Source organism: Cololabis saira, chromosome 18 (genome assembly GCF_033807715.1).
Source record: "Cololabis saira isolate AMF1-May2022 chromosome 18, fColSai1.1, whole genome shotgun sequence".
NCBI lineage: Eukaryota > Metazoa > Chordata > Actinopteri > Beloniformes > Belonidae > Cololabis > Cololabis saira.
This window is the reverse complement of record NC_084604.1, coordinates 19,528,010-19,672,188: the sequence shown is the minus strand read 5'-3', so window position 1 is coordinate 19,672,188 and position 144,179 is coordinate 19,528,010. Positions and strand designations below refer to the sequence as shown.

General features: G+C 41.9%; 1 protein-coding gene across 1 annotated transcript; it reads right to left on the bottom strand.

Annotated features, from left to right (window-relative positions):
* Positions 1-37,089: 37,089 nt before the first annotated feature.
* On the bottom strand, positions 37,090-142,868 carry fut8b (fucosyltransferase 8b (alpha (1,6) fucosyltransferase)). The gene is made up of 10 exons (XM_061746851.1): positions 142,667-142,868; positions 82,614-83,188; positions 67,915-68,033; positions 66,734-66,896; positions 62,611-62,725; positions 56,358-56,595; positions 48,203-48,449; positions 39,954-40,130; positions 39,711-39,861; positions 37,090-38,782 (listed from the first exon to the last, which is right to left on the bottom strand). The coding sequence occupies exons 2-10, from the start codon at positions 82,814-82,816 to the stop codon at positions 38,444-38,446; spliced, it is 1,752 nt and encodes a 583-aa protein (XP_061602835.1). The 5' UTR covers positions 82,817-83,188; positions 142,667-142,868; the 3' UTR covers positions 37,090-38,443.
* Between the last annotated feature and the right edge of the window lie 1,311 nt (positions 142,869-144,179).

Below are 144,179 nucleotides of genomic sequence, written 5' to 3'. Positions count from 1 at the left end.
CTTGATGTCGTGGAATCGTGATTTGTAGTTTTGCTGGAGCTCAATTATCACATCACAGAACTATGTCTGACAGGCCGGGAGAGAGTCTGCATGCGTCTCCAAGACTTTCTGCACGGTGGGGAAGAAGCAGTAATCACAACTGCGGACGCTTTTTTCAAGTAAATCCAGTTTGCCAGAAAATCTTCTGACAGCCGCGTATAGCTCATACACGGTCTTGTTTTTTCCCTGCATCTTGAGATTAAGTTTGTTCAAGTGCTGCGTAATGTCACACAGGAAACCAGCAGAAAGCCCCCAGTCTTCGTCATCCAAATAGGAAAAGCACGAAGTCTCTCCTCGGCCAACCATGAATGCTTTCAGTGGTTCAAGCAGGTCCATGAAATGTGCAAGCATATGTCCTTTAGATAGCCATCTAGATTCAAGATTCAATCTTTATTGTCACATCATATTACTAAGTAACATGGGTAAAAATCTTGGTTGTGCAGGCTCATCATTGCAGTTAAAAAAGATAGACAAAAGACAAAGTGCATAGTGCATGAATAATCTACATGATACTGTAGGTGGAATAAAAAAATAGAAAAATAATAAATAGTCTTGGTCCTATGTGTATAATATAAAAATCTCTATTAACAAGAGACACGTTCAGTCTGTCACCCAAACTAGGTCTTGTTCAGCAGTCTATTTGCTGACAGATAAAAACTGTTCAGGAATCTGGTGGTGCTCTTTATGCACCAGTACCGTTTGCCCGGCCGTGGGTGCGGCAGTGGCTGGAGCAGGCTAATCTCGGTGTGTAGCACCAAATCTACATAGTGAGTGTCAAACTCCTCACACGGCAGTTTGAAATTCAAGTGGTTTCTTGCACGGGCCCTGACATAATTAACCACTTCGATTACATTCGTCATCACTTCATTCAGACTCTTGAATTTTGCAACAAGGCTTGTTGATGCACAATACAATGATATGAGAAAATGTCTTCAGCAAGCCCTTCATGTTTCTTTGCCTCTTTCGGCAAAGTTACGGCTCCATTTCTCTTACCAAGCATCGCCTGTGCGCGGCCTGTTGTGAATGCTGTAATTATAATTCACAACAATTATTTAATTATAATCGTTCCTTTGTAGGTTAGATGTATTGGCTGTTGTGACTACAGCCTACAGCAAATATTTAATGTACTCTTCTAAATGACACACTCTCCAGTTGACTCGTTTTCGTCACTCTGAAAACGTGATCTTGTTCGTTGCTCTAATTGGTTGTAGCTCCAGCTGCGTGCAAAGGCAGTTTGGTGCCGCCCCTTGGATCAAGAGGCCCCATGGATCGTTTTCAGACCCCACATATTTCTAGATCTGATCTATATGGTCAGTGTTCCACTTCTAATCTCATCCTAGACAAGAGGGGGACAACGTAGATTGTAGTGGACTTAAAGGAAGACGTGATGATGCCACTTGTGTGTCCAGCAGCCGTTTTATAGTTTTTTCACCCAAAAGGAGAACACACAAAAAGAGAGGGAAGTGAAGTGACGTCTAACTCAGTATGTTCACATGCAGCGATTCAACCTGGTTGCAGATCGGTTGCAGACATCGTTCCGACTTTTAAACTGCATGTAAACACCTCAACCAGGTCAAGTCAACCTGGTCAAGCCGGATTCATCAACCAGTTTGGAGCACCTAGATAAGCCAGTCGCAACCAGGTTGTTAACGCCATGTATACGGGGACATAGATATTGCAGTCTGCGCATGCTCGAGAATTTCCCCCGGGTGAGGTTTTCCCCCGGGGGAGGGGATTCACCCGGAAGTGAAAGGAGACGACGCATGCTCAGTAGTTGAAAAGGAGGCGGCGCGTGTTTACCCATTCTTTAATTCTTCAAAACATGTCTACATGTTCTTTTCATCATCAACACTAAAAGGTACATAATGCAGGAAATGTAGGCTGCTGTAGCCTCGTCGAGGTGCTAGGACGCCATCTTTCTTTCTGGTTGTTGGTAAGCGGAGGTCAACCGGAAGTGGCTCTTTGTTGAAATGGTTACCTTGGGTACAGCGCCACCTAGCGTCACGGAGTCAGCCATGCTCTGGTTACAGTGGCTTATTCAATCTGATTCAGTCTGATCTCAGAACAGCATGTATAATCAGACAAGTGATCCAATCTTCTGCATGTCATTATGTGATAAGATCTGCAACCAGGTTGAATCGCTGCATGTGAACGTACCCTATAAAAGAACCAGATTCCTGGAGAAGTTTCCTGCAGTCAAAGTGAGCCTAAAACTCAAATATTAAACAACTTTTTTCTTTCTTTTTGGGCTGCATGTTCTCCAACATTTGGTCTGGATATATTATGGAGCTTACCCAGCCAGCTCCTTGTTAAGAAGTTTGGAAAATGACAGAGGCAGAAGGGAGACCATATGTGACTACAGCAGGTAATTATCTGGAGAATTCACAGAGTAGGTGCTTGATAACAGTTACTGCTTCATACTCTTCTCTGCCGGTCTCTATACCGCTCACCAGTTGGTCGCTGATAAAGCATTGCATCTGTCTTGTCATTTCTGGGGAGTTACATTTTCAAGGCGCCTTGCCCCGAATGTTTAGAGCCACACATAGTTCTGCTTCTCAAAACTGATTTATTAATGCAACACAGTCGAACTTAATGTGGGGTGTCAGAGTGAGGAGAATGTGTTGCAGCACAATAAAAGGTGATCCAAGTTCAGGGCTGTATTAAAGGTGCTGAAACTGCTGTTTACTGTGAATATATGTGTATATTTAGCTTTTCAAAACTGAATTTAAAGGCTTAAACGTTTGTGTGTCAGCAGATGTGGAGTGACAGAGCGCTGCAACATCTCAAATCTCTAGCATTTTATACATCCATACATTATCTATACCAGAATCTGCCCGATCAGAGATACGCGACTCTGTCCCAGCTGCAGTACAAATTACCAATTTTTTATTGTCACCATCCTGTCGTACCGGGGGAAAAAAAAAAAAAAAACTTGATGGGTTAAAAAAAAAAGAAAAGGTTCAGTATTTGTAGCCCATCTCTGGTAGTGTTATCAAGGTCTGCACAAAATGTTTTTGTTGATACTTTATTGGAATATTTTTTACTGTGCAGATACTTTTGCAGATTAGGTTCTGTGATTCCTTGACACAATGCATTTTAATCTTCTGTGGTTTTCCTCTCACCTTCCATCCTGATTTACACTCACTTGTTTATCCTTATTTTAGGCATGCCAGCAGAATTCTCACACATCACTTATAGCAGTCCATTCCCAGGGACACACTGTGCTGCATGTTTGAGATGTTTTCCTACTCCAATAATCCTGATTGGGTCATTAAAAGACTTGTGCAGACCGGGATGACAAACTGATGGCGACCCTTTTATTTGAATAATGTGATCAGGAAAACAACAAAAAAAGTTGTTTTTTTTTCGTATTGGTCATTTCAATATTTCCCTGCTCAAACACACCTGACTGAAGTTAACAAACTAGTGCAGACCTTTATAACAAGCTGGTGAGGCGATCTGGACCTAGTAATCAGGGCTGAGAAACACCGCTTTAAAAAGAGTGAAATATATATGAATCAGAAGAAAAAAAAATGCTATTTACTTTGTGTATATACACTAGAATACTATGAAATATCTCTGTTTTAACTACACAAAACTACTATTGGTAAAATCAGGAATTTAAGGTTGTTTCTTTTATTATATTCAATGATGCATCATTTGTTTTTTGTATTTACCATTAATATATTTAATCTTCAAAAGGATGAAAAATAACAGAGTTAATATTTAGGTATTCATATTTAATTCTCCTCTTTTCTCAGTTACTTAAGGAAGTGCGATATTGATCCTCAAAAAGTAGTAGACCAAAATATGTGCTGCTGAAGTCATTACTACTGACGTAATTTTAACATATTTTGGAGCTTTAAACCAGTAAAGCTTAATTTATGCATCAGACATTCAGACCAGGAGAGAAATCCCCCTGACATACTGCCTCCACCTCCAAAGACCTTTTAAAAGGAAGAAATTAGGAAAGCCTTTCTATAATGCTGTCACACTCGCAGCTCTGAAAAAGGTCTCGATTCTGCCTCATCTCCCTTTTAGAGGTAGTTTTTTTTCTTTTTCTACAGATTTGAAATTGATCTTTCCATTACCAACCGACTTCCATCCCTGCCGTGGGTGCATTTTTATTTATTTTTTAATTTTTTGTTGTCATCATTTTGGGTCTTGCCTGGCAACATACAGACAGATTTACTTTTTCAAAGAGATTAAATAAAAAAATAATTCATTGTCTCCAGTTTTCAAAGTCGTCTGATTTTTTTTTTTAAAAAGCTCCTATCTCGCAAGTTTAAGGTTACTCCCTGGTTTATCTCACAGTGAGATACGGTCAGAAAAGTCAAACACTTTCAGTGCACAAAAGGAACCGAAGAGAAGTTATGTTATTGAACAGGGAAGAGAAAATTATTCTAAAAAGTCGCAAGAACTCAAAAGAAAGATTACAGCTGCCTGAGCAAAGGGACGATAATGTGGTTGATATCAGCCTCTGCAGATTAGCATTAATAATATTTTGTTCCAGTTTAATAAATTCATGTCCACAAGCATTAAACTTCTATGCGAGAGCCACAATGTAACAACCAAAATGAACTTTGTAACTAATAGTTGGGAGAAGGGGTGCATGAAGATGACCATCCAGCTGACTGATTAAGCACTGGGAAGTTTGTGATTACTTTGTGCATGCGTTGGATAAACGTCGCCAACCCCAATGCCAGAATGCAGTGGCCAAATCCATATTCAGCAGATATGAAAGTGGCCTAAGCGAAATTACTAAATGAAATTAAGTTTTGGCTTGATAATTAGTTAATCAGTTTCTATGTGTTTTTATTGAAATAGATGTTTAGATTTTAGATTTTAAATGATGTTCATTTTGTTGCTATTCTGCAGTCTTGTATTGACAGAGATTACGATTAACTTTCCTATATAATGCTGCACATGGAATTTATATAGAATCTTGATTGTGGGCCTTCACTGCAAATACCACATACAATAAAAAGAGACACTTTTAAACACTTTTTAAACAATCGGCTGAAAACACTCCTCAGTATACAGGCTGTTTATGTTTGAGGAATATTTTCTAAAAACTGGGATTGAGTTCTGTTCAGTTCATTTTGACAAAATAATTCACAACTCAGTTTATTACAGTTGAGCTCATTCACATGAGATATTTTAAGTTTATTTCATAACAGTTGAATTTAATTCAATTTGACAATTTAAATTATTTAATTCAATTTACACTTTCCGTTCAATTCCCTTTCATTTAATAACTCGGTTCAGTTCAGTTCCTGTGGATTTTATTCAGTTTAGTTCAATTCAGTTTAATATATTTGAATTCAGTTCAGTTAAATTTTTCACATCTGTTCAGTTTAAATTCTTTTCACCCAGTTCAGCTTAATTCACATCAGTTTAGTTTTCAATTCAGTTCAATAAAATTCAGTTCTATTAGCCAGTTCAATTCAGTTTTTATTTTATTTCAATCAATACAGTCCATCTCAGTTTAGTTCAACTCCATCCAATTTGACGATTCAATTGAGCTGAATCCTCCAATTCAACAAAGTTCGGTTCAACTGATTTCAATTTGACTTGGTTCATTTCATTTGCCAACTCACTACAGTTCATCTTAGTTTAATTAATCTAAATTCAGGTCAATTCAATTCAAAATGACAATAAATAAAAATGTAATGATATAGCACAAACTTTTCAAGCCAATAAATTCAACACAAATCCAAATAAATACAGTCCAGTTCAGTCCAACTCCAATTATGATATACTCAAGATTAAATATAATCCAGGCATTTCCAATTAATTACAATTCAGACACATCAATCAATTCCAACAAGCAAAAAGCAACCTGGTAAAGGAAAGTTAACATTGACATTAACTTTTTCTTTCCATTCAGTCCCAAAAAAGATTATACATTAGAATCTTATGAGAATAATTCCAGCAAAGGGAGTCCAGGGTGAGACTGGTTCTGAGGAACCAGCCGACAGCCGACGTCTCTGACAACTCAGCACACTGGTGTCAGATCAATAATTGGATTCCCATTTTCTATCTGAAATAATGTCTACCAGACACCCGGGATACCCCACTAAGAAAAGAGTATGCAAAGGGGCGGAAAGAACAATAAAATAAGTTAGAGACAGGAACTTTAGACAGCCAAAGAGTTTAGATTTCTGAAGCCATTTTTTAAAAAGAGCAGAAAAAAACCCTCATAAAAACAGAATCCATCAAATTTAGGACTGAATCGTAACAATGGTGCAGGTCTACTTTCAGTGGGTGCCAGCAGAGACAGCAGTTAAAGCCCTGCAATAAATCATGGCTTTGCATTCTCCCTCAGGTTCAAAAATCCAATATTAAACATCTGAAAATTTAAATGGCTCAGTGACCCTTTAAGGCTAAAAGGGAAAAATGTAGTCAAATGTGTTATTGATACTGTGAAAAGGACAAATGCACATGACACGAGGGGGAAAACGCTACTGATTACTGTGCATAACATTACCGGGGTAAACACTCGATTAAAGCAATCCCATTTTTCAACGTAATGTGATTTTCCTCATATTCCAGGTTCATGTGATTCCATGGATGATCAGCGCTGTCTGATGGCCAGCGGGGTTCATCTTCACACATCGATAAAGGATGACAAATACAAGTAGTTGCTGTTTTGTTTTGTTTTGTTGTTTTTTTTTATGGTTGTCATGTTGTTCATTTTATTTTGATTTTCTGCAACCCCCAGCAACATCAAGCTTTTTATTAATTTAAATGTGTTGCTGCCAATTTTGAATGTGATTTCTCTTGTGGATTTTCCAAATGAGTTTATACAGGAAAAAAAGGTGATAATGTGTGGTTTAAACGCCACAGTGAACTAAAAGATCTGTTGTTAATTATTTTACTCACGTGTGCAACTAAATCCCCTCCAGGTTTTCTCATATGAGGCCATCAGGTTTGTTTGTTTATTTAGCTCTGAAGTTATATAATTTTATCACCATAAGAGTACATATTCTCCTATAATTACAATTTTATCCATTCATCACTGACTGCAATTTTGTCTTTGCCACAACTCATTCATCTTAACCGTAAGCTACCTTGAGGCAGCAGAAGCATGCTGACGTTTCTGTGATGTAATGAATCCAGACGTGACATTAACTGTTCTCTGCACAAATGCTTTGTTAGAAATTGATCAAATCTATCGTATGCAAATGGATCAAATGATTAATGGATCATTCAGAGGAGAGAATTTGTTTGTTTGTTTTTATTGTTTTTGGTCTCATGCATTTTTTTATGTTATTTCCTGCTCCACCGCTGTTTTAGCATTAGTTGATTGCACCGCTATTGTGTTCATGCCATCAGTCACCCTGGCCATCAAAACCACACAATATACCACTAATGTGTGCTGATTTACAAAAATGTAGCAGGCAATAAGCAAACAATTGCTCAATCTGCAGGAAATCGAAAAAAAAACCCAATTCATTTTCAAAGCTATGTGCTCCAGTAGTGGAAGGTACTGATTTTGCCGAAATATAGTATGCAGGCTTTGAATTATTGCTGTCTTCAAAACCCAGAATGTGTGTTACTTCCAGAAAATTATCCAGTTTGCAACTGACCTGTCTACTTTGCATAATGTATCCCATAATGCAATGCACGCTTTTCATGTGGCATACCACATATGAACAACTGCCAGACCAGAATGCAGTGCGTACTGCATACTTACACCATGAAGACAGGTCTATGTGTAGGTTGCATAGTGTATCCCATGATGCAATTGGCCTCTACAGCGGGAGTTGGTTATGGCAATGGCTTCATGAGATGGCATCCTCTATATGAACAATGACTGCCGTACCAGTATGCGGCATGTACGCTGGAAGGACAGGATGCAGTATCTGGTTTTAAAAATGTCTCAGTATTTTTGCTGCCCAGCTTCAATTATTGCTTGCCATTCTTAGCTCCTCAGTATCTAGCCTTCCAGCCATTTGTTCCAAGTCCGCTCCTCGGTGTACTTGATCCCTGCCCGTTAGCTGTTTTGTTTTTGCTGCTGCCAAAGCTGTCATGCTCATGGATTATTGGACTGGTTTGTTCTTGGAATCTGGCTTTTTGTCTGCGCCCATGCAATTTTTTTTTCTTCTTTTGGACTTTAAGATGACCATATGGGAATGACGGAGAAATGGCAAGATGCGTCAGGAACGACGTTAAACAGTAAATTCTCGTCTCTTGGTCCTTAAGGATTAGGATTTATTATAGAGCAAGAGGAGTTCTTGAGCCAACACTTAACTACCTGTGGTGGTTGTCAAGGGTTAAACTAAAAGAACTGGTGAGTCTAAGCACAGCTGAGGTTAATAAAGTGGAGCTTAGTGTGATGAAAGTTGAGCCGAACATAATGTCGTATTGCCTAAGCGTTTGAGACAAATTAAAATACTGTACAGAGGATAAATCCTTTAATTGCAGCGTTTCCCCTAACAGCTCTCCCACCAAAATAATTTTAACTCCACAAATGCTAAAATCCCATTTTCTATTCACCCAGCAATTTTTGATACATATTCACTGCAGCCTCATGGGACCGCTAACTGGAGGCCGATGGTCTTTCGCTGTTTTTCTGCTACTTTTGCTTTGATTGCTACATTTTATGGTCTGCTTGCTGTTGTTTATCTGCGTATGCATGAGGGGAATGTGTGATGTAGCGGGCTGCGTGGTGGGTAAGAGCACGGATATGAACAAGCATTATGTGTACAGGGAAATTCTTATAATGTGCACTGAAAACCATGAAATTGGTGGCGGAGGTTAAAAGGAGCACTGTTTGGAACAAAACAGCTCCCTTATCGCAGCACAGCATATATAATTACCAGTCAACCGATGGGTTTTTACTCCAATCACGCCCAATTACATTGCACCCTGTCCTATATACTTCTGAAAGTAACAGAAGTTAAGAAAATCATTCTGTATCATAAAAGTATTTCTCTAAGACAAGCTGTTATGAACCTTTTTTATGTTTTCTTTTCATCAAAATCTAAAATAAAAACATTAAAATTACGAGCAAGAGGATGACTTTTATTGCTCCAAAGCTTTAAAAATGACAGCAGAGATTGTGGCGGTGAATCAAGATGTCATCTAAGCATCCCATATGGAAACAACTGCAATTTATCTTTTAACACAAACTGAAACGTCACAGAAAAAAACAACACAGTATGTTATAGTCCTGACGTTAAAATGCAGAACTGTAAGAGCAAGTTCAATAAATCTGTGTATACAGACAACATAAGAGATGTGGGCAGCAACATAGCATATCGTAAATCTTTGGCTACATTAAAATATCATCATGTCACTTATTATTTGACAGGTATCATTATACATACTGTTAAAGGCAGGTACAGAGAGGCCGAGAGGGAGAAGAAGCACATCACTTTAGATTATGTCTCAGAAAAACCAAGATGCACACAACTGGATGTCCAACCCTGCAGGAATAAAAAAGAAAGAAAGAAACAGATTGATAGGACTGCTGGCAAATTCGCTCTTGTGTCAGTAGAAATGTTGGCGTGAGAGATATTAAATCTGTTTCACAACAAGCTGACTGTCGTACCACTCAGATCACTAAGCACCTGTCCTGTTCCGCGCGGGACTTTTGCAACTTGACATCTTTGACAGAAAAACTGAGAGCTGCTATGACAAATCCTGGCTTTTGTATCGGGGGGTAGCTATTTGTAAGTTTCTTGCAAAAGAGAAGGTTGGATTGGACCTCTAACAGTTTCTTAACTTCCTATAGCGACAGAAAAAGTTGGTTTCTTTATCCACATCTAACTTTAACTATTGTGACTTTTAGAGCTGCTGCCCAGTGTATGTTCCCCTCTTTGTTAGTATGTTAGTCCTGGACGTGAAGCTCAAATCACAGGTCTTTTGTTCTTTGTCAGACACAAGAATCGCAATAATACCCACAAAGGTTCGTTCAAAAGTGAGAAAACAAATAGAAATACATATATTTAATATTTGCAGTTAACAAATAAACAAAATACCACTTTATTCAATGTGTTCTGCCCCCTTTCTGGGTGACTGCTGAAATAAAATCCCAATAAAATGGGCCAAACTGGGCCACACTTTGGAGGGTACGTGGTCCCATAAGCACCAGGAATGACAGGTGTTTTCCGAAGCAAGTCCAGTTTAACTGAAATGGATTCAAATCAGGCTAAAGAAATACATTTTAGTGTGATATTTCTCTTTTCACATATTGTTCAAAAGACTACAAGCACTTTTGAGAGGCTTCCCTTTGTCCCTTTGTCATTATGTCACATTGAATGCAGACTGAGGAGGAAAAAAAACTAGAAATAAGAAGAGCAGCAATATAAAAAAAATAATATTATGCAAATGTATGTATGTATCCATATGTTATTTTTCTATAAGGAATAATTGATCTAGTGTTAGACATGTCCCCATGTGCCTGTGGTGATATAAAATAAATTAAAAGAGGGCAATTTCCAGTTTGAGATGTTAGAGAGAACTTTCAGGACTTTTTTTATGTATTAAAATGGTTGGACTCATATAATTCTGCAGGTGTGAAGGGCAATCACAGCACTCTGATCCATTTCTTGTGGGCATGCATGCCTCAAAGGTCAGAACCGCTGGTTAGAAATTCATGAGTCTATCAAGCTTGCTGTTGGTCAAGACATCCCATTTGCACTTCGGCGCTACGTGCTGTGCGACCGGCAGTTGCCTAAGGGCCTTCTTGTGGCTTGGGTGCCCTTTATGTCTGCAGTATTTTGGACTGCATGGAGTAAAAACTACCCCCCCCCCCCCAACACCAAGCTGCCATGATTGTTATTTTAATTATATAATAACATATTTATGTACAAACATATGCCTGGTGTACTTCACTTGTACACTTTATGTATACTTTTTTATGGTATTCAACCATATCTTTGTTCATTACATCAAAAATAATGTTCAGAATATAAAAGAATATACCAAGGGGATACCCTAGAAACATACTTGGTAATTATCAAATTTAAATAAGACGTACTTTGATGACGTTTAAATGGGACATCTGCTTTGTAGTTGCAGAGCATCTCCGTTTTAGGAGAACGCTCTGGAGTCAGTCTGTGTATTCTGTCAGGCCAATTTAATCAAAACGTGTTTCATGTTGAAATATGAATTTTCATTAACCAGTTATGAATCTCGCTGCACTAATGGCAGCGTGATAAAAAGGACCTGCATGCGTGTCCCAGCACAATCTCCCTCTCTCGCTACTTTGTCTGCAAGTCTCCCAGGATCCCAGGGAGCTCATCAATCTGTAAGGAGCAAGAACAAGGTTTTTGATTTTATTTTTGGCGTGTATAAATTATTCAGAGTGCATCCCCCTTGCATTTATCTCGGATGAAGCCCGGCTGCTCAGTCGGTGTCGAACTCTTTCCGTCTAACTCTCGCTTAATCTGTCTTTCTCCTGCTCTGGCTCCCCGTCTCTGTGTCTCATAACCCCCAAACCCCGTCTCTCAAACACACAAAGCAGATAAGATCTGTCTTTACCTTATTTCATAGGAACCTTGGGAGGCTCTCGTAGGGAATGTTGATCGTGGAAGCCACGTCTGTGGCTGCAGCACGCAGCAGATGCAGCGAAAAACACCTCTGGAGTGTTTGAACCGGGATTTCAGCTCCATGTTATGAACTCTGTGTCAGCTTGGTGGCCCACAACACACACTGCAAAAACTCAAAATCTTACCTGGAAGATTTGTCTTATTTCTAGTTAAAATGTCTCATTTTTAATCAAAAAATCTAATAACTTAAAACAAGAGTCATCACCATAAAAATAACACTTTTGACAATTTCCACCTTTTTCAAGTAAATTTTCACTTGAAATAAGTAGAAAAATCTGCCAGTGGAACAAGATTTATCTTCTCATTACAAGCAAACAAATCTTGTTCCACTGCCAGATTTTTCTACTTATTTTAAGTGAAAATCTACTTGAAACAGGTGAAAACTCTTGTTTTAAGTGTAATGAGATTTTTTTTTTTTTTTTTTTTACTAAAAATGAGACATTATAACTAGAAATAAGACAAATATTCTTGTTAAGATTTTGAGTTTTTTCAGTGCAGAGCAGAAGGAAACCTTACATAGAGGCACCAACAGGGTGTGGGGCTCTCTGGGAGGTGGATTAGCAGTGCACACTCTGAACAGCGCCGCTGAATTATTAATCTGGAGGAAGCGCTTCACTTTTCTGTCCTGCCCATCAAGCTCGACAAATCATTTCTTTCTTTCTCAGCAACAAATACGGCTCCAACTCACTGCTGCAGATTTGCTTCTAAGCAACAGAATTGTTCAAGAAAAGCACAATGGTGGAGTGCTGTGGATGCGCTGGACACTCCTCCGGTGGGAATCTGGTTTGCAGGAAGGAGGATTGTGTCCTAGAGCCACGCTAGAAAAGACCAAGTATGCAAAAGCAGTAGCCCGCTCAGCAAAAACAGTTCCTTGATGAATAAAAGCTCAACTAAGTTAATCCTGTGACAATCTGAAGACACAGTGCTGCACATTACTGCTTTGCATCTCATTATTCAAGCTGAACTGTCAGATATAGTACATACCCATCACAATCTGCAGCAGCCTTATGGGATATTTATGTAGATCTGGAAAAGTCAGAGTGAAGTCATTAGATAGTGTCCTCCAGTTTTTGAAGAAGCAAGATTGCGTGCATTCACGGTGACTTTTAAACCCTCACGTCGCACCTTCAGGTGGATCAGTCAACGATGTATCATACTCAGAGCGAAAAGAGATCTTTTCAAATGGCGAGCTGATTTATTTATCATAAAAGAATTCGCAAATAAATTCAAACATGCCAATCAGTCGTGATGTCAGTAACCACATACAGTATTATACAGTAACCGTAGCTGCAGCTGGAAGACTCTATTTTACATTACACATCAAACGATAATAGTGGTGTTTCTCCCCAGTCCTAATTAAGGGAGCAATTGTATGAAAATAAAATAAATCTTTGTCCTACTTACCACAATTAGTTCTGAGCAGCCACAGACCTTCTGGTGTCTTGGGGGCCCAAATCTTCAGAAGAAAGTTGTTTCTGTAAAGGTTTTTTTTACATTGCTCATGAGGCAAGCACAAAGAAAGTGTGTGTTGTTTTTGTTTATCATCCTATCTTAACAATTTTTCAGGGCTTACTTGTTAAAATGGTCCGGGCTTAATTGATTAACGGAATAACTTATAGCAAAACTAATGTGTAAATTACATGTTTGAACTGATTGGAATTGAATTTTGTAGTTTTTGGACCATTCATGGACATCAGTTGTCCATCACTGCTAAGGGGCAACTCTAATATTACACTATGGCTTCACGATGCCCTCGTCCACATGTGACAGGACGGGCTTCAAGAAATCGACAAAGGAGGATATATAAAAGCAGACAGTTTTTTTATTTATTTTTATTTTTTTATTTATTTATTAACATACAGTGCAAATTACCACAAAAGGTGACATCAGTTTGTGTGTGTGTGTGTGTGTGTGTGTGTGTGTGTGTGTGTGTGTGTGTGTGTGTGTGTGTGTGTGTGTGTGTGTGTGTGTGTGTGTGTGTGTGTGTGTGTGCGCGTGCGTGCGTGCACGTGTAAATAAGATGATGGAAGTAGATGCATAAATTAAGAATATTAATTCGAGAGTAAATAATTACACAAATAAATAATTATCATGAGTTATGTAGCACGATATAATATAAATATAGCATAATAATATAGTAATATCCTAATATAACATAATTTTTATAAAATATAACATATAACCAAATGATATCACCATACTATTATATATAACAATATAATAATACTATAGTTTAACATCCCATGAGATTTCATAACTTAATATAATAATACACTATGAAACAATATATCATAATAATGCCAGGAATAATTATTAGAGTTAGAATTGGAAGTTTATGTATTGCAATGAGAGGTGAGGTCAGACCGGGGCGTCAGGGAAGCGAGCAGGAGGCCCCACCAGACTCCAGTTGCCCGACCGGGAGGCCCAGCAAGAGGCAGGTAGGACGGCAGTGAAAGGAAAACCCCCTCCCTTTTTGATTTTAAGCATTTTATATATATATATATATATATATATATATATATATATATATATATATATATATATATATATATATATATATATATATATATATATATTATTATCATTATTTTTCCCCCCTATTCCCCTTCCCCCGCCTCCCCTCTATAAAAGCAGGCAGTTGAGTGTCTGGCATTTCACAGACACAGACATGCTGAGGAAATCTGCATTTTTTACTTTTCAAAAAGGTTTTCAACATCTTGAGGAAGCGCTGATAGAAATTGAATGGGACTCAAAAAGGCCAAGAAAAGGTATGATCAACATTTTACAGTATTGCAGCTTAATGCCGTAAGAGATATTTGTTTATTTAAATCATTTTTTATTTACATTTTCTCTGTTACTATTCCCTCATTATTGTAGTTGATGCAGATAGCACCTATCTACCTACCTGTATCAATAAAAGGATGGTGTCGTTATCAGCACTGAACATTGTAAATGTAGGCAGAACGACTCATCTGCGGAGCAGAGAGATGTGTCACCTTGTTTTATTTAGTTTGTCTAATGATGTTGGTCCCACTCCCCAACACACATAAACACAAGTGACAATTCCCAGTTTAACCCCCCGAGTGACGTTGAATCGGCCTCTCGGTGTGTAATCTGTGATCAGCCGCGGCACTTGTTAGCTTTGGTTTGTTGTCGATGTGTCGCGGAACAGGACATTGGCAAACATCTGGGATGATATGAATCAACTACATTTTCCACCAAACTTGGGAATGAAATATCACCTGCTGTGCAGCTGATGAACAGCGTGCTCGTGCAGCCTAATAAATACTTGCTCATAATTGCAAGCAGCCCCCATGCTGGGAGGGGATGACAATCGAAGTCCCACTGCTTTGGATGTGGGCTTGAAAGTGAAAATAGCAGGAAAAACCATGTGTTGGATTTGGGCTAATTTACTGGAGATGCTCTTAGTTCAAAACTCAAACTGCAACTGCATTTAAAAGGGTAAGATTGTGTATACATTTTCTCATCAAGCAGCATGGCATTTTGCTTTTATGAGCTTTGATTTGAGCAAAAAGGAAGAAAAAAAACAGCAACTACAAGGATTTGACAGCTCCACCTGACACCAACTAATGAGTGTTAAGAGTGAGATTACACCATGGACACAAATAAGGGCACAAAGTTTTATGCTGTGTACTTTTTCAAAGGTGTGTACAAAGAGAGAGAGGATTAAAAAAAAAACCCCATCAATCTTGGAAGCGCCGTCACCAAGGCCAGATTGAAATATGAGCCTGTGTATTATCCACGGGGCTAACAAAAGACAAGTTGGATGGATCAGGGGAGTGGGATAAAAGACAATGATAAAAGGGGCAATGTGACATCTTTCCAGGTCATCAAATCAGTTTGAAAGCTCGTCCATGTGCTAACGCACGCCAAGTTATATACGTGAGTGACACGTATATGGAAATATGCTCCAAAAATGCGACCAGCAACATCGTCTATATATTCAACTTCCACCAGAATACAGCTCGCATTTTATAAATACATTAAGGTACAAGTAAGTACTAAATCTTGAGTGAAAATCTATGTTCAGTCTTATTAATGATAGAAAAATACAAATAAATACATGCTGTATACTTGCATACGAGTAAATATAATACACAGTTTGTGGTTTGCACAACAGAAGTAACAGTAATATTTAAAATCTTCAGCCTGTGCAATGATCAGCATTGCTTTGCAGTGAAGAAATGCAGAAACAGTACTGAACGCAGTAATGAGTGGGGTAAAGATCAACAGGGTCACAGCTTCAGGGAAAAGGCTCCTCCTGAGCCTGCTGGAGCAAGAGTGGAAGCATCTGCAGAGCCTGCCAGATGGGAGCATAAATAAAAATGTAAAAAAATGATGGTTGGCATGGCCAATAGCACCCTTAATAACGCCCCCCCGCCCAGATTGCATTTATGGTAAGCGTTCTCAGAACTTGACATCTGCTCAGCAGTTCATACTTGACAGATGTCATGTATGAACTGCAAACTGTGTAAACAGATGTCAACTGTGTAAAATGCTGTAAAACACTCCAGTGGGTACTTGGGCGCTTCACAGCTGTGTGGTCGGATAAAGAGCAACTGCTTTGGAAAGACGACACTCTGATAGCGAGTACGCTATTAGGCAGTAATAGTCCAGGATCCAGGAACAAGGACGTGATAACTTCATAGTTTCACAAGACTTATGGCTGCTTTTGATGCGGATGCAGGAGCTATGAGACCACGTGAGTAAACAATATCTAAGGTAGAAGGGCTTGGCCATCAATCTGGAAGACCTTATTACACTATTATCAATTAACACCAGTGTTCTTGGACATCATAAAAGCATTACAGTAGCTGTATTTCAAAACAAAGTAGAAATGGATAGATGGTTTCCACCTTTGACTGCGGAGTTCAACATCGTCGCATTTTCAAGAGCGTATGAATCACATTAAAGGGGGGAAATCCAATCTGTCTCCTGAGATGGCAGAAGCAAATGCACGCATCCAATTCATGTTAGATTTATTTCCACATACAAATGATGCCTGAAAGCGATCTGAGAATTGAGTCCTTTGAACTGTGTGTGTAAATGTGGCCATCATCGGATCTCAGTATCGACTTGCCAGCGATCGGCTTTCAGACTACAGAACTGTAAGCTGAACCCAAAAAATGTGCAGTATTACAGCAGAAAAAATAATAATATCTTAAAAACAAGAATGGCAATGCTCATTTAAATCTTTATTCACAACTCAGTCAGTAAAAACAGTGCTTAGTTGCTAAAGGGATGAGAAACATCAATTATAAGAATATGCAACTAATTATTGGTAGATTTCTTGCTTTATATAATTTTACCTGATGCTGTATGTTCAGTACAGTACAATAGCTGTGAAATCTAGCTATGGAGACCAAAACCATTCCTTTTAAACCAGGCTGTACTTATATTTATTTCTGCTGCAATGATGGTCATTTTAACTCGGGGGTCAGTGGAGATCGACTCGTGATTGGTGCCAGCTCCTAGAGGTCATTCATGGAACTGCAATTAATCTTAATTCGCTTTTGAGTTGCTGCTGGAAAACTGGAAGTAGCTCCTTGCTCAAACAAACCTTATCACTGACTACGTTTACATGCAGTTAAAATTCAGGTTATTGCTAATATTCCGGTTACTGAAACATTCGGAATATTCCGTTTACATGTGTGAGCAAACAGGGTTATTCCTGTATACGTGGTAATTAATCATTCGGGATATCTGGATCAAACCAGCGACGCGCGGAGAACGTGATGACGCAATTCCCCTCATTTCCGCTTCTTCTTCCTGTATCCAAATTCAAAACAAATGCTGCTTTGCGCAACTTTTCTCTCACCTTCTTGTGAATCTCGCTATCCCCGTACTTTCTACCGTCCACAAATGCCAAAATGTTCAAAAGGGCTGGATGGATGAAGGGATGATGATCCAGTGGCTGAGGCAGGTCTATGTGCGGCGACCCAGTGGTTTTTTACACACATCACCATCGCTGTTGATCTGTGACTCTATGTGCCCATCTCACAGACAATATAAAAAAAGAAGTGAAAAATATGAACGCTGTGCTTGCTGTTATTCCAGGAGGTCTGACGAAGGAACTCCAACCGCTGGACGTCGGTGTGAACCGGCCGTTCAAAGTGAAGCCTTATGGTTCTGCGTTAAATCGACGCAAAGCCTACGCTGTACCCTACGCCGTAGGCTCTGCGTTGGTTAACGCGGAACCATAAATCAGCCTTAAAGCAGCACAACGTAACTTTCAGCTTTTGTCGAGTTTGGCGTCTCCTTTGGACAAAAGCAGTAATGCTTTACCAGTAGTGTGGAAGGGTTCCTACCATGCTCCTCAAAGTTACATAGTGCCAGTGAAGGTGATACAGATCCCCTCGGACCATGACAGAGGTGTCATTAAACCTGTTGGAAGTTGATGTACCATCACAATGACTCTGGAAATAGTATATTAAGGTTGAAAAGTTACGTAGTGTCGCTTTAAGGCTGCGAGCGGCGTGGGAGCGATGGATGACTGAGGGGGAACAGTTTCACCAAGAGTGGAAGGCAGCGCAGGGCAAGTTATGCCACAGTTTGCAGATAGATTGTTGATGCGTGGGCTAACGTGTCTGGTGGGACTATTTTGCGAGCTTTCGCCAAAACCGGAATTTCCGAGGCGCCGCACGGGACGGAACAAGTGACTCTGACAGCGAGGAAATTGGGACTGGCACAGCTGATTTAGCGGAGCTCTTTAATGCAGAAACAGAGGATGAGACTTCGATGGGTTTGATTAATGTAAAAACTGAAATAAAGTACAATCAAACAAAGTTTTGCTCCCGCTCCATTTTTAAATACGCACACTTGTGTGCTTGTGTGTGTGTTCTGCGGTGCCCGTGTGTGTCGTAAGTGTGTTTAGACCGCACCTTTACGGTCGGTGTGCCGTGTGTGTGTTTTAAATACAGAAATGACACAAAAATGAGGGTACGCCTTTCCACACAGCACGCCGAATGGTCGCGAAAATACGGTATTTATATATGAAATGTCAGAATAGGTAATTTTTTGACGACACCCCTGAAGCAGTCAGACGACACACTGGTCGAGAAAGGCTGGTTTAGAAGAACGTCCTGGACTCAAAAGACCAGGATTCCTTGCGAACAGAGCATGCGCAGAAAAGAAATTCATGTTCCGTTTGATGGGGATATTCCATTTGGCGTTTACATGACTGAACATTTGGGTTTTAAAAGGAGTAACCCAGGGGTAATATTCGGGTTTTTAAAAACTGGAATATGAGCAAATTCGGGTTATTCAAAGTGTTTACATGGCCGTGCAAATTCGGGTTATTGCCAAAATTCGGGTTTTAAAAGGGTTATTGACTGCATGTAAACGTAGTCACTGTCATAGCAGTTTGTTGAGCTTATGGCACATCACTTCTTCATCAGTGAGTTACACAAACTCGGTCTGCATAACTCTTACGTCGTATGACACATGGCTGGCAACAAAAATGAGACCATCTTGCAACACGTACATTCTCCAGAAAATGTTTAGACAAAGTAAAAGTGCAAAAGTACAGCTTTGAAATTTGTGAAGTTTTAAAGATTTTATTTGGTGAAAATTTGCTCCGTTATGCCCTTTATTGCGTATACGACCCTGCCTCAAAAGGCACAGCATTCTTACTGTCCAGGTGGGTCAGGATGATGTGGAGTGCTGTGGAGAGGATGCCTTCTGCTGACCTGTTGGAAGGTAACGTAATTACAAAGGAGAGTTGAGAACAGGCAGGATTTCAGATGCGGTACACCGGTTCTCCTCTCCGAAGGTGAGCGCAGCTGGGCAGAAGTCACGGGAGGTTGTGGCAGCGGAGTGCTTTGCTCTCAACAATAGCAGCAGCCTTCAAGTGCATGTGGACATGCTTGGTGGGGCACATTAAAAATAAACACACTGCCATGAATTCCATCCAAGCCAGCTGTCTTCTGCACATTCACTCCACCGAGGGTGACGGAAAGATCAGCGGCGGAGCAGGCAGTGCACCAGGTGGGGGATCAGCTTTGAGAACGCCGCCGTTGCTTTCACAGTCCAAATAAGTAACTAACGTCACAGCAAATTATTTTGCACCCAAGATGATAGCGAGGAGTCGGGTCAATGCTGAGGACATCATCACGGGGAGATTGCTACTTGAGGCAGTAATCTAGCAGCACGTCTAATTATAGCTCCAGATTCCACGCCTTCACCCATATGCATACTGTAGGAGATTAAAAAATAAATAAATAAATCACTTGCAATGTAGAACCCTCAACACTCCAAACTTGTGAAGTGCTGAGAGGCTGCAGAAATGACAGAAACTGTTCTCATAATGAAGAGCACATCAAATATCAGGTTTTAGTTGTACATTAAAAACAAACTTTACATCCAGGAAATACCCCAAACACTCACATTAAACCTCACGTAAAACAGGAACACATGTAAGTGACAGGGAACATGTCCTCAGCAGAATTACTCTGCTGACTAACATGGTAGTTCCTCTTCAGGAAAAGGTTTAAGGTAATACCTCTCACTCAAGAGTCCTTAAATACCTGCTTCCTCTAATATTCACTGGATAATTATGTGGAGATGTCAAATAAGTGTGCTCAAATTTACTGATTAAGCCGAGTGGTCTTTGAAACCTTTCTTTGGAATTTAGACCAGCTAAATGGTGTATTTCAAAAAAGCCCTGCAGTCATTTTTTTCCAGTTTGAATAGTATAAATACTCTCACTTAAATGCCAAAAGCACTGTTCATCCCTTTTCTGCTGTTAATGGAGTTTGTATTTTTATTTTTTTATAGGAAGCACTTCAGTTGTAGCACATTATGCAGACCAAATATCATTTACATTTTGTGTATGTTTTACTTATTCAAATGGAAACAGATGCGCATAAGGAGAAAGGAGAGATGGTGGAAATAAATGCGGGTGGGGATGGATTCAGTGATCTTGCTCCTGCAGTCTCTGGGGCAGTTTTAAGCCATGCTTATGATTTAATTCACTAAAATTCACTAAAACCAAAAGTACTCACTGCTTTATTTAACGGGATACCATTGAAATACAGTTTTCAAATCTCTGCCTACTTGTGAGCATCATCCGTCTATAACAACTCTATTTTTGTTGCTTTTTTTGGCCGAGGAGCAGATCGGTCGGAGCTACCCGGGCCAGGCAGGACGAGACCTGAAAGAAAAAGGGGTGAAAACTTTAGACACAATGAATGCCGAAGGAACATCCCATATGGAAAATACTGTATCTATCACATCATGTGCACCTCGTCTACACGACTGGCAAAATAACATGGACAGAGAGCAAAATACGACCTCTTTGAAACTGTGGAAAGGCATCGGTTTACATGTCCTTCAATTTACAAAATAAAAGCAGGTCAGTGGTAAAATAAAATCAGTTCAACTGAACATTGCTGTACTTAAAGCCGGATTTAGACAATATGACATCAAAAATGACATTTTGCAATTTATAGTGTAACTGATGATAATTTTTTTTTTTTTTTTTTTTTTTTTTTTTTTTTTATCCCGGTTTTTTTCCCATTTTTTACCACCCCGTGCTCCTACCTACTGACAGTCCTGGGCATTGCCTTCCTCTACCAACCCCGGGAGGGCCCTGCACTGAGCTCAGGTCTCCTCCTTAACCTGAGGAGTGAGCAGGCCGCATCTTTTCACCAGACAGGGTGGGGCTTCTTCGGCCGAACGTAGCGCGTGGAAGGATCACGTTATTCCGGCCGGATCCTCCCCACCCCATCTGGCGCCCCGGTTGGCCAGAGGGGGCATGTATAGCCCAGGACTGTGTGCATGTTTTTGTGAGGGTAGCTCCCATTAGCTACCCAGGGGAACACGGGGAGAACATGCAAACTCCACACAGAAAGATCCTTTCGCCAACCCCACCCATGGTGTGGGCACTGAAGTCATGGGGGAACTAACACGCACTTCAGCGCCCACAGCGTCCCCCGGCGGGAATCGAACCCAGGACCTTCTTGCTGTGAGACCGCTGCACTACCAGCTGCGCCACCGTGCCCCCTTAACTGATGATAATTTAACGATCTTGGGGGGCAACATGGCATCCTGTCAAAACAACAAACATTTAGCATTTTCTTCTACTTTCTCTCCTGACATGTAATGATTACAAACGTTATACAGTATTTTATAAATACCCAAATAACTCTCATAGCAAGTGATATTTACCTTCAGCCAATGTACAAACAATGAATCGACCCGTAACTGCTAAAGAACTTCTATCACACACACATACGAATGGAAAGTAGGAATCAGTAACAGCATTTTATGTGTAAACCGCACTGAACACTAATGTAAACTTTCAGGCTGCAATCGAGTGAACAAAAGCTGCTTCTGATGAGCTTTAGTTGTTCAGTTTCAGCTGCTGCTCAGCAGACCTTTTGAACAAACTGATCTTCCTCGAAGGACGAAGAGCAAGGACAGATGGATTTAAGGACAAACATTCTATCCTCTCCATCTCAATCGGGGAGAAACTCGAGGACCAACTGGTCAAAACTCTTTTCAAGCTTTTTCTGAGCAACTAAACAGTCTTTCTATGCTGATTCCCCATGTCCAACCAGTCCATTTCCTAATGTGGCGCATATATCACTGAAACTATACGGGACCCACACAACATGCCGTCTTCCTTGACCCATTAAGTGAATTTGTGTCTCTTATGAGACCCATATATTTTTGGCCCATTTACTGTAGGGTGCACATTTGGCTTCAGAAATACAGAAACCATATGAGACCTGTGCCAACTGCTCGTTTCAAGCCCAAAACCCGTTCTGTACCCAAGCCGCCCACTTTAAATTCACATGGGGTCCACGTGGACGTGGCTGGCCGGGTAGAGAGAGACTCCTGCTGGGAAACTGTGATCATCACACCACCGTGCTGCTTTACCTCATCGGTTTTCAGGGTTACTGCTAGTCGATAACTTTTCCAATGAATATTGCATCATCAGTCAAAAGTTTCTTACCATCACTCATACTTTTTACCTACATTCACCTCCACGAGTTCAGTTTGAGCTGAACTCATATCGCACCAGTGGACTAGGTCACGTTGGCCATGAGAGATCATTTTGTCGTAGCTTGACGTGCCAAAATTACTCATAGACCAAACTTTAGGCAAACTCTGAACATGAGAAAAGCAAAGCTTGACAGTTTGATGTTAATCCTCGGCCGCTCTGGTTCCCCGATCATTGGAGTGCAGGGCTGAAATGGACTTGAAGGAGGTCTGTAAGTGCTGATTCACTCCTCTCAGAGACGGCCGCATATTCGTCATCTGCCAGCGGCAACTTGACCTTAAGACTTTTCCCGTAATCTCAAAGAGAACCACATTAATGTGTGCAATGCAGTTAATTTAAATTCTGAACTTGTGGCTTGTGCCCTAAGGTTTAGGTGGACAAAGGTTAATGGGAGTGAAGGGACACGGACGACTTAAAGACAAGCAGACAGGGATGCAGAAGAAGATGGAAATTGAGAGAAAAGGTAGATGGACAGAGAACAGAACACACTTCTCTCTTAGTTTGTCAAGTCTGAGAGGAGACAACTTTGTGTCCTTTAGTAGCTGCCAAAGCTCTTCAGCTGTCGCACAATGACACCATAATTACAGTGCAGAGACCAGAGGAGGACAGCCATTGCCCACATAGCCTCCTCAGTAGGTTACTCAGCAAACACGAGGCAATTATACAGCTTTTGCACCGCATCTGAATCTAAACGTCTCTGGTTTTACATCCAATCTCCCTGGAACGATCATGTTTTCCTTCTGAGAACAGACATTTTTCTCTCATGCCCCAAAGAGAGTGGATATTGTTTCACATATGCACATCCAAGATGGATGAAGTAATCAATATTTAAGCTGGGGGCTGCCCAGTATGTTATAGCATTAAGATTTAATCGGCAGTCTACGGACATCGCAAAGCCTACTGAGCAATCAGTAGAAATAATATCCCTGTCACTTTCATTGAAGTGTTCAGAGGCAGAAAGGCTTTATGACGTAGACTTCTTTCTCTCTCTCTCTGTCTGTACACATCTTCAAAGCTTTTATCTGTGCATCTGCTCTGATAACAGTCATATGAAAAAGAAAGAAGACAATTCTCCGATTTTACATGTTAAGATGTCATAAAAAATGATCCGATCCAAGTCTAAAATTACTGTAGATAAAAAACAACCTAAGAGAAGCAGCAGCACGTGATACATTTCACCATGTCATTATGTATTTAAAGATAAACTAAGTCTTCCTCGCATATCTACTTATTTTTAGGTGAGTCCTGATCTAAATCCTATTGAACATCTGTGCAAAGAGCTTGAACATGCAGTCTGCAGAAGAAATGCTTCAAACCTGAGACAGTCAGAGCAGTTAACTCATGAGGAGGGGATCAAAAAACCTGTCTACAGGTGCAGTAGTCTCACTGAGAGGCACAGACGCCGCTTGATTGCAATGATTGCCTCAAAAGGTTGTGCAACCAAGTTGAGGCTTCTGTCATTTTTGTTCAGAGCAGTTTCATGAGTTTATTTATTTAAATTATTCTTTTGAACTAAAATTCAAAATTAAATAGTTTTTTTTTGTTCTGCCACATAAAACTTTACACTTGAAAGACGGTGTACTTGACTTTATGTTACCATTATGTACGGTGCCGTTCATGAATGGTTAATGAACTGCAGCCAAAGGCAATTATCCTCCCCACCAAATCCATCTTGCCAAGAACATTGATTTGCAATTAGTGCAAGGTTGATCTTACACACTCAGGTCTCTCTTTACAACCAGGTACAGTGTCTTTGATGAGCTGTGCTCAGCTATTGTTGTTGAGCCCCACCGTGTCGCCCCAGGCTCTAAGTCAGGGTGGATAAAGTGCTCAGCCGGTGCGCGGCTGTCATCTTCCACCGCGGTCCACTGAATTGTTGTGTATGAGTATGCAGGTGGAGGGGTGGCGCTGTGCATCCCCCACTCCCCACCTTTTGCAAAGAACACTGGAGGTTTTATCAAACCCTGACGGGGAAGACAGATGGCTTTCAATAGGGGGAGTCTAATGTAAAAGTGTGTGGAGTATGGCGGAGGGGGAGATAAGCGGCAGCCGGCCGTTTCTTTCTGGCTGTGTTGGGGTACAGGGCCTTAAATCACCTGTTATCTCCTGCTGCCTCAGCCAGACGCTAATGGCCATCACAGCGGGCTGAACCCTGCAGGCAGCGGTAGGGGAGGAGGCTTGCCGGGGCTGCTGCAGCATGCTTGACGAGGACACATAGAGGGATAGAAGATGCTCTTGCTGGAAACACCATTCTTTGCACCGCACAGAAGAGCTGGCGCCCCGTTGGCACGCTGCCATTAGTCTCCTTCAAAATGTGACATCAATATCCACATGGAATCATAGCATAAAAGACTGTAGAAATCCTGTACAGTGTCTTGACTCTTGGGGGTTTCTCTTTTTGTGAAATATTGGTCCTCATTTTGGTTGGCATACTGTAAGTAATTGCTTAACATCTGAGCAGATCATTAGTAGTCGTCCAGAGGCCCGGAAAGCGCGGGATGCTCGGACATGCTGTGAACAAGAGTGTCTACACCCGGCAAAGCAACACTGGCAGTTAATTACAGGGAGCATTCTCACTGGAAGACAAAATCAGACGCAATCTCACGAGATTCTTGTCAAGTTCAGCCGCATCATGAATCATTTACATTCAGAATAAAGCAAAATCAGGCATTTACACTGAAACGTATCATACATGCTGGAATCTAACTTTCTCAAAGCACGTAAAAGATTAAAACCTGTTGCCTTACATTTACAGAGATGACTGTTAAAAATCTCCATGTCAACTGATCTTTGTTCAGGATTTTTAGAGCCGGTGTGGAAGTATTTAAGGTGAGCAAAAGCTGACTTCCTTGTTATAAATTGACCTGCTGCAATGCATTAATCTACGAGTCCATTAGACGGCCATGATCACTCGTCATGAAAATGCATCTTCTGTGGATGCTGCAATTTGCAGCACTTCAGTCGCACACTAAATGTTAGAAACTATCAAGGAGAATTGGATTTGTAACTGGAAATGGAGGGATTTCATATCAACGCAGAGACAGAGATTTATGCCCAAAGATCTCGCACCTGGCGTGCCTGCGGGGGGATCCAGGCGGTGAAAGATGATGAGGACGCTGGTGGTGGTAATAATGAACTGTTAGTATTATTACTACCACTATTACTACTACTACTACTACTACTACTGTCATTTAGCAGACACTTTTATCCAAAAATAATCAACATCTGTGAGTCCAGTTGGACACAGGTGCCGCCATGCCAGTGCTAGAATTTAATATATATATTTTTTTCATCCAACCCAACAGTCCCTTTATACAAGAAAGCTACGTCTAAAAAGACACCATCATGCGATCATCTTGTCATAAGTGCATGCAGCTTACTCAGTGCTGAATTATTACTGATAGTTTTGTAGCTGATATAATTACTATCCTTAGGTTCATGATTGTTGATCAATATATTTTAGTTGTTGTAGTTGTTTCTTCATTCATATACTGTATAGTTATATTATATTAGAAAGTGCTCACAAATAGGTCTTTTTATATTTCTTTGTCTTATTGAAGACTGCATAATATTTACCATTAATTGATAATCACCAGATTGATTGTACAGGTAGGTGTTAATCCTGCTGGGCAAACGTGCCTGACGCGCCTCCTACAGCGCCCTAGGTCAGCTGCAGGGTCATCAGCCGGGGACCACGCCCATCGGAGTTTCGCTCGCTTTAACCCTGGAACACCTCCTGGTGGCGGAGCAGCTGTCATGGTTTAGGTTTTTTGTAGTAGAGTTTTGAGTTTGATTTCTTGTGTTAAACTTGGTTCTCTAATTTTAGTCTGTCTGTTAGGATCTGGGTTTGGTCTCATGTCGGGGTTCTTGGGTCTTATCTTGTGTTTTTTTTCTTTGCCCGCTTCTATTTCTGTTATCTTCACTTCCTGTTTTACTTTGAAGGTCTGTCTTTGTCTTGTTGCTGTTCTGTTACTTTGGTTGCCTTGTCTCCTGGATTGGATGCACCTGTGAGTACCGGTATATCTTCACTTGTCTTTCCCTTCCTGGTGGTCCGTCTGCTTGTGTTCCTTAGGGCTGGTTCACAAAAACCAGGATAGCGGATTAAGCCAGGACTTTCCAGATATCCTGGCTGAATTCGGATTCACAAAAGCAGTAGCACATAAGTTACCATGGTGATCTATCCTGTGCAACCAGCCTGCTCCAGACCGGGCTGACAGCCAGGCCTAGTTGAGCCTGGTGGCTCATCAGTTCAGTCGGCGGTCACGCCGATCAGAAACCAATGTTTTGTCTTGGATTCGGTTTTCTGTCTGTTTTGGACTTAAGGGGAAAAAAAATCAGCCTGCAATAATATACCACCGATTCATTTTGACATTCAGTCAAATACTATTATTATTTTCCCGACAATTACCTTAATCAGCATTACGGCTTTATCTGGGGATGCCATCCGCTACCTGTGCAGAGGACTGGGTCCAGTGGCGTTTCATCATGGTGATAGGCCCCGGTACAAATATTTTTTTGTGCCCCCCCACCCCTGCCCTACATAAAAGCGCACACCGCATGCACATACGTTGTGACTGGCTACATTCACCCTGCAAAGCAGGGGAAGTCTCCTCCTGGCCCCCCGGCGGTGGGGTCAATGCCATTTCATTTATGGAGGTAGCTGGCAAGCTTTTTTTATTGTCTATTTTCTTTTGTTTACTTTTTTTTTTTCTAGCTGAAAACTCACGTGAGGTCATTGCGTCATCATGCACTTAACATGACTGACAGGTCATGTTAATAGGGTGATGACAATTCCATTCGCAAAAACATTTTTTTTCTTTTTTCTCCCTCCTTCATGGGCCCCTTACGCCCCAGTGGCCCAGTGGCCCAGTGGCCCAGTGGCCCAGTGGCACTGCCAATATTTACGCCTGTGACTGACCAAGTGTGTCCAAGATCCAGCCACCAAGCAGAGCCACAACCCCACCGTTATTCGAATGATCTGTGTTGGGCTCAGATATTTCGCTAGTGGTACGTTCCTACATGCAGTCGGGGATGCCGAACATCTTAGCAAAGCCACTATTTGCCGCACCATCAGAAGAATGTATTTGGCATTAAAAGAGTATATGCACATATTCATTACCTTCCCTGCCCACATTGAATTCTTTTGAATTGATGAATTTATTTCAGTCATACCACCATTAACCAAACTCATATTTACCTAGTGTGGACAGGTGCTAATAGTCTATATGCCTTTGAATAATACTCACTTGATTGATGTTAGCCAGCCAGTCAGTCCATATCATACTACAGTAATGTGATTATGTTGCATATTCAGTAGTGGAATGATGTTCCATGTAGGAAGGGGGCAGTTTCTATGGGTGGGACACAGTCAGCGGCTGTCCCCCCCCGGATCCCTTCTAATCTAATAAACCTGGATCCCTTTATTTATATCAAGGGCGAGCTCTTCTGCAGGCGTGGATTCTGGGGATGGTGGGCCGCCCCCTGTGCCAGACACATGAGCCTTTTTTTTAACGACTAAAATAAATACGGGGATGAAATATGTGAGCAGGCACCTTCTAAGTCAGAACAAGTCATTTGTACTTTGTAGTCAACATTTTTTACAGATACTTAACAGTCTGCAAAATGTTTAATCGTTTATTTAATCGTGAACTGTTGCCAAGTCCTTTGGTCCAGTCATGTTGGTACTCTATAAATTTTTATAAGATGTGGAACAAAAAAAGAGTAAAAAATGTATAAAAAAAAAAAGTAATTTCGATTTTTTTTTTGGCACTAGTGGCCTTTATTCAAAGTAGGTGGACAGAAAAGTGGTATAGAGAGAGGGGGAAGACACACAGGGAGGAGCGACAGGGTCCGATTAACATGGATTAGTCTGCTCTCAGATACCATACCCACATTACATTATTGACTTCTACCGTTCATTTATAAATTTAAAGTTGTAAATCTGAGCAAATGTCAGGTAAATCCTTGACTGATATGATTATAATGCATTCAGTTAAAAGTAGTGGTTAGAAAAGTGTATCTTAGGCTATTTACGCATTCAGGCTCCGCTATCGTTTGCCATGCTCTTGGTCGCTCCTTTATAATAGCTGCAGTGTTTCCTTTCTTTAGTACATGCTTTATTTCTTCACAAGCCGCCATCAAAAGATGTTGCCCGTTTGGTGACAAGTATGCAGTTTATCCATTGTAGAATCAGTGAATCTGTGATTGATCTCATGATCTTTTGAAGAAATCAGACGCGCAAGTATCTGGATAACTTACACCTGGCTTGACAAAGCTGGACCTCCCCAGCCTGGTTTGGCCATTACGAAACGGATGAAGCCAGGATGAACTGATGGCACTATGTCAAGCCTGGGTTTACCTCTTATTCTGGATTTCTGAATCCTACTTTTGTGAAACAGCCCTCTGCTCTGGTCGGTCTCCTGGTATGTTTGTTGTGCCCTGTAGGCGTGGAGGGTTTGTTATATTCTTTTGTTAGTTGCGCTTATTGTTAAATAAAGTACTTTTGTTCACCTGTTGCCTCATGTCCTGCATATGAGACTCGCCTCATAACAACAACACCTGCTAGTAACAAACCTGCAACTAATCAGACTTATTTCCAACATCGCAGGTTTAGCCAGCTGACAGTTCTTTCTTTAAAAAAATAATCTATACACATCTGTATGCAAGTACAATTGTGTACGTGTGTTTGATTGGATGTATATTCATATTTGTATGTTTACATATATGTGAACATTGTGGTTCTGAAAGAAAAGTATGCTCCCGTTCTTCTTTGAGTTACACGCCTCGGATTAGTTTCGGAGGAACCAGTAGCTCTAAGAATGATTAGCAGGCTGCAGCCTTACTGAAGGATTTGTCAGATGATGTTTGGTGGACGGATGTTGATCACTGTCAACAGCTGCCTCATTTTTCACAGGTAGTTTTACAAACTTTCAGCAGGCATAGCTGGAATTAATGGTCGCACCGCTCTGACAGTTTGTCATAGCTGGATCCACTCTCTCATGTCGCAGCAACGTGCTGTCGTCTGCAGGACGAAGACGCATTGCAAATGTTAGCTGCAAAATGTTAGCGTTTTGGTAACTCTGTCCACAGACTGAAGTGGGTGGAATATTTAATATAGTAATGTGTGTGTGTGTGTGTGTGTGTGTGTGTGTGTGTGTGTGTGTGTGTGTGTGTGTGTGTGTGTGTGTGTGTGTGTGTGTGTGTGTGTGTGTGTATGTGTATGTAAAAAGCAATAAAAACATCTCAGTAGGCATTTGTATTAGGCAAATACAACCTCAGATGAACAACATATAACTTTTTTTAATAGGCAAATAATAATGAAGCAAAAAAGGTAAAACAGCTCATGTGGGCAACCCTAAGTACCCCCATGATTCAATAACCTGTAGATCTACATGAAGTATTTGTTTCCTGTATGACTTTTTCAGTGTCTCACATTGTTGTGGAGGAGTTTTAGCCCTTTCATCTTGATACTTTTGCTTCAGTTGGTCATTGTCGTGCTGCATACATCAGTTTCAGGCAAGCTTTGGTCCAGCATTCTGTACATGCTGGACAGAAGGACTCACGCTAGTCGTGAACGGAGGAGTTCAAGGTCCACTCAAGGACAAAGTCCTGCTCCAGTGGCTGGAAACAACCCCAAATCGTCAGTCCTCCACTTTGGTGCTAGACAGTGGGTACACGGTATCCACATGTCTGAACTTGGTCTCATCCGTCCATTGGACATCGCTCCAGGAATTCTCTGCTTTGTTCGCATGCATTTTTATGAACCTTTTATGAACTTTCTCCTATCAACCCTTCCAACCAAATTAACTCACTCACTCTTCTTCTAATTGCGCTGTGAAGGATTTTAACATTTAACACGCTCAGTGAGGCCTGGGACGTCGAGGTTGTAGCTTGTCGTGTCCATTCGTCTGAACATCGCGCTGATCTTGACCTTTGGAGGGTCATTTTGCTGAGACATCCATTCCTGGGAGGACTTTCCACTATTGGGTAATCCTTCTCACTAAACTCTTTATTTTTGGAAACCGTTTTATAATCCTTTCCAAAGTGATGTACAGCAATAGATCTGTCCCTACGGTCACTATCAATGTCTTTCCCAAGACAGTTTGCTCCAGAGAAAGATAGTTTAATCCAGAGCAGCAAACTCCCAAAGTGTTTGATGATGAGAGGTTTTCAGAGCTGCTGATCACCAGTTCTTCAAGACTAATGAGTCACATCTTCACATCTTCAGTACCAGCTGCTGGCAGTCACTGATCCCACTCGTAACAGCAGGAATCAGATCCAGAGATTTCATGAATATTGGTCAGCATTTTGAATTCCTGTTCACAAATGTCAACTATACCTTTATAAATGCACACTGGCAGTGATTTGTGTTCTCTGTGCACTGTAGCCCTCTACAGAAATTCAGAGGACGCCCTCGAAGACAAATCAAACAACACTGTAATTATTTAATGACGTGGCTCTGGAGTGACTCCGTGAGTAAAGAGAAGGAACATGCTCTTAACACTTACACATGTTGAACTAATTTTGAATTTGACACAAAAAAGTAGGCTATTGACGCATGCATTTTAGCCACCTTATCAGCTTTATCATCTTTTCTTTTAACACTTTATAACAACACAGTCAGAAATCTGTGGTTTTGAGAGCAAATTGATTTCAGCTGATCAACAGTCCAGAGTCTGTTTGGATTGTTGATTGACTGAAATCGTTGGTTAACCCTTGGGGAGTTGATCACCCAAACATCTTTCCTACAGAGCTGTACTGTTGTTGCATGCAAAATGTGACATTATGATGTTTTGTTCATACAATTAATAACCAAATCCCTCCAGGAAGAAGAGACTCCAATGATGTATTGTGTGTTAATTGTGTCATAAAACGTTTTAATGTACAAGTTCCATTTGCAGTGAAGCTCTCCCACAGCAGCAGGGGTGCTGGGGTTTGAACTGCGTGAACTGATAACGAGCATGAAGGCTCCCGTCCTCTTTGGCCTTAAAGAGTTACCTTCCATTATTCATCAGAGCACCATTTTCCACTTCACCTCGGTCCATCTTAAATGAGAAATGGGACAGAGAAGGTGGCCACTGCGTCTGGATTTTGTTTATTTATGCTCTCATCTTTGCATGGCAGACTTTGAACTCGCAGACACAAACTGTGTTCCCTGAAAGTGTTTTTTTGTCAAGTGCTCCTGAGCCCGTGTGGTGTTTTCCACTACAGAGTTCCTCCTGTTTTCAATGCACTGCCACCTGAAAGCTTGAAGTTCATGCTCATTCAGTGTTGCTTTTCAGGCTGCTCCCTTTCACACAGATAAACCCCCACCCCGGATTCTATGAATCTTTTGAAGTCTTTGTAAAGCAAAAATATAAATTCGCTTCAAATCAGCAAATAGATGTGAATAAGAGAAGCCTGAGAGTTATATTGTTCTTAAGTGTCAAAAATCAGGATTCAGGTCTATAGGCTTTTGCCCAAAATCCAAAATATGCAGGTTAGGTTGACAGAGGTTCAAAATTGTCCGAAAAGGTGTCTCCATGTGTCCCTGTGATGGACTGCTTGATGAACTTGTTTTGGGGGTAATGCTATGGATGCTAAAAGCTGAGAGCTCAAGGCCTCTGCCTCTAACTCTTCCCTATGTAGTCATTAATATCTAAATACTGACCCATGAACTCCCCTCCTTCAGCATCTGTTAACAGTTAGTCACAGTCATCTTTGGAACAAAATAGTAGAAAGCTTGTGCAAACAGGCATTTTTATAAACATTTTATGCAAATACGATTGAAATTGTCCGTAGGGATCCCATCCACACCATCACTTAAGTGGAACAAGAGTCTTGTCAGGGGCTTGAAAAGAGTGTTTATTTGAAGGTAGCTCTATTGCTCCCTGCTCTAACACTGTTTTGCTGCAAACAGATATTCCCCTTTAACTCCAAACTGCTCTGATTCCCCTCGTTTTAGTCCCAAACAAGCATTTACACTCTTATATTTACAGATGTGGGCTTGTTTTAACTGTAGAATCATCTTCTAAGACGGATAGTCGCGTCTTCCAGTTGAGTAACTGCAGCTTAATTATCCGTAACCAGAGTCCACACGCCGCTTTCAGCATAAACTAAATGTTAAGGTTGTGCATCACCAATTGTTATGCTTGTAAGTTGACAGCGAGCAATAAGTAGAAGTTTTATAGACTGCCAGGTTTTGAAATATGAAAATGTGAAATTTACCCACCGGTGTTAGATTCCAATCTTTTGGGCCTCGTTCTGAAAGACTGCAGGAGCGGTGGACGGCAGAGCATAAATCTGTAGCCTCGATTGAGAAAACTACCGTACATTTATACTCAAACTGTGGGGTCTTGATTTCTTTCTCTCTCTGTTCCACTTCCTAATACATCTTATCAGCTGTTCGGAGCTGTTATTAATCTCAGCCAGGCCCAGATATGGCCCAAGGGGTGGAAATGTTTTAAAGATGTTTTATGTCTTAAATGCGATGCTCATTTCGAACATGTTGACACCATTTGCAGAAGTCTTAATGAAATGTCTCTTAAGCATTAACGGAGTACAACGGTTCTCGTTTCAACCATTCACAGTTCCGCTCATGGCAGCTGGTTTAGGGGCCGGAGTCAGACATTTGAGTCCGTTTACAGCTTCATGGTTTCCTGTTTCAAGGTGTAGTAAAACATTAAAAGCTAATCAACAGTATCTGAACTGAGCTACATATTTTCAGGATGTGTTATGTCAGTGTTTTTGATTCTGTAGTCACTTCAAGCACCCAGATATATACGCTTTAATGGGAAAAATACAGTTTTTGCTCTTGATAAAATGGTCCCTTTAAGAGGTAATTAGAAAAAGACCACCTCCCCTCCAGTCGGAACGTAGCTTTTTTGATGTGAGTATCATGTAAAATACTGTATCTGGTCAGCTTTCTCACTTATTAAGTCAGCATGAACTTCTCTCATTTGAGTTTCCCGTTTCCAGCTGTCCTGTCATTAAACCAATGCAGGAAATGGAATAAACTCTCCAGTTTTATTGCAAAATATAACCAAGAGTTGACTGTCAAACTAACCTCCACCTCCAGGACAGCCACAGTTTTAAAGCAAATGCGGTAATTGAGGGGAGAGTTTTGGGAGGGGGGGGGGGTTTGAGCCCCAATGTGCCACCGCTCGGCTTGAGCCACTGATTTAATGAATTTACTGCAGAGATCGCAGTCAAGTGTAGTGAATGTGCCAAATAAAAAGCTCTCGTTCATCAGAGTGACGATGCTCTTCTGAGTCGCTGAGGCTGGCCTGATTCGGTTGCCAAAAATCCGCTTTATAGAATGAGGTTTTACGGGGGAGTCCAGATAACCGGTGGGGTTAGAAACGGTGGGCTAATTAAGTCCAAACTGCTGCTGATTATTGAGTTGAGTTAAGGCGAGGAGGAGAAAGGCTGACACCTATAATCTTCTTGGACTTTTGAAAAGCCGACAGTTTCCCTCCCCTCGGCTTTGATGCGGTCCAGGTATCGCCGCGGCGACTTCTCTTGTTCCTGCCGCGCCAACAGAGTTGTGATTGGAGCCGGCCAGGACTCCAGTAATCATTTCCATTTCCTCTCCCCTTTTCATGAGTCATCCAGAATTAATTCAGCTGCCCTTTACAAGATTAAAATTCCACAAAGGGACATGGTGCCTGCTTATCTCTATATAATATGAATTCAATCAGAATTACCCAGCCACACTGAAATGTGAAATGGGATTGGGCCTGGGCTGTGATCTCTGAGCAGTTAGGGTATGTTCATGTTCAGAGCTGCTGGTCACTCACCATGTTGGCTGTGAAGTGACTTAAGGCAACTCCAGACGTACGAAGGACCTGCAGATCAGTTCAGTTCAGGCTTCAGTGGCTCTTGGTGAGCTGGTCACACTAGCTGTAGGCCTTCAGGGCAGCTCTCGCCATCTGCTTGCTCCAAAGGCAATGTTTCTACCACCGTGGGATGGATTGCAACATCATTTTGTGCAGACATAAACAAAGATGACCCTTCTTTTTTCCCCTCAATTGCCACAGGCATCTGTTGCACATAAAATGAAATATCCCATAAATGACCAAGTGAAATGCTACAAAGTGTAATTAGTACAGCCCCTGCCATCAGTCCAACATTTACTTTTGCCCAATAGTTTCTCGAAAACTCAGTGACATGACACATAAGCCTCAGCTCTATTGTGTTTGCAGCTAATTAAAAGAACATTACCATGACAACATGCTAAATTAAGGTAGTTAACACCAGAAACGGCAAGTTTTCCATGCAGGTTAGGATGCTGACATTCGCGTTTCCTGCTTCACAGAGCTGCTAATTAGAAACTCTCCGCTGCAGTTTACCGAAGGGGGAGAAAAGGAAAAGGACTAATGTTAACATTTCTTCCACAAATTATATAGAAACAGCAACTCAACATTTTGTACTTAAAATAAGTATAATTAGAATATGTTTTCTGGCACACAACAAAGTTAGGGGATGGCTTTTTGCCAGAGAGCTGATGCACTGACATATTTTTTGAGGCTAGCGTATAACATTAAATAAATTACATCTGTTACAGTAGATGTGTAGTAGTGAACCTTGCTTACTCCCAGTTTCATTACAACAAAAGCCCGACGTTAACATTAAAATGTGGCTCGATGTGCTGCGCATGAAAGTGAGATGCACTTTGAGGACTTCTGCCTGATTTGCATTATGTCATCGTCAGTGATGGTGAAGAATAAATGAATAAATGATGCTGATGATATCTGAAGACCAACTTCTGCTATAGCTGCAAATTAGAGATCCCATTGTGGCAAAATAGTATGCTTCAAAAGTAAGCTCTCACATTTATTTGTCAAAGAAAACAAATAAGAAAATGTCAGGAGCAGTTCCAGGACATGAAAAAGTAACGCAGCGCACCAGTGCAGTCCTGCAGAATGCAGATCCAGACTGCTGGTGGCCTCCCATCATGAACAGGCTCTTTCCTGAGTCTGCTCTCTTTACTCTTTTTTGCAATCAACATGGTTCTCTTACGCCTCTCTTCCTGTCATCCCAGACCCCCGACCAGCCCAGGCAGATGGCTGCCCTCCCACCTAGCCTGGTCCTGCTAGACCTTGTGCTTTTTTTTTTTTCCTTCTTCCTCCCGGTTAATTTTTGTGTTTAGTTTCCCTCTTGTGCTTCATAAGGATGAAAGATGAGTCTTTTCAGTCCTTCAGCTCGGCTGTTTCCTGTTGGAATAAATTAGACAACTGAATAGCAGAAAATTAGTCAGAATTATAAAATAGTTGGACTGAATTGGATTGAACCTTGTTTGGTTTCTGTGTAAACCTTTGTCGTGAGTTGCAGATGTACGCAAAATGAACTGGATGAGCACAAAAATATGGAAACAAAAAAGAAGACTACCTGCTTTAAGACGTCTATAGGTGGGAGGTCCAGAAATTAAAAGAAAATAATAAAAAAAAACGTGCTTGTTGAAAACACGAACGCTCTTTATCACAAGGTGACCAATTAAAAGAATAATTAACTGAACTAACATCTCTCTTAACCGACTGCAGCAGGCCACTGTGACAGCAACGAGTGTATTTTAATTAAAGTACCCTCCAGTAAGCATATGCGTTTAAAAGGCCCGCCGGGGATTCATTTCCAGTGGAAAGCGATGCTCAATGAACTGCTTTAAGCTGCGTCTGCTTCCTCAGAGTGGCCTAAATTGGTTGTGCTTTGTTTTCAAGCATGGGTGGAAGAAGAAGGGGGGGGGGGGGGGGGGGTGCAATAAAACTATTATTCTTCCTCGCTCACACCAAAAAGCTCATCTCCTCTGCCAGCACTGTGGCTTTCCTTATGGGTGTCCAATGAAGCATGCAGATCAGCATTGGAATTAAAGAGGGATCTATAATGAAACCCCAAAAGCCCAGAGAGTAGGAGAATAACAAGACAGGCCATAAATAAGACACAGCGAACGAGATCATAAACGATTGAGACGTGCGGGAAGTGGGAAATAAGACGGCAGGCGAGCACAGGAAGTCAGCTGGTGCAATAGTCAGGTACCTACACAGCATCTCCGCAGGAACACACGCTTGATATTTCCAGGAGAAACGTCATGTCGCTGTCACAAACCATATTTAAACGACGGGTGATGATGCATCTGTTGAAGGGGATGATCATGGTTCTGCTTTGAAACGCTATGAAAATGAATCCATTTTCTCATTGAATGATTTATAAAATAAACTACTGCAGCTTTTTGAAGTTAGGAAGAGCCGCCAATGCGTCAATGATTAAATAATATTAGCTGTAGATGCAAGGACATATCAGAATATCAAAGAATATCAAAACATGAAATTCAGGTAATGACTCTTGCTCTTCAAAAATTGATGGATACCCTTCAGGAATCTTAAAATATATTTGAAAAAAAAAAAAAGAAAGAGACCTTGATTCAGTTACGGGAAGGTGCAGCTAGTTAAAAGACCGAGGAGCCAGATGGTGAACAGGATCAAAAACGTGTTGGTTTCTCAAGTTTATTTGATCTGTGGTTATCAAAGACAATGCCCAAGAACATAAGTTCAGAAAAAAACAAACAAACCCCAAAAAAAACCCTTCATGATGACTGGGTGTTTGAGTTTGATATGACATGGCTTTTTTTTCTTTTTTCTCTCAAACATGGGTATATTTACCTCATTTATTTTAAAACAGCAAAGTAAAAAAGAAAAAAACAGGAATCAAACAAATGACAAAATTGGACAAAAAGACAGCAAAGATGCCAAAAGGAGGACATTATCCGAGTGGAGTGCTTCTTCTGCAGTGAGCGCGTGCACCGGACTCAACCATCCTCATTGTTCACTAATGGTCACCGGCGCCGTTTGTTCCAAGTGCTGGGGGGGCGAGGACGGTCCCCACCGTCTCTGCCGGCCTCCCGTCGGCCTCACGGACAATAGAGCCAGGTGGGAAAAGCCACAGGTATGAAAAGAAAAAAGAAGAAAATACACACACAGCGCACCGATAACCAAGCACCGACTCCTGACATGGCACCGCACACACACAGGCACTCTCGATCTCACACACACACTGTACAGTATACAATGCACAAGTCCCAAACATACAAATTAAGACCATTTAAAAACACTTGATAAAAGCACAATATGGTTTTGTCAAATTAATTGCACATGAAAAGAACAGTTGAAGGAAGGACAGTAATGAAGTGAGCGGAGGAAGAGTGGACATGGCAGGAAGAAGAGGGTACAGTACATTCAGCAACAGAAATAAAAAAACAGGACAAAAAAGAACAGGGAAAAAAAAAAGGCAAGATTAGAATCAAAAACACCGAAAGGAATTAAATAAAAATCAAAACACTTTTTGCCAGTTTTTTTTATTTTCCTTTTCCTTTCAGTCATTGATTTGAAGGTGGCGCTGGAGCGTGCCAGTCTTACAGTAGTCCCAGTGCTGCTTCAGGAGGGAGAGCTCAGTCAGTTGTGGAGATTTTAATTGTTTTTCTTTGCTTTATTTATAAATCAATGTTCAAGTCTACGTCTCTACGGGCCCGATGTTGCGACGTCAGGCGGGGAGGGGGGAGGGGGGAGCGGTGGGAGGGTGCAAGTCTTCCATGACCTGACATATGCACGGGCATTTACACAACAAGAGCACACTCGTACGCACACACATGCACGCGCGCTCACACACAACCACACGCAGAGTGCATTTTCATTCCCATCACCCCTGGGTACAGGCCTTTTCTTTTCTTCTCAGTTTAGCGCAACTAGTGCGTCTCTCTCCTCTGTACAAAAGCAGCCTCCTTCCCTGGAACAGGAGTCTCCTTTCTCGCTCGCTTGCTCGCTCTCTTTTTTTTTTTACCATGATCCTCTTACTTCTTTTGAGAGTTGAGCAGTTTGTCCGCCTCGGGGTACAGCGGGTACTTCACCATCTCGATCTTCTCCTTCACCTTGTACGAAGGGTAGAGGCCCGTGCGGCCCAGTTTGCGGTTGATGCCTTTGGAGTATCCGTCCCAGTGGTTGCCGGCGACGCCGATCACGTCGCCGGGCTCCAGCGGGATGTCCTCGCTGTTGCGCGGCTGGTGGGGGTAGACGGCGATCTGATTGTGGGCGTTCTGACCTCCGAAGTAGTAGATGTCATCGAGGGAGTAGAAGTAGGAAGAGGCGTCCGGATGTAATGTTTGCATGATCTCGTAGGCCACGCGGCAAACCTGGGGAAACAAATATGGGGATTATTTTTGTAGGTTGACGTGTAGAACGCGATACTGCTGCAGAGGCACGAAGATGGACAAAGGAGCTCCTCGCTGTCAGACATGCACGCTCCGTTTCCTCCCTCATAAAAGAGGGATAAAATGTACTAAGTGACTCATCCCGGTTAGATCTTTCAAGCGGTTTAATAAGCCGAGAATGTGAACAGGAATTAAGAAGCTCTCACATTATTTTCAGGGATGGCAGCAAGCTTTTTCCACTTCATGCTATAATTCGCAATAAAACAGGGACTTGGGATGACAAAAGCCTTTACTGTAAAAATCAAAGCTGAAATAAACAAGCTAATTGTTTTCCGCGCTTTGAAACATGTGAGAGAAAATAGGACAATGAGCTGGTTGACAATCACGAGACGCTCTCGTTTGCCTTGTGACAAAGTGGAAAATATCAGCCAATAATTGTCTCGTCTTCAGCTTTAACGCATCTATTCACTCAGTCCTGGCAAGGTTATCCCTCTGTTCCGACGGTCTTTTATATAAACATTTTAAGAGGCTTAATGATTGACTTTTCTCTTGTTTATCGAGTAATCTTCACAAGTAATCATTTAACGTGAGAGCCACAGCGGATTTCTTAATTAAATCGGCTGCACTTTTATATAATTGTTAAATTTCACACATGCCACGATGAATGACACTGGGTTATTCCTTACAGGCGGTTCTGTTGGTTTACCGTCACATAATTGTGGATGAAGGGGCTCAAATCTCTGGATACTGGTCCTTTGATGGTCAAATTAAGAACTACGTACGGATGGGTTTAATATATAAAACCTGGAAACGTCATCATCACGCCGTTGCTCACCTTCATCTTCATGTTAGAAGAGACTGAATTGACAGATTATTCCCCTAATGTAAAGAGCAAGGATGGCAGGCTGACCTGTGAGGAGAAGGTGCAGACCAGGAAGTCGGTCTGGGACAGGAAGTGGATGTCCAGTATGACGCCTCTCAGGGAGTTCTCAGTGTAGCGGTTGTGAAGACCCGCAGACCACGAGATAGAGTTGTCGCTGATGAACTCGTATTCCGGATACCTGAGAGGAACATGAAGTAGTTACACACTAAAGCAGCCACATGATTGTGGGAAACCCATTAAACACACACACACACACGACTGGACACCTACTTGGTCTTTGCCTCCTGCAGCAGCGAGGGATCATCGGTGGCCAGGTAGACCCGTTTCTTGTCGACATGGACACGCCTGGCCAGATGTTGGAACTGTTCTTCCACGTGCATCATGTACTCCTCAATCGGGTGGAAGGCCGCCTCCGTCCCCACCTTATCTGTCCTCCTCACATGGACTCTGCACACAGCCAGATAGAGACAGATGCAGCTTTACAACCATTACCGCTCCAGAGATTTCTGCTCCGTGAGCACAACAGTTGGTTCTGTTCTTGCTTCTGAATTATACGAGAGAGCAACGGCACAGAAGGAAATGCTGCATTTCTTTGAAGGCTGAAAGAACAAGGTTTACGAATATTTCAAGAAAAAAAACAGCCCAAAAAAGTCCAAAGATTAGTCAACAAATAGCAGTAGCAACACAGTAGCAAGAAAGAGTGTGAGGCCCTTAGAGTGAGCTAGTTTGTTGAATGACATCACTCCTGTAGGACATCCAGGTGGCGTTGGCCCTGAGGCAGCAAAGCAAGCCCACTCCACGATGCTACCGTCACCACTGCTGAGAATACTTCACAAACAATTCAACTTTTGTTTCATGAGTACACAAAATATTTTCCAGTAGCACTGCAGACAGCCATGGTGCTGCCGTGCTCCGCCTCTGCCGCACTGCCGCTACCATGGACTAGTTCCAGTGTTGTCTTCAGGCCTTTACCTGTTACTTCTGGCTTCTCCTTCATCTCATTAAGGTTTCTTTGTTGTACCTTTGAAGTCATGTTGGCTGGCCGTCCCTGAGCCACAACACTAAATCATCGACATCGATACACAATCTGTCAAACTGGACTGATGGGATTACTTTTTTACTTCATCAATCAAAGCAGCTCTAAAGCACACAGCCAAACTCATCACCATTTGGACTCCAAGTGTGAAAACAACCGTTATGAGTAGGGCTGTCATTTCAGCACGTTAATTAGATTAATTCATTACACTGCTAATTAACGCGTTATGAAAATTAACGCAATTAATTATGAGTGGCAAAATGCGAGAGCATTTTAAATTTGGCCCATTGAGGGACCCGTAGGCCACTTGACAGTGGCAGGTCACTTCCCACCTGCTTTGCTAGTCAAACAAACAAAGCAGGTGACGGACATAGACGCAACTCAGGGGAGAGAGGCGAGCAAATCTTTACTAGGGCCTTTGAACGGCAAGTTTATGTATAAAAAGAAAGAAGACGGGACTATCGACAAGAACACAGTGATTTGTACATTTTGTAAACACAAATTTTCCTATCACCGGAGCTGCTCCGGCCTGAATTATCATTTAAACGCTAAACATGTAAACGTTACAGGTACTAGAACGTGAATTACTGTATTGAGTCAGCTTTAGTTTTAATTTTGAATTGAGAGTCCGCTTAAGTGCCTATTTGAGACTCAGCCTTATTTCTGAATTTTATTTAACTTTATTTGTATTGCATTTTTGAATAATACACCTGGCAAATTGGTTTGCTGATGTGCTTGAGCTTTTTCTTTTGAATTTAATTTATGAAACACACTTCACCAATAAAAATGTGGATTTCAAATCTTCTCTTCTTAGTGTATTCAATTGATTAGTCATGCACTGCAATTTTGCAATGTCCTAGAATTCAAATTCTTTATTTGGGGACCTTTAGCAGATATGAGATTAAAATGCGATTAATTAATTATAAATCCTGTAATTAATTAGATAAAACATTTTAATCGCCTGACAGCACTAGTTATGAGTTAGCTTTCATTTAAGAAAATTAGCTTATTTTGTACAGCAACAATACGGATGTGTATTGGCTGTGTTCAACAAATGAAAACAAAATGATAACTCTCACTCTCGCTTCAGGCTGGGTCGCCCTGTCCACGAGAGAAAAGGTCACTGTATTCTTGACTTCGATCATGTTCTGCAGACCTTCTTGATTTTCCTTGCACAGCTTTCCAGTAGGAGGCCAGTATAGCCTGAGCTGGACACATGCACATGCACACAGCATTTCGAGTCAACAGTTTTAAGCTGGTGTCTGTGAGCTGTTTTTATTGTTATTCAACAGTAAAAATAACCCTAATGGATGCACAGGAAGGACTCTAATTGTCATGCCATTCTATTGTGATTTGTTCAGATCAACTCCTTGACTACCAGGGTAAAGAAGCCACAATTTTACTTTTAGAGTTTGGGAATCTTCCCATCGGGCAGGAAAACAGAAAAATGAACGAGCAAACTGTGACAGAAAGAGGGTGATTAAGAATTTTAGTGAGACAGAGAGACAGTTTGAAGGAGAAATAATTGGCCCTACTGGGTTTTTTTCTCTTCCCTGTCACTGCTTCCAGGAAGGATGGACAACGGGAGAGAGAGCTGTCACTGGATGTACATTTGAAAGAAAGAGCAGAGCTTGGAGAAGAAAAAAAAAAAAAGGATCAACGGTCGAGTGAGAACGGAAACTCTCCCTTTGATGCAGAAGCATCTCTTGAACTGGTGGCTGCTGGGACACAATTCTATTCTATTCAAAATGAGTCGATTGCAAAACTATTCTGCATTGTGACTTCCGGCCAAAGGCCACAAATGAAGAGGGGAAAAAGAAAGTGTTGGATGATGGGAGCCTCCCACTTGAGCCGGCTGGTCATGGAGCATCCAGGGTCGGGAGCTTCTCAAAACACACCTTTAGGTGATGAATTTAAATTTCACTTTCATCTCTTCGGGATCTCTCAGTTGCTGCGGGGGATTGTAACAGCTCGTCTCACACCTCAAGGTTGCCTCCGTCTCTTTTGTAGCAGGAAGCAGATGCAGAAAAAAAAAAAAAAAAAAAAAGAAGTAATTTGCAGGTTCAAAGAAGGCGGATAAACAAGTTATTCCTAATTTCTACCACTGGCAAGATATGAGTCAGCGACTGCTGTGGGATGCTCTCTTTTATTTACGTGGCAAATGCAGCCCAAAAGATAGAGGGGAGAACAGGAGGAAGAGTGGCTGACATGAACATCGGAGCGTTTCATTTGGTCTGTGTGTCTCAGATTGGACAGAGGTTTCGACATCAGGCTTTGTCTGGATGCCTCTCTCCTGCTCCCTCCGTCTCTTTCATGTCTGCATTTCTTTGTTCCTGCAAACCCTCTTGTTGTTTTGCCCTTTTCTCTCTCCGATAAAGCAACAGAGTCTGCAGATAGGTATTCCGTATCTCCTCGCCGTCTCCCCCTCTCCTCTTATCCCACAGGTCCTCTCCCACACTTCCTCGACAATAATTCAATTCACTCCCGTCTATTCATACAGTATTGGCACGGCGGGGCGATTCTCCTGGTGGGCGTGAAAGCATACATTAAAGGCATCAAACACACCCACACTGCATGCAGCAAGTGCTGATTCCTGCAGATTGCGACAATAGCATATAGATGGAATAAATTATTCGATGGAGGATGACCTCAGGGCTCTGGCTGCTAATCAGATGCCTACAAAGAACACGGCAGTAACTTGGGACCACGCCGCTTACGAACTGCAGCCGTAATTAGCATGCGAGTCGTCAGAAAACACCTCATAATTACAAACACAAAAGCCATAGAATCACTGCTTATGCAACATGTACTTTGACATCAAAACATGCCAAGGTTGCTATTACGATGTTCCTTTGCCGCTCATAATTACAGATGACGACTAATTAAGCAGCAGCCAACACAGGGTGTTCAAATAAGCTTTCAGTGCAACAGTGAAACTGCAGAGGAGCATGCGTGGACCGTCTGTGCAGCGGGATCGGTGTAAAAGTCTCCACTGATGTTCAACTGGACAGGTGTTTTGCTGCTCGAGATGACACAAACACAGAGAGCCTTTGTTGCTTGTAAGGATGCAGCTACATTTGCCGTTTTTTTCCATTTGTATATTAGTTTTTCTTTTCCTTTAACCTGTTCTTCCCTGGAGCTGCTTGTACCGGCTCTGGCTGTATTTGTTATGGAAACTGAACCCAAGTCATTTTTCATAAGGTGTCAGATCATGGCACATGCACCGAAGGGGCCGCACAAGTGCTACGATGACTAAAATCGATGTAGCATCTGTGATTCATCTGTGTTGCAACATATTAGAAACCTCAGCAACACATTTGGAAAAGTCGGCATCACCTACTCGCTGTTATCAGATCATTTATTTTGCATTCTGCAGTTCAAGATAGGAAGACGGAACATTTCTCTACGATGTGAAATGTTGACGCAGGACACGGAGTTAAAGCAGATATATGGCCTCTCTGACATGGATGCTTATTTGAAAAGGGAACGTGCAGGCCCCGTTTAAACCTAGCATTAACATTCGTCCTGAGTGATTGGATCATAGGAGCACATTCAAAGGTGGTCCGGGCCACATGTGCCCAGAGTCTTTAGCAGTGTTAAGACAACGTGTCCTGGGCCACAGAGAACTGCCCCCTGCATAACTGAGTTTTTATTTGACCTCTGGATAATCAAGTAATTGATGTCTGGTAAATAGGTCCAGGTGTTCTTTTTCTACTTTATTTTAGTAGAGTGGTGCATTCTCCCGCAGGTTCTGGTCTTTGCAGGAGGAAATGGCGTACTTGCTAATTTGCATATAGAGCGGGGGAGTGAGATTCTGTCACAAGCTGTCACTGGAGACGTATGTGGAGATTTATGTTATTTCCATGTGTGAACGGACCATTTCTCTCCACTTCTGAAGGCATCGCTCCGCACGGATGTTGATATCAGGTCTGAATGGGCCAATAGAGAACCATCACAGAACCTTCGCAGGAAACGGTAGAGTTCAGGTAGATTGTTTTCCTTTTACGGTCCAACCTTGTCTCACCCTCTCCTCTTACATAGGGACCCATGTTATGGACACCCAGGTGTCACATTTCAGATCACCAAAAAAAAAAAAAAAATAATATAAAACTATTGATGTATCTTAAACTTTTTTCTTTTAGTAATACTCACATTTATAATTTTATGTTTTAATCATGTGGAACTCATAGGACTCGAGACATTAGACGGATACACTGTACATTCGCCCAGCGGGAACAGCATTGCCATGGTGATGATGCAGCTGTGTCTGGAGTAGAAGCAGCAGAGCCCCTTTACCATTCTCCCCAACTATCCTCTGGCCACCATTAGGCAGCATTAAATTGTGGACCTCTGTTGATGGTAGCTTTTACTTCATGGCTCCTAGCCCTCATGTAACTCTGGTCCAAAGGGAGCAGCGCGGAGAGAGCGATGGCGATGACTGAGGCGTGTGGGGGCAGTTATCAGGTGCTCAGGGGATGAGCTGCCTTTCTATCTCTCTCTCTGTAGTCTCTCAATCAGCTTCTATCTTTCCCGCCAACACAGCTCTTATGCCGTCTTCTTGCAACATCCCGGAGGATTTTGTCCAACCCCACTTTAACGCCTAACATTCACTCCCCGCTTTTCTCCACACATGCTTGTATTGCCTTCCTCCACAGCGCTGACAGAAGCACACAGGCACTTTGTTGCAACACCGGTGCAGAGTGACGTTGCTGTATGCAGAACTGAGAGGAGAGGGGGGGGTGTAAAGGGGATGCAAAACTTTATTCTACTCAGCGCTTCGTTTCAATACCCTCTCCCCAAGTGAATTGAAGAGAGAAAAGGGCTGGATATGTGAGCGTGCAGGGAGGAGGAAAGTGGGAAACAAAGAGCAGTGATAGAGATGTATGGAAAACTATGAGAGAGGGAGAAACACAAAGGGGAATGTTAAAAAATCCTGGAGCGACGTGAACAAATGAAGATGGAGAAAATCACAAAGGAGGGCATGCGGGAGGAAAGCCAGAGTGAATAAGTTCGGAGGATTCATAGGAAAAATAAAGATAAAGAAAAAAAAAAAAAAAATGGGACTCCGGGAGGTCAAAGAAGGATGGGAGAATGAGACGGAGCTACCAAGGTAATGAAAGACGCAGCAGCAACCAGCGAGTTGAGGAGAGACGGAACAAGAGCGAGACGAGAGCGCGGGATAGGAAACGTGCGAGAGATCAGTGACAATTGCTTGCAGCTAAATGCAAAGAAGATGAGACAAAAAGAAGGTATGAAGGGCACGAATCTGGCACGGAGAACGATGGATGTGAGAGTTGAGAAGGAGATGACAGAACTAAACCAGGCTGATTTTGCACACTATTCAACAATAAGTTTCAACGTTTGTTTTAAACTACTTCCTGCACCAGGCGGGTGGAGTCAGTCTCATGGGAGCCCCTAGAAGTGTAATACAATCTCGGCAGAGTACCTGAAAGTCATTTCCTATACTTTTCAATGACCGTCAGCTTACCAATTATTATGTATATTGTCCTAATTTACTAAATCCCCTCCCATCTACTACCAGAGTCGATTAAAACGGCTCCAGAGAATTAACCGCAAGGTCTTTCTTGATCCCGGTGAGGAGAATTATTCATGAGTCAAGAAAGCCTGTCAGAAAAAACTCTTGACAGGGATTCAGCAAAAAGTAAAGAAGTAAACAAGGAAACACGTCCAATTTGTTTCTTTGAAAGCTGCAATCAAACTGGTCGGAGTAGAATTGTGTTCACAAGGGACGACCCTCATGGGGACTGATCACCTCAAAATGATACGCAATTATGGAAAAAGAAAGACGACATCAGTTTCACAAAGTGATTGAGATGAAGCTCCAGAGATTCTGCACTGTTCAGGCCTCAGTTACCATGGGAAAATTCTAAACTTCATAAGTCATAAGAAAAAGACTGCAGAAATATGTTGTGTTTGGAAGCGTTGCCAGGAGAAAGGCTTTTATCTCTAAAAATAACATGGAACACAGCTTAGGTTTACAAAGATGCATCTGAACAAACTATAGCACTTCAGAAACAACCTTTAGACAAAGAATGCTAAAGTACACATGCTTGGCCGTAATAAACTGCAGCACAGTTAGTGAAAATGCATCCAACTTCAGGCGACAATATGGCCACGATTTGAACACATTCCAATAAGTGACTCCACAATTAACTTTTCTGTAAACCTGTCCGAGTCAAATGTGATCCAAATCAGGAAAAACAACAGGACGAGGATCTGAAGCACACAACCACATCACCAGAACTGCTGTAAAAGAAAAGAATGAAAGTGCTAAAACACACAAGACACAATTCCTCTAAGTTATGAATATGAATATGAAAAGCTTTAATGTCCCCGAAGGGCAATTTGGTTTGCAACCACAGGACAACATACATATATATCCCACTTCAAACACACAATACAATAAATAAATATAATAAAAACAGTCATCACATCACATTGTTCCCCCTATAGGCTGTTTAAAAACTTTACCGCAGATGGGATTATTGCTCCTAAAGTCGTCTGTACAATCTACTGTGTCATGAAATAGCCTTACTTCTAAATAAATAACCCAGAGTAATGTAACGTGTTTATATATTCATCTGTTGTATTTAGAGTTTATCCTAAAACGTGGTATGGACCAGATGACTTTCATCACATGTAAAACCTCAGAATTAAAAAAAGAGGCACTTTCATTTTCACATGATTTTATATAATAAAGCAGGACCGTGTATGTGGGTCAACTAAATTAATCAACTGTCGTCAGCTAACACACAGGTGTAGTTTTATGTATTTCAGGCGTTTCTGGATGACAGTGGAGGTCTGATACAGAGGGATAATTCGTTGTGACTAGAGACGGCCCTTAATCACAGCACTGAGAGATGAATTTATTATTGTTTGGGATGTTCACAGGATTAGTTGACAACAAAGAAAAAGTAGAAGAGAGGCAGCCCTAATTAACAAAGATTATTGTAGATTAAAGAACCGCTAACACAGCACTATTTTTAATGCAGGGACAGAGTTCTTCTTCCCTTGTCAAGTTTAGATTTACCTATTTTAAAATTGCTTTTGGGGTGTAGTTGCGCAGGTTCTTTAAATAAATGATGAAGAATCTGGTCTGGCATAACAGGATCAAACAAACCCGACTGGATGAGGAGGCATCAATTACCATTTAAAAACTGCTTTAAGAAAGAAAAAGCAATGCAATAAAGAAAGAGCAAAAAGCCCTGAGAAAAGAAATGAGTGGAAAAACTAAATGAAACACTACGATCACATTAAAGTACATTTAATACTTTTATACTACCATCGCATTAACCTCATCCAAAGTCCTGTTAATTTCCTGTTAATTTCCAACTAGAGCCCTTAAGGCTCCGTTTCAGTTTTTTTCCTTCTTCTCGCAACCCTTTTCTACCCTGGAACCCCGACAGCCACAGAAAAAGAAGGCAGGACCACACACAAGAAGGAGAAAGCGGAGCAGCCTTACCCAATTATGGGATGTTTGAAGCCCAGCTTGGTAGTGGTTTGCTGGATCTCCTTCTCGAGCCATGACTGAGGACGCACCAGGTACTTGACGAACTGGGACACCCACCAGACGGACGGGTCGCCGTGCAGACGGTGCAGACGCGGGGCCAGGTCCTCCGGTATCGCTAAGGGCAGGTAGGGGGGCCGAGGGTGGAGGCTGTCCACTATCGGCAACTCCACAACCTGGACGTCCTTATCGTGAGCCTCCCCTACATGGACCAGAGAAAGGAGGAGAAACTCGAGCTCGGGGATGCAATAGGCACACATGTAAACTAGTAATGCACACATTATTTATGCCCTTTTCACTTCTTTCCTTTTATGGCTCGTCATTTGTAAGTGGTTTTGTTCACACAATGTGGCAAGCTGGGCTTAAACGATGTGTCGCCTAATGACACAGCATCCTGATTAAAACTGGACTTTTAATGTAGAACGCCCCACAAAAAAACAAAACAGAAAAAAAAACAAAAAAAACAAGCACTTTAACTTTAGTGACTCAAACAAACTCAGTTTCAGGTCTAAAAATCATACACTATATTCCAAAAAAATATCGTTTTTCAATAAGTTGTGTATTCTACATTAAAAAGGTTCACATAAACAGGACGGTTAAAGGGGAGATGGCTGGTGGTCTGATATCGACCCCCTCAGTGCTGAATCCTTCATGTACGAAGCCCCAAGCAGGAGGGCTGATCGTGAGCATGCACATACCAGCACACCTGCACGTGTGAACCAAAGCATGCACTTATACACTTGCCTTAAATGTAAGCAGAAACACGTGAACGTACACATATAGAGAAGGGAAAAACAGGTGCTCCGACAATGTTAGCCAATGTAGATCCGACTAGAACAATAAGAACACCTTCATACTCTTAATCACACACAAAGAGCCTGAGCTAATCACACCTCAGCAGAGGGTTTATGCTTGGCAGTCACCGCTCCCTCTCTCTATTTCAGTCTTAAACCATGAGTAGGAGATTGCAAGCATGTGTGTTTTTAAGAAAATCCTTTATTTATCCTAAAAAAAGACATGCAAGTAAGAGGTCTGTACTCTGTCACACTACAATGGCTCTGATAAGTGCAACAGACAGGCGCTAATGCAACTGCAAACAGTCTCCGGAAGACATTTCCAAATAAATAGCATAATGAGTCATTAAAACTGGCCTTCACAGAGAGGGTGCATGAAAAAACATGATAAAAACAAGCTTAAATTTGTGTCTGCACGCTGGAGTGTGAACTGAATATGAATTGGTAGAAACATTAAATATTGAACACAAAAAATATTCCCGGATCCGTCTTTGCTTATATAACGGCGTTGGCATAATTCACATAAAAGGGGAATGGGTATATTTCCAGGCTTGTACTTCTTGGCACAAACGTAAAGCTATGAAGCACGTCTTCCTCCCACTGCTACCCAATTACAACCCCGAACCAGAAATCTGCAGCGAAATAAAAGTGAAAGTAAATCTAGGAGTCACTTTTTTTTTAAATTCATTAGATTTTTTTCATGTCGTTCCAACTAATTCATGGTGCCCATCAACAAAGCATCTCTAAATTTCCTCTCAACTTTAAAGCCTCTGCAAGCATTTCACGTAGGCAGCATGTTTTTTTTTTTGCATATGGCTCCTGAACGACAGTATTCCTGAAGAGAAATTTAAGCCTGTGATGAAAACTGTGCCTAATAAATATTTCATAAGAAGCTATGAAACTGAAGAAACAAGAGTGATACCATCCAGACACAAAATATGGAGTCTCTCTTTTCATAACGCATTTGAAACAGAACAGAGTTTATGAACATGGGGAGATCTCTGGCTCCACTCAGTACATGGGAGGGAATATCATGTTTCTGTTGTTTGCAGACTCTCACGCTGGGCCGAGACGTTTCAACATAGAACCTCAAAGGAGTTTATTGTCTTTAGCAAATTAGCTCTCTGATCACGATAACTGGTTCTCTCTTTGTGTGCTATAAGTTTTGATGCAATAGTTACAATCTCTACTGGCCATTAAATAGAAGAGTTTAGGCTAATATGAGGTTTTAGTCATCACCTTCTTTATATTACTGAAATAACTGTGTACTGAGTAAAAAAACAAGTGTTTAAAAGCTAAGTCTGGACCTGAATACCAAGATATAATACTTCTGAATAATCATTGATAAATACATATAAAATCAACACATTATAAAAAAAAAAAAGCATTTGGAAACCAACTTCTTTATTGAGTTATTATATCCTTGCCGTTTATAGCTTTCAGCTTTAATATGAGGAGGAGTCGGAGTGACCCAAAAGCGATGTTAAAAACAGCCATGGGTTACCGTTTTATTGACCCTACATCAAATAAGCTGGTGTATAATCAACGCCAGGTGCATTTTCTGGAGATTTGGAAGCTACTTGAGTGTCGTCAACATCGAAGAGAGTCAATACAAACAAATGCGTCAAAAAAATGTGCTCGTTGGCCGCCGGGTGTCCACAGAGGACGGGAGGATGGCTTATCCTAAGGTCTGGTAATGATAAACAAGAATCGGGCTTCACAATAAACTGGCGAATTATCATCACCGCAATGTCAGTTTTACAAAAAAAAAGGGCCACGATTTAACTCTAAATGTCAATAATATATGTGGCCAACCAGATGGAACCTTATGCCCAAGATGCCCATTTAGATGCTCATTTACACCACATTTCCACATTTTCTATTCATTTATTTTAATAAAACAATGTTGATGGACTCAAAATAATACATTTCAGTATATAAGTGTCTGAAAAGGCTGATTATTGTCAGCAAAACAAGACATTATAGCAATTCACTCATAGCAATTCTCAACTATGATATCACATGCACGTGGCGGTGTGATGGCATGAAGAACATGCGTAGTATTTAGTGCTGCAGGGTCAGTAGTATTTACTGATGTTGTGACAGAAAGCAGAAGCAGCCTGATGAATCCTGAAGCGTACGGGAATATCCTGTCTGTTTGGATACAGGCAAATGCATTAAAGCTGATTGGACAATGCTTCACAGCAAATATAAACAATGATCCGAACACAGTGCAGACGCTGCCCTGGAGGTCTCAGCAGTGGCCGAACTCTCAGCAAAGGCCAAATCCGTGATTATGTTTCAACGTGATTGATCATGGCTAAAACCAGAACTAAAGGCGGAGAGACGCACAAACTAAAGAGAACAAGTAGCGGATGGTGCAGTCGGGGCCTGGCACGGCATCAGAGAGGGACATCCATTCTTTAGTGATGTCCCTGGTTTCCAGGCTTCACAGTTACTGCTTGTACTTGACTTTAAAATAAAAATCAATACAATATCAATGGTGGAATTAATTCATCCAGTTACATTTGAATTCCTTAAAAAAAGATGGCTTTATATTTTAAGGACCTACAATTACTAAACAGTCCGTTGAAACATTCCGTGTGAACAAAAACAAAGAAAAACAAAAAAACGGAGAAAATCAGCTTTAGAGCAGATTTATAATTGTTAATCTCTATGAACTTTGGTAAGCAGCTAACAAACAACTGGAATGAAACTTGCGTCCTGTATGCATATTACAGTTTTTTAAATATATTTTTCTTTTTATTTGTCTTTTTTCTTCTTTACTACTTTATCTTAGACATGTGCTCTTCCACTTCTGCAGCAGAGCATTTCATAGACACACACCATGTGTTATGATCATTTCAAATGTGGATTTTTTCCTGTAATGTCTTTTTTTTTTCCATTTCTTACTGCGAGAAAAATAAATAAATAAAATCAGCAGGTTCCATAATGACTGCATTGCTATCTTTGGTGTTCCTCCACAGCAATATGTTTTCCTGACAGAATTACCCTGCCACCGACACGTATACCATGCATCTTCTCTCGGTCTATAAATGTCCTTCCTCCCACTGGGAAACACTTAAAAGAAATTGGGCTTGCCATGTTAATATATATGAGGAAATAGGAATTTTGTCTGTTTGCTATATTAAGTAACAGAACAGAAAAGTTGCTTTTCCCAAGTAAACATAGAAAATATTAAAGAAATGACAAAATGTAAAAAAAAAAACAAAAAAAAAATTTCAACAGTGTCCTCAAAAGTGTAGAACATCCATCTAAGAATTTACAAAAAAGGCAAATCAGTATTCACTAGTGTTGTTTTCGTCAACGATGACGATGATGAAATTATTTCCTTGACACACCTTTTTTGCATGACGATAACGAGACGGTGACGAGCCTAACGTGGCTCTTTGATGACTAAAACATGACGAGACGTGTTTGAGTTTTCGTTGACGAGACGAAAATGTTAGTGGGTCAGACGTTCAAAATGCATGACATTTCTGTCATGCACATGACGGGGTTTTGGTCTGGCTGCAAGTGTAATAAGTTATCATATTGACCCATGTTTGAGTGACTCTGAAACGTAGACAAAAATGCAGCATTTGAGACGTGTTGCTGTTCCCCATGTGTCTAAATGAACAGCACACTTGGCTTTGTTTGTAACGTTAGCAGCTTGTTTAGCCATGTTTACATTCAGTGACGGTGTGGTCCTCTGTGTGTTTATGTTCCGTCAGCACATTGCGATATGTTAAACTGGTCAGTTATATGTGCAGCTTTATCATACGTAGAGCCTGCTAGCTTTAGGCTAAAACAAATATACCTTTATTATTGTAAATATTGGTGAAAATACTTTTTTATCTTTTCTTTCTTTTTTTTTTTTTTGCAGGCCAGAGCTTCGGGAGCTGCGTGCTGGCCTGCTCCCCCGCTGGTCATCCCGCTGCTGCTTCCACCTGTCTGTGTGGATCTGCTGTGCTGCTGAAGTCCTGGCCTGGCCTGGCCTGCCCCCCCCCCCCCCCCATCCCAGTCTGGTCGCCGGCAGGAGGGTCCCCCCTTATGATCCAGGTCCTGCTCAAGGTTTCTTCCCTCCTAAAGGGGAGTTTTTCCTTGCCACTGTTTGGCTTAAGGTTTTTCTCCCACTAGGAGTTTTTACCTGCCGTTGTTTGTGTAATAATTGCTCGGGGGTCATGTTCTGGGTCTCTGGAAAGATCCTAGAGACAATTTCTGTTGTAATAGACGCTATATAAATACAATTGAATTGAAAATTGAATTGAATTTCTTTTTTTAACTAAAACTAGACTAAAATCTTTGAGTTTTCGTCGACTAAAACTAGACTAAAACTATCACATATAGAAACGACTAAAATGTGACTAAAACTAATAAGCATTTTCGTCCACAAGACTAAGACTAAATCTAAAATGGCTGCCAAAAACAACACTGGTATTCACAACATCTAAACACTAATGCCCCCAGTTTCGGCAAGCATTCCTCATTATTTAGTGAATACCTACTTATTTTTCCAAGGCTTTAGCATCCTTTGTGATCTAATGCCCTTAAGAATGTATTAGTGTTGACACAGCAAGCCGGATGTTAGTTAGTTAGTGGAATTGGCTGGCTCGATCTGAAAAAATAACATTCTGCTAGATAGTAGGATGTCATGAGGCAAACAAGAAAGGCCTAAAGAGAGGAGGGGGAGCTGTATTAAAGGTTGTTGTTGGGCTAAAGCAGCCATATGTGGATCTATAGGATGAGGCTCTCACACACTCTCACACACACACACACACACACACACACACACACACACACACACACACACACACACACACACACACACACACACACACACACACACACACACACACACACCAAAGAAACTCATTAAATAGCGGTAAAGGGGACATGACAGGCAAGAAAATGAGAGGGAGGAGAGGAGTTGATGGGAAGCGGGCGAAGACAGGTCAAATAAACCAACAGGACACAGCAATGACAACATAAAAGCCACGAGACCAAAAGCAAACGAGGAAAGTTGGAATAGAGACCTCCTAATAACAGACGATCTTACTACTGGCGCTTTTCCACTAGTACCTACTCAGCGCGCAACGGCTCGGGACGGCTTGTCACGGCTCGTACCGCCTCCACCTGCTTTGTCCCCGTTTGTTTTTCCACAGCCAGGTGAGGAGTAGGCGGGTTGGGGTGAAGCTGCTGTGACGTACTCGATTGCGCAACCCCTTTGTTTGTGTCAGCGCTGATGAGAAATCAGCTGGAGCCTCGAACGGCTGAGAGTAAAACAGAGCTCCTGGTGGATCTGATAGTTCCTTATCACCCGTCTACATCCCTTTTTTAATTCTCTCGTCAGCCACCAGGTTTATGAACATCTGCACCTCAGAGTTGGATCACCAAACAGACGTTTGCGCTGTATAATAAAATCGCAGCGAGCCGCCAGTCGCTCTCGCACTGACTCCTGTGCTGACTCCCGCTTCCTGATTCAAACGTCTGACGGCCCCCCGATCAATCGGTGGCGTGGAGGGTGGTGACGTCAGATCCAGGGCCGACTCAGCACACTTAGAACCTCGGCAGAATAGGTACAGAAAAAGTATCTTCTTGGCACGGCTCCACCCGCCTCGGCCCGTAGTGGAAAAGCAGCAAGACGGGGGCGTGGTGGGTAGAAGCGCGCTGAGTAGGTAGTTTCAGTTTCATTTTTTTTTTTATTTGTTAGAGAGGGACAACGTACATTAAGAAACATTTTATAAAATAAAATGTAAATGTACCCAATTGTAGCCAAAAGGCTAGTTTACATTGGCAGTCCCCCTGCCAGAAATAATAGGCTAGTACCTAGTAAAAAAGATTAAGTGGAAAAGGGAAAAGATTAGTGGAAAAGGGCCATAAGCTACGATAAACACACACTGCTCAGCATTAATAACTGTATAATGATTCATGAGGGATTCTGGTACTTTTTACTTAGTGGGGGTTCACTTCCTCTTAAAAAGTACATGAAAATATGAACATAAAACAGGTGCAGCTCAAACATCCCGAGTTACAAAACTATGTGCTGCAACTAGCCCTCATAAATAAAAGCAGGATAGTTCAAGCAGCAGATTGTGTTCAGTATTGAAAGTGACACATCTGTTAGCAGGTCAGACTGCTGTTGAAAAGTGTTAAGGAAAAGAACCGTGGGGCCATTCAGAAATGAGGCCGGCCTGTCAACTCCCACGTGGTTATTGGAAAGTAGTTTATATCTAAAAGGCCACGTGACGGTGCAGGAAGGAAAAAACCACTGCGCTCCAAACACCGTCGCTCATCTGGGGTCGAACTCACACGCACAAAGCAAATGTTACATTTCAGCGTCATAATAAAGTGAAACACGGAGGCGGCAGTATCATGGTTTAGGCTTGCTTGCCGTCCACGATGAGACAGTGAATTCTGATTATACCAGTGGATTTTAATATACATATATATAAAATAAACATAAATAGATTTAATAGGAGCTGAGATGAAAATCCACCCAAGCTGAAGTCCAAGAAACACCAACAGCTACAAGAAAACTGCCAGTGACTGCTGGACATGAGGATCGCTGACAGCCAGCGTTCGTTACCTGCACATACGCGATACTGGACTAGCTTCAACAATACATAAATACGTCTTGCTTATCGTCATCCGCGCTTTAGGACTTGAGTGAAATATTCTGCACACGTTCAGATTTTCACAAGATTGACAGCAGCTCTTTGGCAAAGCGCAAGGGTTTGCTGATATGGGTGCGTTGCTACAGGCACTGCTAAAAATGTTAAATATGAACCAGGAAGTCCTATTTGAAAGATAATTGCATGTTCAGAGCTCTCATTGATACTTGCAATCCTCGGAGGCATATGTTAGCGGAGAGCTGCTTAAGATTTCATGCTTGAGAAAGTAGACATTTAGGACTAAATACTAGACATATATTATTGACTGGCTGCTTAAAATGTATAAAGAACCTTGACACATACTACCAGTGTATTTAGAAAAGTACAATTTTATATCCAATGCAGTATTAAATATTGAAGTCCAAATTGATTTTTGGTGAGAAAATGTTTGTTTCAGAAGATTAGCCTTTAATGTGAAAATAAAATGAATCACGGTCAGTCTAGGCCACGGCCCGGGGGCCAGAGTACAAGCACCTCGATGAGATTCATTCCTGAAAAACTGGCACTGAAATGTGCAATAAAAAAGCTGCAGGAAGTGAATTTAAACTTTCTCAAATCAGACATTGAGAGCGAGGGGGAGGGGTGAGAGAGGCTGAAACCGACTGGAGCGCATCGTGGGTCTCCTAACGTGCAGGTACCCACCTGACCAGTGTCCGGTGGAGGCTCCTGAGCGGTCGGTGCAGGTGTTGCTGACGGGCAGGAAAACCGTCTCCCAGCCTCCGGGTGCGTAGCGCCAGTTGTGAGATTCCAGGATGAGCGTGCGCTGGGTGCCGTAGGCGATCATGAAGCAGTAGACGACGTGGTGGAGCTGGCAGCCGTAACCACAGCCCTTATTAATGTTACACACCAGCTTCCTCGCCTTACTGCAGTCTGGGGGGTTCTAGCAGGAGGAGAAAGTAATGTTTCAACAGTTTTTATTGCTCCACTTTCACCTTGCATCTCTCCGAGACCTACTCTCTGACATGTAATAACACATGGCTGATATCATTTTTTTATTTGTTTCCATTGCCAGTCCTCATACTCAACTGTAATTTTATGTTGCCTGCTTACTCTTTTTCCCCAGTTTGCCTTTTCTCTATTACCTTGTAATATTTTTTCTAACCTTCATTCTCCCATTCGCTCTTTTCAATTCCTCTTTTACTACCTTTTTCTACTATTACAAGATAATTATTCCTCATGTTCAAATTGTACATTAAGAAGCATTATCTGTGTAGTCAATTAATATATCATAATTCTAATTTTCCTAAGTAAATGTGGTCATAATGAAAATAGAATTATTATTTACATGTAATCAAATGCATCTTCACTGGTGGATATTAAATCCAGTAGCATGTAGTGCTCAACAAATACAAAATTGCCTCTTGTTTGGGTGATATTTGTAAAAAAAAAAAAACAACTAAAACCTTTAATGGCTGTTTTGGAGAAGTATTGTGCCTTTTAAAAACGGGCTGAATGCCACGAGATGCACAGACAGAAACTCATTCTTGGGTTTGGTCCTTTCCTGGGATTTTCCAACAATAAGAAAAATATAGAATACTGGAGGCTTTATTCTTTAATATTTTTTCCTCCATAATCTCTTTTGTTGCTCATCCATTCTCTTATTCACTGTCCAATTTTTTTCTTTTGCTTTCTGTTCACTTCCCTGTCTTCTTCTTAAGCCCCTTCACAATATTTTCCCCTGGTTCCCCGCTCTCATCATTCCTATCTTTTAACAACTCTGTTTTCGCATACGACCCCCTCCTCCTCTCTGTGCTTTTCCCTCTCTTTTTCCGACACACATTCTTATTCCTCAACTTGAAAACTGGCTTCAACATAATGAGAGGAAGAATTCCAAAGAAAAAAGGTGCTGGAGCAAAAAAAAAAAAAACAAGGAGAAATCGCGAAATATAAAACACACAAAGTAAAAGAAAGAAAGAAAAGGAAACCGATGGAGTGACACGCTGCAATGCCGGTGAGTTGCCGGGCGGGTTCTGATCCTCTGCAGCCGGTCTGAGTGCCAACCAGCTTCCTAAACAGCAATTACTGGCTGATGGGAGTGTTTTCCTCATTAGGCTGCTGCAGCTGTGGATGGTTCACAGTAATCAGGCCACCCGACACCCACCGGCTAACGCTGCCTATCACGCACTCGCAAAAGAAGGAGGAGAGAGAAAAGGGAAGAAAAAGATGGGAGAAGGAGGTTGAAACGAAAAGGAAGCGAGGAGGAAAAAACAACAAGAGGATTAAAACTGGGGATGAAACGACAGGGTGCAAATGAGAGGAGGTGCAAAAACGTGAAGAGGAAAGGAGAAAAGATCTTTAAAAGGTGCATAACGCTGGTCAACATCAGAGCTGATCAATGACATGAACGGAGGGCAACAGCCGCTGAGCTGACAGGACGAGCCAAAGAGGTATTCCCTCTGTGTTACAGGCTGCCACTTCACTGCTACCCCAACAGGTGCCCCTACAAATAATCTCCAGGGCCGGCATACGCAAAGGACCTCCCGCATGCTGGCTGTCTGTGTAAAAACCTCTGTCTCTGTATTTGAGCTGGAAGCCATGATCCCATTCTGGGTGGATGATGGTGAAGTGGAATGACTGAAATCAGAGTAATGACTCCAGATGCATGCGCAGCCAGCCCTTAGAACATCTTTGTACTTACTGTAGGTCAAGTGACTGTTTCAATTGTGTTTCCTTTACAACGTGAAACAAAGGGGCTGTTGCAGTAATTTCATGATATTGTTGATTCAGGAAGGGTAAATATTCAAAACAGTCCACAGTTTTACCGAACACAGCTTGTCCACGCATAGACGAACACTGGAGGTAATGTGGAGTTCAGTGTCTCGCTCAAAGACACTCCTACATATGATGGAGCTGGGAATTAAAGGACCATTTTCTTGACTGAAAGATGCACCCTCAACCAAGTTAGGGCAAGAACAAGACAGAAGAACGTCAGAACCTAGCTAAAAAAAAGTAACCTCAGGTATGTATACACTGTGATCTGCACATTTACTCACTGGAAGATTTTTAAAGTTAGACTCCAGCATATCTGAAGGCTATTTCTGCGCTGCTACTGTTGGCAAAAGAGCTATATGGGTTAAGCTGTTCATATTAAATTCATCCTATTCAAAGGGATTTGAATTTTCCTAATGAATATTGTCTAATGAAGAACACTCCTCAGTAACAAATCTTACACAATTAATTTAGAGAGAATGGTGAATTCAGACTACCACAATGGTTTTACTGAGCCGTTCCTTCAAAACTTCTAATATCATTACAATACAACCACATCACAATGAAGTGTATTAAATCAAGTTATTTGTACGTTAAATAACTTTTTTTTTCCAGCAACAGCAATTCAGATGTCGCTATTGTAATGCAAGGTTGTTCATTTTCAGCCTTCACAGTCCTGAGTGTGATCTGATGAATGCTCTCAAACTACAATTTTTTAGATTGAACTGCATATTTGATCCCTTTTTATTATTCAAAAAGTTAATAGAAACTATTTTTAAAGCATTTCTGGCGCCTTAAAGTTCCTAGTTTCACTAAAATACCAAACCTTTTATTTCTTAGCGAAATCAACCAGGATTCAAACGTTAGAGTTATAATAACTGAACCCCAACATGGTGCTTAATGTGAACCAGCAGAGCCTCATTTTCTCTGGTAAAACGGGTAGAAGGTAAGTATCAGGCTTTTGCTGTAGACAGGAATGCCGGGTGGAGTGACCGTGATGACGATGACAACTACTTTCACACACAAAAAAAAGATAAAATATAAATATAAAATATTCTACAGTCATAAAACAGAGCTAGAAATAATTCAAAAACCAAACAAATTTGTACAAAGTAATTTGTACAAAGACAATAATTGCTTCAGCAGTTTTGTTTTTCCATTAAATAAATTCTCAGTTTGAACTTGATGCCAGGAAGACATGAAACAAATGTTTACCACTGTGTTACATAATTTCCTCTTAACAGCAGTATATGTGTTTAAGTAAAAAGTTCTGAGATTAATAGGATGACATGTGCGGTCCGGCATTCTCATCCATTGTCTTTGTCTGTCATGGACACAATCATGCATGAAACCTTTTTAGAAGTAGCCCATAAAAAGAAGACTGTTGAGGGAATGAAGAATTTGCAGTGTTTTCAGTTATATTTCACACTAGTCTAACAGATATAGGATCAGACATTGTGTTTTGGCTCTAATTAAAGACGGGTGGAGGTGGATATTAGAAGCTCTAACCCGAGCTAGCATCCCTCATAGAGCCATTCTGCTGAGGTACTTGCAAAATGTGGTTTGACATCATCTTGCTGATATAAGTGAGACCTATGACGACTAGATCAGAGGACGCCGTGTCCCGGAATTTCAAGAAGACCGTAAAAAATAAGTTGAGTCTGAATTTTATTTATCCCTGGTCCTTCCTCCACACATACAGAGATTCCTATGTATTCTCTGAATATTTTAATGACGGTGCCTTAGTGTTCAGCACTGTTTTCCTCACAGCAAGAAGGTTCCTGGTTCGACTTCCTGTTTGCATGTTCTCCCTGTGCTCGCGTGGTTTCCCTCCGGTTACTCCGGCTTCCTCCCACAGTCCAAAAACATGCGTAGTAGCTTAATTGATGATTCTAAATTGCCCGCAGGTGTGAGTGTGAGTGTGTCTGGTTGTCTGTCTGTATATGTGGCCTTGAGATAGACTGACCACCTGTCCACGGTGGACCCCTGCCTCTCGCCTGTAATGAGCTGGGATAGACTCCAGCAGACCCGTGACCCTGCAAAGGATAAAACGGGTATAGAAAATGGATAGATGGATGGATTATCTACCATGGAGGACAAAATCTGAATTTCTTAGCAATTTTGCGCGGGCTGTTATACTTCCCCCTATTGTTCGGGGAGACGTGTCTCAGTAACGACCCAGTCACTGCAGCTGATTACAGCCCCTCTAGCCAAGGCTTCCGCTCTGCTAAAAATACATGAACGGTCTATATTTGGAGGAAGCCGTGTCACTCTGGACAGAGTACATACATCGGAAAGGATCTCAGATGAGGAAATAGCAGAAAAATCTGGTAAGTTTTCACAATAAAACCCAATAACGCTACGATAACCTGTAGCACTTGCTATTGACGGCCTGACGCTTTAGATTCAATGTTATTTATTTTTTTCTCCAACTGTGTGTGCCTAGAACAGTGCAGCAGATGATGTGCTCTGCCTCTCAAGGTTACCAAGAAAAAAAAATAAACCTTTGTTAAGATTAAAATGCATAATATATACATATACACATGCATACATACATATATAAATACACACACACATATATATACATACATACACACACACATATATATATATATACATACATACATACACACACACATATATATATATATACATACACACACACACACACACATATATATATATATATATATATATATATATATATATATATATATATATATATATATATATATATATATATGAATATGAATATGAATACAAAAAAGAGAAAGCAAGAGAGAGAGACCTTTCAGGTTTTGCCAAATTTGGTATTAACCATTAATCTATATATGCAGGCACCTGAGGAAAGAAAAAAAGAAAAAGGTTCCCAAGGCAACAGAGGCAAGGCAGGGACAAAGCAAAACCGAGCCCCAACTGAAAAAAGAGGCAGCCTCAGTCGCTGGAAGTAAGAGTTAAGTCATGCAGTCTATTGTTGATCCAAACATACATTTTATTACAGGACATTTCAAGAAGAGTCATAATTCTCGTTTCGAGTAATTTAGAAATACAAATGCCACCATTTAACGCGACTATATAAAGACTCGTAGTACAAAAGTAGATGGAAAGCTTGTTCAACTGGACTCCGTGGTTACTGAATGATGCGAGTGGACAGATGGAGCAGACGTAGAGACGGAGCTGTTTAAACCAGGAATGGAGGGAGAAGCTGGTGTGGGTAGTGGAGACAGCAGGACAGGAGGCAGGAGTCCTTCTATCTCTGTGTGCACTTATGGATGCATGAGACCATGTGAGACACAAGCACGCACGCACGCACACACACACACACACACACACACACACACACACACACACACACACACACACACACACACACACACACACACACACACTCCATCTCTTTGCATATGAGCATGTGCATCAATCCTGTGGCTGAATGTGTGTGGCAATTGCCTGCATAGGTGAATCCATCTGTGCACGCCAGTGTGTGTGTGTGATGAATTAGTGATGGCAGCTGGTGGAGCGGTGTGATCCCTCAGCGGTGGTGACAGCAGCTGTTAGAGGTGCTGTGTCCGCCCAGCCAGACCGAGTGGGTCCTCTTCATCAAACACATCGGCTCATTAATGCTGCAGGGTCTGCTGCCGCACCCACACACCCGGGAACCCGGCGGCACCGGAGCAGGGGAAAGGGGAGCGGTGCGGCTGGGGTGAATGGATGCGTCCTCCGTTTCAGGTTGTGTGACAGTGTGTGTAGGTGTACGCAAATGTGCATCTATTTAAGCCTCAGCAAGCATATGACTGTCTGCTTGTTTACTGCATATTTCTGCATATGCATGCTTGCAGATCTGTTATTCGGTGTTTCTGCAAGCGCCTGTGTGTTTTGCCGTGTGTGTGCGCGCGTGCGTGCGTTTGACGCCGAGCTGCTGACAAATAACAAGAATCCTGCTTGTTAGATGTGACAGCTGAAACCGGCTGCTATCGTTCCCCCCACCTGCTACTTGTGGAAACTGATGCTGACAGTTATGGATGGTGCAAATGAGACAAGCAATTATGAAAGATGTGCTCAAAAACGCATAAGGGCGCTTATCCGTGTGAGTCAAACATGGATCACGGTGTAGCCGTGTCTAAATGTATCCGCGCGGGTGAGAGCGCGGGCCAGCTGGCCGTGCCGCAGGTGTGTCGGCAGATACCTGTAGGTAGGTGATTCTGTTCTGGACCAGATCCGACAGGTCCTTAGCCTCCTTCGTTCTCCATTCGCCAACTCCGTCCGCCTGGCTGAGGTAGTACAAGTCTGTCATGATGGACCTGCAGACACAAAAGCAGAGATTTCAAAAGCTCACACTTTAATAATTAGATTTGAATGATACAAACAATCTATCCATTGGTTTGTAAACTATTGTTTTGTTCTCTTGACATTTAGATGGTTTTCAAATTGCGTTGGTTTATGGAAAATGTAAAAAAAAAAAGAAAAAAAAAGCACCAGTGGAAAAAGAAAGCTGTTGGAATGAATATGTGGCTTCATATCACGAGAGAAATATGCAAAGGTTGAGGTTAGTGGCCCGTGGCGATGCAACCAAGGAGAAACGTTACAGAAACGGCACACAGTCCATATTGATGCAAACACAGATGAGCAGGGATGGTAGGGAGGAGACCGTTTCACCACCGTAGGTAAACGCAAATATGTTTTTACCAAGCTGTGTGCTCGTCTAAGACATGTTTGGTTTCATGTTGGCGTCAGGAATGGAATCAGTCACTAACACTTTTCAACATATTTAGCCATGAGCTTGTTTTTCATTATTGAATAAAGTTACAATGTGGGGCTGTCAGCTTGCAGAGCATGCTTGTCTGGTATTGTTATGCTTTAAGATTTCGATCGCTAATTCATGTCCTATTTGCGCTAATCAGGCAAACCAAGGGAACGCTCAACCTCGCGTCTCTAGTTCCCACAGCAGCCAATCAAAATATTTGAGAGAAGGTAGTTACATATTTATAAGAAATGCTCCCCTCAGGATAAGTACAGTTGGGATAAACACATCTATTGGATACGTCTTAAGAATTCCTAAGACGCAACTTTCTTTCATGATATTTAAAGACAGTGTTGTTTCTCTGAATCCGACTGACAACAGCAGCTTCTCCCTGGAGGTAAAGCATTTTCTTTTGGATTAATTCTGCCTTCGACATCTCGCTGACAGCAAATCTGTGTACATGTCACACACTGCATCACGTCATGACCATCCACTCACAAACATGCCCATGACTTCTGATATATGCAGCTACTGGCGCTCGCGTACACGCACTTATGCAAGATTAATTTATTACTCACTTCTCGACCCAAATCAGTCACATCCTGTGTGACAGAGCTCTTATACAAGTATTCAGTAGCCCATGCTAAGACGCACACACACAGACACACACACTCACAATAGGAGATCAACATACTGCGTCTCCTTTCAACACTGTGGCATGGTGAATGGTGCCTTTCTAAGCTAACTTAGACAGCATCATTACTCATTGTCACACAATGAAGCAGGAACCACGGTGTGTGTGAATGGATCTGAATCTCTCCTTAAAGGGGAGCCATCAGCAACTCTCTGGGAGAAGGAAAAGCACACCTGGCTGGCTGCAGGATGCAGCAAGAAGGAATCAACAGATAAAAGCCCTGTGGGACTTGATGGGAAGACAGAGGAACACCTCAAAGACATGAAACTTGCTGTATTATCCACACGTGTGTGTGTACGTGTGTGTACTTCAACATATGTGGAGCTTAAGGGCATCCCCAAAGCATCTGACTGACTCAGTCTGCAGATATTGAAGCTGGAGCTGCACATCTAGTCTCTAATGCTGCATGAATACCAATTAAAAAGTCCCAGGTTCACATTGCGAATATAAACAGGTCAGGTGAGAGAAGGGCCGGGCAAAAACAGAGGCCAGAGTATTGTTCTATGACACATGATCCAGTTTGTACCCGAGCATCGTTTCTTTTGTGTGTCTGTGCATTTATGAAACAACATAAGCAACCATACTGTCCTGGCTATCCTGCTCTATATAGTTATTTTATTCTCAGTATATGATTGGCTCTTATACATGTTTTAAATCTCTAATAATCGAGTTTCAGTTGCCATCTTGTTTTCTTAAAAGCACGTTTATGACATTTTGCTTCATGCTGCGTGTTTCCATTGTATTACGTGTTCCACAAATTGCATAAATTTCGACGTCTCGAACAAGAAGGGATTGTCTGAACAGTAGTCATAACAAAAAGAAGTATTTAATTACACTCAGTCTTGTGGCCAAAATGCAACGTGCAATTCCTTTCCTATATCCAGCCTGTTAAGAAAATCAGTGGCAGTCGGTTACTTTATCTTCATATCACATGATCTTGATCCTGACCTTATGCGTTACATTAACGCACATCCTAAGTCACTTTTGTACAGACTCATATCCGGCACTTTAAAAAACTCAGATTGTACATTTCTGTTTATACATTTTATCTCTTATATATTTGCTTTTATATCTGTGTCTGTATTGTATTGCACCAATCACCACAACAAATTCCTTGTGTGTGTTTAACAAACTTGGCAATAAACCCTTTTCTGATTCTGATCAACAGATGGTGTTCTCCCAGATGTTCAGTCCTTTTTTTCTCTCCCCTGAACATTAAAAGTAACTTAAGTGTGAATCTGAGCTAGTTTGTTTTAATTGCATGTTTAGCTTACAATGACGACACACTCCTCTTCAGGTGACCAGATGTTCAGGTGTTTTATTTCCAGCGGCAGATATTTGAACCTTGACCTGCTGCTTTCTGGCAGCTCTCTATGAACGTCGCTTCCAGTAACCTGATCCACAAAAGCTCTTCATGGAGCAGCTGTCATTTTTCAATGCAAGAACAAGTAAGTAATGGCATAGTCTCTTTAAGTGCTCTATTTTTATTTTGGCCCGTACGACCGCCACCGCCCCGCCTGAGCGGAATCCAAATGAAGGAGCTGCGCAAATTTTATTCAAGTCAAGTTGTGCTGGCCTGCTCTGCTTATGTCTGCAGAATATACAAATTAACCTGGGGGAAAGAGATGAAGATGGAAAGTGAATGCCTGTGAAAATCTGTCTATACGCGTACAGGGTGAGGAATTGGTCTTTGTAAATCTACAGCGATGATGTAGACAATAGGTCCTGTGAACCACCTCGGGAGGACGACAATGGAGCCGCTTGGCTCTGAGACTCGGGGCTTTTCGTCATTGGGCTGTGTGGAAAGCTGCCACCCAGACAGCAGGGCGCGTCTATGATCTTCCCAGCGCCACCAGGCCTCGCAGCCACGATGAACGGATAAGACAATTAGTACTAGTGTCATCTACCATCTCTTGATGAACTGCTACATTATAATCACTCTGTCGATTTTGTTTTTGTGGGGAGAAATGGTTTTTAAGGTTAAAAAACTGTTAAATTATGAATTATGTGTCAAATTTTCAATAATGACTAACATTCCCGTTCAAGATAAAGCCATTAAGACATTAAAGTACTGTTTTTGTTTTAAGCATTCAAATGCACTTAATAATAAAAGCAAACTGATGATGCTAGTTCCAAGTGAACCGACACAAACGCTGGCGTATGAGAGGCGGAACGTCATTAGTAACATTCAGTATTTTATGAAGCAAAATTATTCAAACAACAGAACTTTACGCCCACTAATTTCCAGTTGTTTGGCTTTTTCTTTTTCCATACATTATCTTTTAAACCCCCCGCCCCCTCAAAATACCTTTTATTACTTTCTTTACCAAGTGTTGGGATTTAAATGAAAGGAGGAGTGACTCCACCCGGGATACAGCTGTAGCATGCACCTTGTATCACAACTTAGATTGCTTGATGGGTTAAATGTGTTCTCTATAAGAAACGAGAGGAAAACTAAGGAAAACTGCTTTCCTGCACCGGGACAATTCAATTTGTCATAAAAGTATAGTAGATAATTGTTCAAAATATAATGCTGGGTGGATAAAAAAAAGAAACTGTGCTAGTTAATGAGTAATGTGTCTCTCAAGTGGCAAAATCATGATTGTTTAGGACACAAAAAGGTCTGTTTATCTGTTTAGGGCTGTTATAGTGTGCACCTCCAAGGTACAGCTAATTTTGTAAACTAACTAGTGAAGGTTATTATAATAATTCAGCCTGAAAGGTGCAATCAGCCAAGCCTGCTGCATCCCTCAAGGTAACTATTATTTCCCGGGACATTGCAACTGAAAGAGCAATTATCATCTCGAGCTTATTTATTTTACAGATTTCATCATCTGTGCTTCCTAATTAAGGCCCGATACTAAACGTGCTCACCTCTCCTGGTGTCCCAGGTCCTGCAGGAGTGTGTCAGCATACTTCTGCCTCTCGGTGGGATCGACGCTGGCCAATTTCTTTACCTCGCTGCGCACAAAGTACCAGAACTCTTTAACGCCGTTCTCCACCCTTCTCCGCAGCTCCTCCTGATTCGGCCCGGGGCCTGCAGAGGGATGTGAGACGCAACAGCTCAGATCTAACAGCAACTCAATTTGGAGGTTTTCAGCTGGTGTGACATTTAGAATCTGGAACAATGAATCAATGACATCTTTGATGCCTCTGCACAGAAGAAACGCGAGAAGAAACGAGGCAAGCAATGATGTCAGGAGGTCTTCTTGAATGTCTGCACATTAGATTCTGGAAGCATAAATAACTTAACAGAAAGCATGGATTGAAAAAATAGCTTCATTCTTTCATACTCCCTCCGTGGGTGTTGCTTTGACCTTAGTAAGAACCTTTTTTTTTTTCACCGTTTTTGTGCATCGTCTCATGTTTTTCCATTCAGGAATTGCATACACACGGATAACAACTACCTGCTCTGGTTTCAGCACAGAGGAACAGATAAAGAAACAGGGAAAAGAAGCGCAGCCGCAAGCAGGAGGGAGGGAGGAGGGAGCCAGTGTCGAGGGCACAGCTCTTTTTTTTCTCTAAACTTTCATTCTCGCACTCGCACTTTTTTTTTTCTCTTCTACCCCCTACCCTTGTGGAAAAAAGCTGGAGGGTATTTTTAGATGGGTTTTTTCCCCCCTGTGGCAAGATGGAAAGGCTGACCCTGTGCTGGCCTCCACGTTTACAAGTCCTTTTTTTATTTTCTCTCTCTGTCTGTCTCTTTCCTCTCGTCTCCCTCTCGCTTTGCCAGTGGGGCATTCACACTTTCTCCACTTCATTCACACATTTCTCCCGTTTACTTGACAGCTTCCCTGCTCCTCTGACCACTGCTTAGAGTAAGCAAACACACATCTAACCCTGCCCAATGATGATGCGTCTATGCCACCATCTCAGTGGCGTTGCAGTGGGTCGCACACTGGACTGGACTGAGGTTGTAGCTGCAGGCAAGAGCAGCTGAACGGTTCCATGGCATAAACTGTCAGCCCACACACTTTCACTGTGATATATTTTATTATATTTCAATGCTTTATGCCTAATCCTTTTCTTGCAGCCCTTCGGACAGTCAGACTTACCATCTCCAGTGAGTTTCTGGAAGCTGTGTATCTTCTGTTTGGCTCTGGTTAACTGGTCCTCCAAGGAGCGCAGCCTTCCTGCAGCCAAGGACCCAGCGTCTGCCTGACCCTCCGGTATCCTGCAGCATGCAAAGAGATCATGTGACGGGTGAGCATGTGCACATCATAGGAGAAGAGAGTGCAAAAATGATACATTTGCCATTGTTGAGTTATGTAAAAACATTTCTGCATTAGTATCAAAAAAAATATATACCGGTATATAAAAGATTAAGTATTAACCTTTAGATCCTGATGAAACTTGATGTAAAAGGCATGGCATCACAAACCCCTACCTTCACTCATCCATTTGTCTGTTTTTAGCCCTCACTCGTTGTTTTCCATTAAAATCCGGATGGTTGCTATGGAAATATTGTCATATTCTCCACACAGTGTCAGATGACATCAGTCTAGATCTATTTAGAGTAGGTCGCCCACTCACAGCATATGTTATTTAAAACCTGGTTCTAATCGTCTCTTGTGACTCAGGAGGTTGATGCGGCAGCGAGAACATCAGCCGTTTGCTCTGATGGGTGACCCCGTACTTGTTTCCTGAAGTAAAACTTTCAGGGAAAACTGAGCTGTGAAGACCTGCACTTTTATGCGTTTACAAAGGAAATTCATTCGCTAAAATCACCAGATTGCAGCCTCTGAGATCCCTGGCTTGGTGTATAAATAATAAGCAAGATTACAGTAAGAATACTGAATTCCTTTCCATATTTTTCAGGTTGAGCCTATCTTCTTCTCCAAGACCCACCCAAGTATTACATACTGAGAAAATACTGTATAATGAAATACAGTACTGTGAACCAGTAAGCATATATAGCATTGTGAAATGAATGTCACTAAAATGCCATTATATAATGAAATAAGAAAAAAAAGCATACGTAGAGCCAGATTCTTTTTCACTTTTGACTTAATGCCTCTATGAGGAGCATATGTGGGGTTGAGTCTGTGATGCAATACTTTCCTTTGGCTAATATTTTAATGCTATAATGGATACAAATTTAATTTAGTGCGAGTCATAACATAATCCGATAAAACGACAGCCTTTTCCTGACATGACATACATAACAATAACGGCTTCATCAAATCGATTAAAGAGATGGCATTCAGTTATTGGTCACTTTTGGCTTTAACATTCCTCGGGGCTTCGGGCAGACGCGCCTGTGAAGATGACGGCGCGCCACAGCACACATGCAGGATTTGCCGTTTGCGTGATATTGGACAGTAAATCCAGTAGGCTGTAAATACAGAGGAGTCAGTTTTCATATTGGCGTAATAATTCATCTTAGTGTGGCGAGTGTGCAGTGATTTTGAAAAACAAATAGGTTCCGGAAAAAAGTAGCTGAAAATTTTACTGCTGCTTTTATTAAAGAAAAAAATATGTATATTTTTCTTTAATAACACCTGGAACTGTAGTGCTTTCAAGAATTATAGCTTCCTTATAACACACTTCTGCCATGCTGGTGGATGGTAGCAGTTTATATCAAATAATATATAATCAGAGAGCAACAGGAGCAGCTCAAACATACAAAAATAAAAACTCAGAGAAAAAACAAAACCTAGATGTCAAAGCTAATTAACGTAGGTAAACTTAGAACAGTTATTTAGGGTGAACCCAAACTAGGAAATCGGTGCCGTGGCGCGAGCGACTGTCAAAAGTCTGCCGTGTTCAGCGTGTGCGAGTGCTCAAGCAAGGCACAGTTGTCATGAGTTTGGGCCCCGTGCAGCTGCACATGTTATACGTCCCACAATCTTCCTTCTGACTTAATCCAGATATCCAAACAATTAAAGGGCTGTATCTGATCAAAACAACTCAAAGTCATCATCATCATCATCATTATTATCAATCCTCATTATTAGGGCCCGAGCACTTGCAGTGCGAAGGCCCTATTGTATTTGCAGGAATTTTTATTATTAATATTATTATTATTTTTCTTCTGACAAAGTGATGGCCTTTTTGCCCCCCTTAACATGCCCAAAAAGTCACCAAATTTTGCACCCAAGTCAGGCCTGGCGAAAAATTTGATATTTAATGGTTTGCATTAATGGGCGTGGCAAAATGGCTCAACAGCGCCACCTAGAAAACTTTGTGCCTCAAGCCCCACGATACGGTTTGACGTACATGCACGAAAATCGGTACACACCTGTATCATGGCGCAACTGAAAGAAAAGTCTCTTGGCGTCATGCCCGAAACCAAACAGGAAGTCGGCCATTTTGAATTAGTCGTGTCATTTTGGCGAAATTTATGCCATTCCTTCGAAAGTTAATTCAGCCCGAACCGTAACGTGCACCCAGGTGTGTTATACATCAAAATGTGCGTCTCCATCCTGCGACAACACGCATTACTTTTCTCTTTCAAAAGCGTTACCGTGGCGACGCTAGACGCCAAAAAGCGCGCCCACCCTTCATCTGATTGGTTCGACAGAAAAAACTTTGTGCCTCAAGCCCCATAATACGGTGTGACGTACATGAAGGAAAATCAGTACACACCTGTATCATGTCACAACTTAAAGAAAAGTCTCTTGGCGCCATGGCCTAAACCGAACAGGAAGTCGGCCATTTTGAACATTCTGAATTAATTGCGTAATTTTGGAGCAATATATGCCATTCCTTCGAGAGTTAATTCAGCCCGAACTGTATCGTGAACCCAGATGTGTTATACATCAAAATGTGCGTCTCCATCCTGCGACTACACGCATTACTTTTCTCTTTCAAAAGTGTTACCGTGGCGACGCTAGACGCCAACAAGCACACCCCCCCTTCATCTGATTGGTCCATATTTGATAGTTCCCCAAAAGGCACCAAATTTGGCATGCAAGCCAGGCCTGGCGATAAATTTGATATTTCATGGTTTGCATTAATGGGCGTGGCAAAATGGCTCAACAGCGCCCCCCAGAAAACTTTGTGCCTCAAGCCCCACAATACGGTTTGACGTACATGCACGAAAATCGCTACACACCTGTATCATGGCACAACTTAAAGAAAAGTCTCTTGGAGCCATGGCCGAAACCGAACAGGACGTCGGCCATTTTGAATAAATTGTGTCATTTTGGCGAAATTTATGCCATTCCTTCGGCAGTTAATTCAGCCCGAACCGTAACGTGCACCCAGGTGTGTTATACATCAAAATGTGCGTCTCCATCCTGCGACACCACGCATTACTTTTTTCTTTCAAAAGCGTTACCGTGGCGACGCTAGACACCAAAAGGCGCGCCCCCCCTTCATGTGATTGGTCCATATTTGATAGTTCTCCAAAAGTCACCAAATTTTGCATGCAAGCCAGGCCTGGTGATAAATTTGATATTTCATGGTTTGCATTAATGGGCGTGGCCTAACGGCTCAACAGCGCCCCCTAGAATACTTTTACCTGCCATAACTTTTGAATGGTTTGACATAGAGAGTCGTGGGTGGTGTCATCAGATTCTGTATGGAGTCCTTGACCTTCATTGGCCTGAATTAGCCCCGCCCCTTCTTCTGATTGGTTGTCCCTTTTTTCTGCTATAAACTTTGAATGGTTTGACATAGGAAGTCGTAGGTGGTGTCAAGGGACTCTGCAATGAGTCCTTGAGCTTCTTTGGCCTGAATTAGCCCCGCCCCTTCTTCTGATTGGTTGTCCCTTTTTTATAATAAAATCGCCACGAGCCGCCAGTCGCTCTCGCGCTGACTCCCGCTTCCTGATTCAAACGTCTGCCGGCCCCGCCCCCCGACCAATCGGTGGCGAGTAGGGTGATGACGGCCCCGCCTCCCGACCAATCAGTGGCGCGGAGGGTGATGACGGCCCCGCCCCCTGACCAATCGGTGGCGAGTAGGGTGATGACGGCCCCGCCCCCCGACCAATCAGTGGCGAGTAGGGTGATGACGGCCCCGCCCCCCGACCAATCAGTGGCGAGTAGGGTGATGACGGCCCCGCCCCCCGACCAATCAGCTCCCTGTAATGTGGTGACGTCAGAAATATTCCCAGCTCAGCCCGGTTACAACCTTGGCAGAATGGTTACAGAAAAAGTAATAATTATTATAGTAGGGTTTTACTAATATTTATAACTTACAAATATTTAAAAAAATTAGAAAAAACAGCTCCAGACTTACATCACTAAATATCGATATGTTGGTCTCTGCTAAGTCAGTAGGTCAAATAGAAATGAGTAGCTGAGTCTTAGCTCAGCCAGAGCGTTCCCGTCTTTGGAGTCAGAGATCATAGTTCGATTCCCGCAGTATACAGACTTTTTTGTCAGCAATTTTTTTTTTTCTACATCAATATGTGCGTCCCTGTCCTGCAACGACGCACATTACTTTTCTCATTTAAAAGCGTTACCGCGGCAACGCTAGACACCAAAAAGTGCGCCCACCCTTCATCTGATTGGTTGAGAGGGAAAAAACTTTGAGCCTCAAGCCCCATAATACGGTTTGACGTACATGAACGAAAATCGGTACACACCTGTATCATGTCGCAACTTAAAGAAAAGTCTCTTGGCGCCATGGCCGAAATTGAACAGGAAGTCGGCCATTTTGAATAAATTGTGTCATTTTGGCGAAATTTATGCCATTCTTTCGGCAGTTAATTCAGCCCGAACCGTAACGTGCACCCAGGTGTGTTATACATCAAAATGTGTGTCTCCATCCTGCGACACCACGCATTACTTTTCTCTTTCAAAAGTGTTACCGTGGCGACGCTAGACGCCAAAAGGCGCGCCCCCCCTTCATGTGATTGGTCCATATTTGATAGTTCTCCAAAAGTCACCAAATTTTGCATGCAAGCCAGACTTGGCGATAAATTTGATATTTCATGGTTTGCATTAATGGGCATGGCCTAACGGCTCAACAGCGCCCCCTAGAATACTTTTCTCTGCCATAACTTTTGAATGGTTTCACATAGAGAGTCGTGGGTGGTGTCATGGGACTCTGTAATGAGTCCTTAAGCTTCGTTGGCCTTAATTAGCCCGCCCCTTCTTCTGATTGGTTGTCCCGATTTTCTGCTATAACTTTTGAATGGTTTGACATAGAGAGTCGTGGGTGGTGTCATCAGATTCTTTATGGAGTCCTTGACCTTCATTGGCCTGAATTAGCCCCGCCCCTTCTTCTGATTGGTTGTCCTTTTTTTATAATAAAATCGCTGCGAGCCGCCAGTCGCTCTCGCGCTGACTCCCGCTTCCTGATTCAAACATCTGCCGGCCCCGCCCCCCGACCAATCAGTGGCGAGTAGGGTGATGACGGCCCCGCCCCCCGACCAATCAGTGGCGAGTATGGTGATGACGGCCCCGCCCCCCGACCAATCAGTGGCGAGTAGGGTGATGACGGCCCCGCCCCCCGACCAATCAGTGGCGAGTATGGTGATGACGGCCCCGCCCCCCGACCAATCAGTGGCGAGTAGGGTGATGACGGCCCCGCCCCCCGACCAATCAGTGGTGAGTAGGGTGATGACGGCCCCGCCCCCCGACCAATCAGTGGCGAGTATGGTGATGCCGGCCCCGCCCCCCGACCAATCAGCTCCCTGTAATGTGGTGACCTCAGAAATATTCCCGGCTCAGCCCGGTTACAACCTTGGCAGAATGGTTACAGAAAGTGTAATAATTAAAATAGTAGGGTTTTACTAATATTTATAACTTACAAATATTTAAAAAATTAGGAAAAAAAAGTTCCAGACATTTTATCGCTCTGTTGGTCTGTCCTAAGCCAGTAGGTCAATTGAAAGGAATAGCTGAGACTTAGCTCAGCCAGAGCATATTGGTCTTTGGTGCCAGAGGTTGGGAGTTCAAGCCTGGCAATATGCCGAAATTTTTGTCAGCAATTTTTGTGTTTTTTTTACATCAAAATGTTCGTCTCTGTCCTGTGACGACGCACATTACTTCTCTCTTTCAAAAGTGTTACCGTGGCGACGCTAGACGCGAAAAAGCGCTCGTCCCCTTCATCTGATTGGTCCATATTTGATAGTTCTCCAAAAGTCACCAAATTTTGCATGCAAGCCAGGCCTGGTGATAAATTTGATATTTCATGGTTTGCATTAATGGGCGTGGCCTAACGGCTGAACAGCGCCCCCTAGAATACTTTTCTCTGCCATAACTTTTGAATGGTTTGACATAAAGAGTCGTGGGTGGTGTCATGGGACTCGGTATTGAGTCCTTGACCTTCATTGGCCTGAATTAGCCCCGCCCCTTCTTCTGATTTGTTGTTCCTTTTTTCTGCTATAACTTTTGAATGGTTTGACATAGAGAGTCGTGGGTGGTGTCATTTCTGATATGCTTATGGGGGGCGGTGGCCGTGAGTGCGAGGGCCCGTTCATCGCTGCTTGCAGCTTTAATTATTATTATTATTATATACATGCACCTTGTTTTCCAGTGATTATTTACTTCTACGTTCATGAGCCATAAAATAACAACTCCCCAGTTTGTTTTTAGTAGCTCTTTATAGATTTTCCTCTAAACAACTTTAATATGAGCAGTGGTACTGGACTCATTTCAGAGCGGGAGGTGGCGAGGACAGGAATGGAGATCATTCTGTTAGCGCCCTACACGCTGAGCTAAAAACACTGAAACTCGCAAAACAGACTTGTGAATTTCACATGATTTCTTCGCAAAATGGCACAAAATGACTTGAAATGTTTATCATGACACATCAGATGTCCTTTATTGTTACATGATGTAACTTAAGTCACAGTTTCTGACGGTTTACGATAAAGAAACATAATTTCATGCTAATAATGCAAATGTTAAAGTTGCAACGGCTTTTGAGCTGGTCCTCTTTCATAAAGATAACAAAAAAATAAAATGGCCGGTTTCACGCAGCCTGTTAAAGTTAGGACTCTATACCGACTGTGTGTGTAGGCACATCTTAAGGAGGTCGTCGTACCACTCTGCTACTAGCGCCCTCAGACATGATAGACTGCTGTGCTCAAAGGCGCCATACTGCAATCAGAAAAATTTACACATGAAAGTCTCGCAGAGATGAGTTGAAATGTTTGGGCAGAAATTCAGTTCATCTGGTGTAATAAGATATTTTCATGTCTGTATATGTAAACTAAACTGTGTTACAACTGCATATTTGGGCTGTTTCATCTTAATATCTCTCAGTGATAAAAATAAAAATAGTAATTAGTGGTTTTACAGCAAGTATGAACTGTAAACAAAAATGACAACTCTGACATGTTGACGTTCAAAACCACCACAAACAAAGTCTGTTGCAGATAAACACAAACAAATGGGGAAAAAAAGATTCAAAACAGAGTATGTGCAAATGCCCCTGTGCATTCACCATAATGAGTTATCAAAGCATGCAACTCAATTTGCTCCCTAAGTAAAGAACATCAGCCACTGGCGGGCATAAAGATGAGACTTTTAGAGTTGCAGCAGCCCCTCTTGTCAAACTCTCCCTTCAGTGCGAGAGCTCTGGTCCCTGAGAAGCCTCCGCCTCCCACTTCACTGAGCACTAACTGAGCAATCAGCTTCAAAGCAATGAAACGGTGGAAAAAGTGCTGTTTTTTTTTTTGTTTTTTTTTTTATTATCCTTCTACATTATATAAGTCTTTAAAATGGACAATGGCAAACCTTTGTAAATCGTCTCTGAATAAAAGTTGTCCTATATTGTGGTTTCTATTCTTCATGGAAGCTGTTGTGTGTTCCTTACATCTGTCTGGCACAGATCTTTGAAATAAAACCCAGGGCCATTTCATCTCCCAGTATCAGCTCTATTATCTACCCTCACACTGTATTCAACTTGCTTTCCACATCAGCCACACCTCAAGTTGTTAGTTACAACACTGTGGAGGAAGTAGCATTATTAAGTTACATAATTTCCCAGGGGATTTAGGTGCTGCTAAAACTTTGACATGAGATAATGTGATATCCAGGCGGGAGAAATAGGCCAAATCGGCTCAGGCTAATGAGAGCGAACGTGGTACATAGGTTATCTAGAACACACATCATGAGTGCGACTGATGTAGTCAAAGTACAGGCAAAACACGAGCATCCCTAATCAAGATAGATGGATATAAAATATATCCAAACACTAAGCTGGATCAAAACCCACAGAACCACAGATGATCCCTGATGGTATCTCTAGAAGGCCTGAAAGCAGTAACTTGACAAGACAGCTGGATTCAAAAGCATTGTTACCCCCCCAAAAATACAGAAGAGACGTATTCACAGATGAGAAAACCACGGCGTAATAAAAACACAAGCTCTGAGAGCAGGGAGCGTTGTGCCCCCCCCCCCCCGGGACCAGGCACTGAGTAAGGAAGCAGGTGAGGTTTTGCATGCAACCCAGTTTCCTCTGCAATGCCATCCCAACTGTCGCAAGGCTGGCTCCCGGCCTTGCGGCGACATCACAGCAGGGCACTTTAAACAGCTGGGTCCTTTGGTGGCAACGGGGGCACGCACGCACTTGCAAGGAAAGCTTGAATAAACTCTGCCTGACTTCAAAAGAAAACTCATGTGCTGATCTGGAAAGCAACACATATGGAGGGAGATGTAAAGCATCCTCACAGGTAGAGATAAAAGAGTGCATGAACACATTTCCATGAAGAAGCAGCCTACATGTGCTTAGACAAGTGTATCCGTTCATCATTACGCTGGGAATGCGGGTGAACTAAATTGTTCTATCCATTCCTGAGAAGTCGGTGCCTCTAACCGCTTGACTCGAATAAGTTAAGCTAATAAACGACAGGAATGCAGCACTGGGAAGTAAATGGGTGGTAAAATCTGATTATTACCATGACAGCACTGTGCTACTGCTCACTCCATCTTAAAAACTGGTAGGTGTTTTTTAGTTTAAAGAGACATAAACACATGAGTTATTGTACTGCACTGTGGTTGTGTATGTGATGTTTTAGTATAATCGTTTTTACTTGCGTCAAATCAGTTTCTGTCTCCTTCCTTCGTTGTGTCCCTGTGATATCCACTGACATGAACAGTATTATTCCAAGGAAACCGATTCTGAATAGTGCATTCTTGCACTGCACGCTCCAACGCTTCAGCAAATCTACAGCCAGCTCTGCCCCGAGACCCACTTGACAGAGATGTCCCGACCGCAGACAGCTCCAACAATGAGGCTTGTGTGTGTGCTTGCAGATTCGTCATGTGCCGGGCCCGAGTGATGGCCAGGCCAATGATGGGTGAGGTCTGGCAGCGGCAGCGTTATCTCGCCTACAGTGACCTCACTGCACCAAACTAGTTGGATCTGTTTTTACGGCTCACGTCTACATTTCCATTTGACTTGGAAAACAGGCATCCTAATGAGGCAAAATTATGAAAAAAAGGGCAGATTTTACAAGCTACTACAGCAAATAGCAGGCGGAGGAACACAGGGGTACATAAGAAGGTGAGTAATTGAGGTCTAATGGTCAATGGCCTACACCATTACAAGACAATTCCACTGAAGCATGTAAAAACAATTTGTCTCGGCGCTCCCTCCTCTCTCTCTGTCCTGCATTCGAGTCACATGGATCTGTGAGTGTAAATAATTCCTTGTTTATGCATTAAATCACTGAGCACATTACATGGATTTGTAGCAGTGCATCAACAGTGCAACACAATACATTCATCTCTTCTATCACTTAGGTTTTTCTCAGCACTGGGCAACACCGTACTTCCTGTTGGAACTGAGGTATGCCAGAAATAATGTACCGGTCCGTACATATAATGCAGATATGAGGAGGGAGAGCTGTGGTCTCTACTACTAATGCACCGCCTGTTCATCACATGAACGTCCTGTAGAGCATTGCAGAGGACAGACCTGATATTGTCAGTGACATATGATGGCTTTGCATTGGAGGGGGTCAGAGACAAACGGAGGAGGCAGGACCCTCAGTTCTTGCAGCTCTAGGTCTCCATTACAGACTAGGACACAGGATCCACTGACCTCTTTCTCTGGAAGTAATTGTTTGTGACAGTTTTGATGCAACATTAACATAAGCACCACGTAGGTGGAAAAAGTAAACTATAACAATAAGATAAACATGGAAGCAGCTGTGATGGTTGCCGTTTGCGTGTTAGCTAGGGGTGGGTATTGGGAAGGACCTCACGATACGATACGCATCACAATACTTGAGCCACGATACGATACACATTGCGATATCCCGATTATGCGATATCCCGATTATTATATTCTACATAGTTCACCGAAAAATTTAAAAATGCATTACACATCTTAAAATCCAAGTTGTATATATGTACATCAGATGATAGTGATGGATCTTAAAATCCGAGTTGCACGTTCATCAGATTATAGTGACAATTCATGGGACAAACTGAGTCAAAACAATGTTTTATTATAACTATACAAGCTAAAGTTACAACATATTTGTATATGTTTTTCATATTATGTACATCATATGAAATTAACATTTAATTTAGTATGAGGTTGCTTTAATTATGTGGTAAATGATAATAAACACAAGAAAGATGGGTACTAAAACCAAGGACAGGCACAGTGATCAGTCAGTATAGATATAAATCCATAAATAAATAAACCTCTGTCCATTATTTTTCATTTTTTAAGGACAGGCAATTGTGTTATATAAAAAATAAATTATAAAATGAAATAAAACGTGAAATAAAACCTGAGCTCAGTGCAGGGCCCTCCCAGGGTTGGTAGAGAGTGGCAATGCCCAGGACTGTCACTTAGGTAGGAGCACTGGGTGATATAATGGGAAAAAGATCGGGGATAAAAAAAAATAAAAAATAAAAAAATAAAAAAAAAATCGATATTCAAATTTTGAATATCGATATTGAATCGGCTGGAAAAGTATCGCGATATATTGCCATATCGATATTTTTGCCCACCCCTAGTGTTAGCATACACAGGTGAGGATGAAGGGAAAGAGCAGATCAACTCTTGCCTGTAGCATAGCCAATTAGCACAATGCTCCACCTGGAAGGTTGTCAGGGCCCTACCCCCACAAGACAGGGGACTCGCTCGCGAAAATTCTTATTGCAAGGCGATTCATGGCAGCGGTTAACGGTGTGTTAATGGGCTGAGGCTCCATAGCACAATGCTTACCCCGCCCTCATAGAAACCCCCTCTAAGTGGTTTGATGTCATGTGTCAACACCAAACCTTTTTGTACGAAGATGATGGGGTTATGATCATAGTCGACTACATCACTGCAAGTCTAAATGCATGCAGCAAGAAAGAGGAGAAGAAGGAAAAAAAAAAAGAAAATTAGGCTGAGAAAATTGTAATCAGTGCATCTCTAGTCTGTACAACTCTTCCTGCGTCCTCGTTTGTCACTTTCTCCTGTGATCCATCAGGCTCCCATCCTCCCCCCTCTGCAACGCCCTCTATCTCCTTCCGCCCCCACGTCTGCATGCTGGCTGTGTGAATGGGGGAGCGGAGGGGGTGGGTTGCCATCGGGTCCCCATCGCTCAGACCAGCTGTCACTCGCTCACCCCACACTCCCTCCAGTGTGCCATCACACTGGTGCACGCCGTCGTCTCCGCAGGAGCAGTGGTTTGGCGCCCGACGTGACTGACAGCTGCAGTGAGGGCGGAGCCAGACCGACCAAGCAACTCCACCTCATGCTCACCTCTCATTAATGCTGCTGGGTGTGCAGTGGGTTGGCATACTGCCTGTCACTCAAATCACTCAGCAATGGCCCGAATTGCTGGACTGTGTCTTTAGGCCAGCCAGGTGATACTAATTTGAATCCAAACATTGAGTGACATATTGATTAAATACACGTGACATTTATGCTGCCAAAGCAGCTTAGACAAGAGAGTAGTTTTGTGTTCTCAGTTATTTCTTCTAATACGTCATTATTAATTTGATTGATTTAATTTATTCATTTAAAACAGGGACAATGCACAAATAAAACAATCTTGTAAAACAAGAAGAGATGCTTTGAGCCAGGTTATAGCAACAATTGCTAATTTCCGCCTGTAGTCACTGGGCAGGTAAAGTGCTAAGCAGGTACAATATTAAGATTAATTGAAATAAGACATAATAACCATAATATTTAAAAATTTGACAGAATGCACTAATAAATAAAAGCACGGAAACAAGAGCGCCAAATCATAAAGTGCACAATAGAGACCAACAGCACATACACTCTCTCTCACTCTCATCACACATTCAAACACATACACATACAATACACAGATAACAATCATCCTCATCCTCAACCACACTCATAACCAGACACATACACACACTCACATAATACTCAACAATGTGTGCAAACTTGCTTACTTAGTAACCAGCGCTTTGACAAGCATGAGAATGTGTGAGGATTTGTACATAGAATAAGTTCTGTGGGAAGGACATTCCACTGACCCATGGCCACACAGGGAAAAGAAGAGCTGCCAAACTGAGTTCTACGTTGAGGAATACTACACTCACCCCTCGTAACAGATCTAGTTAGACGTACTGTGTTTTCAGAGCAGAGGGAATGAGGGAAGTCTTCCATAAAGCAAATCAGATCATCTAGACAAATTCCAAAATCCACAGTATAGTGCACCATACTAGCTAATCTGATGCACTACTGCTGGTGTGGTATGGCTAAATAGTACTAGGACCTATAAATCAGTCTGGATGCACCGTTTCTGGAATGCAAGAACTCAAAATGATGCGTCTGCTTTATGCGTTAACATCTCTCTGAGCCCACCAATAAAGAAATGCATGCACTGATCCTTCGGATTAATTCTTCTTCATTTATCGGCTGCCAGGGGGGTACTTGCAAACAATTGATTAGGCTTCTTATACAGGATTTGGTCATATTCTCCGTCTGTATCTGCACCACATGTGAGGGTTGGTGAACTAGGTTAGGCATGTGTTGAACTAGCCAATCAGTGAGCTAATGAGTTGTCACAGAGTGACTGACTATGGGCTGGAGTCTGGTTCTGTGCCATGTCTCTGTCAGCAGGATGCTAGTAGAATGAGGCGGAGGAGGAGGAGTGAAAAGGGAACAAGGGGAGGCAGTGAACGTTACAGGGAAGGGCTGTGGCAGGGATGACGGGCAGCTCACTAACAGCCTCATTGCATCCATCAGGCTCTAATATAAGGATAAGAGATGGTACAGGGTGGAGGGTGAGGGTGTTCTAACCTGCGCTGTATCTCACCAATTTATACACACACAAAAGATACAGAACAATCTTGTCGCTGTCGGCAGCTCATAAAAGCTCAACCACGGCAAGCGGGTTGAAATGCTGGATACTTAGCTGAAGCTTAGAGGGGCTTGAGAACACACTGAAGGACTGCCCCACTAAACAAGTGAGGAGGCCTCAGTCCCTGATCAACAACCAGACTCAATAACAAGCAGCAACCATCTATCGTGTCGGGGACCCATCTGGACATCGACTGCACTCTTTTTCCCTTTTTTTTTCCTCCTCTGCCATGAATTCCAGCTTTGTTTTTGAGCCAATTTTCAATAATTACGAAAGCAAGGGATTTAATCAGGGACCAGCTGTCATAAGCAATGCATGTGTGTGTTTTTATGTTTGCATGCTCTGATGAGGGCCCCACATCAAAGTGAATCAGCATATCACAGAGGAGCAGAAATGGCAACATCTGAAGTTCCCTGTTAATATGACACACACACACACACACACACACACACACACACACACAGGCACACACAGGCACACACGCACACACACACACACACACACGCACACACACACGCACACACACACACACACACACACACACACACACACACACACAGCAAACCGAGGCTCACTCGTGCACAGTCGTGGATACAACTAGAGTTTTGAGTGTGAAGAGAAGCACTGTCAGCATGTGGTGATAAGAGCAGAACCATCTGTTTCACTATTAAAAATTACTTGAATGCGTGAAAGATGCTGTGTGTGTAATGGACTCGTACAATTGGCTATTGTCTGGCAAAACAACAATGAAATCTTGTGAGGTGTTTGACAGGCCATTCATTCATCACAGACAGCATCTCTGACAGCGCTGATTAGCTTCAGCAACTGAAAACCAGTCAGTGGATAGTACCTCCCTTAACCGTGAGCTGCACATAATCCCACACCACAATGTTGCATTTAGGGAATGATTCTGAATCTCGACCGCAGGGCTATGTGCTGTACTTATTTCTAGACTGAAAAACAAAAAAAAAGATTGGTCCACAGACCTTTTTCAGAATCACACGTTTACCGACCAGGCAAACGCTTGAGTGGTCGATTACATTCTTTTGTTGACTATGTTTTGCTTAAAACGTTAGGAACCAATGCTATTTACTGAAGCGCCCAAAATATTGCCATGGCAACAAAAAGTGTCAGAAAATGACCTGCAAATGCCAAAACCTCAATTTACAGCAACTTCGCCAGTTGTACAGATGGTCAGAAACACTTTGTATCTCCTGACAGAGCTCATTCCTGCACAGCTTTGTACCATGTCTGTAATACCCGTAATACTGTCAGTGCACTTGGTACTCTGGAAGAAAGGCCAATTTTATTTGATGGTTTGTTCTGTTAAGCTGTTGGAACATGTGAGAAAAGACTTAATGTGACTGGTAATACAAGATAAATGTGAATGTCGAACAGCATTCCTTGAGATTAATTTATTGAGTTTTCAACATTTTTGTTGAACTGCTTTATATTAAGCATTTGGCAGTGATTTGTAATAACCAATACTGATGCCGCGGGACTAATCTTTCTGAGCCACTCTGGTATCTGAAGCAAAAGCACATTTTGTGCAATTGGGTTTGTTACCTGAGCGATTCCGCCATGCGTCGCAGGTCTTCATTCTGTTGCTTGAGCCGTTCCAGTTTGGCCAGGATCTTGGACAGCTCTCGGCTGGACCGCTCCGGATGGTCGCTGTCCCTCACCAAGTGACCGCCGATGTAGAAGAGGAGTGTGCCCCAGGCCAACAGCACCAGGGTAATCCAACGCCATGAACCCGCCCAGGGCCGCATGGTTCAGCCACGCTAACCCAAGAAAGCTTTGTGGTGTGCTCGTACAGCCACCGACCCACCTGCCGGATGCGTGTGCACACTCTTCCCCGTCACCACAAATGCCACAGCGCTAACCCCGGCATTGGCATCTTTGCAAGGATGATGAATGGGAGGAGAAAGGGAGGTGGGTGTGTCTGTTACGCTGGAGTGTTTAATAAAAAGGCAAATAGGTGTTTTTCCACTGTCAAGCCAGCCTTTCTGGTGTGCTAGAGCATGGCCAGCACACTCGTGATTGGTGTCTTCACCCTCCACCAAGATCCGTCTTGATAAGTTTATCCAACACCACGGTGCCGTGTCCCTCCAGCTCCACGGGAGTCTTACTCAAGCGGCATCCTGCAGGAACATTGGAAAGACATTAGAATTAGTTGGGCTTTTGTTGGACAATGATTAACAACATTTGCAGGACGCATTTGTTTATTTGCAAATACTTTGAGCTTGTTAGTCAAATAGAAGCAAATAAAAACACAGTAGAGTTAGTAATAAAAGGCCGGCTCCATGGAACAATACACCTGAAAAAAGAAAGGGAGACACAAGCCAGATAGTGCCGTACAGAAACAGTGCATTTAAAACAGCCGAGTTACTGCTGACCGGTCTTGACATAACCCTGTCTCAGCAGCCTCTAAGATTGATCAGCATGACACTGCAATTTGCATTTACACAGTGATGTGCAGTCCCCAGGCTGCACTGCACTGTCGAGACAGGACACGGATGTCCCACTTTCAGCGTCTTGCCTGATTGCACATCACATACACACTTGTACTCATGCGCAATGATGTCTCTCAAAAGCTCGCCAACCCAACGCACACATGCACAGGAGCAATCACGCTAAAAAGAATACATATTTTATTTCCTCCAGAAGTAGGCACCACATCCTCAACCCCTGCTTACCACACTTGAAACACCTTCTCTTTCATGCTTAGTTAAAGTGCAAAACTTTTCTTTTTGGACCCAACTAAACCCTTAAAAAACATTTTCCCCAGGTATCTCCCCCCTTCTCGAAGGCCCATCGACACCCTGGTCATGTCTGTAACAGGATGCATTACTGTGAAGGTGATACAGTGAGCAAAAAAAATAATAAAAAAAATAAAATAAGGGAACACGTTTGAAGGGGGGAGAAAAAAAAATCCCTGGATCATCACTTCTCTTCATCCCAAAGCAGCAGGGGAGATGCTGATGGATGCGTGCCGGGTTTATGAAGCAACCTTTCCCGTCAACTCCCAAACAAAGCCTTGCCATGCAACAGAGACTAGATCTGTGATGGGATGAAGATTGGCAGGTGTGTGCATGTGCGTACATATCATCGAGCCTGTACCACACACTGGAATAATGCCAAAGCATCTCAGACTTAACGTGACAGGCACTGGTGGGATGGCTTTGAAGAGTTTGATTGTCATGCTGCAGTACCTCTGCAGTTTCAGTTCAAGACCAAAGAAAACGTTCCAAGTTGGGTTCGCCTTGCAGTGTAGAAGTAGGTTAACAGTAGCTTATGTTGTCCACGGAAGCATAGTTGATAAGTGGGACATAAATGGTGCCATATTGTAATAGCACAGACTTCTCAAGCTTTTATGGTGCAAACTTCCCAGAATGCAGCAGCTGACATTGGTGAATCAACAAAGTACAAATGTCCTTCATTTCTTGCTGATCGATGTGTGATTATTGTTAGTATAACCTGGGCCGACATGCTGCCCAATCCTTTTTGTGCAAGCAGTGCAGCGATGTGCCGAATTGTATTTTATTATGGGAAAAAAAAAAAAAAAAAAGGTGTGAGGACAGCACCCCACTAATGCATGAATGGGACTCCACTAAAAGCCTAACTGAGCGAACCCATTCCCTGTGTCTCTGGAACAATAATGAGGTTTGAGTGCAGTAGATGAAAAGTGATAAATAGGAAAATGCTCAATTAGACAGCAAACTGCTGCCAAATTGGATTCATGAACATTGTAAATAAGTTGTTCTACTAATGGCTAAGGGCCATGTCCACATTACAAGTTTGGAGTTTTCCCATGACACTTTGGTTGTCCCGCCATCAATCCATAAGCTCTGTGTGACATCATTCACTCTATCGTGTCAAGACTCAAGATACCTAAGATGAGTCTACTGATTCCGAATCCTTTCCTTTTTAGTTAGTCGATTCTGAGTTATCCAAATCCATGTCAATTATAAAAAAAACAACAGACTAATGGACGTCTTCTCATGGTTCTTAAAAGGTTTCTTCAGTTGTGACTATCAGGGAGTTTCAGGCTTTTAAGCTGTTCATTGTTGTGAGTCATCCAAGTCATAAGTTAATTGCTGATGCACCAGTCCCTAAAGGTCCTTAAGGTCTTTTGTCCACCATCAGTCTGATTCAAAGACTGAACGGTTGTGAAACTGCGAGCATGGTCAGATATCCTAACTCTTTTCCTTTTTGGTGTAAAGAAACAATATAGGTTCCTTTTGATTTGACTTTGACTTCCCGGGGACAAAACCAATGAGCGATGGCGTATTGGATGGATATAAAACCCGTTGGGGAAACAAAGCATATGACGTAGGCAGAGGCACAACCACACTAGTATCAATAAGAGACATCTAAAATAGCATGCAGTTTAGAACCAACGCTGGTAAATGACTTTGTATTGTCGTTAAAATGTGTGGTATTATCAGTTCTGCATGTTGAAGAGTGTTGAACAACTGAAGTCAGAAACCATCTCAGTTTGACACAGTAGTTTATTTAATTTCTGAGTAAAACCAGAATCTCTCAAGAATGTGGACATTACAATCCTCAAGAGTGTCTTTTAAATGCAGCCGCATCCCTGAAACCTGAGTTGAGATCCTCTCTGGGCTGGACTGCAGATACTGTGTTGTTCGGTTTCTGTTTGGGTGTTTTGTTTTTCGATGGAACTAGTTTTTTTCTAAGGCTGTTGTTACTGTCTTTTAAGGGCGGTACTTTTCACGTTCTAGTCAAAGAAGGGAGATGATGACATTTTTTTTTTGTATATCATACTCGTGTGCAAGATTTCCTGGGTTCCTCTACTTCCTTCCACAAAAAGTTAGTCTGATTGGTTATTCTGAATACACCCTGACACATTTGCTGTCCAATTTGACTACATGGTGGGATGCATATGAAGAAACACAAGCAGTCAGCATACAACACAGCTGTCTGTGGACACAGATTTATTAGTAAAGCAGGAAATTACAGGCGGCTTTCATGACACACTTAAAACCTCTACTTCATTGTTGCATACTGAGACTGAGGGGTTTTTTTTCTTTACAAAAAGGCATTTATTGTGAATTCTAGTAACACGGACAGAAATGTGTATAAATTCTGTTGTCAAGTGTCACTGAGATACCGAACAGCCCTTCAAGTATGAGAGGAGAAACACAAACGCATCATAAACCAATTTAGGCGTCACCCAGCCCTACTTGAGTAAAAAAATAAAAATAAAAAAATGGAGAAAGCATTAGATAATCCAGTCACATTACTAAGAGCACACAGTCTTTAGAGGTTGCCGTTATCAACCACCAGCAATGAAACACTGGAAGCAGCTAATTATCATTATTTAAGAGATTTATTCAACCTATTAAGGTGAGAAACCTGCAGGCTCAGAGGTGGATTCTGTTTTGAAATAAAAGCCGCTGTCACTAACTGCTCATTATAACAATTATCAAATGCAGCCAATTGGTTCAGAAAGTTAACAGAGATGGTTTTCAGTCCCTTTTCATCATGACTTTCAGCTTAGCCTTGATAAAATGGCACAAGAGAGGAGAAACACATTATATAGTTTCAGATAGCTGGGTTTTGCAATTAAGAAAATGAGAAGACATCTATCGAGTCTCATGTATGCAGAATGTGGCCCGGTTAATAAGAAAATGTTACTCCACTATGATACTCTACAACAATTTGTTCCAGTGATGAGGATCTGTCAGTGTAATACTCCGCTTCAAATAAGATCGAGCAACGATGTTCTGAAATCTCTCATATCTACGCTAAAGTCATAATCAAAGGGACATAAATAATGGAAATTTTAATAATGTTGGTTAAATAAATAAATGTTCCAGAGTGTCATTATCATTTTTAGGTTGAACTGTTTGACAAACACGCCGACAGTGGGACTTTACAGTCATTGGTCTTAAAGAGCTGCCCCCCCAAGCTCTTCCTTCCTCATCGTCACAGTGAAGTAAAAAGATGATTCCCAGGTCTTGCCTACTATGGACAAGATGAAATATGTGACTGCTTCCCTTTGAATGTGCAGCCCTGCCACTCCATAAATACTTTATAAATGGATGGAATAAGAACCTCGGGGAGAACCTCCCGCCTGCGCCACCTACAAACCTCTCTGACCTTGTATTTCAAACAACATCATTCTCTCCCAGAGTCCCGCGGGGTGAAGGCTCGCGTGGTCTACGCGGACCTGTGGGCCGGACTGTCAAGCACGGTCACAAAATGTCCCTGCTCCAGGAACATGCCGGAGCCTGCGGGGTCGGCAGGAGTGACCCGGTTTTTTTTTAGTCCAGCTGGTGATTTTTCAGCACGGCTAAGTCTGCAGTAGAGGTCATCAGTCATCGGCGCGACGACACATTTTTAACTTTATTTGCAACATTTGACTTTACAAAAAGGCCTAAGGCTGCTCCCACTCCCACTCCCACCTTCTGCTGCTCCGCCAGCTTTTCGGGGTGCCCCTCTTATTTTTATATGCAAGTGTGACAGAGAGGGTGTGTGGGAGTCGTACAGCTGACTGCATCCACACACACACACGGGAGAGTGGTAAATATTTCATGAGCTGCTGTGTACTTCACAACATTTCGCAGCCGTATGTGTAGGAGTCCATTAACTTAAGCTAAAAGGCAGAGAGAAAGCCAGGCGCGAGGAAACGTGGGGACAGAGAAGAAAATAGATAGATGGAAAGTCAGGAGAGAAAAGGGTGTGACAGCCGAATAAATGCAGTGGGATTTAACACATACTTGGAAACGGAGGCCCAGTGCCAACACATTATACACCGCGGTCATGTCCTCAGTGAGAGCTTATTATACTGCAATTCTGTAATTACAGAAACCGCACACGGCGGGTGTCTCAAGACCGATGCTGAGGATTTTAAAATCTTATAATGTGACCATTTCAAGGAAGAAAATTTAAGATCATTTCTCATCTCACCTCAGATAATTCTTTAGCCCAACAACCTGGGAACAACACACACTCCATCTCGTTTACGTTCACACAGCTAAACCACAAGTGTTACTATACGTTGACTTAAATTATTAGCCGATCTTGTTGACATGTTAAAAGTCATTTGATGAGCTTATACGTTTGTTGTGTTCCAATAAAGCAGACATTCCTAAATCTATCCCCAAGCGGGAGTCCACTTGCACTGCAAAGACAGCAAAAAGCAACAAAAAAAACAAACTAGAAAGATGGAATCACCGTTGCATTTTACATACGCTGCAGCGGAGGAGGTGAATAAAGGAAAGACGACTGGTACTCGAAGAGGACATTGAGGAGGCTGAACAGCATGTCCAAACACCACCAAGTCAGCACCACTACCTGTCAGGAGTTTTTTGTTCCTGCTGGTCAGCCAGCAAAGGCCTCAAAGAGGACCAGACTACCGAAGTAGGCACACAATCCTCGCTCTCTCTCTGTAGGATGAAATCAGTTTGAAACCCTTGTGCTCAGATGGACTCAAGTGGAGGGTTCAGCGCAGTTGTTTAAGAGAAGAGTGTTTCATTGCTCCCTATTTATGAAGTATTTGTAACGCTTCTTAAGAAAACTTGAAATAAACCAGTGATGTAGGATCTAATATCTCTCTTATTAAGTTGCCCAACTCTTCTACAAACTAAATAGCTGCCAAATAATTGTACACAAATGGATTTTCCCTTCTGAAACATTCACTCTTGGGGTCCAATAGCAATCTTTGTTTTGTTCAATTTGATCATAAATATGTATAAATGACGTTTGCGTAGAGACTGAAATGTTAACACTGAATCTTCGATGGAGAACTGGTACAATCTAGACGTGCAAAAACCAAACGTTATTTTCCTCTTCTGAGTGCTGTGTGTATTCCCGCACTGAATCCTCCAGTTTCTCAAATCAGCTGTTTGTGCAGTAGCACTGAAGGCACCCACCTCAGTGAAACTTTGGGATTACGTCGCTCAGACGAGGCGAAAGGTCTCAAAAGTTCCTGCAACGGCCCCCTTCAGCCTGCTGCGGCTCGGCATCACAGCCAAGCACACAGCCTCTCCTTCAAGGTTATCTCTGTGGAGAATTCGCTGACAGCAGCATGCGCGCACAAACACGTGCACACGCATCGACAGTGTGTGTGTGCTCGTATACACACACACACACACACACGCACGCACACGCACACGCACACAAACTGTGAGTCTTTGACCTGGTTGCGGTTTGTAAAGGCTCCGGTTTAGGCAAACAAGTGGGATTGCGACAAAAAGGACGTATGATTAGCAATAAAACGCAGCCATCATTCATGCTTTGTTACTTTTTCTTATGTCCAAATAAAAATGTGGACCTGAGCAGGGCCCAACCTGCCAACCCACTTCATCTCCTGACAAGTGAAGGTGGATTACAGGACTCCGACATAGTCAAGGGCAGCATTGTAAATTCTGCGTGTCAGTGAGGGTGATGAACTGGATCTGCAGCGATGCGTGTGCGTGTGCGTGTGTGTGTGTGTGTGTGTGTGTGTGTGTGTGTGTGTGTGTGTGTGTGTGTGTGTGTGTGTGTGTGTGTGTGTGTGTGTGTGTGTGTGTGTGTGTGTATGTGAGGCAAAGGAAAAGAGCAGGAGTCGATGCCACTCGAGCAGCTGCATGGATTCTGCCCGCAGCAGCGGAGAGGACCTTGAGTGTCAGTGTGTATGTTTGAGATTTTCAAGAGCATTTATGTGATGATGGGCAGGTTGCAGATAAGTTACAAATAGATTGTTTGTTTTATGCACGGCACGGATAAGAAAGCCAGTCCCGTGTGAGAGCACATGCCGCAAAGAGCCTTGACCGTAATTATTTGTGGGCAAATAGCAGAAACTCGAGGTCTGCGTTATCCTTCTACCTTGAGCTACTTTGCTACTGGGACCCGCACACATTTACGGTCTGTTCCACTTTCTGTTCCGCATAATGAGTCCCAATGATGACTGACCTTTCCCTGCCTGGGGTGCCAGGGACAAGCTGAAGAGACGGGGCTGCAGTAAGACGGGGCAGACGGGCCCATAGCGCCCCCAGATAGAGGGTGCCAACCTTCACGCAGTCACTTTAAAACGATCAAATGAAATGCTGAATACGCGAAAGAAAAGCCTTGTGAAAGCGAATCAGGGGAGAACAAGGAGGAGGGAGACAGAACAGCCACAGTTATGTCCTTCCTGTGTGATTTCATCCTCTAAATCTGCACCAACTTGCAACATGATATGCCTGGATCCAGGGAATGTGGATTTGCTCAGATTACGATCAGACCTTTGAAGCCAGACTTAGCAGCTCTTAGGCCAACGCCGTGATTGTAATTTCTATAAGCGATAATTTCAGAGCGATATAAAAATGAAAGATGCTTTCTAAAGCGTGTTCATTTAAAGAGCCCATAATATGGTCATTTACAAGTTCATAATTTTATTTTGGTGTACTATAAGAATGGATTTATAAACTTAAAAAGCTTGCCAAGTACATTATTCTCATCGTACTGGAGACTGCAGTGCAGCAGCTAGTTTTTGTTTCTGTATCTTTAAAGGGGCCTATGGTTTAAAGAACACGTCTGGGAGTCTAAAGGGACTCCCAATTGAAAACTCCAACATAAAAACAGCCCGGTCACTTGGTTTGGGGAAGCCCAGATCATCCCCAAACCAAGTCACATCACAGCCCCAGACCAGGGTAGAAGCATCATGCCATCTCCAAATGACTTGGCATCTTGTAGAATGTGCTGTAGCTTGGAAGTGGGTAGCACAAAACCGTGTGACAAATCTGAAATGAAGCACACCTAAACAGAGCCGGGAGCGAGGGATAGACTGATCCCAGGCCAGTGAGGCCACACATTACAAACTGCTCCCAAATAAATTGTATTTCATCCTAAAATTTAAATAGAGCAATTAGGGCTGTTCGATTTTGCCCAAAAATAAAATCTCGATTTTTTTCTCTCAAAATCCGATTTTCGATTACGATTATTTTGTGAATTGACAAAAGGCAAAGAAATTATTTCAAATATGCTGTTTTTTTATTGAACATTTGCCCCATTGGGCTTTAAGTGCAAACTTTGCTCTTATTAAACCAAAAATGAGTGCGAAACTCTGTCAAATAAGTTGAAAAAAAGTTTTAAAAAATATAATAAAATATAAAGTTTTACCGTAGATGACCAAATAGTCGCCCGCGCGCAAATACGCGCCTGTGCTCTAATAGCCGCCGGGGGTCCGAGCCCATTTGGCATAATAAACGCCGGTTCAATTAAACGCCCGGGCGACTACCGGTAATAACCTGGTAATAACACTGTATTTGCATTGTATTGTGTACAGTATCGTTCATACTGCTCTGATCAGCTCCGTGTGTCGCCGTTACACAGACAAACTGTCTTTGTATATCAGAGCATGTGAGCGGAGTGAAGCGGCGAGAATTTCCGCTCCTCGCTCACAAAGGTTGTCACCTCTCTGCTCCGCCTTCTTTATTATTTATAATTAAATTTTTTTATATATTAAAATCCCAAAATATCTGTACCGTTTCTGATTGGGTGTGTGCACTGCGAATCATCATCAAGTTGTGTCTCGGCGGAGGAACCCGACGTCCCAGCAAAATGAGAAGAGAAAAAAAGAGTTCAACAGACAGCGCACACACTAAAGGCTGATTTATGGTTCCGCGTTACACCAACGCAGAGCCTACGGTGCAGGGTACGCCGTAAGGCTGATTTATGGTTCCGCGTTACACCAACGCAGAGCCTACGGTGCAGGGTACGCCGTAAGGCTGATTTATGGTTCCGCGTTACACCAACGCAGAGCCTACGGCGCAGGGTACGCGGCGACGCACACCGTACGTGGAAATGCGCTCTTTTTTTTGCTATTAAAACATGATTTGTAATGTGAATTTGCAAAACTTAAACTAATAACAAATACAAATAATAGTTTTTGACGTAACATCAGAGATTGTACATGCTCTCTGTGAAAGGATGAGTCCAGTCGGGTCGCAGCTGCTTCAGCTGTGATTCCTTCACGTGGAGCGACCAGGATTTCAAACACGCTTGATTTTCTTTCTATCCGATTTTCTATCGGGAGCTCGTCGTGAGGTGTTGTGTTGTGTACAGTGTGTACAATTTTAGTTCCAGTGGTACTATGGTGATCTCATATGTTCTTTGTAAGTAATGGTCTGGTGCTGCTCATTGCAAAAATAAATTGTAGCCTGTTGCAAATACCCGCCTGGTTCTTATAAACGCCTGGGGTCCAAGTGGATTTAGCATATTAAACGCCCGGGCTACTAAATGGTCATCTACGGTATCTCTGAAAAAAAAAAATCAGCAAATCAGCACTTGCAAACATACAGTAAGTTATATTTCCAATTAAATAAAACAAGACATTTTCTAATTAAACTAAACTGGGTCTTTGCATGCTAAATAATAATGCAATCCATGAAGGAGGTAGAGGTGTGTAATATCAGTCATTACACTTGCTATTCACATTTGCAAGTTTTTTGCAAGGAAGACGAGCCGGTCTACCGCATCTGGCTTGAGGGATGCCCGGTGGCATGTTGCAATGCCCCCTCATACACTAAAGAGCCTCTCCGATGGGGCACTTGTCGCAGGTATTGAGAGGTATTTCCATCAATCATTAATATGTGTGCAGACAAGGTTAAAAAAAAAAAAAAAGTGAAAAATCGATTTTACGATTTTCCAGTTTTAACATCGTTCTAATTACATAATCGCGATTACGATTTAAAATCGATTAATCGGACAGCCCTAAGACCAATACACCTACATGTAATTAATTGGTTACGGTGAAAAATGAAAAAAAAAAAAAAAAAATCTGTGAAGTCATCTACGTGATTCAGGTTGATTAATGAGTGAATGGACGGTGTTGGAAGGTAATAAAAAAGTTAATGATGTCCAGAATTCATGTTCATCATGGCGAGAGGGGGGGGGGGTTCCCCCAGAGCGTAAATCTAGCAAGAACCGACTCTGCACCTATAACACAAGAGTGTTGTGGGGTGGAGTGGAACTGGCTGTCTGACTCCACTCCCTGATACCGTACTATGTAAGCAGGAACAAAGAGAAAGAGAAAAAGAAGATTTTGAACTTTATCCTGGTAGTTTGTCCAACCAAAATGCGGTTTATTATAACTTCCAGAAATTATGTCAACTTGCAAAATAAGAGGGGGATGGATGTCTTGTTTACAGCCGTCTATCGCACACTTTAATTGGTCAAAAAGATAAAAAAAAATTTGATAAAGCAAAGTTTCTTACTCATGGTTTGAGATATGTCAGAGTGGCCACAAGGCAGGTATAATGCAAGTGCATTGCATAGTGAAGTCACTCAGGAGGCGGAGTGGGAATTACCACCAGGCTTCTTGGGAGCAGGACTTTAGACCCTATCACGCTGCAAACCACATACAGGAAAGTTGTAAAACTTAAGGGAAAGGAAGAACACACAAAGCCAAATATAAACTCTTGAGTTCACTCCTCTGGGATTTAGCAGGTACTCCAGGTCAAGTACGGCTATGCAGCTATGTGAACCAGTCAGTGAACTCTCCGTGAGCAACTGTCAAAGTTTCCACTGAAATGGCCTTGCGTTTAACCCCAGTCCACGTGAGAGTGCTGGCAAGAAAGCAAAGGGAAAAAAGATAATCTATCAGGAACGGCACTCGAGTGAGAATAGACACAAAGAATATGTCTCAGGATGAAGTCAGTGGTTAGAGGACACCGGCCGCGGAGGTAGATGGCGAGAAAAATTGCTGTGATCTTCTATTGCAATCTTCCAATAAAAGTTAGGATTGACGAGGGCAGGGGTGTCAGCAGCCTCTTGTGCAATAAGTTACATTTCCAACACAATAAGCAGCACACGCCCCCGCTGAACATTTCCTATCTCTCATGTCTTCCGCGACCAAATTTACGGCCAGCGGTTAACTCCCATTATACCGTGGCTTAGGGCAAACGTAGCCACACCCTGCCACAATTCAAAGTGCAGTCTCTGAGGCCAAGGCTTGAATCATAAAGCAGTGACTTGGGAAAAGAAAATATGGAGTGGAGAGGTTTGGCAGGAGAGACTAGGAGCAGCAGCTGCGGAGGAGAGCTAAAAAACAAGGAAGATGGCAAAGGATACTAAACAAAAGTGCAAAGACAGACTGAGGAGAAAAAAAAAGGCAGGAAGAAAGAAGAGTATGGCTGAAAAAGTGGAACCCAGGGAGGTCGTAATCAGAAGAAAGATGGTGGCATTAGACTCAAAGACAGAGGGGAAAGATGAACAGTGCTCCCTGAGGGGCCCGGGTCCTGACGAATACACAGCAAAAGTTCTATAAACAGCAGCAACACATATTCATCACTCTGCTACATCCCCTCGACTCACTTGTCTACAGTAGTTGGCGCCTGTGATCCGTGACCTTAAATCTTTCCACTGTTAAAATGCAACAGTAGTAACAAAAGACACATTTATCCATCATTTGTTTAGCTCTAAATCTGCCTTTTACTTGCTGAAAAAGAAAAAGAAAAGAAAACCAGCTGCAGCTGAAAAGGCCGATAGAAAAATTGGTTCCTTCCTTCAACACACGCTGTTACTTCTAAACAACAGTAGTTTCACATATTTTAAAATGTAAAAAAAAAAAAAAAAGCGTGCTCGTGAATGCTTGTGTTTAAGACTGGGGAGTTCTGTCATGGTCAGGTTGTCAGCTCAAAGCAAAAAAAAAAAAACAAGTCTCTGCACCACTAATTTCTCCTTTCTTCTCAAACTCTGGCGTCCACTTAACTCATTTCTTCTTCCTTAATCTTTACAGATTTTTGTCGGAGCATGACATTTGGACTTGAACCCGGCGAGTCCTGAGAAGGACAGACTAGGGCCCACTTACACTGAATGTTCCTTTTAATTGCTTTGCTTTGAGTCAGGACTGCAGTAGAAAATGTTAAAATGTCCTTAACCTCACTTAATGGTAAAGTACTTTAACTATATCGGGAATTGATATAACTTATAAGCTTGGCTGCTCTAAATTTGAACACAATTCCAAGTTGAAGCCTATTTTTTGCCACCACTATTTTTTGTCCTCTGATACCATCTTTCTTTATATAAAAAAAAAAAAAAAAAAAAAAATCATGCATTTTTCCTGCCTCTGCAGTCTAGATGCGTCATGAGCCATATTGACAGAACTCCTCGTCCCCGTCAGGTTGTGTTTTCTGCTTCGGGTCCGCATACGTGCGTTCGCCTGACTTCCCCTGCTTCTCTTTGTCTGGCATTGTGCACGTCTGCTCAGCCCGTCGGCTTTCTCTCGGATGCCCCTTCCGCTCGGTGTCACCTGGTTGTAAGTCTTTTGTTGTTAATGTATAGATTGTGTAACAGTTTTCATGTGGGGACCTTTCTTTTTTTTGCTCTGTGTGTGTGTGCGTTTCTAAGACGTTGCACTGCACCAAATGTTGCCATGACTTCCTTCAGCTGGTTCAAGAAGAGTTTATTCTGGTGCTGTAGCAAAACAATTCAGTCATCAGATTAGAGCGTTTCTGCTCGAGTGGAGATCCTCATCAGACTCACTACAATCAGCCTTGATTTTCTCCAACTTGAGCTGGATATACCATTGGTTGCTAGTGTAATGAAACAGACAATTTCAGGCCACTTCTTCTGCCGCTTTGAATAACCGCCACCTTTTTACAGTCCACTCACTCATGCTTGGCCCTAAGTGGCTCAACTTTGCATTCCACCAAGAACAATTCCGCAAGAGTCAGTGAAAGAAAGAAGATCTCTGCCGCGCCTCAGCAGGATGGAGTTTTCTAAACGTAATTAGAAGGAACAATATCGCACGGCCCACCCTGACCCTTTACTGATGAAGTCTGAGAAAAACACCACCACTTTTCTCCTCATTGACGAAGAGGGACCAGTTGCTCAAATCAAGTTTTCTAAGAGCAGATAAGAAACATCAAATACATCTGGCTGACGCAATCACCCCGACGAAAACAATCCCTCCTTCCTGTCTCACCCGCAATAAATCACAGAGAAAAATTAGGTGTTTTTGGAAAAAAAATAGCATTTCTCTAACCTGTCATCCGTGCACCACTGAGGCTTTACACACTGTGACTTGGTAAAAAGCTGAAAGTGAAGAAAGACTTGTATTTCTTTCAGTGCTGGCGGAACACTGTGATCCAGCTGAGAGCAGCTGCATCGTTGTTTGAAATATGCACCGGCAACATGCTGGCGCCCTTACAGTTTCCAGGATCAGTTGAGAGGCATCCCACGGGGTCAGAAATTCAGATGCTCTCCTTCATAACGCTCTAGAACGTTAACGATCAAGCGACTGTTTACGTCAGACTTCATAGCGACGCTACACGTGTAGTGCTACAAGTGTATAATGTCAGCTGTTGTGAACTTCAGAGCTGACTGGAAACAACACGTCCATCAATACTCCTCCAGGGAGGGTGCTGGTTTATTGCCTATTAAGTACCCTCGTGAACTGATTTGGTTTGCACACACCCCACTTCCTTGCAGCTACTATTCTCCAAGTGTGTAACCGCACATTGCGCACAGATGTTATGTGTCTGATGAAAGTGGCGTGATTGACACTCATTGTTCAAGATTTGAATATGCATTTCTCCCTCCAGGACTGACGCATGCCAACCGAAGGACATTCCCGCTGATTGATGACATCTATTTAAAATGGAGCTCGATCGTTTCAGACTCCCCAGTCCACGTCTCTCAGTCAGTCTGCTGATAGGGCCAGAGCTGGAATCCAACGCTGGACAGACGAGGATCTGAATTTCAAACGCCAAATCAAGAGTTATCAGAAATCTGTTAAAGCAACTTTCCTTTAAAGGTAATATAATATATATATATATATATATATATATATATATATATATAATGTGTGTGTGTGTGTGTATGTATATGTGTATATATATATATATATATATATATATATATATATATATACACACACACACACACACACACATAGACACACACACATATATATATATATATATATATATATACACATATATATACATATATACATACATATATACACACACACACACACACACACACACACACACACACACACACACACACACACATACATATATGGCGCCAAAGAAAGATCATAAACAAGTTCAGAACTGCACTGGCTATTGTGTTTTGGCACTGCTACAAGCTCTGCTTTCATCCAAGTGAATCCACAGTGCAGGTCTGACCGAGCCTGTGCCAAGTCAACAGTTTGAACGCAAGACAGATCTTCCCGAAGGCACTGAGAGACAGAACGGTAAGGAAGGGGAAGAAGAGATGATGGTCAAAGCAGATGAGAGCGAACGTGGAAGGACTTGGCAGGAAAACAAGACAGATGTTTATGACTCGGAACCCAACGTTTCATACAATCTGCGATCCACCAAAAGCAACAGGGACCATGAAGCATAATAAAGTCTTCACGGTGCCCATCATTGCATTCTAATTCCACCTTTTGTCCTGGTTCTTGACTAGGTTTCTTCTCCGCCCTTTCTTGTGGACAGCATCAGTGCTGCGTTTCCAGTCTGAACACCCGGGTATCTGCACTCCTCCACCACCTCTCCCAGGATGAAAGTTGTGTTTTCCTCATCGCCACAGTCATCTCTTTGATGTGTTCATGTTGAAAATGATGCGATTATTCCGACATCAAGCTGCAAAGTTGTTCACCACCCCTCTGAACTCAGCCTCTTTACTTTCACTGATTGTTTTTTCTTTCAGATGATTAAACGCTAAGATGATTAAACGCCAAGGAAAAAGTGAAATTTCACTCTCTAGCGTTATGAATGCTTTAAGTACATTTTGCATCTAAATATTTATCAACGCATGAATTATTCCAGTTGCTTTCCCTGGTAATCACCCGGTGGGCAGAGTGACAAATAGTCCTTTCAGCTCTATTGTTGTAATCAGCATTGGGATGCATGACTCAGGTGTCGGCCTCTGAATTATTGATATGATCACTTGTGACACAGCAAAAAAAAAGCATAAATAACAACAACATTCTCTATCACAGCATGCAGAACATGCCTGTGCAGATCGGTAATCATAAATATACATTTAGATGCCGCTGAACACATGAAATCGAAATAGATTTTCAAACTACTTTCATGTACTAGATTGCCACCTGCGCCTGAGATCGTTTCTTTTATTTTACATCTTTAGATAAAAGAAATATTGTCTTGCCTCTGCTACAAAGTCACCAATTATAAAGTTCAGCAATTCAATCAGGTGCTTGCACCAGAAATCCCAGAGAGACACACACCTATTAGGCCCTTTCTGAGGAAATGATGCACTGATTCTGGCGTTGCTTTGCGAGCAGAGATGTAATGCCTGGGTTGACCAGCGGGGGTACTTGCTGGACCACATGTGGGTCTCTGTGTGTGTTTTCACCTGTGCTGATAATGGTCTGGCCTGGTCTGGTTTCAGTCTGCCTGGGGGCAAAAATCTTCCCTTCCTCTACAATCCCTTCTTTCCTCTTCAGTCAGTTGGATCTGATCCTCCCAGTGTGTCCTCTGTGGTGTCTGCTTCTGTTCGCCTTCCTGTCGGTGAGCGGAGGGCCAGCAGAGGGGAACGTGCTGCCAGCATCTTGGCCCGGTTGCCTGGCTCCCCACAGCCTAGTCATTACTGCTGGCTAACAAGCAGAGAGTGAGGGACGTCTGCGGCTGCTCTCCCCCTTAACTAACAAAGAGAAAAGACCTCGTGGGTAACGGCAGCAGCGGAGAAGCTCGGGCTCCTGCTGGACACATAATGGGGCCTTCTCATTACAGATCTTCTCTTGGGGTGAGAAAAAAGAAAAAGAAAAGGTGAACACACTGGGCTACAGGTCCTTTCAACTAGGCACCGTGTGTCTGCAAGGGTAGAGAGGAAGGAACATTATGCGCATGACCTGTCACATGCCACTGCTTTGAATTATCTCATGCTTGTTGTTTGTGCTCTGTGTAACTGTCACATGCACTCAGCTAAAAACGGTTAGTGTTCATTTAACCTTATTTTTGGTGGCGATATGGAAAGGTAAGACACACACAGCCCATGCATTTGCACAGAATTATGGGTTATACCCAACCAATTCACACTTTGAGGCTTCTTAACACATTTAATACTGCATATTCCAATATCTGGCACTAAAGTTCAGTGTATGAGAACTGCAGGCGTGGGATATGTTTATTAGTGATTTGTAAAACACAAATCTTCAGCTGACCACTTGTTTAACACTTGTTTTCATAAATTTCCCATTGTGTGTTCAAACTGAAGTGGGCTGTATTTTGGCAGAAGCTCTGTTGACATTTCATTGAGTCAGCTCAATAGTTCATCTTTGGTCAGGAGAATATTAAAATAAAAAAAAAGTACCTCACTCTATTAGCAATTAAAGAGGCTGACGTTGTCTAACTTGGTCCTGCCAAATTTATGGGATTATTTAACGCAGTGATCTAATAATCACCAGCTTTGTGGAGCAAACATAATGTACAGTTACGTCTGCAGCATCTTGTACAAGTTATGGTTCAAATACCATCACTGTACTGAATATATTGCCTATAAAAAGGAAGCTGTCTCCAAAGAGCAGGCATATTCCATAAACTCTGTAAATCCTAATGCAATCCAGTGCAGCAGTCCTGCAAAAAGGGCTGCTTTTGAGAAGAATATAGAGAAATCTTTTTAACTCTGTAAAAAAAATGTTATAATAATTTCTCAGACTGTAGTTTTTTGGGGGTTTTTTGTTCGTTTTGTCTTTTCTCCCAATATAACAGAAATGCTGCAGTGCAATATGCTTTCAGATGTCATTTTCTGAATAGTACAAGAGAAGCTTTGTAGGAGCATTCATTGCAAGGCTGATCAATGTGGCACAGTTTTGGAGTTTATCAGTGCACCATAGTTATACAAGTCATTTTAACCTAATCTACATCGAATCTCCAGGGCTCCGGAGGAAGACTGATTTTTTTCATAAACAGTATACTCACAAATGGGCAGCTAGCAGATCAGTTGTGGAGTTAGAAATTGCATAGAATCCCTTATGCTACCTCAAAACCGTTCAAGCAGTACTTGTTCAAAACATGTTTTTTTTCTCTTTCTTAAATACTGTTATTTAACTCGAAGGACAATCAAAGACGTTTGTTTTTAAATGTAATCATACCCATATTTTTGCTTGAAGTTACTGACGTAATCCCTCCTGTGGTCATCGTCCAATCTTTCCATAAATTAACATTGATATCAAACTATATTGTTCCCATCAAGTGAATTTCTTGTTCTCTGACTGAATCAAAAATAACAGAACAACAGTGGATTGTTTAACATGTTCATCATAGACGCAAGTATTCAACCAAAGGGGTAAAAAAATCCTTTTAATTGGCCATTTTTCTCAGTATAAACTGTATACTTTATACTATAAGGCAGTGGTACTCAACCTTATCCTGATCAGGAACCACATTGACAAAAAATATTTTTGCAAGAGCCACAATGTAACAATGTCATTTAGCAGGCGCTTTTATCCAAAGCAACATACATTTAGAACACCTATGTCTGCTAAATTACATAGTAACAATCCAATCTCTCTGAAAGCATTAGATATGATAATAAGTGTTGTATAGTGATGGTAATATGTTAAGGAAAGGAAAGCATGATGTACAGTGCAATAACTGCAATTTATTATGTTCAGTGTCACCACAAAACACATTACAACATAATTAACCACTTCGATTACATTTGTCATCACTTCATTCAGACTCGCAAACAAGGCTTGTTGATGCACAATTAGTAGGGTTGTCCCGATCAGGATTTTTTAGCTCCCGATCCGATCCCGATCACTTGAGTTTGAGTATCTGCCGATCCCGATTTTTCCCGATCCGATCACTTTTTTTGGCTCCCGATACAATTCTGATACTTTTTCCCGATCAGATACATTTTGGCAATGAATTAAGTAAAAGAAGAGGACTAAAACTCAAATTGTCCCAAGTTTCTTTAAGTGTCCATTCTCTCCAACGTGGACATTCTTTTCACTGACTCCATCATTGGATTAAAACAAAGCGTATCAGCACTGGTGCCACAAAATGTAATGATGTCATGCAGATCGTAGGAACCAAGTGTGGTTGTTCAGAGACGGACCCTTTAGACCAGGGGTCACCAATCCTGGTCCTCGAGGGCCGGTGTGCATGTTTTAGATGTTTTCCTGCTTTAACACACCTGATTCTAATTAATCATCGTCATCAGCTTGTCATCCAGGGCTGCACAATTCTGTTAATGACACAGTCACTTGTATCATGGTGCAATGAAGCAGGGAAACATCTAAAACCTGCAGGGATACTGGCCCTCGAGGACCAGGATTGGTGACCCCTGCTTTAGACCGTAACACTAGTCCTTCTTCTCTGTATTGTGTTGTCACCGAGAGTCAATAAAGTGGACCAAAAGATGATTAACGAGTAACGGATAATCATTTACCGTATTTTCACGACCATTCGGCGCACCGTGTGAAAAGGCGCACCCTCAGTTTTGTGTGTAATTTTTGGATTTTAAAAACACACATACGGCGCACCGTCCCAAAAGGCGCCGTCTACAGAGACGGAGCTGCACACACGCGCGCGCCGCAAAACACACACAAGTGTGCTTATTTAAAAATAGAGCGGGAGCAAAACTTAGTTTGATATTTCAATTCACTTTTCACATCAATCAAACCCTTCAAAGTCTCCATCTTCTGTTTCCGCATTAAAGAATTTAAAAAAAACACCGGGTCGTCGCACATAGACCTGCCTCAGCCACTCGATCATCTCTTCATCCATCCAGCCCTTTTCATTTGCCTTTATAATGACTCTGGCTGGAAAAGTCTCTTTAGGCAAAGTTTTTCTTTTAAAAATCCCCATCGGCGGCAGTTTCTGTCCATCAGCGTGGCAGGCAAGCACAACAGTAAATGAAGACTTCTCATACCCCGTTGTGCGGATCCCGACCGCGGTGGTCCCGGTCCGCTCCCCCGCGGTGGTCCCGGGCCGCTCCCCCGCGGTGGTCCCGGGCCGCTCCCCCGCTGTGGTCCCGGGCCGCTCCCCCGCGGTGGTCCCGGGCCGCTCCCCGGCGCTGGTCCCCGTTAACTCCACCGTGTGATTCACCTAACGTGAGCGGCACCTCGTCCATGTCGGTGATGTGTCGGCTGCAGAATGAGCGGAAGCTCGCCATCTTTTCCTTATAATCCGCCGGGCGCTGCTGCTGCGCTGGCACCGTTTCATGAAGCGAAAGCACCAGGACGGACCTCCATGAAAATGTTCAATTTTCATTTCTTCCGCCAGCGCTACTGCTTTCAGTCGGACTCAGCCACAACTCACGGGTGCTTCACACGCCCCCTTCTCCCTTTACCGTTCTCATGGTAGCTCCGCCTCACATTACCGTAATACAGATAATAGAAACGGCGCACCGTTTCATAGGGTGCGCGGCACATTTTAGAAAAAAAAAAAAGAAGAATTTTATGTGCGCCTTAGGGGTGGGCAAAAATATCGATACTTTTCCAGCCGATTCAATATCGATATTCAAAATTTGAATATCGATTTTTTTTTTTTTTATTTATTTTTTTTTTTTATTTTTTTTTTTTTTTATCCCCGATTTTTTTCCCATTATATCACCCAGTGCTCCTACCTAAGTGACAGTCCTGGGCATTGCCACTCTCTACCAACCCTGGGAGGGCCCTGCACTGAGCTAAGGTTTTATTTCACGTTTTATTTCATTTTATAATTTATTTTTTATATAAGACAATTGCCTGTCCTTAAAAAATGAAAAAAAAATGGACAGTTTATTTATGGATTTATATCTATACTGACTGATCACTGTGCCTGTCCTTGGTTTTAGTACCCATCTTTCTTGTGTTTATTATCATTTGCCACATAATTAAAGCAACCTCATACTAAATTTAATGTTAATTTCATATGATGTAAATAATATGAAAAACATATACAAATATGTTGTAACTTTAGCTTGTAATGTTATAATAAAACATTGTTTTGACTCAGTTTGTCCCATGAATTGTCACTATAATCTGATGAACGTGCAACTCGGATTTTAAGATCCATCACTATCATCTGATGTACATATATACAACTTGGATTTTAAGATGTGTAATGCATTTTAAAATTTTTCGGTGAACTATGTAGAATATAATAATCGGGATATCGCATAATCGGGATATCGCAATGTGTATCGTATCGTGGCTCAAGTATCGTGATGCGTATCGTATCGTGAGGTCCTTCCCAATACCCACCCCTAATATATATATATATATATATATATATATATATATATACATATACATATACACATACACATACACATACACATACACATACACACACACACACACACACACACACACATTTATATATATATATATATATATATATATATATATATATATATATATATATATATATATACACACACACACACACACACTTATTTTTTTTTAAGTGGGGCTTAAGAGAGCCACAACTAGTCTCCAAAAAGCCACATGCGGCTCACGAGCCGCGGGTTGAGTATCGCTGCTATAAAGGATTGATTAGAAGGGGGATGACTGATGCCCACTGAAGTGGCGAATGAGCATTCAAACCATCCATACCCATGAATATACGAGAAAAACTGCTTTTAAAACAGCTGTTCATTGGAGTAAACACTATACCTGAAATAAGTGTCAAAAATGTCAAAAATAGAAATCTTGGGGCTTTAAAGCGTTGGTACTAAATATGACAATACTTTTGAACTATGACAGTTGGCTGGACTACAATATGGTGACAACTAGTCACAGCTGGTAGTTCAAAGTCATCTTCAGGTGACCTCAGGAGGCAGCATATACGCAGAGGCCTGATTATTCCCAGTGCTGGGGCTGTTAGTGTTACATGAGAACTGCAACACACCAAGACTGAATGCCCTTGCCTGAGAAGAATAATAAATAACGCTGATGTGTAATGAATAATGTTGAATTGTTCAACCTCGTTAATGGGCTGCTAGGAATTTTTTTATTATTATTAAATACAGTGGACCCTAAGAAAGAAACTGAATTGGATGTGAATTACCATGGTAACAGTCAGACATGCCCCTAAGACAGAAGGAAACCTACAACCATGAATTACTCATTACTCCACAGGGTCAGACTTGGCCATTCTTCCCTTCTGTGCACAGGAGCACCTACTCAACCCTGCAACTGCTCTGCTCTCCATCTCGTTAGAGTGATTCACTTGATTTGTCACAATTTTCCAAATAACAATTAAAAGACGAAACCTGAAGCAGAAAAAATGTATATTATGAAAAGTTCCAGCAACTCAAATATTAGCTTCAAAATCTGTGATTAATGTACCATTCTCACTGGACTAAAATAACCCCTGGACCTGCAGTAATTCTAAAATTACACACAGACACCTGTATTTAGTTCCGTGCACTCGCGGTTGATAAGTGAAATCTATGTTTAATTGTAATTTACAGACATTCATCCTTTTATTTATTTATCTATTTAATTACCGGTACCTTCTATTTAACATGAACTTTGAATATTGGTTTAATTGCTCAGACAGTGAAGAGTTAGATTTCCGATTTTGAGAAATGTCAAAATCAGAAATGGCGTATTGGCCTATGTTTTATATTACCATGGTAACAAGAAAAAATGTATGGTAAACGCAACCAAAGCTTTCATTGAAGCCCTGAAGGTTTTGCTGCTGTCAGAGAGGCTTTGAGTTTGATGACGGATAAAAGGTTTCTAACTGCATGATGCAGCCACACGTGCTTTCATCTCATTGTTGTTGTTCTGCTGATCTGGACTTCTTGGTCGTTTCTGAGGTCCCAAGAACGCAAGTACATATATGAAGCATATTGAGAAACAGCCCTTATTTCATAAGTATCCATGTGGAGGTTAATGTTGATTCATTTCTAAAAGTTTGTCATCTAAAAATATCAGATCATAAGACTATATATGGGCTGAAGTTGTAATATAACATCACAGCACCGCAATTGCTACAATTACATCAGGAAAGAGGCAGAAAAGGCGAGGAGAGGAATTTTTAAAGATTCCAGGCGGCACGTGAGCTAATCACTGATGTGCATTCGGACTGGATTAAAATCACCTCATGACCTCATTGTTTGCTGAAATAGGGTAGGTAATTTGCGGTGGAAGTTTTACTTTACGAATCACAGACATGGAACATTCGGACGGAAGTAAAATCAAAGATGTCCTCCGTGATTATTAGAAATTACCACAGGTACCCAGATGATTTTAATCCTGTGCGAAGGGGGCACTACGGACTTTAATAACCAACAGTGCACATAATTCGGTATCGTCAGTGTAGACAGACATAGCCAAATCTGTTATGAAACCAAAATTCACTTGAACAGTTGGTAAATTCTATGGTTCAACTGGCAAGTTCAAATGAAATACGTGCACAAATCCAACTTTACAGATACCTATACCCTCCTCAGGGGTTCATACACAAATGATCCATGGCAGACACTAGTCTCCTCCTCACATCTGCACTCAGGCCACGCGCTGATCTTTGACAGGTTATACACAGAGGCCCCAGCAGCGCTGCTACCCTGAGACCAGAGCGCTGACCCCTGGTAATGGGTTTCTGAGGGGGGTGGATTGGGGAAATAAGCTGCTCAGTACACTTGTAAACTGACTGGCTCCTCCCCTGGGACTGACTCCTCCATGCTACAAGCTCCCAGCGCCTTCCCTTCCTTCCCCTCACTCCATCACAATGAAGTGAAGTGACGCTGTTGCTAAGGTTACTTGGAAGGGGGTGGGGGTTAGATGTAGGGATGAGAGGGTTTGTTAAGCTGTCTGCTCTGATAATCTGAGAGACAATATCATGAAGCGTTGCGAAAGTAGGATTTTGTAAAAGAAAGTTACAGAGGGAGAGCAAATAGGTTTGGGAGAAATTGCAAATATATCAGCATATTTGTGTGTGTGAGCGTGTGTAAGCAGACCAGAGCTCGGTGAAGCTTAGCCGACTCCGTGGAATGTAAACTAGGCACTGCAGCATTCCTTCCCAGCATCAGCCACACTCCCCAATGAGAACCAGGATGCACTTCCAGTATGTACGACCGCCATACCTGTTGGACTTTCAACCTCCAGCATTCCAGTTGCCCCCATGATTCACGTGCCTCTTCTCCATCTCCGAAGATGTAGCGATAAGATGAGTTCAAGTGAAAGCAATCAGTCACTAAGTGCGCAGATTCAATTCAAAGCTATTTGATGCTTGCAGAACCGCATCCATTATCTTGTGGTACTGCCCGAGGGAAGGTTCAATGCTTAAATCTAATCTGATGACAAATTATTTGATTAACCTGGCCACTGATTAACCTCTCTGTGTTTTTCTCACCTATAGCTGAAAGTTTCATTTCATCCCCTTTTCCCTCGCTGGATGTGGCTCAGCAAATGCTGGATTAGGCTGCATGTGTCACTGGCTTGATACATTTTGTGTGTTAAGGTAGCCTTCCTGCATCGATTTCCAGCTTACCGATGGGACACATTATTATGACGGCTGAGTCACCCATTAGCCAAAATTAGAGCCATCCTTCCACCATTCGAAAACGGGGCCAGGGGCAGTGCCACGCAGTCAAAGCCATTACGAAAAAACATGCGCTAAACTGATTTCACTCTGCAAATACCATTAGCTACCGCCTCAAGATTATAAATATCCGAAGTCCCGAACTGACGAAGAAAATGGGCTCGGATGGGGAATCATGTTAAGAAAATCCTACATCAATGTCATGGACTTCTTCTCTGGTTGCCAGGGGGCTGATAGAGGCGGGTAATGACTGCAACACGTCAAAGACGACAGGGAACACAGAAGAAATGCAGCAATGAGAGAATACGGATAATTACAGTTGTTGCTGAGGGATTTTTGTAAGGAAGCAGGGTAAAAGATACAAAAAATAACCACAACAACAGCAAAAAACAATTAAAAGAAATAAAAAACACCTTTAATGTATAGCAGCTTTCCCCTGCTTTAGAAACTCAGTGACTCAGACTTTCATAAATCTGAAAACGCACTTTATAAATTTGGGTTACAAGTGCTCTGTTAAGCATTTGCAATAATTCTGAACCTTGCATTGCTAAAATAAAATATTTGGGCCAATGTTTCAACACAACACAGACTTTTCCTTTCTTCTTTTTTCTCTCCATGCAACCCATTTTGATCAACTAATCATTCTGTTTCGCCACATATGCATCACAACCAAGGCGCCGCTTTCACCATCTACTTTACTTGAGGATTCCTGTTGAATGCCAAAAACTGTTGCCTAGCAACTAAATATTCAGCATGCAGAAATCCACTAGATTAATATTTATTTCGAAGTTTCACAATTCAGTGAGAGAAAATAAAAAAAAGAAACAGAAAAAAAATCCTGCTTGTGCACCTGCAATGACATGCACGTCAATTGAACAGCGATCCCACATTTCCATCTGCAAAGGCACCACAGGTATTCCAGGGAAATTGTTTTAATAAGACAAGTGTTAAAAACAAAAAAAAAGTAAAACAGGTTCAAGGCAAGAAAAAGGGCACTGTATAAGATGTTCTTTGAGTGATAATCAAAATGTTACATTTTTGATGCACAAGCCAGAATGCACCTATTGTGAAACACTTCCTCTAAATATGTTTCATTGTGTTAAACGTCATACCGTTCAGAATGCGTTCCCCCTATGTTTATCATGAAGGGAGGCTCACACTTCTTTCAAATTCATACTGCTGACTTCTTTCACCACCACAGATAAGTCCTGTGATTTACAGGCTGATATCATCATATTTGACCATTTTTAACACTTTTTGGCACAACCGTTCGGGCCATTTCGGACGGGGGCGGGACCAGGGGGAAACACATCTCGACGGGGGAACTGATCTCGATACAACAGGTTACACAGATTCACCCAACTTAAAGTTTTGTTACCCCTTATTTTAAAGCCAGTGAGGGTTAGAAATCTGTGTGAAAATCTTGTGGAAAAACTTTGTCTCTGCTTGGGTGTCTCTCTGAATTTGCTCCAAATGCTTAAAATTTATGAATACAGAAATAAAAGTTTAATCCATAATCCACTGACTCATGGTGTTTCAGTGCAAATGTTCAAGCTGTGAACATATTTCTCTCTTGAAGACTGAGCGTGTGCCTGTGGCTAGCTGGCAGTGTGGGCTGAACTCTGGACTCCCAGTAATATCTCTATTTATTCAAGACAACAAAGGCCCTCTGTGATAAATACCATTCGGTGGGGGCTCACAAAACACATAGCCTACTTTGTGATAATGCAACATTTCCAGTGCACATTTGTGTCTGATCATAATGCGCCTCATGCTACAGCAATATTACAAATCTGAGAATGTAGTTTATGCTAATTGTCGCCTCAGATGTTTCACTCCTGTGATCAGCACGCTTCCTTTATCATGATGATGCATCTGTTAATAACAGCTGGCATTATTTACTTTAATCATGGATACAACAGCAACGCCACTTCATACAAAGAGAAACTATAATGCACCTTAACTGTAACAGAAAATGACACCTAATCATAGCTCTCATGTGTATTTTTGCTTTATACTGTCACAAATACGTAATGGTAGATATTTCTAATAACACATTGGATTATAAAGGAGAAGCAAATGCTATTTAGGATGTGCAAATGTAATGCTGATAAAATCTTTCAGATCTTGACAGGAGCTGAAGCACACCGATTTTAGCCGTAAATTCATCAATGTATACGTTCTTTTAGAAAAGAAAAATAAGAAAAATCACCACCACTGTAGGGAGCTGAGCTGTCTCTTTATGCCCGTTAGGATAAGCAATACACTGAATGCTGTTATACTGGCCACTGTACTATTGTAAATGTGTGCATCAGCTTCCTGGATAATACACTTGTGAGATTCAGTGAAAGTAGGAGCAGTACCACCAATTTCACACTGAAATTCAATTTCTCTAACTGAGTGGAGACACTTGTATCCAATGTATTCACTACACATCTAGTAAAGCAACAACATACTCAGGGAAATAAGGAAACATCAACATTCCTTGATGATTTTTAGCTTGAACTGTTCTGACCTGGGACTGGTCAGAAATGTATTGTGATACAGCCACCGTACACTCATATATCTTTGGTATGGACATTTTTAGGCCTGACCAAAATACCACAATCTCATAATCGTCTACCAGATCTCTGGTAGAAGATTACAACCAGCATACACGTGGTTTATAACTGTTGTTATGTGTAATATTTAATCTCCTATCATGTATAATACGCTATTTATGACAGCACCCAAGCAACTATTTCAACAGAAATAAATGCACTTATACCAAACTCAACAAAACTACCCAGAACAGAACATACATCACTTCGCAATAGCAATTACCTAAACCAACAAGGATTAGGTGGAAGTCATGTGCAATGAGTTATTACTGCAACTACTTGGCAACAGCATGTCAATAATCTAGCTAGTAGCTAGCTGCTTGTCAATAACATCACAACCTCTTAGTGAGTCACTGACTGTCTTGAACTGATGATGTTGTAAATAGTAGATCATCCTGCTATATATCGCTTTGAATAGCTACCACAGTTCCATACCGAAGCCCTACATTTTTGATACCCTGCAGGCAGCTATGGCCTGAAACAAACACCAACTCAAGCACCCTTGTGCGTAAAATGTTCTGTTTGGCGAGTAAATCGCGGTGGTGATCCACCACACTGGCAGACAAACGTTTCTACCATTAGGCGTTTTTAGATTGTAGCCCACTATTATCCCTGCATGAAGAACGGGTGTTTCAACGGGCGCTGGGCAATGTAAACGTGAGGCGTGTTATTGCCTCTCTGTTGCCGGAGGACTAGTTAAGGGGGAGGGAAGGCGACTCAGGAGGTGTTAGAGTGGTAGTAAGCAACATGACGACCCACTGCTTGGTCGGCCCTCGCTGGCTTCACCAACATCAGAGGAGCTGGAAGACGCAGGAGACAAAGTGGGTGGTGGATTCATGCTGAACAGCAGCAGGATTTGCATAGTGACTTCGCCCAAATCATGATGCACAAATATGACCAGCAGTCTGCCTCCGTCAGTCCTGCCGTTGTGTTTGAATGCAAATAACTTCTTTTTGACGCTCTTCAGTTCATTAATTACCTGACTTTAGTGTCTTGCAAAGCTGTGGTCTGTAATTTTAGTAGCCAGTTGCAGATAACGGTTCTATAATATGCTAATTTATTACGTCCACAGCTCTGAGGATGGGGAGCTTGCAGACATCCTCTCGTCCTCAACAAATCCCACCCACAACCAGCCATCCCGCGTCGCTTCTGTTTACATTAGTCCTGACCCACGATTTACTGAACCCTCAGAGGAGAGTTATTGGCGTGGCCAGCTCAACACACCACCTGTCAATGTAAAGAGGACAGGCAACACGCTAGATTCAAGTGTTAAAGGCAGAGTATCCCCCAATGTAAAAAGGGCTGATGGTACATAAAACTGCATCTGCCTGCAGCCCTAATGTTAAAGTCTGGCCACTGTCTTTATTATCTGGATTTCATTAGCAAGTAAAGTAAAACTATGAACGTTAATTAAGTTGGAAGTTTGTGAAAGCATGTTTGTTCTCCAATAGGCCTTCATATCTTGAGATGTTTAAAAAAGAAAAAAAGAAAAAGTCAAATAGGTTAAAGACCAATAATGCAATACAAAAAGGGGAAATGGATTGCCCTTTTCTGTTGGGTTTTGTACAAATACTTCAATCCAAGAACGTTTATATTCTCAATTTACAGGAAGAGAGAGCAAGAGTGAGAGCAAGAGAGAGTAAGTGCTGTAAGTGCATGTGGTTGATTATATCTAAAAGGAAAGGTTTTAGCGTAAACTGAAATCTGCAGGTCAGACTTTGTTGCATAACTAGAAAACACACTTGTCTTTGTTTGAAAAGGGCAACCTAGTTTTGAATGTCTTTGGAAGCAAAATGGCAATTACCTCTAAATGACGCAGCAATAATGAACATGTTAGCATATTCAGCCTCCTGATATTCATTACACTGCTCAATGTTGGACTCCTGATAGAGCAGCACCTGATCAGTTTTCATTCCCAACGGCTCAAAGTGATGCAATTTGAAGGGAACTCCCAGTCACACAGCCATGTTGGCTGCTACATGTATAGCATCTACAACAAAAACATGCTCCAAAGCTTATTCACCGAGGGAGATCAGCCCGGTTCTGACTTCTGACATCTCATACAATCACATAAAGACTCCTCACTAACGGGGACAATAAAAGCTAGAATAGCTTACTGAGACGTCTATAAAAATGTGAGTGAACAACAATCTTAAACCAATACATTTAGTTTAATACAAGTCCTTCAAAATAACCAATATTTTATTACATGCTTCTATTTCTGTGCAGTAGAAAAAGAGGAAGCCTGCCGTTTCACTGGAAGGGAAATGACTGAAGTAGGAAAGTGCTCACAGGGGAGCACCAAATTTGCTTCAAAAGACAAGTACCGGATAATTTCAGGGTTTACTATTTTAAATTTTCTGTCAAGATTGATTTTGAAATATTTCCATGCAACTAAATCAAATAAAGATGATTGCAAAACTGCCTAATTAAGTCATGAAGTATTGAAGATCCTTCAAAGAAAACAAAACTTGAGACTTTAAAACAAATACAATTTTTTTTCTTGATGCAATTTTACATGAAGAAACTTCAGCATCTGCCAAATAAACAAACTTATTTGAAACCAGTATAAAAAGCGAGGAGGAATATCCTTACTTCCTCTTTTAGTTTTCTTTATTCCTATGAAAACATTTTGTGGTTCAATAAATAGATAGCATTTATACCCAACAGACAATCCAACCCTGTGTGCATTCAACAAATAAAGTTTTGCTTTTTATAGCTTCCATGCAAAAATAGACACAGGAATCCTTACCAGGTCGAGGTATTATTTTAAAAGGTCAATAAATAAATGATAATGAAATTGAGATTGTTGTCTAAGATACTATTCTGTCACCAGCTCCACAAAGGAAAACAAAAACTTAATTTACATTATGTAGGCTACATGTATGTATTTTATGTGCATTAATTCAGTTTAGCTTAGTGTGAGCATCTGCAGCACTGGGTGCCATTCTGTCCATTTATTCCTTTTTTGTGTAATCTGTCAACAAGCGGAGATAATGTTACCTAAGCCACTGATAATGGTGTTCCTGAAAGTGCAATAAAACCTTCCCAACACGTTGCGTCAGCAACTAAAAAATACAACTGGAAGTCCTGATCATTTTTCAGCTACACCCCAACTCAAAAGAAATGGGGGGAAAACAATGGGAATCCATCAATTACAAAGTAAATAACCTTGTATGACGACTACTTAAGAAGTACAAGAATAGATTTAATTATCCTTCCTTCTCATCGTCTTCCCCACCAGTTACATCAAGCACAGAACAGCGAGGCACTGCCACAATCAGCATTTGTTCTTTTGATCAGAGTTAACTGCTTCCAAGAATTTGATTCACTCACACCACCAATCAGACTTACTATCAATTCATTTATTGCTGATTACACTCCAGAGGTAAACATATGAATGGCATTGCAAACAGAGTGCTGTGGCAGACACAGCTCCGTGCTTTGCCAGGCCTGTCATGCAGCAATAACTGTAAATTCGTAATCATATTCTGCCACATGCTGTGAGCCCAGTTCCTTGTGGAGACACATATTTATGCCATACTGGCGCCCTCTAACGAAGTCGATTCTTTGATTCGTGATAAAAGTGCTGGTCGCATGCCTGATTTCTGCAAAACAAAATACAGCTTTTTATGAGTACAATGCGACACATGGAAGGGAAGGAAGTTTCATTCAGGTTGTAGTGCATCTCTTGACACCTCAAGAGATTTTCAGGGATGCAGCAGTTTAAAGAAACAGCTGGGTGGTATGTGGGTTAATGTAATGGTTTTGCATATGAAGCAGAAGCGACTCTAAGCTCAGGCTATCAGACAGTCATCAACCGAGCAGGGCTGTCGCTTCATCTCTCTTGTGCTCAGTCTCGCTAGCCCTGTATCCTCAGCTCTCCTCCTCCACTCCCCTTCTAAGCACCCATCAATTGAGGCAGTGAAGCCACAAGTGCCCACACGTAGCCTACCGGCATCACTGCACAGATAGCTGCATGTGTGTGAAAGAGGTCTTTAAGAGTGCTTGTGTGTGGAGCCCCTTAACTGGACTCTGCAGAAGAGCTTGGAGCATTAATGAACAGTATCTGTCACAGTCCCGGTCTTATTCTTCGCATCTCTCACCCATCACTCTGGGCCATAGATCAGCATGACTTGATCTAAATCACCTCTCTTTTGCTTTTTTCTGTCCCCACAGCTGATACCCTGCTGGCTGGGGAAATCACAAAATCAGTTGAGGCATCTAAGCCCGACTCCCGGGGGTCTCTGTGCCCATCTATCCACAAGTGTTTTATACGAGAGCCCTGGCTGTGCTCAACTCAAGATCAGAGTCAAATAAACTCTCAGCAAAAATATCAGAACCAAACAGAAGCAGAACTGGTAATTTGCACAACAAAGCAGCATATTATATTTCAAGATTTCTTTGTCTATTTACCAATCGGCTTTGTTTATTTTTTATTTTTTCTCAGTTGAAAATCAATCGAAAAAAAAAGAAAAACAAATCTGCATCACTCTGGACTATAAAAGCAGCTTCAGAAATTACTCATCTGTTCTATGGTCCAGTTTTTGTGCCTGTTTGTCTTAAAAAAAATGCACATTATTGCCAGTAGATTGGCAGCACTGATCCAGAGGTGGCAGCTATATGGTACTCAGCAATGCAGCAGCAAAAGCAGTCTTTACAACCATGTTATCAGGATGGAAATGCAACATATTCATTACACACAAAAAATGTTCAATCTAACACAAAAACCCCTTTTTTACTCACCAAAGTAAATACAAAATTCTGTTTTATTCACTCTGACCACCTCACCAAATAGTGCGAGTACTGATTGCTGCAGAATACAGCTTTGTATAGCATGACAATCAGGTGCAATCAAGAACACCATACTTTAACTTGTTAACCATCCCACAACAATCAGATTGTTTTTTTTTCCCCCCAGTGGTAACTATTAAAAAAATCAGAGTCCAGATATTTATGGCCTGAATTGCTCTGAATAACTTACTGACAAACATGGCTTTCAGCCAAGCACAAAGGAAGTCTGGTACCTTGGAGTGGCCCCACATTTATTATATTGACAGACGTATTAAATCATTTTACAGATATTCCACATCATGTGTGACACCAAGTTTTAAGCCAAATTACCCAGACGGAAAAGAAACATTCCTAATCATTACATTTATTACCCATAAATGCTTTGGTAATAAATAAACAAATCCCAAGAATACTAAAGAGCTGTTTTATTTTAGCGACTTCGATTAAGAGATGCACTCATCCAGTGGCTACAATAAACTTTAAATTGTTTGACTTGTTCTTCCCCTCTTAAAATATTTAAGTATTAATGAAAGAGAAGCTTATATATCTTCTCTGTTCTTAGGCATGCTATTAATTTACGTACTTATTTAGAAAGCCTTATACCAGTTACAGTTTAAATGGATTAAAGTACTCTGAGGTCAAATTCGGGGCTGGTGGTCCCAAACGTTTGAGTTCAGAGGCCCAGTGACCCCAATGGAAAAAGATGCGCTAAAGCCCTGATGTCCAAGATAGAAGCTCAGCTGTTTGGCTATAAATATTTCATTAGGATTTCCTTTTTTTTTTTTTTTTTTTTTAAAGTAATTCAAATTATTTAATGTCCCCCAAACGAATTAACCCCCCCAAAAAGAACAAGTACCACCTTGACTACATGCTGCTCCAACTAAAGAACACATACAGTATTGAAGACTTACTGCTAAAGCATTTTTATTTTATACCATGGGAGGAAAGTGTAACAAATCAACAATACATGAACTTGCCAGCTCAGGTCAATCCGAACACACAATCGCTCACAACTGTACTCAACGTCTTCACAACAGCACAAACCCAGATGCATCCGGCCACATAATGTCAACCTGCGTTACATCCTTCTACTCAACATTAGGGAAGAGCACTCATTATGAATATGCAAGGTTACAGCAGAAGCAGGCTTTTGTCCTTACTCCCATGTTTTATTTAATGAGCCTGGGGTTTGTTTGACTCGATTTGCATGTGCTTGTTACAGCATCACGCACCACCATTGCTCCTGCCCACACACTCCCAAATAATGGGACATTTTGATTCCATTTTTCGCTTGGCTTGTCTGTCGGTTTACATGAAAAGAAAGACCACGACTCAATTTTCAAGCGAGGAAGATTCTGGGGTGGTTTATTTGTGTGCATCAAGGCTGGAAGTTGTGCAGTTCAAAGTGGACGTGCGCACGTCGAGCATATGCGTGCGTGTGATGCGAGGCGTGTCATTTGAAGCGGAGTTTGTGGGGGAAGTGGTAGCTCCCTTGCGAGCTCTGAAGAGAATAGTGCTGATGTGGACCCACTTGCGGACAACAGCCGGAGAATACAAAGTGAGGAAACTGCATGATGGGAATGAAAAGACCTAAAAGACTGCAGCCAGCTACGGTACAGCTTTGATAACGAGCTAAAAAGACAAAGATATCAAACGCCACTGCTGTCTTCTTCAGCTTCTTATCTGAAAATGGCAAGGGAAAAAAATGGCTCATACTATCCTTGGAAATTAATAGCCCCTGCAGCAGAAATCTGTCCTATTTTGATGATGTCGGTGCTTTCTGAGTGAGGGACAGGTCAGTGGTGGCATCTTGGATGCCCGTAGCAATGTAGAGAGATGTCAGCCCAGTTAGCGCCATCACCATGTGATGAGGCCCGGATAGACGCGCACAAGGGCCAGACGTGACAAGGCAAGCAGAAATGGGAGTGATCCAGCCCTGCCGTGAGGATGGACGCAGGGAGAAATGCAAAGAGAGGGGGAAATATGGGGGAGTGAACACAGAGTTCAGGGACAAGAAAACTGAAAGGGAGCAGAAGAAAAAGGCGAGGCGGAGAGGACGGCAAAGGAGATGATCATGATATGGTCAACAAATGGAAGTTTATATACACAGCACAGAGGAATTCACCGGGGAGTGGAAAGGAGGAATGCATTAACAGAGAACAACGTGGCATGAATGAGGCACGCTAATGAAAAAGGGGACCACTGAGGCACCGAGCAAATGGGAATACATCTTTTGAATAACTGAAACGCAACACCATGAGATTATGGGAACAGAATTTGAAAAAAAGAAAATGAAGTGGGCTGAATCAAAGTTGAGAAAGGGAAACCAGGTCAAAGTGATGATAGTGTGACTGAGGCCGTGGCCGTTTCCACGGCTCCACCAGCACCCTGAGCCACGAGCATGACACGCGCCGGCCACTCTGCTGCAGTGTGGCTGCTCGACACTGTAGCACCACAAGGAAGCAAACATTCAGTTCTCCTGCAGGACTCCCCGAGCGGATCAGAGATGCTGTATGAATGTGAAACAGGGCATTACAAAACAAGAGCGTACACCCTCTGCAGACATACGCTGAATAATTAAATGATCAGGGTTTTGAAAGAAAATACAAGTCAGTTTCTCTGTTTTCTGTTACTGACACATCCAGCTCACTTCAGTCTACAGACAGTTTGAGGGAGCTTTTAAGTTCTGCACTTACCAGATAAAAATAGTAAGTGACTGACAGGTCAGGTCTTTCCCATGTCAACAAAACCTAAATCACACTTCTGGTTTTGGTCTTGGGATTTGAGTGCATACATGCCTTCTTTAAAATATTTCTTAATCTATCGCTTTTAATTTTGTAATAAAAAGCACAAACCCCAAACATGAAACATACGCGCTACTCAGGTTAGGGGAGGTGACTGTTGAGATGCAGCGAGTGTCATTTGAGTAAAAGCTGTAGTGTTGACACCAAGGCCATCTGGAGGGCCAGTGGGAGCCCAGGATCTGACAGAGAGAGCAGACCGACACCTCATACACACATCTGAGCTCCGGCAAGTATCTGGCTGTGTGTGAATGGACACAGACGCGTAAACAGACGAGGAGTATTATAACTATCGAGAGAGTGCCATGACAAGGCTTTTTAACATCTCTTTACATATCCGTCAGCTATACTTATATAACAGATCCTGTGAAAAATAGGTGAAGAGCAATGAAAGATGGCAGATGGATGAAAAAAGTAAATAGTTCAACTCTGACAGATCACACTGAAGAAAGGGACGAAGCTGAGGGTCATTTGATTATTTATGGCAAGACAATGGAAAACCCGGGACAAAAAAAGTACAACCTAAATCTGAAACCTTAAGGCTGATGAAGAAAATGCTAATAATGCATTGATTCTTACATTTACTTTTATTATGTTTGAGTAGAAATGTTCCAATACCAATTTTCTGTCTTCGGATGTCGGCCGATACTAATAATTGCTGTTCCAATAACTAGTGTTATTTTTTTGTTTTTTTATAAATACCATACCATTTATTTTTTGCTTAATTAACCACAGGATAAACAATAACTATTAAACATAGAGCAGTTTAAGAGATGTCTTTCCGAGCTGGAAAACTACCACGGCTCCAGCTGTTCAATTACAGAGCCAAAATTAAACATTTTCAATGATCAGCGGGCGCTGGTCATCCATGACAATAAATTCAGCAGTTTTGCCCAACGTTGTTCTTGTTTGAGTCTGAAAACCACAGCTGTGGAGCAGGTCACAGTTTTCCTGAGAGGATTTTACAGCCTAGAAAAGCGGGATACATGGTACTGGATGGTGCATAGATATAAATATTCACCAATACTGATGCCCTTATTTTTGGCAGCGTCTGCAAGTATTTGCAGATACTGGTATTGATATTGGATTAACTGTAATTTTTAGACAGTATAAAGTCAACATATGTCATGTTTTTCTCTTTAGCTTCATTTGATTTGTTAAAGCAGCACAATGTAACTTTTCCACCTTAATATAATATTTCCAGAGTCATTGTGATGGTACATCAACTTCCAACAGGTTTAATGACACCTCTGTCATGGTCTGAGGGGTCTGTATCGCCTTCACTGGCACTATGTAACTTTGTGGTGGATGGTAGGAACCCTTCCACACTACTGGTAAAGCACTACCGCTTTTGTCCAAAGGAGCCGCCAAACTCAACAAAAAGTTATATTGTGCAGCTTTAATATGCAGAATAATCAATTTTTGTATGTTCGGCCGACAACACACACAAAAAAAGTTGTCATGAGAGCAATTTAGTGGTAGCAAGGAGGTGTAAGAAAAAAATAATTTCATCATTAATCATCAAGTGATTAATGATGCTTTGGTGCAAAAGCAGTACCCATGAGAGTCTTTGGGGAACAAAGCTAACAGAATCTAACAGATTCTCCAATCTTCTAAAAAGGCACTATATCAATAACTGCCATTTACAGTTGAAACCAGAAGTTTACGTACACTGTGCAACGTTTGACCCAAGTCCTGCAGTTCAAAGGCAATGTTACTAAATACTAAGGAAATGTATGTAAACTTTTGACCTTGAACAAACTTATATACAATTCTCTAGGAAATTCTCTCTCTCATAATTGTTGCATTTAGAAATATGAAATAATTTTGGTAATCCTGACTGACCTGAAACAGGTGAGGTTTAGTCTTATTTGACTTTAGACAGTGAGACAAAAAAAATGTATGTCTTTTGGCACAGAGTACATAAACGTCTGGTTTAGACTGTAACCGGTGATGCATGGCATGATTTAGAATTACATTTACATATTTCATTGGAAGCTTTACTGTGCAAAAAAAAAAAAAAAAAAAGAACCCAGATGTTGAATTGTCCAGAGATGATCATCATTGACATCTCTGGGCTCGGATGCATGTAGGATGACCATCACACAACAGAATCGGGCATAATCAGACAAGTCTGTGTGACCGTATGGGGTTTTATCTGTGCTCTTGGCAAAGCCATTTTACTCTTCTGTGATGGCTTTAATGGGGAAAAGTAAAATTGAGAGTTCAGCACAACATATGCTGCCTCTATGACCTCATTTCCAGGGATGTTGATCTATCTTCCAACAAGACGATACAAAACATCTGCATTCTCTACACATTATGAAGGTGTTGAAGGAAGATGGGGGGTACGGGTACTGGACTTCCTTGAAACCTGACCTGCCACAATAAAGAACATGTGAAGAAGTTTTTGAAACAGCGAAAAAAAAAAAGTCAAAAAAATAAACAACCAACCACAAACTGATACACACAGGACGTGTTTCCATGGAGAAATGGACACAAGTATTTACACCCGGGAATGCAAATGCATATATTAACAAATGAATAAAGTTGACACGCTATGACCTGATCTGTTTATATAGTCATCTTTGTAGTGCACCAGTTAGCCATTGTGTCTGTGTCTCTCCTTTCTCTGTTCTTCATTCTCTCTGTCTGTTCTCTCTTTTCCTGCTCTGTTCCCCCTCATGATCCAGGTCCTGCTTGAGGTTTCTTCCCTCCTAAAGGGGAGTTTTTCTTGTCACTGTTTGGCTTAAGGTTTTTCTCCCATAGGAGAGTTTTTACCTGCCAGTGTTTATGTTATGTTTATGTAATAATTGCTCGGGGGTCATGTTCTGGGTCTCTGAAAAGCGCCTACAGACAACTTCTGTTGTAATAGACGCTATATAAATAAAATTGAATTGACCTCATGACATTTCAGGTTTTCTCTTATGAGCAATAAATAAATAAAATTATCTCCTTTTTTTGCATTTTCCATATCATTCTGCCCTTTTTTGATTTGGAGTTGTAAAAATGTAAAAGAAAGTAAAAATTCCCAACATTATACTGTCAAGCTCATGGCCATGGATTGAAATGGGATCAGTAGCAGCAATCCTTCACCACATTCATTTGTCAAGTAAGAGCCCTTGTCTGGAAGGATGTACAGAGCCTAAAGCAAGCAGTAAACCTACTGGAAAATTAATTTCAGTGGATTCCTGGAGACAAAAAGAGGCATTTGAGGTTAAAGAAAAAGAACAAATCCCTATATTCAAGTTTAGCCTATGGTGTGGACAGATGACCAGCCAGGCCAGACCAGTCAAATCCTCTGCAAATGAGCTCCCACTGAAAACTACTGGTAGAGGGTTTAACATCAGAGAGCAAGGGCTGCGGCATCGGCCACGACAAGACATCTTAATATTCAAACTGCAGTCCAGCAATCACATTTTAGGTGTTTGCCTTTTATGAGACTGTGTGTATAAAGATAAGCAAGTAATATAAAGAAACAGGGTGGCTTGTGTGACTGTGGCAGGTTTTCTTTCTTAATGTAAAGATTCTTTATGGACGTTGCAAAAACTACAACAAAAAAACAGTGAAGATACTTTCATTTAACTACGTAATCTATTCAATGAAATGCTGTTTATTTGCAAGATTTATATGCATATATTTTAAAAAGGAAAATGTTGCATTGCTTTGCAAACAGGCTTTTAATGCTTTACCCTCCTTCCAATACTCTGCAGTCAGCTCTTTGTATAATTATTACGTTTTTTACTTATATTTTTAAGGGCATCATCACATTCATTAACCATAATTTTTTATAAAAATGTCTTAAGATCTTCTTTTTCCTACTTTTTTTATTATTGAAACAGTTTGGTTGTGAAAAACATTGAAATTAGAGTTGATTCCCATAGTGCAAAAGAAAGAAAAGTGTTATGGAAAGAAAAAGCCTGTTAAGACATGATCTAGAAAACTTTTCTATGTTTTTTTATTTCAAGCAGGATTAATTAATGTAACGGTCTGTTCAAAGATGGTGCCAAATGCAGTAGAAAGAGCTCTTAAAAAGAGGAAAAAGAACCCGCATCTCACTGTTAGAGAAGTCTTCACAATGTCCACCAATGAATCAGACTATTGCAAATGACTGCTGCTTGTCTTATAAATCATTGAAAGAAAAGGGGACCAAAATACCAGAGCCCATTTTTCAGAGAGCCTAAACACTTCTATCAATCCCTGCATACAGGGGAACCCTGCAATTCATCAAGTAGCGCTCATGAGACAATCCTAAATGAATGAGATTGAATGGGGCTAAAGGGGTAAACAGCAAAAAATAACTACTTACACCTGGATACAGGCAAACAAGTCTGGAATTAAACTTATTTTCAAAACTGAAAAATTAAGTCAGTTGGTGGATGAAAGAGATTTTTCTTTGTCCGACCAACATTCAAAAACTAATGGATATTTCATTGGAAGTTGCACCTAATTTATTATCACTCTCAAATGAATCCCTCCATTACTTTTTTGGTTGAACTCAACTAATAAATGAAGTAAGTTAATCGAATAAATAACACATTGTAATTTACGTCACATCAACGGTGAGAAAATGCCTCACTTACATTCAGTCTCGTAAGCTATGATGCAGCTGAACACATTATGCGTGCATATTCAGAAACCACATTCATTTAGCTATTATTGTTATGCACAGATATGAAGTCTCCCCATTTGTGCTTGAACCAGAGAAGAGCACCGTAAGTGACTGGCTTACACGGGAAGTAATTAAGGTTTTGCTCAAAAAGGTTGCTGAATGCCTTTTACAAAAAGAAAAGCTGATAAAAAAAGGTGAAGAAGTCTAAATGCTCGTACATCTATTTGGCGACGGTGTAACCCAGGAATGTTTCCTTGTGTGTGATCATGTATTGATCTAGTGGCTGTGCAGAACACGATGGTTTACCAAGAGTTTGCATTGTGGAACCGCAGACCATTTCTAAGTAAAATACCAAGCCAAACAATGAAACACTGCAGAGGTGAAATCAGAATTTGATATTTTATGGTTAACAATGATTCACATGCTTTTCTTAAATCAAATAAATGTCTTATATACCACAGGTAACCGTTTTCTGAATGTAGCTATAGACTACACATACACAAGTCACACAATGTTGCACAAATGCAAATGTGAATGTAGGATGCTGTGCATGATTCTTCCTGTGGCGAGTTCAGCTTTAATGCCACAAAAACAATTGTCATGAGTTAGGTTATAGCTGGTCTTGCAGGGCAGCCTATGCATCACTCCACTGCACAGACACACACATCTGAAAAACAGGTTAGTATGCACACAAACAGTCCTCTTGGCTATTCAACCACCATCCCTTCTTCCAGTATAATATATGTTGTTTGTTTTGCTGGATCTGTGCTAGCCAGCAGCATTAACCTGATGCAGCCAAGAACAGCCTGCACCGGACACACCCTCCGCTCTGTCAACAACAGTAAGCCAGCAGACTACTGCACTGCCAGAGATACAGTGCAGCAGATCTATACTCTTCACAGAAAATGCAGTGTGGAGGGGGGGTATCTAGCTATAGTATACAGGAGAGATTTTGATAGAAGAGTGGGCGTCAGGAGGTAGTTCCTTACAGCATTTATAGTAATTCTGACCATTTTGATTCATTGTGTACTGGGATGAGGTACTAGCCATCACCTGAGGAGCAGAAGGGGAGGGGGGAGGGGGCGCTGGCAGGAAGCCTATAAACAAACAGTAGTGGTCTTTACTGCAGGAGATAAGAAGATGAGAGACATCAGAGGGAGAGTCTGCTTTATCTGAATTCAAAGAGAAACCAAAGGAGAAATGTACTTCCCTTGGGAAGAGGGGAGGAGATGGGATGGGCGTTATAAAAGGGGCAGAGCTGCATAAAAAAGAAATTAAAAAATAATAACTTTTTACTTATTGCAGGAAAGGCGTATTTTTAATGTGGAAATTCCAGAGTGTGAATTACCATGGGCATGTGATATTATACTATATTGGACAGCGGTGTGAGAAATTTAAGTGGAGTTTTTAAAAAAACAGCCCTTTGCTGTATATAATGATCTTCATTTCAGTGAGGGGAGTTTGAAACTCAATTGAGGGAAACTAAAGCCTCTGCTTTAATTAACAGTTCAATTACCAAGAAGCTAATGGCTTGGTAAACATAATGGGTTAATAACTCAGCAAGTATGAACAGTCATCTAAATGCGACTTTGTGAAGGTAAATTCTGTACTGTTGGGCCACAGTCATGTGATTATGAACTTTTGTGAACATTTGTGATTATGTGAAATTCGACTTTAAAGCTGGCTGAATCCTCAGTCTGAGACCAGCTTCGAGTTTCATCTAACGGACGCTTTGTTTGTGAAATGAAAGAAAAGACAACAAGCCCAGCGGGTTTGTAGTCCAGGAGGTGTCAACAAAAGGCGGCGCCTGAGGCAGCGCGCGTACAGTCACTGATCTGGGGTCAGTGATTCTACAGTGGACAGCCGGCGGGCGCTGATGACGTCACCACATCCCCGCCGGATAAAAGCGGTGGGATCCCGCACCTCTCTCTCTCTTTTCTTGCCCCCCCAGCCCGTCTGGATCAACCCGTCTTCTTTCCTTCCCCGGTCGGGGGAGAGAGCCGCCCACGGGCCAGGATTTACCTGCCGAGTAGTTAGAAGGAGAGAAGGAACCAAGAAGGCCGCTCGGACTGAAACCCCCCCAGCAGAAGCGTGACCCGGAACTGACCCGGGAAGCTCCTAAAACCCTCAGGCCACCACCGGCCACTCCAGAACCAGAATCAGGGAGACGTGAGGCTTGTGTTTGGGCAATTAATTCGTTTAAAGGGGTTAACGTTGAGTTGTGTTTACTGTTATTTTGCTTTGTGTATTAAGGCTGGATTATGGTTCTGCGCTACACCAACACAGAGCACACACCCCTGCCGTGACGCCGTCGGGAACCCTTCGGACTTCTCCAACACTCTATTTCGCCGCGGTGCGAGCGCTGGGGGGGTGCGATCTTTTCCTGAACACGAAGAAAAGAGCGCTGAAAAGTTCACTACTGCTTCACGAACCCGAACCGGAAATTCGTTGCTACCAAGCGAACCAATCACAGCCCTCTCGGTCTGCGACCTCTCAACACGTAGTTACAATTTGTAGGAGGTGCGCATCAGGCACGGTGTGGCGTGCGGCATGGGGTGCGCGACTGGCGCAACCTGCGGTAGGCTCGGCGTCAATTTGTTGCAGAACCATAATCCAGCCTTTACTGTGGCGCGCCGACAGCTTCTTCTGCCGCCTGGCGGCCGTTACGTGTGTATTTTGAGCTGACCGTCCTTTGTTTCCCTTCCTTTTCACCAACTACATGAACACGTTCATAATTAGACCACGAGGCCTCCCCCATCAGTAAATTCTGACTAAGGTCCATGTTTAGATTATCCTGCGAGTGTGTATGTGCACATTTTTCACAAGCATGACATGAGCTCTCCAGTTTGTTTTTTTTTGGCTGATGATCCTATGGTTTAGCCATCTGCACCTTTTGCTGTTTGTACGACAGCCGTGACAGTGGATACAGTTGGTTGCCAAATCAATTCCCTAGTCCCGCACGTGTCCCGAGGTGCGCTTAGGCTGATCACTGAACCCATATTGCCCCAGCCTCTAAAGGCTGACAAGGCAGTGTTCCTATAGTGCCGGTCCCAGTGGGATAAACACGAAGTGTTGTTTTTCTGCTAAATCGTAAATGGTAACTGGTTTAATGGGCTATATAGTCCTCACTCAATTATACAATTAAAGCCCTTTATCTGCAGGAGGGCTGCATGATGCTGGAAAAAAAAATGGATATCACAATTTTTTTTTGCTAAGAATTGCGATTCTCTGGCAGTTTTTTTTCAAAAATTGAAATGTAAATAATGTCACAATAATAGCCATTGGTGAAGCAGACTACCAAACAAAAACTTAACTGATGCTTTGCTCCATAATATAAATACATTAATAGCTTCATACTAATTCATCTGAAGTGGAATTAGAGCCTTATTGGATGTGAAGTCTAATGGAGACCAAAAGTAAGAGCCCTTGTCTGGAAGGATATATTGAAGTTTAGCCTATGGTGTGGACAGACGCAGTCAAATCCTTTGCAAATGAGCTCCCACTGAAAACCACTGGTAGAGGGTTTAACATCAGAGGAGCAACGGCTACGGCATCGGCCACGATAAGACATCTTAATATTCAAACTGCAGTCCAGCAATTACATTTTAGGTGTTTGCCTTTTATGAGACTGTGTGTTTAAAGATAAGCAAGTAATATAAAGAAACAGGGTGGCTTGTGTGACTGTGGCAGGTTTTTTTTCTTAATGTAAAGATTCTTTATGGACGATGCAAAAAAATACAACAAAAAAAAAACCCCAGTGAAGATACTTTCATTTAACTAGGAAATATATTCAATGAAATGCTGTTTATTTGCTAGATTTATATGCATCTCTTTAAAAAAAGAAAATGTTGCATTGCTTTGCAAACAGGCTTTAAATGCTTTACCCTCTAAGTGTTATGGAAAGGTTAAGGTTAAGACTATCTAGAAAAACATTTCCATGCTTTTTATTTCAAGTAGGATTGGTTAATGTAACGGTCTATTCACAGATGGTGCCAAATGCAGTAGAAAGAGCTCTTAAAAAGAGGAAAAAGAACTGACATCTCACTGTTGGAGAAGATTTGAATGGAATTAAATATAGGTGAATTTATATAAACCCCCAAAATGTTATGAATTCAACTGATGTGGTACAATATGATTATGTACAGTAATCAACATTGGAGGTGGATTAAAAACACACGCATAAAATAATTTTGAACAATATCAACTCTCGTCTTTGGAACGTTTTGATTAAACGTTTTGCTCTGCTTCAGCTGTTGGTCTGTGTACTGCTAAAACCACAGCTGGATGTGCATGAGAGAAGGTTCGGAAACACTGAAGAGAAGCTACAGTTCATTCTGGCCAGAGTTATTGATTGTAAGCAAGTTATAAATTCTACATTTATAGCCACCGTTTCTATATTTAAAAAAAAGTTATACATAGCAACAAATAACTATAACCAATATTTCTTTTACGATGTTTTACGATGGATGGAAATTGGGGTGCAAGGATAAGTCGACATTGTCAACAACAACCTAATTAAGAAAAATAGCGGCCAACAGATTTACGTGACTACTATTGTTCTTTCAGCAGAGTATAGCATTGCCTTCCTTCGTATCTCTGCCGAGAATTGCATAATTCAATAGCGTTCAGCCGCTTTCGCCATTAAAAGTTCTTTTCAACAGGGTGAGGCTTCTTTCTCCCTTCCCATCTCTGAAACATTATGGAAGTGGCCACCACGGCAATCAGCAGCAAAGTTCATTAAGACATATTTTTGAATAAAGTGTCCATCTTTTTCATCTTTTATTTTTAACTAGCACATCATTTAAATAACCTCATTCAAAATGTAAAAGCTGAAAGCAAATAAGATCCATTTAATAATTATGAAGTTCATAATCCGATTAGTTGAGTAATCGTTTCAACAGTCAATGACTAATCGACTATCAGAATAGTCCTTAGTTGCAGCCCTATATATAATATATCCAAAATAATAAAAATCATGATGCAAAAAAAAAAAAAAAAATTTGATAAAGTATTTCAGAAAAATTGGAATCAGCTAAATTGATATTGGCACGTAAATAGGAATCAACCAAGAAAATTACAATCTGTGCATCTTTACTTTAATATGACACCCTGTGTCTTAATGAGACTAACTGTTCAGTATAAATGAATAAAAAAATAATTCATTGTTATTCAGTCCCATCAGGCCAGTACCAGAGACTTTAAACAAGGCCGGTACAGGATCAGCCAGTGGTGGCTGCGCGCATGTGCAATTCATTTGCAGGACGGGGAAGATTGAACATCTCCAGCTCTGACTGACTAGAGCTGGGAGCATCTGCGGTGTGAGCAATAAGTCACCTTGAGAGCGCTTTGGTACGGGGGAGCTGGCCACGGCAGCACCGGCTGCTCGCTGAGAAACGAGTGAAAAGCATAACTGAAAAAGTCAAGCAGATTAGTTTTTAGAGGTTTGGAAACTCACTCAATATAGCGTCAAAGTCACTAAGTCAGCTGCACTGCTGTAGTGCAGGTGGGCTTGCTCCACAAAATAAATCAGATGACATTAAAGCGCCTTTGTCATAGGTTAAGGGGGAAGACAACGACAACTCAATCCTGGGGTCTGAGTGGAGATCGTGATTTTTTTTAAATGATTTATTGTGCAGCCTGAATCTGCAGTACACAGCACTCTCGTTTTAGGTGAACACTTCTGTCCAATCCCAATTCACCCCTTGCCCCCACCACTTAGCCCCTCTGGGGCGCAGGGGTGTCCCACTTCTTTTTGTTATAGAGGGATGGCGAGAGATTTCTCAGAGGCACAGTTCAAACGGCACTGTCAGAGGCTGTGGAGTGAAGTGAAGAGGGAAAAAAAGTAGTTTAAATATTCTAACTAAAAGGATTATGGCAGCTGTTGAAGTGTCTAGTTTGATATAAAGCACACGGGTGATATGACCACCATCGAGGACAAGATGTTGATCCTCAACAAAACCACATCATGTCTCTTTATGTTAAAGCCATTGTTCCTGAAGGCATGCCCCGCTTCATAAGAGTAGTTCTCAGCTTCTACCCCTTAACACATATTCCACAGAAGAAAAACAAAAGAAAGAAGAAGAGTGAGGGCTACAAAAGAAATGTGGGATCATCTCTTTGGCATGTAGTGAGGCTGGGGATTGGACCACAGATATAAAAATCTGACGATGAACACCCTGCCACAGTTGGAGTCATTCAAACTGTTTAAAAAGAAGGTGACTATAACAGACTGAAACCAGTTTGTCTTTAAAAGCATTTTTTTTTTTTTTTTTTTTTTTAAACACAAAAAGGTCATACTTAATCACTTTGATTCCAAAGTAACTGAATTCATTCAGCTGTATTTATAATGTCTGTGTGTGGGCAGGAGCCCACTGAGGCAGAAATAGTCCCAGTAGCCTTTGAGGAAGGAGCATGTGTCCGGCATCCACCACTGTTGTTCTGGGTCACAGATGTCACCTGCTCCAGCAGCCTGCTGCACACCACTTGCCTCCACCACCGCTCACCCACTTGTAAACAGCTCTCCACTGAGGGCGAAAACAAGAGGCCTGCAGTTCTGATGGTTATTAGGCATTCAAAATAGTCCACTGCAGTCACACAGTTAAACCACGAGAAATGCTATCCGGAGCTAGTGGCTATTCAGAGACGGCGTGGTCTTTGAACTGAAAAACAAAAAAAAACAAAAGACAAAACAAACAAACTGTTGGCTGGTGGGTTGGTAGCCTTAAACAGCTAATCAGCCTGGAAAAAAGCTTGGCAAAGGATAACATACTTGGATAATGTCAGCCGCAGGAAGAAGTGTGAAACTGCCATCACTTAAGATAAATGGGACAAAGAAGTGTGTGTTTGTGTCTTCGGAGAGAGTATAAAGCCTCTGCTAATCGTACAAAGGAGCTCCCTAGTAATGGTGGGGTGATCTTTTTGAGAAGGCCTGAAATTCCTTTTGCACGCCTCACCACTTGTTTGCTCGAGAAGCCGAGAATGCTTTACCACAGGAATCCTCCATGGAGATTGCTGATGTGTGCACTGCTATGTCTGTCTCTCCCTCACACATACACACAGTCGATGTGCCCACCCACAAATCACTGACATTTCTTTTTGAAGCGTCTCTAAATTACCACGCATATTAGGGGAGCGCTGCGAAGACCGCTTTTTATTATTCCTCTTAATCTCGTGTGCTTTCGGGGTCAGCGGCTGCCCTCGCTCCTTCCTCTGCCCTTACTCTCCCCTTCACTCCTCCACGTCTGTGCACTGCAGCTCCCCTCTCTCAGCAGAAACAGACGAGTGGTTACACACAGAGTCTCACGGGAGCCCCTCTGCACCATCAGATCAGGAAGGGACAGCAGAGCGCACTAATGCTACACACCGACCTCTCCATTCACTCGCCAACCACCACGCACTTGCTACCAGTTGTGACTCACGTGTCATAATACCAGCCAGTGAGGAAAGTTCCTTCTTGCCACTTCAATGCTGTTATGTTCAACGCTGAAATGTCATGTTGTTAATGATGATCTGGAGGAGTTTCTTCCGCCCCTCCATATGTTTTATATTGCGCTTATATGTCTACTAATTTATGATCTTAAGGATTAAAGAAGCAGTTTTCTTTAAACAAATCGCCTTAGATCATCAAACAGTATCTCAAGATACCCCGATTCCCGATCGTAAGGGTAAGGCATCTGACACTTGTTCCAATTTTCTCAAGATTGACAATCTCAATAAAACATTAACTGCATGCAAATGTAGAAGTAAACATTTGAACAGCTTTTTTCTTCACACGAGAAGTTCAATCACGCTCTGAACTGGACTTTTTGCCTTGTTTTTGAAAACATTTCACATCTTGTATATGAGGCTATTTTGGTTGTGACCGAGTTTTCATGAACCAGGAAAACCCATGAAGTTGAGTCCCATGACCTGATGATTGAGAATTGACAGTATTCCATCACTTTGCTTGCGGGAAAACATGTTGACCTTGGATTACTAACTACTTTTTCCCCTGAGATTTTGCAATGGCCAAGTTTAAGCAGGTCTCCCAATATTAAAAATGACTGTGAAAAGGTCAGAAGGCCAGTTCACACAAGGCCAAAAGGCAGGAGCCTGAGCACAACGTGGAGGCCCGTGCTCCTAATCCGAGTTAAGGCGAGCCCGGCAGGCTATCCAACACAAAGGAGCTCAGTCCAGTGTTAGTGGAATTAAAGCAAAGCCTCCTTTCTGTTGTTATGCTAATCCACAGACAATGATTATCTGCGGGGCAGTGTTGCCACGGTGATAAACATGGCTCAAGAGTGCCTCAATTAGGGCGCCGACTGCCAGAGGGAATCTAAGACCAAATGAGGCAGATGATGCTCCTGTGATTGAGAAAGAGATTGTGAGAAAAGAAGTTTTGTTATTTCAGATTTTGAAGTTGGATCAGCGTTTGAATGAAGGGGTGAGGTTGCAGATGAAGCCTGACCCTCTCCATGAACTTCCCCACTCATTTTGACAAGATGTTCAATAGCGTCTTTGTAATCAGCTCTCAAATTAGTAGGTGTCAGCTATAAATACAGCACTGGCCCTCAATAACATCTTCTCTGCTCATGTGGAATGGCAGTGAACTCGTATGCCTTTCAGGGTTGCGGCTTGCCTCATTGATCCTCTAATGTGACAGCACAGCAGTTCAGGTAGTTTTACTCTTCTTCAAACACCAGGAGTTTCAAGGCAACTTAGAACGGTGGGTTTATCTAAAATAATCCTTCATTTACCCCTCAAATCAAAGTGAGGAGGAAAAGGACGCAGTGGCTGTGTGAAGCGCTTCACTAAAGTTGATGTGCCAACTTCAATTCTATGCAGTTGTCACAGGATCAAAGAAAAGAAGAAAAAAAAAAAGGAGGAAAGGAGAGGCTGTTTTCCGTTTTCTCAAACAACTTGTCACACAGCTATTTTACAGATGCATATTTGAAAACATTGTAGTGTGGCTGGCATCACACAAGCATCTTGTCCCCCTTCATCAAACTAGCTCCAGGAAAATGACAGACAGGAGACATCCCACTGGCTCGGACCAACTCTGTGCTGTCTGTCTAGTCTCTGTCATGCTTTCCTGCTGCTTGTGTGAACAATGTTTCATCATTCTTGGAAATGTGGTCAGTCCCTTGATTTTGAACTCCTTCCTCCTCTCCCCCCCATCCGTCTTACAGCTCCAACGGCATAATAGGTCTTCCACTGCTGTGTCATCACACTGAGTCCCATTAGGGGCTCTTATATCAGACTGGCATGTTTTTATTGCTCTCCCAGACCACAGCTAAAAGCAAGGGCCGTGCCTGCCAAGCTGGCTCTTTAAAGTCCACCCCGCATTGATAGCACTGACAATGAGGAGAAGTCTGGCTTTATTGAAGGTGGCACCACGACAGCGTTTAAAAAAAAAATAAAATAAAAATGAGCGCGAGAGTAGGAGGTGGCACTGTTGATGCAACACTTCTGAGACTATATGTCAGATGCAGATCAACTCCTGCTGGTTTACCAAATGCTTTGCCACAGGTGAATGCCAGGGAAGCTGCTCTCACAAATGCTGGAGGAGAATCAACAAGCTTCCACAGGCAAAAATAGTACGGTAAAATAGTGCTGATTTACCTAACTGGAAGCTAAACATTACAGTATTTATACAGCAGAAGATAAACTGCTCACAACTAAGAGCCAATCAAGCTGACAAAGATCACTTCCAGTCATCAGCCAACTTCTAATATACTGTTTATTAATAAAAACAATTTTCTCAATCTGACAGGAAATCTGTAAATAAAATAGGAACCAGGCCTAACCAGACAGGGTTGAAAGAGGAAGGACAGAAGAGGCTAGAAAAGAAAGTATTAGTGAGGTTGTGTTCTTATTCCTCACCAACGGATAAGAAATAAAATCCACCGCACAAATCCAGTGCACAGCTTGTAAAAATTGTATCGTCCCCACTAAACTATACACTGTATCTGACTGATGCTCCAGAAACAACAGAGACGACATAATCCTTTACTGTGTCAGTAAGTAGGACTATGTAGAAAAAGATTATATCCTGGTGTAGATAAAGGATTTACAGGGTTTCCCACACAATGTTAATATTTGGGCATCCTGCCCAAAAAACTCTGGCAACCCAATTGCATATTTTTATTTATACCGGTACTTTTTTACTTTTCAGTGAAATCTACCACTGTATAGCTGCAGCTCTCTCTCTCTCACACACACTTTTTTCACACAAACATCAGCTTCCCCTTCTTAATGCACATGCACACACCAGATCAATATACAATCATGCCCTGGAGAAATGCTTGTTGGTTTACACTATCACCAAGTAGATTCAGCAGCTTTTTCTTTTTTTTCCCCTCCAGACCCTTTAAGTAACTTTTATTGAATATAGAAAAGGGAGGGGATATCACAAGGGGAAAAAAAAATCCAGCAACCTTTGAACAAACCATAATTACTTTCTGTACACGTTGCTTCTCTCTGCTTCAAGCACAAAGAGGGAATGACGGTAATAACGGGCGTGCTCCGACTAGGTGTGGGAGCCCACTACCTGACTTATTGGGTACAAAAAGAGCAAGGAGCAGCACAACAGCTGAAAGGGACATAAATGCATTCATTGCTCCATATAACAATGCATAAAATGTATACTTTGGAGGGTAAAAGAACAAAGCAGAGCTCAAATTCCCCTCAACATTGTGGCTTCTATTTAAACAAGATCACAAATCCGTTTTTCTCTCTGCAATTATTTATTTTAGGAGTTATGTGGAACTGAAAAAAAAGAAAAAAAAATCCATATCCCTGTTTGATGAAAACCAGAAAGCAGCCAGTGATGCCTGTTTTGTGTAATACATGTAACTTTTTACAAGACATGCACATTACTGAAATTAACTGCCAGTCTGACCTCCAATAACTACAGTGTGTCTTGCACAAGCAGCAAGAATCTTTGACAATCCAGCATCAGGAATAAGATTGCAATATCTATAATGCACTGCTTGCAACAGCAACATGAGCACTATTAAGCCATCTTATAATTCAATCGATAACTCAGACATAAGGAATGAGAGTCTCCTGGCCAATACGGAAGTCCAATAAGATGCAGCCCAAATGTCTTCTGAAAAGAAAGCTCTTAGAAATGTTTCAAGTTACATCTATGATTTTCATATCATATTAAATGTATTCTGCTAAGTCACTGCAATGGCAGCTGATGTAAAAAAAACATGCCAACGTGATGGTGGGTTCCTGTTTCCCAGATCTAGTGGCTCTGCTCCTTCATCTTTGGGAGAGAAAACTGTATATAGGTATACATTAAAAGGCCAACTTCAGCAGTCATTAATCCCTTAAAAAAAAGGATCTGTTTACTCTTAAATTGTACATTTCATAGCTTTTGCTGTGGAGAAAAAAAAAAACATTTCATGGTTTTGAAACGTCTTGAAAATGACAACACCCCTTTTCCCCCTCATTTAGTTAACGGGCATCCCTAAGTAATGTAACCCTGCCACATCTCCTCCTGCGTGTTATTAAAAGGACATATGAACATGGCTTTGCTCCAAGTTACAGTTTTCTGATGAAGGGAGAGGAGTCTCACACAGCTGGGCTTTCTCATAGGCAAGAATACATGTTGACTGACCCCATGGCAAAAGCATGTAGCGCTCAAACACACTGTTCCAGATTTTGTTCCCTAGAAAAAAAGATTGTATAAATATATGAAAAATTTGGGATCCACAATATGACAAAAGTAAACCATATTGGCAACTAACAGTTCATATATTTGATTAAAGATTATATCAAATACAATCTGCAGTTTATGCACCCAGGAAAATAAACACTGTAATAATCAGTGATTTAAAAGAAAAACTCATATTTTAGCAGCTCTGGCCCAGTAACAGCAAGAAGCCCCAGAACGTCAAGTTGTTTGTGTGTGTGTGTGTGTGTGTGTGTGTGTGTGTGTGTGTGTGTGTGTGTGTGTGTACATTTCTTCATATGATGCGTTTCTTTAATAAGTTACATGCAGTCACCGTGGCAGACAATGGATGCTGTTCTTCCCCCGGCACTTCCTGTCATACTGCAGTTAAAAACAGAGACGCACCAACTGGCCAGCTGGTTAATGGAATTGGCCACTTTTGATTACTGAATTCAGCCGAAATTGGCTTATCATTTTTTTCCTTCAGCACATGCATCATATGCAAAACTCAGAATTTTTTTATTTGTTCATTTATTTATTTTGTTAGTTAATGCATCAGTTTAAAATGCTTAAAATATTGTGAAATATAATTGTTGTTTTTTTTTTTTTTTTAATTCTACATGAGTAATCGCATCATGTTAACACAGTTAGAAAGCTTATTATATAAGTTTCCCAATATGAGTATGAAGTGCATTTTAATTAAATACATATTAATGAGTTATAAATTTATAATTAACAAAAAGTAATTTAAACAACGTACAAGGGAAAAAAAACAAACTTGAGGAGTAAAAACCTATTAAAAAAAAAAACATACGAGACATCAAACTTAATCAAAACATGAAAGAGCATCATCCTGCTGAGCAATCTCAATGCCATGAATCTAAAAACAAAGAGGCCAAGAATAAATCCAGTAATGCACACAATCTGCAGCCTCTGCCCTCTCTCCCTTCTTGATTAAGTTAATGCATGCAGTTGATGACTCTGAAAATCGGAATTGGCATGTTAGATTCCCCCCCACAAAAAAAAATAAAAAATTATAATGTAGGAATCTGACTCATTAAAGGAAATTGTTATGAACACATCTTTAGTTAGAAATTAACATTCGCCATTGAACTGGAAAGACCTGAGATTGTAAGAATTATTTGGTTTTATGCGATGCATCAATGCTAAAATTCAATGTCAACTGATTTTCACAGTGAACATATTAATTTATACCAACTAAATGTTGCGGCACTAATGTAGTTTTCTAAAAAAAACACCCCTTATATTTTATGATGCATGGCTTTGTCACATGGAAAAGAATCAAAATCATGATGGAATCAAATCATGTGACGGGAGATGGCTCACAGCGTCGGGGCTTTGCACTACACAAAACACCAGATGTTTTCCAGCTCCAACAGAGCAGTTGAACCAACATTGCGGCCTCTCAATGGAGGTCACAGAGATGAATTTACGCCTTGAGGATCAATACAGTAACAGCAATTTTCCACAAACACTGCTTTCCCCAAAAAGGAAAGCACACTCTCCAGGAAGCCGGTTGGGCATGAGTAACACAAATAGCCCCTTTCCTGTAGCCAAGATAATGTTCACCTTTCATCACATGGTCCCACTTTCTAAGGGCCTGAGGGCTGAATAGTCTCTGGACCTGTGGAAAGGTCACACGCACGCCACTCGATCCGACCTGGTACAGAATCAGATACCTCCGGTTAAATAGAGGACATTCAGCATGTGCGGGTAGAGGTGGAGTGGCTTTTGTCTCGGTGTTGAAAACAGAATAATATCCCAACCTTTTTACCCAAGTGTGGGAAATGCACTCATTCTGTCAGACATGCTTATCACGCTGTTTTCTGTTCCCATGTCGGTGAGTCTTTGTGGCCGTGTGGGGATTCTGTGTTCTGCTTGTGGAATGGATCTTCACGTGCAGCATCTGGCCTTCTGGTCATCGTTTTTACATTTTAGGACTGGAGAAAGAGGGGGCGATGTGGGTGATACGTGTGCTTGTGCTCAAACTGCGCAGCTGTCTGAATTAACACCACTCTCATTTCTCCTAATTTTCCCTCCATCTGCCTCTTCTACCTCATCCAAGCCTTTGTCCAATGCAGCCATAGACGGCACTAGTGTGGGCTGCACTTTCAGGAAGCTCTCACTCTAGAGAGAGCTCTTGGAGACATGAGGAGATTCAGATTCAGCTTAGATGTGTCACTGCCTAAGCCCCCGACAGCACAGCCTGAGACCCAGACAGTACACTTACAGTATCTTGTCAGGCAGCTAAGAATTTTTAGCAGCATCTCTAAATCCCTCCACACTTCCATGTTTGGTCTGATCCTTACCCGAGACATGGACTTTGTGTGCGCAGGGGAGCAAAAAGCTCAATTATGGTCAGTCAGGACCATGGGCCACCGGTTGGTCTGGGCATCTAAAGCTGCAGCCTAGCGGAGCCAAGCTGCACCTTGCAGAATACATCTCACTACTAAGCACCAAAGTCAGTTTATAACTGGCCCGGGAGCTTTTTCCACATTACGGCCGAGAGAAAGAGAGAGATGGAGAGCACTGAGCTTTCCATTGTTGGCACTGAATGGTAGTTTATCTGCATTGTGAATATGAAGTCAATAAGTTCTAAGTGAGGTTAGATAAGGTGGAGGGCAAGTGGTCTCCTGTTGCTGTAGCAACGAAGCATAAGAGAAATGTGACTTCATCTTAAAGCTAACGTTACGAAAGGAGAGGGGTCTCAGCAGATCTTCACACGATCACACAGAAGCACATTTTGCGTCAGCGTCGTGTGAGTTTGAGAAAGTAGGAGATGGAGAGAAAAAGGGCAGTGCACTGGTTAAGGGGCAAAAGGATGTTTTCACTCTTTGGTCTTTTTGCTCTGATGTAAAAACACTTGATGAGTGTGTGAACTTGCAGCATTGTGCCTTTTGTTCAGTTTATTTTCACACAAAGGAAAATAAAAGTGTACCTAAATGAGGCACTTCAAACCAGACCAGAACATCCTCTCTGTGAACTGTGTTCACTCCAATAATTCAATCACAGACTACATCACAAAAACCTGAATGGTGCATTCAAAACAGTCAGAAAATTGAGAGGGACCCTCAACACCCTGAATAGTCACCATCGTCGATATACCGGAAGTGTTGGGACACTCGATTGTTGTGTTTTTTTTGGTCAAAAACAGGATGGAAAAACATCTTTGGCACCAACAACGGCACAAGTTTAACCTCTCACAAAAAGGGGGAAAGATTAGCCACATGTCATATACCGGAAGTGTTGGGACACTTGATTGTTGTGTTTTTTTGGTCAAAAACAGGATGGAAAAACATCTTTGGCACCAACAACGGCACAAGTTTAACCTCTCACAAAAAGGGGGAAAGATTAGCCACACGTCATGAAAAACTGGGCCCATGTTGTTTGGAATTTATGACTGCAGAAAAGTCTAATCATCTGGGTACCATGGAGGCAACTTGGGTGAAGCAGCTAAAGAAGAAAGTTCACCATTTATAATTTTTAGGGAGTCCGCAGTAGCAGTTTTACATTGGGACAGCACTCATTCACACACTGCACATGTAAGAACAGTGTGCTGTGTTGGAGTGTATTCAGAAAGTGTGCCAGTTGGAATCCAGCCATGACGAGATGTTTGTTAATACGTGTTGCGGAAAGTTGGATGTGTACATAGTCATCCAACTAGATTTCTATAATGGACCACACCCCCTTATGACTCCACATTTTGTCTGTGATTCATCTTCACACAACTGTGAGCTGATGTGTGATTTAGTTCAGTCAATTCTTCAGAAACGAAAGTTATCCGATAACCCAACAACGCCATGCTTTGGGTTTTGTTTTGGTTCGTTTTCTTACTCACCAACAGAACTAACCAAAGATTTAACAGCTGATTTGAATCAAGACCACGTCTTTCCAAGGGTCTTGGTCCTGTTGTTTTGGTGCCCACCAGAGTGGGTTTACGATGGTCAAACTGGACTAAATGAGACTAGGAGAACTAGCTCATTTAGCACAATATATTCCACAGTTTTACCCTTCATTGTTCTGGACATTTCTTATTTCTTTGGAAAAAATTTTCATTTATGAAAAGCAAACTTGAGTGTTTGGTTCTTTCCCTTTGAATTACTAAAGTTGTGCGTTTTCATGTAATAGCTCCCTAAATGCTTGATAGGGTCGCTTATATTATTTAAGCAACATTTTTGCCACCTCTGAACACTGCTGCATTGCAAAATGATCATGTTGCACTTTTTGCTGGTATTTTCTATCCTGAAATAACACCATATTGACAGCATACTCCCAAGGCTAGATATCGTGCTTTGTAGAAAAGCACACATGCCACTGCTTCTAAACCTTCTAACTCAAAACAGGAAGTTGCACCAACACATATAGCCTTATTTTGGGGAGTAGCGGGAAATATATCTTAACAATTTTATTGAAAATGTTGGGTTTTACGCTGTAATTGAACATCTAAACAGGTTCAACTTTCCCAGGTGTTTCCCAAACTTAACAGAACAAGCTCCAATGCTGTGACCTAGATCTTGTTACTACACAAATCCAATCGAATGCCTTGTAGCTATCGGTGAAGCTGCTATTGTGCCTCTCCAAGACAAATATTGTTCTCTCCACATAACTTACAATATTTTATGCCAGCTAAAATGAACCCAAACAATCAGCTTTATAATACAAATCTGCCCCCCAAATGTGATCAAATGTCAAAATATGAATTCCTTTTCATTTTAAAAATCAGATCATATAACCTGGCACTACAAAAGGAGAGGAAGAGCAAAATCAAATGATATCACTATAAGTGGTTTGCAGAAATCCTCAAGTAGAAAGAAAGCAACAAAAAGCAATTTGAGGTAAAATTAGGAGAGCCTAAGAACTGTAGCTGAGGTCACAAGGAGTATGCTTCATGTGAAGCAGGTGGTGAAAATCTGATTTTCAAGCCCGAATGAGCACCATGGGACTTTGAAGGTATGATGGGGATTTTGGGGGCTATTTGTATCTCTCGGTGAATCCCCGAGCAATTGCTGATGAGCTAAGAATTCTCCCTGCAGCTCATACCCATGTGAATTCACTTCTCCATGCAGAGAAAGAGCATAAAACTTTCAATCCTCACATTCTATGCATTCACACAAAGGAAGAATAAAGATAACTCATTAAAAAAAAAGAACCAAATTAATGGAAAGTCACACACAGAAGATGATGCACGACAGGGATTCAAGTATCTGCTACTGAAAAGCAGAAAGAGTGGGAAGGAGGGACTCTAAATGCAACATGTGGATGGGTACATGGCTATTTCTGGATATCTCCAATGAGCCAAGAAGAAATGTCATAAGATCCACTTCCCAGCTCTGGCTCTCTTAGCAACAGCTCCACAAGATGCAGTCAAAGGCAAGCACACATAAGTGTGAACACACTTGCAAATTCACATCTTCTCTGATGCCTGTGTGCTCCATGCTGTGCAGCCTCCCTGTAGGCCTAACAGAGCTGGGGAAGCACACTGAAGTGGAGTCCAGGACGGGATCTTAAACTGGTCAACAGAAACAGCGATGAACAGACGCCTTTAGGATTATTCAACAACAAAAAAGCTCAAACGTTATATGATCTAGATCCAGTTCCTGGATCACAAATCCAATCTCATGCCTCATAGCTATTAGTGAAGCTCCTATTATGCCTGTCCAACTGAATTCCTATTCACAACTCCCTTCTTTCACCTCATTTTTACATGTTCTATTGAGCAAGGCAGGTAGTCAGCCAAGAAGACAGTAGAGACACAATAGGACAATGCTTCTGGGGCCTATCTTACAAGAAAATGCTATCTGCTTGGACGAGGCTAGCAGGCACAAGCTGAGCTACAGCACCCTCACGGGCCAGTCCACTATTCTCCATGGAAACCTGCCTCACAGTCTCCCTGTGATTGGCTCGTACAATCACTCGACAGACACTCTGTCTTACAATACAGATAATAATGGCCCTCGGGCAGGATGATAGGAGGAGAGGAGTGATGCAGGAAGGTTATTCCTACAGATTTTACCCTGCATTTTGCATTTGAGAGAGAGAGAGCAAGAGAGATTGCATTTATTTTGACACCTTACAAGTTTTTTCAAAAACCTATAAAAAGGTGAAGTACACAGAAAACTAAAAACGAAGACCAGTCTCATACAGCAACTTCTCCCTGACCATAATCAGGAAGCAGCTAATTTCATTTGTATCTATTATTTTTTTAACCCGTCTTATCTTGGGAAACAAGATCTCTAATATTAAAGGGTAGGTTTTGTTTATCATATTTTAAAGTCTTTCCTTTCATCCTAACTGAAACAACAAAAGGTGAAAGCTTCTTTTCTATTGCCTCTGCACTATTTACAATTCATTGTCTGGAACTGAAATGCCCTGCACGGAGATTAACAAAACCAACAAAACAATGCTTCCAGATGAGCCTTCCTCTTTTGCAAACAATGTTACCAGAGCTCGCTACAAGCATTTCTGTGTCTTACATAGTCTCTTCACATCTGTGCTCTTTGTGCTTGTAGCATGGGGCCCAAACGCTGGGAACATGTCTTCAAAATGTGGTGTTTGTCATCTTCATAGCTGCATTCAGCCCCCCCACCCACCCCAATCCATCTGACATTTTTAGAAAAACAAATATGGATATATCTGGGACAGCAAGAGGGGAAAGGGGATGTATACACAGCACACCGAAGCCAATATCAAGCATTATACACACTGTACACTGAGCCAAAACACTGTGATGCTTGAAATTAGAATGGCTTTTCATGCAAACAGAGGCGCTTGCTGTGCAGTTGACAGGCTGGTATTGCAGACTGAACTGAAATGAAAAACAAATCCAACTGCTATTTAAATAAAACTCCACTCGGCCGTGGCTTGCTGCACTGAAACCATGCAGAAATGGTGCCTGCCACGTGACGAATGCATACATTTGAAATACAGGTTAAACAATTAAATGAGTCACCACCCTCTTTCGCCCGCTGCGCCGCATCCAACGTCTTTGGCAGAGCAACACTAATATGTTTAATGAAATCATTAGTCAAAAATGAAGACAGACAGTGGCGTAAGGAGGGAAGAGAAAGCACGAAGGGCAAAGAGAGAGAGAGAAAGAAGGAAATGAAAGAAAATAGATTAACTGAAGTGAGGAGGGGAGGGTGGAAGGGGGAGGGTCTCCTACATCACAGATGCAATATCATGTGTCTCTGGAGCTGCATGGTAACAAATGCGCAATTCCTGCAAAGCAATCAACTTCACAAGCAGACTCACAACTTGTAGAGTTGGGAATCTCGAAGACAAAAAAAAAAAATCCAATCTGCATGGGTCACTGAGTATTATCATAACTGTGTGATTTAGCCACTTCATCAAAATTACACAGCCTTGAAATAACTGCCCCAGTGTAATTATTTGCACTTGGCTGTTCAGTCCAAAAGTGACAAAAGCCCAGATCAAAGAAAATTGTTGCCCAAGAGTGAGTCCCTTTGCTTTGTGTAAAATAATTGGGCCCCGACTGTTTAAAGCAGTTCAAATTTAAACAGACGTCTATCTGACGTGGCAGAGTCACTGCAACTGGAGTCCAAGACCATGCTCCCCTGCCACGCCAGACTGCTGTCACTGCAATATATACGGCTACTGACTTATTCATGAATGGATTACGGCTACTAACTCAGTCAATCTGCTCTCCCGGTTACCAAGGCACACTTCGTAAGATACCATTAATGATGAATTAGTTGTCCATAGGAGAAGACTTCCACCTGGTCAGCCGCCACCACTTGAATGACAGCAAGATGGATATTGCTGCAGACCAAAGTCTCAGATAATTGTAGCGCTTTACAGTAACCACTTATTGTCAGACTATATACTGTAAACTGAAGAAAGATCACAGTTTCAGGGAGCGGAAATGTCTCGCAATGTCAGCCACAGACAGTGAATGACACGGTAAAAGCTAAAACAATTAAAAGTCACATAACACTTCCATGATAAAGCAAGTCAGTCATGATCCCAACTGAAGTAGGATCTTTAAAACCATGAAAATGCTGCTTCCACCCATGAAGAGTTTCCAGTGTGAGTTGCACATTTGTCACAAGCCATTTTCAGAATCAGAATCTGAATCATGTTTATTTGGCCAAGTCAGGTCAAACAAGACAGGGAATTCGACTTGGTTATTTTCGCTCACTGTACAGTAAATAGACAAATGACAGCTCTTATTAACGTAGATACAATTTTTTTTTTTTTTTTTAAGTGAAAGGTGCAGCAGTATGAGGTTGACACGGTAAAAGCTAAAATATTTAAAAGTCACATAACACTTCCATGCTAAAGCAAGTCATGATCCCAACTGAAGTAGGATCTTTAAAACCATGACAATGCTGCATCCACCCATGAAGAGTTTCCAGTGTGAGTTGCACATTTGTCACAAGCCAATTTCAGAATCATGTTTATTTGGCCAAGACTTTGAATTTGACTCTGTTATTTTCACTCACTGTACAGTAAATAGACAAATGACAGCTCTTATTAACATATATACTTTTTTTTTTTTAAAGTGAAAAGGTGCAGAGAGAGCGATAGAGAGCGAGAGAGAGAGATAGAGAGATAGATAGTTAGATAGATGGAGATATTCATCCCCGAAGGGAAATTCAACTGTCCAGCAGCTCATCAAAACATAAAAAACAACCACTCAGACAATAAAAGCACATTAATATTAAACTAAACATGAAATATAAGGTTAGAAAATAGCATATAAAGTGCAAAATAAAATATAGTCCAGTTGTGGCAGAGGTGAGTGAGTGTGTGTGTGTGTGTGTGTGTGTGTGTGTGTGTGTGTGTGTGTGTGTGTGTGACTGAGTTCAGGAGGAGTTAAACAGTCTGTGGGGACGAAGGATGTCCTGACATCACTATGAAGGTGGATGCGCCTTCATATGTGTGTGTGTGTGTGTGTGTGTGTGTGTGTGTGTGTGTGTGTGTGTGTGTGTGTGTGTGTGTGTGTGTGTGTGTGTGTGTGTAGGGGGTTAAACCTCAGGCCTCACCAGCAGACACACCGCACTCCATCAACACACCTACCACACACACACACTCTCTTGCATGAGGGCTTACCATGTCATTTACTGTGGTAAAGTTTGTGAGTGTATGAGGTTTGGAAGACAGAAGTGCCTCCTTCGTGTCCTGATGAGAGTCTTTAGAGTAACTGATCACACACCAGCCAGCCACACCTCCGCAAACTGAAAACAAACCCCCCCCCCCCAGATAAGACAGCCGCCTCTGGTCCGGGCGGCGGAGGAGAGGATGGAAGCACCAACACACAAACAAGCCCCGTCCAAAAAAATGGCTTTCATTAGGTCATTTTTGTGGGTATTTCTCGGTGCGGGCTCGTATACACAGCTCAGCTAGCAGCTCGGCTATGCCCGCGTCTAGCGGCGGGGACGTGAGGAGGCTGCAGAAGCAGCCGTGCATCCAGCAGCGACCCAGCTCTGCGGGTTCACCCGCACCGGCGACGCAGTCACCAGGCCGGGACGCAGCGGGGAGAGAGAGAGAGCTGGCTGGGTGCTGCGTTTCCGCCACCCCTCCGTTAGGGCTGATTTATGGTTCCGCGTTACACCGACGCAGAGCCTACGCCGTAGGGTACGCGGTCGCCGCGTACCCTACGGCGTAGGATCTGCGTCGGTGTAACGCGGAACCATAAATCAGGCTTTATTCTCCTCTTACCTTCACATGACACTCCGGCTTCCGGAGGCATCCGAGCAGGGCGCTGCGGAGGAGGAGGTCCGACGCAGCGTCCGCCGGGGCTGGTCGCTCCACAAGGCTGAGGAGAGAGAGGTCTGCGGCGGAAACAGGAACTGAGGGAGCCCTGGCTCTCTGAATTACGGCAGGCAGGGCTGCTCTGTGGGGTCCTACTGAATGGCCGGTGTCATCACAAAGCAGAGACTGGGGAAAAAAACACGACTTCCCGTGGAGGTTTTTTCAAAATAAAAGCCCTTGTGATTTTCAACGTGTGCTCAGTTTAAAGGAGCTTGAGGCAATGATAAGAAATGAGACTCATTAGCGCCACGACGACCGTCGGGGTTACTGCAGCCAACAGCCAAGCCGGTGTTGTGCCGGATTCAGCACCCCTGCCGTGAAAAGCACCCCCTCGTCGTACACACAATGACAAAAATTATATTCTCATTCCACACACTCACATGAACACATACTTAGGAGTTTATATTCAATGATAAGTAGACCAAGAAAAAAAACAACACACTGACACTTCAATATATTTATATATACACACTCACACAAACACATACTTAGGAGTTTATTTTATATATATTTACAAATATTATGGAAGACAACACAGTAAGCAGGCTATTAATTAATGACATCAATAACCATTTACCCGATTTTTGTTATCTGTGACTGTGATTGTGGGAAAGTATGACTATTGTGGAATCCATGAGCGCATTTAAACATGAATCATTAACACAAAACTGGACGCTAAACAGTGTGTACGACGAGGGGGTGCTTTTCACGGCAGGGTTGCTGAATCCGGCACAACACCGGCACGGGAGCGCCGTTCAAATCAAGCTCTAAATATGACTTACAATGTTATCTTACCTGGTCAGTAGGAAATGAGCCATGTCAGCATCTGTTTTCAGTCACAATTCAAGTTGAAGCTGCCTCCATGACTCAAACGCGTATCCAATGTTTACTCGTGCGCCGCCGAGAACGTGCATGCAGCGTCATGTGACGTCACATCCGCAGGACAGCGCGGGAAATTCCGGTCCGGAATTGCAGCACATTTTGCAGCACACAGCCTGTTCAAGGCAACGGAGAGATACACTAGAGGGCTCATTCTTTTGGGTTTGGAACGCTTCATCTGACATTATTACTAGAAAACTTAAAACGTATACGAATTTCTTTTCATAAAGCCTCATGCTCCTTTAAAGGGGACCTGTTATGAAAAACATGTTTTTTCTTGCTTTAACATATATAAAGTGGTCTCCCCTCAGCCTGCCAACTCAGGGAAGGAGGAAAGCAACCAAATTCTGCAGTGTCTGTACAGCCGCCCGGATGAGCCATCCAGTATGATGTGGCTTCTACGAGCCGTTCAGATTCTGCTCCCTTTCGTTACGTAACAAAAATGCGATTTACATAGGTTGGCCTCTGATGCGTGAAACCACGCCCACAACTAACTCCGAGGGCCGGAGCTTCCGCCATTTTTTCGTAGTGGTGTATCGCA

Coding starts and splice junctions, on each gene's coding strand:
- fut8b (XM_061746851.1), bottom strand. CDS start 82,816: ATGCGGCCCTGGGCGGGTTCATGGCGTTGGATTACCCTGGTGCTGTTG. Junction 68,034..82,613: donor CGCATGGCGGAATCGCTCAG/GTAACAAACCCA, acceptor TGCATGCTGCAG/GATACCGGAGGGTCAGGCAG. Junction 62,726..66,733: donor GACCTGGGACACCAGGAGAG/GTGAGCACGTTT, acceptor TTGTGTCTGCAG/GTCCATCATGACAGACTTGT.